At 39.4% G+C, this 144,179-nt stretch overlaps 1 protein-coding gene across 7 annotated transcripts; it reads left to right on the top strand.

Annotated features, from left to right (window-relative positions):
* The first annotated feature begins 26,733 nt into the window (after positions 1–26,733).
* On the top strand, positions 26,734–143,857 carry SFSWAP (splicing factor SWAP). Of its 7 annotated transcripts, none has more exons than XM_021004369.2 (19): positions 26,736–27,187; positions 30,329–30,498; positions 31,069–31,200; positions 36,506–36,594; positions 40,269–40,494; positions 44,991–45,100; positions 46,480–46,615; positions 66,330–66,567; positions 66,851–66,982; positions 67,338–67,431; positions 73,632–73,812; positions 99,588–99,821; positions 105,737–105,927; positions 119,520–119,785; positions 124,518–124,673; positions 126,086–126,211; positions 137,286–137,450; positions 142,614–142,686; positions 143,417–143,857. In XM_021004369.2, exons 1-19 carry the CDS (start codon positions 26,895–26,897, stop codon positions 143,480–143,482), a joined length of 3,078 nt encoding a protein of 1,025 aa, XP_020860028.1. In that variant the 5' UTR covers positions 26,736–26,894; the 3' UTR covers positions 143,483–143,857. The 7 variants fall into 7 exon arrangements, with proteins under 7 accessions (XP_078010380.1, XP_020860028.1, XP_078010379.1 ...); XM_021004371.2 differs by having other exon boundaries at positions 26,737–27,187; positions 66,444–66,567; XM_078154253.1 differs by lacking the exon at positions 99,588–99,821.
* The last annotated feature ends 322 nt before the right edge of the window (positions 143,858–144,179 follow it).

The following is a 144,179-nucleotide window of genomic DNA, read 5'->3' as shown; positions in this document are numbered from 1 at the left end:
CTTCTCTCTTTTAAGTCTTGCTATTTTACTGAGTGAATCGTCCTAATCTTTACAAAACTACAAAGTCCATTAACCAGATTGGAAAGTGGGACTGGGCTGCTCAGTTCTCCCCCCAAAAAAAGAGTTTTAATGCAGAATTTCCTTCAGGCAAAACAGCTGTGTTATCACCTTTTGAGAGTTATCCTACATCAGCTAACAAATGGTAGTCAATTTTACACACTGTATCTAAAAGACAAAACATTATTTAAAAAGTATGGGGACAGATAGGAAATACCCAATGCAGTACTTTCCAGGAAAAAAAAAAAGGAAAAGAAAAAGAAAACCATAGTGTGTGTGTGGTATTTGCATTTCAGCTTGAGTTCCAGTCGTTTCCATAGAAACAACACAAAAATCAGACGTAGGAGACGAATGTTGAATATAAAGCATTTGTTTAATTTTAAAGTGAGCACATTTTAAACTGTTTATCCCTACACTTCTGGAAACATTCACATGATACCAGCAAATTCTTCTAATCTGTTTTTCTTCTTAATTGGTTTGTCCAGTGGACTAGTTTGTTGTAAAGAGGGTAAAAAGAAAAAACAAGAAAAGGGAAAATCAATATCATAAGCAGTTGAAGGGCAAATACAAATGCAGAATCCCAGGGGCATTTTTAATTGGGACTCACCCTTCTCAAGCATGAAGTCAGGAAACCACAGCCAGCCGGAACTTCAGTTCTATTAATTATAAACCTTAGAGGATAATATCATCCATCAGTTTGCAGATGAGGTAATATAAGAGCAGATATAAGATGTGACTCCTCCAGGGTCACAAAGGCAGAATCACAGACTTCCACTCTCAGACCTCAGAGGCCATCTCATCCACTCCTTACCTCAAAAAGTCTCCTCTCTTCAGTATCTCTAACAAGTGGTCATCCAGTCTCCATTTAGAGTCTTCCAGGAGAGTATGGCATAATAGCAGGAGGGGTGGTCAGAGGACCTGGGTTCAAATCCAGCTCTGTTACTTAGTACTTGTGTGTCCTTGGGCAAGTCATTTTATTAATAATAAGAACAATAGCCAGCATTCATTCATTAAGTGCCCACTATGTGCCAGGCACTGTGTTAAGTGCTTTACAAACATTATCTCATTTGATCTTCATAACAACTCTAGGAGGTAGGTCCTATTATTTTCCCTATTTTATAGATGAGGAACCTGAGGCAAACAGAAGCTAGGTGACTAACCCAAAATCACACAGCTAGCAAATGACTGAGGTCACCTTTGAACTCAGGTCATCCTGACCTCGGTCCAGTGCTCTACCTACTTCACCACCTAGTCATCTCTTAGGTATCAATTTCTTCATCTGTAAAATGTAAATTGGAATAGATGATCTAAGGCCTCTTTCCACCTTCAAATATTATGATTTCACTATATCCTGAGGGAGCCCCTTCTTTTACAAGCAGTAAAAACAGACCTTGAACCCAGGTCCACTGTTCACCAGGTTCCCATGTTCCCCACTCTACCATGTAGTTTCCAGTTTTCAATTCATCTCTGTTAGCAATCTGTCAGGCTTTGGTTAGGATTGTGACCAAGACAGAGAAGACATGGCTAATTAGTGATTCATCTGAAAAAGATGCTGCTCAGTTGTTTTTTCAGTTGTGTCCAACTCTTTATGACACCATTTAAGGTTTTCTTGTCATTTCCTTCTCCAGCTCATTTTACAGATAAGGAAACTGAGGCAAACAGGGTTAAGTGACTTACCCAGGGTCACAGAGCTAGTCAGATCTCACTTTTACATGACACAATTTCAAATACTTGAAGATAGTTATGTGTTCACCAACCGTTCTCTTTTATAGACTGACTCTTCCCAATTCCTTTAACTCATGTAAAGGATGGCCCTTCACCATCCTAGTTACCTTCCTTGGGATACTTCGGCTTTTTAATGTCTTTCTTAAAATGTGGCACCCAGAGCTGAACCCACTATTCACGGTACAGTCTAAGCAGGGCCAAATGTAGCGGCAATGTCCCCCCTTTCTTCCTGGAAGCTCTGCCTAAGATTGCTTTGGTTTCTTGGCTGACATCCCATGCTGCTGACTCACAGGCAGCTCACAGCGTATTGAAGCCCCTAAATCTCTTTCTGGGCAGCTAGGTGGTGCAGTGGGTTGAGCGTCGGGCCTGGACTCAGAAAGATCCATCTTTACGATTCATCTTTCTCTTTGTGGTGTCAAAGGGTCAAATCGAGAACAATGAGTGGAGCTGCAAAGAGGCAAATTTAAGTTTAACGTCGGAATTATCTGCCGGCAGAATGGCTATCTCAGAAAGCGGTGGCCCTCCATCACTGGAGGTCTTCAGGCAAAGGCTGGATGACTGCTCGTCGAGCATGGTGGAGAGACATTCCTATTCAGGTGCAGGTGGTCTGAGTGGCTTCGGAGGTCCCTTCCAGGCCTGAGAATCAGGGCTTCTTTCTACATCTTCAGCTACCACTCAATTTCACAAAGGAATCATGAGAGTGTGAGAAGATAGCCTGAGAAATGCTTCAAAAGATGTCAAAAGGCAATAATTTGGGGCTTGAGAGAACATAAGCAATCTGCGGCCTAAGGCGGATTCAATTGCAAGCTGACCAAAAATACAAAACCCTAGTGGTTGGGAAATTAATTATAGGGGATAGCCGAAAGAACACTGGACTTGGATTTGATCTGCTCTGCTACCTACTACCTGGGTAACCTTGGATGTGTTACTTTCCCTCTCTGAGCTCCAGTTTGCCCATCCAAAAACTTAGAGAATTGGACTACATGACTTCTTCCCGCTCCCAATCTATGATCCTCTGATCCTCTGATCCGTTTCCTTTTTCCTGCTGCCCCAGCCCCATCTGCTAGACTCTTTTCCTCTAAAGCTATCTTCCATCTTCTCTGTACATATCTTGTCTGTACATGTTTATTTACATATTGAATCCCCCATGAGAATGTAAGCCCCTTGAGGGCAGGTGCCATTTTTGTCCTCGTTTTGTATCCCTAGGGCTCAGCACAGGGCCTGGCACACAGTAAGGGCTTAATAAACCCTCACTGATTTCTTCCTAGCTCTGCTACCACTAGTTGTGCTACCGTGGACAAATCACTTTTCCTTTCTTGTTTCCCTATCTGTAAAATGAAAAGGTCACACTAGACAATTCCTTACTCTTCCAACTCTAAATTCTGTGACCCAATGATTTTATAATATTGTAATAACTTCTATAAGCTGCTCATGGGGTAATCTATCATCACTGCCACTAGGCACATCAACAAACAGAATGCCCAGACTATCCGAAAGGCGGGGAAAACAACCTACAGAAAGAGCCAAGTGGACATGGGAAGAAGGAAAACAAATTAACAAACAAGAACAAGGAAGTGAAAAATAGCTTGGAACTTTTGAGTGTCAGATGATAGCTTCTATTGCAGAATCCATTGGTACTATTACTATCAATTCTCTTCCTATCCCCAGCACTTAGCACAGTGCCTGGTACACAGTAGATGCTTAATAAATGCATGTTGATTGACTAATTGATTGATCTACTCTGTACACACTTATTTATGTATATATTGTCTCCCCTCTCTCCAACTGCTTGAGAGCAGTGCTTTTTTCCTCTTTTTTTTTTTAATCTCCAGTTCCTCATGCATAGTAAGTGCTTCTTGTTGTTTGACTAATAAGTTGATCTAAGGTACCTCCAGCTCTATGGCTATGATTTTTGTATCTGTACCTCATAGCACATTGTTTTGCAAAAGTAAAATGTTTGCTAAATGAATGTATGGATTTGGAGTCAAAGAACCTGGGTTTAAATCCTGCCTGTGTCACTTACAGGCTGCCTGACCTCGAGCAAATCATTTCCCATCACTAGGCCCCAGTTTCCTCATCTATAAAGTTAGAGTAGATGAGCTTTAAACTCCCTTATAACTCTAAATTATATGGCCAGTAAATTAAAGCAGATTCCTGCCCTTGTCCAAGAAGCAGACGTTAAAATCTAGTAGGGAATAGAGGACATAAACCTTTAAATTAAAAAAAAAAAAAGGTAAGTAAAGAGAATGGATTTCAATAGCTAGTCAAGGCAATAACAGCAGATAGCCGTCACAAAGTTGACAGTGTGATTAATGACCAAAAGCAGGGCACATTTTCTAAGTACCAGGAACTCAAAAGATGCACAGAGAGGCAGAGGAAGTATTTCTGGACTGGGGTGGTCCTTATCTCAGTGTTTACCATAATGATTCTCATTAGAACAAATGTCTGCTACAATTACAAGGTTGAACAAGGATATACCATCAATTGGAATGCAGGGATGATTCACAGAATAATTTTATGAGCTACTGGTTTGGTTTTTGTTTGTTTTTAAAGCCAAGGAAGAGGCAATTCCATTCAACAAGCATTTATTAAACACCTACCATGTGCCAGGCTACTGTATCTGGCTCTGGGAACACAAACACAAAAGGGAAACCCTTAAGGTGCTTACATTTTAGGATCTTATATTCTCCTGGGGGCAGGACAGGATATAACAGCTACACATAGAAATACAAGGTAATGGGGGCAGAGGGGTAACAGAGAGGAGATGAAAGATCCAGGTGATGTGTTCCAGGAATATTGAGGAGAGAGAAAACTTTGAATAGAAGGGATCAGGGAAGGCTTCATAGAGGAGATGACACCTGATCTAAGCCTTGAAAGAAAAGGATTCTACAAGGTGAGATAAGGAGGATTAAAGTCAGACTGTAAGGTGGGAAGGGGTATGCTGAGTATCAGCAACCACCAGTGCTGCATCATGGCTAGAGAGAATATTTAAAAGAAATAAAAGGAGAAAAGGGTAGAAAAGGAGGTTGGAGCCAGATAACAGACAGTCTTAAATGTCCGTTTGAGGAGTTTATGTTTTATCTTTCAGAAAAGACAGAACTATTAAAGATTTTTTTTTGAGTAGGGGAATGATATGTTCAAGCAAGGGCCTTGGGAATATGAATAAATGAATGGAGCTTTTATTAAGAATTTACTACGTGCAAACTCCTGTTGTCATTCAGCTGTTTCAGTCATGTCAGACTCTTCATGGCCCCATTTGGGGTTTTCTTGGCAGAGATACTGGACTACTTTGCCATTTCCTTCTCCAGCATGCTTTACTGATGAGGAAACTAGGTCAAATAGGATTAAGTGACTCGCTCAGGGTCACATAGCTAGTGAAGTCAAATTTGAACTCAGAAAGACGAGCCTTCCCGACTCCAAGCCCAGCACTCTATCTACTATACCACCTGCCTACCCTACTACGTGCAAAGCACTGTGTTAAATGCTAGAGACAGAAACAGAAGAGTGAGACAGTTCCTGCTCTGAAGAAGCTCACATTCTGCTGGGGAGAGACAACACATTGGAAAGGGCTCAGCTACAAGGCAGACATCAAAGTGCCACGGTGCAAAGTGGCAAAGCAGATGTTAATGCCTCTTCTTGAGTGTCATTTCCACTGACCAAATGATATCCGTTTCTGGTGTAGATGAGAGAACCTAGGGCTGCTAGTCAGAGGCACCAAGTTGAGAAGTGAATACTGCAAAAGCTTCCTCATGTGGCTAAGCCTGGGATGACGAACAGATCCAGAGATGCCAACCTTGGAAACCAAGCTTGCCCACTGCAGTTGAGAGCAAAACTGAGACACAAAGAAAGCACAGAATTTGAAAGCACTTCCAAATGCATGTCTCCCAAAAAACAAGCTATTCAGATACCACCCCTGAAACAAATCAGGTTTCAAAAGAAGTTCGAGGAAAAGTGGAGATCAAAAATGACTAAAGATGTAATGGGTCAGAAAATTTCATAGGGGAAGTTTAGGGGGTTATTTTTCTCTTTTAAAAAAAAAAAGGTGAGGCAGCTAGGCGGTGCAGTGCATAAAGCACTGGCCCTGGAGTCAGGAGGACCTGAGTTCAAATCTGGCCTCAGACACATAACACTCATTAGCTGTGTGACCCTGGGCAAGTCACTTAATCCCAAATGACTCACAAAAAAAAAAGGTTAAAAATACTGGGAGGGGATGTGGAAAGAAGGAAGACAGAAAAAAAAAGATTGTCCCTGTTTGTTGCTACTCCCTTCAAGTCCTAATGGTTTTCATTCAATTTAATTCAATAAGCTGGGGATACATAGTCAAAATAAAACATAGTTTCTGCCCTCAAGGAGCTTCCATTCCACCGAGAAATGAAACTTACAAACAGACATCAATATAGGGTACTTTGAGTAGTGAGAGAGAAGATCAAATGAGATAATATTTATAAAGCACTTAGCACAGTGCCTGACACATAGTAGATGCTTAATAAATGCTTATTCCCTTCCCCTCTACTAGAGGGAATCAGAAAAGTATTCTCTTAGAAGGTGGCACCCGAGCTAAGCCTCAAAAGCAGCTAGAAATTGGAAGGGGTGGAGATAAGGAGAGAGAGCATTCCAGGCAACAGAAACAGAAAGCCTGGGCAAAGGCACAGAAACAAGAGATTGAACGAGGAGTTTGGGAAACAGCAAATAGGCGGCCTAGGAAGAACAGAGAGTGCACGAGATTGTTAGTGCTGCTGTTGCTTGCTCTTTGTTGTCGAAGAGGACCAGTGACATCAGGAAGGTGACGTCTTGACTTGCAAGTGAATTGGGTTACAGTGAGGGAGGGCTGTGCAAAGTCACCAGCCTCACTTTCTCCCCCAGAGCCATTTGGGTCCCTTGGCAACATACAGATCAGGAATGACTGGAGATGTCCCCAGATGCAGTGGGAGACCTTGGCCTTTTTAAGCTAGGGTCTTTCCCAGCCTCAGTTTGTCTAGATAGTGATATGAAAGAAGGGTGGAGAGGTGAACTGGCCAGATAATACATACGCTTTAGATGCTAAGAGGAGTTAAGGTTTTATCCTAGAGGCAATAGGGTGTCATTGATGATGCTTGAAGTGGGAAGGTGACTTAATCTGTTCTTTAGGAAAACTACAACTACTTGTGTGGGAGACATATTGGAGATGGAAGGGACTGGTAATAGGTTTTCAATTAGTAGGCTGAGGGGACGATCCAAACAAGAGCACCTTAAAACTACGGCAGCAGCCCTGGGAGTGGAGAGAAAAAGACAAATAGGGGAAATGGTTGCAAAGATACAACTCATAAGACTAGGCAACTGATGAAATATTGAGCGTTTGGAAGGTCGGCAATATGGAACTAGAATTCAGAAAACAGATTGGGTGTATAGATTTAGGAATCAACTGCCTAGAGAAAATAATTGAACCCAGGGTGCTCATGAGGTCACTATGAGAGAGGTTAGAGTGAGAAAAAGGAAGAAGGCCCCCAGCTGCCTTAGGAAACACCCAAGGTTAGTGAAGACAATGTGAATCCAGCTATAAGACTGAGAAAGAAGAATCAAGCTGGTCAGGGGAGAAACAAGAAAAAGCAAGATCACAGAAGCCAAGAAAGAGAGGAGATCCAGGAAGGAAGAGGGGGATGGAGGCGGTATGGTCAACATTGTCAAAACCTGCAAAGAACCCAATCCTTGATGACTGAAGAAGCCTTGACGAGGGACTTTCAGAGGGACTTTCAGTCTTCCAGGGAGTCAGAAGCCAGATTACAAGAGGCTGAGAAGTAAGTGGAAAGTGAGGCAACTTTTCCTATTGAATTCACCTCACTCTAACCTCTCTCATAGTGACCTCATGAGCACCCAGGCTTGGGGTTTGGCAATGTCAGAGCAATGACAGGACAAGGAGACAAAAGATACAAAGGTAGAAAACAGCATAGAGTTGAGCTGATTAAACTACTCATTCAAGGCTATAAAGGGAGGAAAGTGATTGGAAAAGCCACTTTCTGAGCTACTGAGAAAACATGGCAGAGTGGAGTCACTGGAGCACAATGAATAAGCTCAGAAGCAATGAGGCAGAGGGAGAGATGGAAGGAGATAAGTTTATGATTGGAAACGAATTTTCAGGCTCTGGATCACAAAAGACAGTGATGGGTGATTGCTGAGTCACAGGTATGGCCATCCCCGTGCTTACCTGAGGGAAATGAAAGGGCACCTCATTGAAATTAAGGAGGAAGATGAGTTGGCAGGGGGAATGGAAGATCATAGGAGTGATGGGTTACACAGCCAGTGAGTGTGAGAACCAGGATTTGAACACACATCTCCTGGTTCTGTGTCTAGCATGTTTTGGTTACTCCCATACTACCTCAAAGCAAAGACATTCTTATTTTTGGTTCAAGGTCAATACTTGTGTTCTTATGTACCTATATACAGATTGCTAGAGCTGTGAGATTAAATCATAAAAACCTAAAGGGGTTCATTTGATTTAGTTTCCTCTTCTGTCTATACTCCATTCTAGAATACATTAGATTTGGAATTTTGCCCCAAGTGCCAGCTAGTTTTGTTTTGAATAAGAATTCAGAGAAATATATGGAAATTCTAAATTTTATATTGAGATTTGCATACCTTCTAAGTCATGGGCTTTGGCGCTGCAGAAGAATTTATAGACTAAAGAAATTGAGTACAAGAGAGGGGAAATGATATGTCCAAGGTTACATTTCTAATAAGTCATAAAGCCAGAATTTGAACTCAAGTTCTTGGACCCCAAATCCAAGGATCTTAACCAAACCATACTGGCATTCCACTGTGGAAGCATCATACCTCCCTCACCCATTTTCTTTTATCTTTTTTTCCTGTGGACATTCTATAATCAAGTTCAAAGCTCTGAAACTAGAGCTTTATATAGTTATGAGAAATTATGAAGTACTTTTAAAAGTTTCTGTTTCAATAAGAGAAACAAGACTAGATTCCGAGCCCCACTTTTGTTTTTACATGAACTTGAATAAATCCATTTCCTTCTATGGACCTCAGTTGTATTAGACAATCCTAATGTCCTTTCTGGATCTAAATTCTGAAGGCAAAAGGCAACTCCTTAAAAAAAAAAAACCTCATGGTACAACGGAAAGAGCACTGATTTTGAAGGTGGAGGATATGGGTTCAAATCCCGGTCTCTACCACTTACTACCCATGTGACCTCTTGGAATAGTAAGTTTCCTTCAAGACTCAGTTTATGAAGGCTTTATGAAGTCTTTCTTTCCTGGTGCCCCCAGTTGCTCCAACCCATCCTTTGCTCATCTAACACCCTCTCTCCTCCATTCAATAAACTCTAGTGGCTCCCTATTACCTCCAAGATCAAATATAAAAATCCTCTGTTCTGTTTTTAAAGCCCTTCAACCTGGCCCCTTCCCACCTTTCCTGTCTTCTTTTTGCCTCAATTCTTATCTAGCCTTTAATCACTGAATGGGTGTTGCCTCAGACAAACTGAGACCTAGGAAAGACCTTAGCTTAAAAAGGCCAAGGTCTCCCACTGCATCCAGGGTCAGCTCCAGTTGTCCTGATCTACATCTTGCAAGAAAACTAGTAGGGGGCAGCTAGGTGGCACAGTGGATAGAACACTGGCCCTGGAGTCAGGAGGACCTGAGTTCAAATCCAGCCTTAAACACTTGACACTTACTAGCTGTGTGACCCTGGGCAAGTCACTTAACCCCATTGCCTAGCCAAAAAAACACCAAAAACCTAGTGGGTGAAGGATACATATTCCTCAGACTGAGTTAGTCCATATGTGTGTGGCAGGAAAAAGTGGGGAAGGGAAAAACAGGGAAAGGGGGGGTTGATAAGACCTGGGACTGCTTTAATGTAATGAGATCATCTGGAGGAACTTTCTTTTCCAATGCAGATCAGCACCTTGTGAAACTCCAAGTCTTGGAAAGTTGGCAGGGACATTGAAGAATGATATGACTTGTCCAAGGTCACACAGCAGGTACAGGGGAGAGGCAGGGCTTGAATACAGTTCTTCCTGGCTCCAAGTCCAGCTCTTAATTGCCGTGATGCATACATATAAACAAGTAAACATATTAACACACACACACACACACACACACACACACACACATACACATACATATCTATGCGTATATGTGTGCGTGTATTTAACCTTCCTGGGCCTCAGTTTCTATATTTGTGTGTATACACACACACACACACACACACACATACATGTACATATATATATATATGGATGTGCATGTATTTATATACATACGTACATATTGTGTGTACGTATTGTATGTAATTTATGTATACACACATGCATATATAGATACATGCATATTAAACAGGCCCTGCAGATGGACAATGAGCTGGGCCCAGAATTGAAAAGGGGAAGAGTGGGCTGCATTGTTTCTGGGAAATTATACAGTGCTTTCAATGATATTAAGCCATTCCCTGACACAGAAGCTCATCTTTTTAACACCAATACATATCCAGTAAAGTTCTGTGACTACCAGTCAGGGACACTACAATTTCTAGAGAATCAAAATTGCAGATAACCCAAAGGCCAATGGGGCAGACACACAGTGGGCAGAAGTAGGCTTCAGCATACCAACAAAAAGGACTTGCGGGCAAGAAGTAGTACGAAAGGTATCAGCAATATGTGATTAGAAAATGAAATGGACCAGTCACATAGCAGGAGGCAGGGTCATGAGATGGAAGGGCAAAGAGCTGCAGGGTTAGCCACAAAAGGACAACAGACTCCAGTCACTCAGTCAGTCAGCTCGAATTTATTTTGCCAGGCTGTGCCAAGAGCTGGAGATACTGTTCTGGGCAACAGGGTACAAATAATCATGTACAAGTGATCACACACAGGATAAACTGAGGTGGTCTCAGAGAGAGGATATCAAGTAAGGAGGATTCAGAAAGGCTCTTGCAGAAGGTGGGTCATTAGCTGAGATTGAAGGAAACCAAGAGGCAGAGATGAGGGGGGAAGAGCATTCCAGGCATGGCAGACAACTAGGGGAAATATTGTTAGGCGATGGCACAACGGTATGTGAGAAACAAGGTCAGCGTCACTGGGTCACAGTACACAGAGGAGAATAAGGTATAAGAAGCCTGGAAAGGTAGAAAGGGAGCAGGTTATAAAGGGCTTTCTCTTTTTCTCTCCTGATTCATTCTACTACAGGCTGCCAAAGAAATCTTCCTAAAGCCCAGATTTGACCATGTCACTCCCCTGCTCAAGAATTTTCATTCTTGGGGTCACTGAAATGATTCCCTAATGCCTCCAGAATAAAATATAAATGCTCCAGCTTGACATTTAACAGCTTAGCTCCAGGCAATCTTTCCAGACTGATTTCACATGACTCTCCTTCACATGCTCTGTCTCCCATCCAAACAGCCTAATCTGCAGTTCCCCCAACTCTGGCACATCATCTCCTGCCTCTGGGCATTCAGGGAGGTTATTCCTCCTATCTGGAGTGCACTCTCCCATCTCCACCTTTTAAAATCCCTTTATTCATTCAGGCTCAGCTCCAGTGCCAACTCCTAAGGCAGGCCTTTCCTGATCCCAATGGTTGGTGCTCTCTTACTCAACAAATGATGTTATATTTTCTTATCTGTTCACATGTTGCATCACCCAGGATAATGTAAACTCCTTGAGAGCAGGGACTGTTTTTCAAAGTTTTTATATGCCCAGAAAATATGCCCAGATCATAGATTTAGGGTCAGAATACAGTTCAGAAGTCATCAAATCCAACTCCCTCATTTTACAGATTAGAACACTGAGACCGGGGAAGGTAAATGTTATACCCAAGGTCACACAGGTTTAGTAGGCAAGAGGGCCAGAAGTCTAGGGTCTAAAAACTCCCAATCTAGTGGGCTTCCCAAGGCATCACACTATTTATAGCCCTGTGCCTTGAACATAAGTATTCACTTAATAAATGCTTAGTGAACTGAATTGTACTGCCAGCAGGAATTACACAGAATGAGAATGCATAGATAGGTGTGACAGGCACCAGCTGAGGAACTACCCAAAATAGTACAAATATCACACAAGATAGTTAAAGTGCCACTTCTCCATGACTGTCGTAGAAGTAGGTCGTATCAAGAGTTGCTCTGGCTAACAATTATTGCAATGGCCTACCCAGTAATCAGCCTCTAAATTTAGCTAAACTCATCTTCTGGCTGTAGTGAGGATACCTTCATGCACTATTGCATGACAAAAAATAAGCATCCCTAGGTAAGAACCTTTTAAAATAATTTTCTGTTTGTAAAATGTTTCTATAGAAGAATTTGTTTTTTATGTCTATATCTGTGTTCATTACTTTGCATTGCCCAGCAAAAGCATTTTTTTTCAAGAGCCAATTCCTTCAAAAAATAAAACATCTGGAGAGGTATATTGTATTGCTCCATCAGATTGTAGCTAATGAAAAGACTGGTATTCTTCACAGTTAACAAGGCATGATTATTTTGAACATTTGTTCTATTTGAGTTTTACCTCCAAAGATGCTGTTTGCTTTTTCAAAACCAAGTTAACAGTAGAAACTGCTGCCTGATGGCCCATCTAAAATGACCAGATTTGTAACACTAGTGAGTCAGGAGATATGTGTGTTCTTCTCCATACTCCCTGGTGTATAATCTGAAAAGCACACACACAGGAACCCAGTGGCACAGCAGTGTCTGAAGGAACCCCAAAGAAAGGTCAACCATAATATTCGTTTTATATGCTTAAAATCAGAGAGACTATTGATTGTACAGAATATAGAGGGATGAATAGAGGGATTTTTTTTCTGTGTTTTTTTTTGTTTAGTTTTTCTTTTTCAGTTTTTAGTTTTCAAATTTTGGGGTTTTTTGGTTTTTTGGGGCTTGTTTGTTTTTTTTGGTGAGGCAATTGGGGTTAAGTGACTTGCCCAGAGTCACAAAGTTAGTGAGTGTTATGTGTCTGAGGTTGGATTTGAACTCAGGTCCTCCTGACTTCAAGGCCAGTGTTCTATCCACTATGCAACCTAGCTGCCCTGAGGGAGTTTTTTTTTTCCCACAAAACAAATGCGCATTTTGGTGAGAAGCCTCATAATCATCAGGTCATGGATTTAGAGCTACAAGTGTCCTTAGAGATCACCTAGACCAATGTCCCTGTTTTTGGGGTCCAGACCCATGACTTCATCAACGAGGGGAACTCCTGTTGTAGGAATTCACTGATGCAGAGTGGCAACTTGTTTTTTTAATATAAATTTATTTATTTTTAGTTTTCAAATATTCACTTCCACAAGTTTTTGAGTTCCAAATTTCTCACCCCTCCCCCCATCCCAAGATGGCACACATTCTGAATACCCCTTCCTCTGGTCTGCCTTCTCTTCTATCTCTCCCCCCTCCCTTCTCTTATCCCCTTCCCCTTCTATTTTCCTGCACAGCAGGATAGACTTCTGTACCCCCATTTCCTGTATTTCTTATTTCCCAGTTGCATGTGAAAATATTTTTTTAAAACATGTGTTTTTAAAACTTTGAGTTCCAAATTTTCTCCCTTCCTCCCTCCCCACCCACCCTCATTGAAAAGGCAAGCAACTCAATATAGCTTGTACATGTGCAGTTATGCAAAACACTTCCTTAGTAGACATGTTGTGAAAAACTAACTCTATTTCCCTTAATCCTATCCTGCCCTCCCATTTATTCTATTCTTTCTTTTGACCCTGTCCCTCCTCAGAAGTATTTGCTTCTGAGTACCCTCTTTCCCAATCTGACCTCCTCTCTATCACTCCCCTGCTCTCTTGTCCCCTTCTCCCCCTATTTTCCTGTAGGGTAAGACAGATTTCCATACCCAATTGAATGTGTATGTTATTCTCTCCTTAAGCCAAATCCTATGAGAATAAGATTCCTCATTCCCTCTCACCTTCCCCTGTTTCCCCTCCACTGTGAGAGACTTTTCTTTTCTGTTTTTTTTTGAGATAATTTACCCCATTCTACCTCTCCCTTTCTTCTCCAGTATCATCCTCTCTCATCCCTTAATTTTATTCTCCAGATATGACCCCTTAATCTTCAACTCACCCTGTGTCCTCTATCTATCTATCTATATATACATACATACAATTTTTTTCCTTCAACTACCCTAATACTGACAAAGTTCTCATGAGTTACAAATATCATCTTTCCATGCAGGAATGTAAACAGTTCAATCTTAATAAGTCTCTTATGATTTCTCTTTCCTGTTTACCTCTTCATGTTCCACTGGAGTCCTGTATTTGAAAGTCAAATTTTCTGTTTAGCTCTGGTCTTTTCATCAGGAATGCTTGAAAGTCCTCTATTTCACTGAATCACCATTTTTTCTCGTGAAGGATTATACTCAGTTTTGCTGGGTAGGTGATTCTTGGTTGTAATCCTATCTCCTTTGCCCTCCAGAATATTATATTCCATGCCCTGCGGTCCTTTAATGTAGAAGCTGCTAAATCTTGTGTTATCCTGATTGTGTTTCCACAGTACTTGAATTGTTTCCTTCTGGCAGCTTGTAATATTTTCTCCTTGACCTGGGAACTCTGGAATTTGGCTACAATATTCCTAGGAGTTTTCCTTTGGGGATCTCTTTCAGGAGGAGATCTGTGGATTCTTTCAATTTCTATTTTGCCCTCTGGTTCTAATATCAGGGCAGTTTTCCTTGATAATTTCTTGAAAGATGATGTCTAGGCTCTTTTTTTGATCATGGCTTTCAGATAGTCCAATAATTTTTAAATTCTCTCTCCTGGATCTATTTTCCAGGTCAGTTGTTTTTCCAATGAGATATTTCACATTGTTTTCTAATTTTTCATTCTTTTGGATTTGTTTACTGTGTCTGATTTCTCATAAAGTCACTGTCTTCCAATTGCTCTATTCTAATTTTTAAGGAAGTATTTTCTTCAGTAATCTTTTGGACTTCCTTTTCCATTTGGCCAATTTTTCTTTTTAGGGCATTTTCTCCTCATTGGCTTTTTGTACCTCTTTTGCCATTTGGGTTAGGCTATTTTTTAAGGTGTTATTTTCTTCAGTATTTTTTTGGGTCTCCTTTAGCAAGCTGTTGACTTGTTTTTCATGATTTTCTTGCATCACTCTCAGTTTTTCCTCTACTTCCTTTACTTGCTTCTCAAGATCCCTTTTGAGCTCTTCCAAGGCCTTGGGACTGATTCATATTTTTCTTGGAGGCTTTGGATGTAGGAGCTTTGATTTTGTTGTCTTCTTCTGGTTGTATATTTTGATCTTCTTTTCACCAAAGTAAGATAATATAGTCTGACTCTTTTTGCACTGCTTGCTCATGATCCCAGCCAATTACTTGAGTTTTAAACTCTTTGTTAAGGTAAGAGTCTGCTTCCAATGTGGAGAGTGCACTGTCCCAAGCTTCAGGGGTTTGTGTAGCTGTTTTCACAGATACCTGTAGGGACCTGTAAATTTTCAGTTTTTCCAAGGTGGTATGATAAGGGGCAAGGTGGTGTTTACTCCTTTCCTGGCCTGCGACCACAAGTATTCCTTTCTGTCCCGTAACTGTGAGGAGGGGTTCCTCTCCACAGCCACTACAAGCTCCACCACGCCAGCGCTCCTCCTCACCCCAGCACTGCCGCCCAGAACTGTGACCCAGATCCACACATGGGCAAAGCAAGAGATTCCTGCCTCAGCACTGACAAAGAGATCCCTGCAACCTCTCCTGCAGTCTCTCTGATCAGCCTGGATTCCCCCTCAGTCTGTGGGCCAGAAGCTTGGGAAGCAGCTGCCCCCCCAGGGCCACGCTCTTGGGGAATGGAGCTGAAACCCCGCCTTCCTCTCTGACCACCGACAGAAACAGACTTTTCCCACTGACCTTCTAAGTTGTCTTTGGCATTCGTGGATTGAGGAGTCTGGAAACCTCCACAGCTGCCCTCGATTCAGTCCTCTGAGGCCTGCTCCGGGTTTGTTGCGGCCTGTGCTCCCAGTCCGGCACGATGCACCTTTCTGATCAATCATCCAGGTTGTCTTGGGCTGGAAATTTGTTTCACTCTCCGTTTTTGTGGGTTCTGCTGCTTCAGAATTTGTTTAGAGCCATTTTTTATGAGTATTTGGAGGGGTTTGGGGGACAGCTCAAGCAAGTCACGGCTTTCACTCCGCCATCTTGGCTCCGCCCCGAGTGGCAACTTGTTAATGAATTTACAATGTTATAAAATTGCCTGGCATACTGAGAGTATTATAGACTTGGAGCTGTAAAAGAACCTCAAGGGTTATCTGGTTCAATCCCTTCATTTTACACAGAAGAAAACTCAGGGCCACATGGGTTAAGTAACCGTCAGAGGTATGCTCAATAACAGAGCCAAGAAGAGAACTCAAATCTTTTGACTTTATGTCCAGCATTTATTCCACAACACCATACTACCTTCTAGATTGACTTGCCCATGGTCATATACTACGTTTCAGAAGCAGGACTTGAACCCTGATCTTCCTAATTCAAAGGCTGGGTCATGATGCTTCTCACTCTCATTTTACCAATGAGGAAATAGAGAGGTAAAGTGACTTCTATTCTACTTAATTCCCTATGAATTCATTAAGAGCTTTCTACTCCATTTCTCCCCAACAGGAATAGGGGCCTCTCTCAGAAGATTTCCCCCAGCATACCCCTCTGCCCTCCAGATGAGCTACTGAATTTGGAGATCGGCCCTGGGGTGGAAGCTGTGGGAATTTAAAGGCCAGTCAGTCCTCTATCACAAGACGGCTCCTGATCTTTAGCCATCCAGTAATGCATCAGGACTTCAAGGCCTAAATGGCATCAACATCTTGCAGTGTCTTACAAAGGGTGTGCACAAGTGCACCCCCACACACACACTTCACCTCTTCCTCACTGAACCATGATAAAATCAGTATTGCCACTGCTACTATCCTATACTCCTATACTCACAATCCTGACTTTCTAGACCAAAACTGCCACAACCACAGTCCCTCCATGTTTTATATATCCTTAGTAGAGTATGAGCCTCTTGTGGGCAAAGACTAACTTATACTTGTCTTGCCAGTGCCCAACATTGTGCCTGACACATTCACCATGCCTGACACATTGTACTTAAGAAATGCTTAGTGACTGACTGATACTGCCAGCCAAGTACCATCCAATCCAAGGCAGGATCCAATCCTGTCTTCAAGGAGCTCACCTGCCCAGTGCCCCAGGGTGTCTGAGCTAGAAATCAAATCCAGATCAAAATGTGACACTCTTTCCACTATACTCTGCTAAGTGAAAGCATATTCTCATTTCTCTTCTAACATTCATGTTTGTTTATCTTTTTTAAACAAAGAACTAAATCATGCTGTTAGGAAAAATGAAATCACTGAACTGTCATTCAGGAGGCTGTTAAGTTTCAGATGGAAATCTAGCGGAAGTCTATAGTAGCTTTTTAAAACAGTATTGTTCAAGAATAGCAATGATACTGATTCACCTTTTGAGGCTTTTTGACAGTAACTATCCCCATCAGCAAAAACAAACACGGTTTGTATACCGACTGTGCATAGAAGAACACTATGCTAGGTGCTACGGAAATACAAAGTTTAGATTAGATCCTAAGAAGTTTATATTCTATTGGGAGATACAACACATACACAGACAAATAAATATAAAATAACTCGGAGAAGGAAAGAACTCTACTAACAAAGGGGAGAGTGAGAGAGGGCTTTGTTTAGATGGTACTTGAGACAAGCCTTAGGATGTCTGACCTAAAAGTGACAGGGGCTGCAGAGGCTGTTTTTCCAACCCCCTCATTTTACAAAGGCAGAAAGGGAAGCCCAGGGAGGTGAAGTGCTTCAACGAAGGATACACATGTAGTAAGCGTCAGAGGTAGAATTTGACCTAGGTGTTCTAACTCCAGAATTAGGAGGAGGAAAGAATATATTTCAGGCACACGGAAAAGACTATAGGAAGGTTGAAGATGAAACATAGGGTTAGAGAGATAGCTAATAGTCCAATTTCAGTGGAATGTAGAGTTTGCAAAGGGAAGTAATGTGAAATGAGGTTCAAAAGATATGTTACTATAGGCAACTAAGTGGTTCAGTGGTTAGACCTGAAATCTGGAAGGCCAGAGTTGAAATACTGCCTCAGTCATTTTTTCAGTCGTGTCTGATCCTCACCCCATTTGAGATTTTCTTGGAAAAGTACTGGAGTGGTTTGCCATTTCCTTCTCCAGCTCATTTTTACAAATGAGGAAACTGAGGCAAACAGGGTTAGGTGACTTGCCCAGGGTCACACAGCTAGTAAGTGTCTGAGGCCACATCTCAATTCAGGAAGATGAGTCTTCCTGACTCCAAGCCTGGTGCTCCAGCCACTTCACCACCTAGCTGCCTCAGCCACTTTATTAGCTGTGTGACTTTAGGCAAGTCACTTGACTTCTCTAACCCTCAATTCTCTTATCTATAAAATGGCAGTAATCATAGCTCTTCCTTCACAGGGTCACAGTAAGAATCCAATGTTTTATCCTAGAAGGGGTCACCATTTGAGACTGTTGAGCAGGGCGGGTGACTCGTGCTTTAGGAAGACTATTTTGGCAGCTATATGGAAGACATATTAGAGAGGCGCAAGCCTAGAAACAGGAAGACCGTTTAAAAGGCTCCAACAGAAGTCAAGGGGCAGAGGCAGCTAGGTAGGGCAGTGGATAGAGCACCGGCCCTGAATTCAGAAGGACCTGAGTTCAAATCTGGCCTCAGACACATCACACTTACTAGCTGTGTGACCCTGGGCAAGTCACTTAACCCCACTGCCTAGCCAAAAGAAAAAAAAAAAGTCGAGGGGCAAAATGAAAAGGGCCTGCGCTCAATTAATGGCTGTGCGAGTGGAGAGATGTGGGGCAGTGGGAGATGAAATCACTATAGCATTAGCCATGGCATCTGATTAAACACAGAGTGAGAAAGAACAAAGAGGTAGGGGTTGCTCCAAGGCCTCATACCTGGCTACGTAGGAGGGTACTCAGCAAAGACACAGAACTTTGGGGGATGGACTGGTTTGGGGAAAAACAGAATTCCTTCCATTTGCCATCTGGCACAAATTGACTCTGAGATAACCAAAATGTTATGACCTCTTTTGGGAGGACTGCCGAAAAGATTCTTGCCCAGGACAGGTCGGACTACATGGTCTATTCTAATGCTCAGAATCTAAAATGCTAATTCAGGTGGAGACTTCCAGCAGGCACTTGGCAATGCCGGGGGCTAAAGTAGGGCTGGATACATAGTTACCTGCACAGAGATAATAACAGAAATCACAGAAGTGGAGGAGGTCGCCAAAGGAGAGAGAAAGGAATAACCAACTCAAATCCTACCTTCTACAGGAAGCCTTCCCCAGCTTAATTCCGGTACCTTTCCTCTGTGAATTATTTCTATTTATACTACATACTGCTTGCTTTGTATATGTCTATTTGCATATTGTCTCCCCCAGTAGATCGTAGGCTCTTTGAGGGCGGGGGCTATCTTTTGCCTTTTTGTAAACCACTTCTTAGCACAGTGCTTGACACACAGTAGGTGTTTCGTCAATGTTTAGTGATTAACCAAAACAGAGCCCTGGGGAATATACGTGACTGGGGTGGTCGATAGTATCCAAAGCTTGCAGAGAAATGGGGATGAGGAGTTCTAAAGGACCATCAGATCTAACAGTTAAAAGATCGCCTATAACCTTTGAACGAGCAGTTTCAGAAGAATAGCAGACTGCCCTAGGCTGAAATGTCAGTGGGTGGTGACAAAGTGAAGGCAGGAGGTATACATGACTCTTCTGAGGCATCTGGCAATGAAATGAAACGAACAAGGGGAAATGAAGGCTTCTCAAGTGCGGAGAAGACACCCGAGCACATTCATAGGTACCTGTGAAGGGGACAAATCAGGAAAGAATGCAGTTCGGAGACAGACGGATGGAAATGCAGACAGGCAAAACGAGAGAAGATGCCTGATTGGCCACGGAGGAGGAAGAATCAAGCACTAATCCTGGCAAGGAGCAGGGCTGCCTTTCCTTCAGAGCCTGGAAAAGCGGAAAGCGCTGTGGCGCGGCGGAGGGGTTTGAGAGTGTGAGTCAGACGAGGCGAGGGAGCCTGGAAGATGGAAGACGGCCTCGATGCTGTCAGAAAATCTGGAGGGAAGGCCCTCTCTTTTTCTCAGTAGCGCAGGCAGTATGCTAAAAGAGAAAGACATGAGACCAGAAGCCATTCCTCAACAGAAAAGCTGTGCAAATAGTTTTCCAAAAAAAATTGTAATCAACAACCATATGAAGGAATGCTCCAAAGGACTAATCAGAGAAATGCAAATTAAAACAACTCTGAGGTTTCATCTCACATTCAGTAAAAGGGCAAAGATGACAAAAGGCAGAAATGATGTTGGAAGGACTTCAGAAAGACAGACGCTAATACACCTGTGGTGGAGTTGTGAATTAGACCAATCATTCTGAAAAACAATTTGGAATTATGCAAGAAACATCACTAAACGATTTATACCTTGAACCAAAGAGCCTACTGCTAGTTAATCATGTGCATTATTTTATTATTTTTGTTTATTTAAAATGACGTCTTTATAAAAAATATTTGTTTTAAATTACTTATTTTATTTATCACATTTATTAAGCCCCTACTATGTGCCCAACACTGTGCTAAGCACTGGAGATAAAAGGCAAAAGAAAATCTCTGATCTCAAGGAGCTCACAATCCAATGGGAGAGACGACATACAAACAAGGATATAGACAGGATAAAAGGAAAATAATCAACAGAGGGACGGCACTAAAATGGAAGAGGGATTGGGAAAAGCTTTATGGAGAAGGTAAGAGTTTAGTTAGGATCTGAAGAAAGCCAGGAGGGACAAAGGAGAGCATGCCGGGCAAGAGGGACAGTAAATGAAATGCCCAGAGCTGCCAAATCAGAGTGTTTCGTTAGAAGAACAGCAAGGAAGCCAATGTCACTGGTTCAAAAAAATGCCCGGGTACAATGTCAGAGAGATGGAAAAGGGCGTAAGGTATAATAAGACTGAAAACGTTGGCCAGATGGATAATTGTGAACATCAGAGGACTGGACATTTGATCCTGAGCATGATGAGGGGCCCCTGGAGTTTATCGATTAGGGGAGTAACATGGGTGGACCTGAGCTTTAGGAAAATCACTTTGACGAATAAATGGAGGATGGACAGGAATAGGAGGAAACTTGTGGCAAACAGACCAAGCAGCAGGCTATTGCAATAGTCCAGCTGTGAGGAGATGAAGGTTTGTAGTAGGATAGAGCAGTATCAGCAGAAAGACAGATGTTGCAAAGGTCAAATCGCTAAGCCTTGGCAACACATTGGATACGGGCACTGAGATAGCAGAGATAAAGATGACACCCAAGTTGAGGGTCTGGGGGAATACCAGAATACTGATGCCTTCAAGAGTCACAGGGAAGTGTGGGAACAAGGACAGCTGGTAGATACAGGGGGCTGAATATTGAGTTTATTTCTGGGCGTGGTGAGTTCAAAATGTCTCCATGACACCAAGTTCAAGACATCTAATCGACAGAGTTGAAGACATGGGGAGTTCAAATGAGGGAATATTTGCAAAGTTCTTAGCACAGTGCCTGGAACACAGTAGGTGCTATATATATAAATAAGTATTCCCTTTCCCCCTTCCCAGATGTAAAACTGGAGTTCAGCAGAAAGGTTAGGGTTGGATAAGTAGATTTGAGAATCATCAGCATAGAGACAGTAATTAAAATCCATGGGAGCTGATGAGATCACCGAGTGAAATAGCATAGAGAGAGAAGAGGGCCCAAGACAGAGCCCTGTGGGGCACCCACACTTAATGAGTGTGACCTAGATGGAGATCCAGCAAAAGAGACCAGGGAGTAGTGTGATAATTAAGACAACAAAGAGAGAGAACAGTGTCACCAAAAACCTAGAGAGAAGAGAATATCAAGAAGAGAGGGAGAAGAGGCTACAGAGATGTCAAGAAGGATGAGAACTGAGAAAAGACTATAAGACTTGGCAATTACAATATCACCGGTAACTTCAGAGAGGGCAGCTGGATGGTACAGTGCATAGAACACCAGGCCTGGAGTCAGAAAGATTCCATGAGTTCCAATCCGGCCTCAGACACTTACTAGCTGTATGATACTGGGCAAGTCACTTGACCCTGTTTCTCTCGGTTTCCTCACCTGTGAAATGAGCTGGAGAAGGAAAAGGCAAACTACTCCAGTATCTTTGCCAAGAAAACCCCAAAACGGGGTCACAAAGAGTGGGGCACAACTGAAACAAGTAAACAACAAACTTCAGAGAAAGCAGCTTTAGTTGAATGATGTCAGAAACCAGACTGTAGAGAGTTAAGTAATGACAGGAAAAGAAGCAGAGGCACCTATTGTGATAAGATAAGGGAATTTCAGAATTCATGAATACAGCAGTGGCACATTTGTGGGTGATGCCAAGATCAAGGGTATGGCTATCTTTTTATATGGCTGAGGAGGGGCAGAGATTATAGGAAAGGAGTAAATTGAAGAACTGGTAGGTTAGGCTGTTTGAGGGTGTATCAATAGGTATGCTAAAGTCGCCTAGTGTGAGGGCAGACATTGGGGTGGAAAGACTGTGTGCCAGGCATTGAATTTACTAAGGAAGGGGAATATCCTGGAGGTCCATAGGCAATAGCTACCAGGATCTTGATTGGATAGTAGCTATGGATTGTGAGAATCTCAAAGGAGGGGTTACTGAGTGATGGTGATGGTGGAAAATCTGGAAGTGACAAGGGGAGGAAATATTCCAACTCCCCCACTTTGACCAGTGAGCTGGAAGGGAAGGGAGTATTGGTGAAAGTGCAGCTAGTGCTGGAAAGGACGGCCAGGGAGGCCGTGTCATCAGGGAGGAGCCAGGTCTCAGTGAGAGCCAAAAGCTGAAAGGAGAAAGGAAAAGATTTAAAATGCAAGCAAGTTTATTGCCTATGGAGTGAAGAGACATTCCAGAGGGCACAATGGCATAATTTGGGGCTGGGACATGGTGGGGGGTAGGGGTGAGGGGAATGGGAATAAAGAATTGGTCAGTGGGACATGACGAATGGCATTTGAATGATGACCTACAGGGGTTCAAAAACCCTGGAATGCGGAGGAGAGATATATGACCAGGGTGAATTTTGTTAATCATTAAGGGAAATTTTTGAAAGATTTTTAGTGTCAATAGTGTTATGACCTCAAGGTAGAGTCTTTTCAGATCCTTGGGCAGTTGAGGCAAAGAACTTCGAGCAGGAGCCGTGATACTCTCATATTAGACCTATATGATGGAATGGCACTTCTCCTCTTGCCACAGAAGACGGGAGACCAGGGAGGAAATGGGAGTGGTTGAGACAGAATGACTGGAATGGTACCCTCTCTCCCCACCGTAGCAACAGGAGACCGGAAAGAGTCGTCTTTTCCAAGGGAGGCTGGAGATCAGGCAGGAAATGCACAGGACACAACAGTAGAGCACTGTCTCCTCCTCTTCCCACCCCAACTAGAGGAGACTAAGAAGGAGACCCATGAATATCAGGCAAGAGACAGTAGCTCAAAATGGTAAGGTGCCCTCCTCTCTTCTTCCCTCCTACTGCTGGGCACATACCACAAAGTAAAAGACTGAAATGTCCCAAATATACCCAAATATTGTAACAGCAATTTTTTAAACAATAGCCAATAACTGGAAATAGAGTGGGTTGCCTTCAACTGAGGAATGGTTGAATAAAGTATGGTATATGCACATAATGTAATATTATTGCACCATAAGAAATAACCAAGATGAAAAATTCGAAAACTTGAGGACTTATATGAAAAGTAAGTACAACCACAACAAACTACACAATGACTACAATAATACAAAGCCAACATTACAAAATATCAGAACCGGCCACTCACGACTTCTAAGAACTGAAGTTCTTCTGAGAAGAGAGGTGGTGAACCACAGATTGGGTAGGAAGCATTGGTTGTCTGACATGGCCAACATATTGACTTGTTTTGCATGCTTCTTTGTTAAAAGGAGAAGTTTTATTAGGAAAGGCTGGGGGGAAGGACAGGATTTTTACAAAGACAATAAAACATTTATTTTTTAAATCAAAACAAAAGGCATCCATCAAACTTTTTCGAAGAGAGATTAAGGAATAATGTCATCAAGACTGGGGATTTCAGAAAAGGCTTCATGGAAGACACTGCATTTGAGTTGTGCTTTAAAAGAATTTGATAGTTGGGCAGCTAGGTGACACAGTGGATAGAGCACCCGGCCCTGAAGTCAGGAGGACCCGAGTTCAAAAACGGCCTCAGACCAAACACTTCACACTTACTAGCTGTGTGACCCTGGGCAAGTCACTTAACCCCAAATGCCTAATAAATAAAATTAAAAATTTGATAGCCAAAACTGAAGAACATTCACAGGCTCATCATGTTATCAATTCCAACTCTTTCTTGGCTTTTCTTTATTTACAGATGAAGAAACTAGGCCAGAGATTAAGTGCCTTGTCCAAGAGTACATATGTAGTAAGAGGCAGAGCTAAAATGCAACTCAGATTCTTTGACTCCAAAGCTAACACTCTATTCATTTCTGGAATTATAGTGAGCTAAAGAACATAGGACCCATCTCCAGTCCATAGTAGATGTTTAACATTTGCCGAATTTAACTTAGAGCTAGAAGAAACTTTCCAGATCATCTGAAATAACCCATTCATTTTACAGAAGAGAAAATGAAGGCACAGAGAGGATAATAGACTCACCCAAGGTATTTTGGGCACAGCTGGGGTTGGAACAGAGCCTTCTGATTCCAAATTTCATTTCACCACATTACTCTTCTGCCATTCATACATGAAAGTAGATAGCATGTTAGGAGAAAGGCGGAAGGAGGGACAGTGAATCATTCATTTTGGCTGGCAGAACATGATACAAAATAGGACTCAAAAGTAAGACTGCACCAAAATGTAGAGGGCCTCAAATAACAGGCAAAGGAGTTTGAACAAGAGACAAAAGGGAGTCACTAAAGGGTTTGAATCAGAAAATTCGTATGATCACATGCAAGAATGGCAATCAATGAATCACAGAACATAGGAGCTGGAAAGAACCTTAGACACCACCATCACCACCCCCTCCATTTTATGAAAGCGGAGAAGAGGACAGGTGGCTTCTGAGATAAAATACAAACCACCATCACCACCACCACCACCACCACCCCCCTTAGTACTTTAAGCCCTTCACATCATCTTTCCAGGTTCATTTCAGCTTTTCACACACTTTACTTTCTAGCCAAAATGGTCCATAAGCTATCCCCAAAGCTGGCAATCTCTTCCCTGACTCCAGACCATCCGCCATATCTAAAAGACACTTCCATCTCATTTCCATCGCTTGGGATTCTTAGTTCCCTTCAAGACTCACCTCAAGAGTCACGTCCACAAGGCTCTTCCTAGTTGTTGGGGTTCTCTCTCTTCCAGATCTATCTTCTACTTACTTATCCGTGTTATACGTTGAATCCCACAAGCAGAATTTAAGGTCCGTTATTTTTCAGTTTTGTCTCCATCCCCCAATTTCTAGCACAGTGCCATGTAATAGCACCTACCACGTGCTACACACTGAGCTACTTGCTGAAGACACAAAGCCAAACAGTTCCTACTCTCAAAGAGATTACACTGTATGCTTTGTATTTGTTTGTGTATGTGTTCTATACAAAACATGCGCATAGTCATTTCCAGAGGAAATGCACAAATCCATTATGAAGGGAAGCCATACAGGGCTAGAACAGGAGCTCCAGCAGGCCCAAACAGGAGGTCTGAGACACAGCAGGATAGGGACACAGGAGAGGTGGGCATATTATTGACGGCTATGAGGAGCAAAGAGTGGTGGTAAGGGAAGGGCGTTTCAGCCTATAATGCACAATCAAGCCCAGATAACAGGCACTCAATTATTTGCTGGATTAGAATGGCAACAATCATCATGAAGCCACAAAAAAGTCACCCGCCAAGCACTTTTTTTTTTTTTTGGCGAAGCAATCAGGGTTTTAAGCCCGTGGTCACACACTAGTCTCACGTGTCTGAGACCGAATTTGAACTCCGCTCCTCCTGACTCCAGGGCCAGCGCCCTATCCACTGCTCCATCTCGCAGCCCCATAACACGCACTTATTAATGGTCTACTTTGAAAGAGATATGAAGACAAAAAGTGAACAGTCCCTACTCTCATGGATCCTGCTCCAAGTCCTGGAGGGAGTCGGTGGCAAAGCGAGGACCTTAGCACCGTGCCTGGCACATAGTATGTGCTTCATATGTTTACTGCACTGAGCGGAAGGGAAGGCCTCCTCCCTGAGTTTTCTGGTTGGGCAAACCCAAATATCCATGAAGACAAGGAAGGGATGGGGCGGTGAAAACCGGGGATTGACTTGGGGGGCAAGTAGGTCGGAGGCCTGAGCTGGAGATATCAGACTTGCCTGTCACTACTTGTGCAACCTTGAGCAATTCATTTCGCTCCATGACAAACGACAAAGTTGGTTTAACCGATGTCTAAGGACCCTTTCACCTCGAAAGCTATCATCTAGTAACAAACCTTCGGAAAGGGAAGAAGGAAAACATCCTGCACGGAGGCAGGGGGATAGACAGATTGACCCCTCCATACACCCACCCATCTCCAACTCCGCAGACCCGACCGCCCAAGGGCCAGAAGAAGAGGATGGAAAGAGTCATGCATGACAATCTGACCAGATTCCCCGCTCCTCTCCCCAGAGGTGGCCCTCCCCCTGTCTTCTTCATCCTCTTCCTCTTCCTCCCTCCCCTTCCCGCAGCTCGTCCTTTGCTCCACAGAGCCACAACTATAGACCTCGTTCGCTTTCGCACTTTCGCACCCACACAGAAAGCCAGGTGAGAGACAAAGGGGAAAATAAAAAAATAAAAACCAGATCCCGCTGCCTTTCCCCAGTCACATAAGATTCTCCTCCTGAGCCGCCCCGACTTGGGCCACGATTCCCCCCCCCAACCTCTCGCCCGTGTCGAATCTGCGATTCACGTGGCAGATACCGCCTTCCGGAAGTCCGTCATCCCTCCGCCGGAAATGGCGCTCCCACCATTTTGTCCTCCGCCATGGCGGCGGTGTTGAGGCTGCGGCCGGGATGTGGCGCTTCTGACTGACGGGGCTTGACGGCCGAGGCGGGGACAGCGGGAGCATCCGTGCGGCCGCCGGGGGCGCCGTGCCCGCCGCCATGTACGGGGGAGGTGGCGGCGGCGGGGGAGGCGGCGGTGGCGGAGGAGGAGGACGCGGGAAAGGCGAGCGGAAGACCGGCGCGAAGGAGGAGCCCGGGCCCAGCGGCGGCGGCGGCGGAGGCGGAGGAGGAGGTGCAGGCAGCGGCGGAGGAGGCAGCGGGAGCTGCCGCGTGGAGCTGCTGGTGTTCGGCTATGCCTGCAAACTCTTCCGCGACGATGAGCGGGCCCTGGCGCTGGAGCAAGGACAGCACCTCATTCCCTGGATGGGCGACCCCAAGATCCTCATCGACAGGTCGGTGCCTCCCCGCCCCTCCCCCTCCTCGCTTCCCGCCCCTCCCCCCGCCGACGGCGCCCCCCCCTTCTCTTCCCAGCCCCCCCTCTTCTCGCTCACTTGGTTCCGTCCGATCCAGCGCCCGCCTGCGGCGGGCAAGGAGGGCATGAGGCCGCCCCTTCCCTGCGCTCGAGGAGCCGCCAGCCTCGGGAACGTCTGCGGCTGGCCAGCTGGTCTACCTTCTCCTGCCCCCCCCCGCTCCCCCCGTGGGGGAGGGCCTGGGGGCAGGGGGAGGGGGTCACTCGGACCGTGGCCTCTCCCTCTTCCTCGCTCTCTCTTTTGGTTGTAATTGTTGTTTGCCTTTTTAAATGAGGCAGGGGGTGCCTCCTTTTTGGGGGGGAAGGGGCGTCGATTGCCTTGGTGTTGAGGGTCGCGGCCTTTGAAAGCGGATTTGGAGACGGCAGCTTGACTCCAGTATCCCCTTTCCCTTTTCCCTGAGTTGGTGATGTGGTGAGGGTAGTGGCCGGTCTGGAAGGCCAATCTGGAGACGGGGCTAAGGCCTTCTCGGCCCCTGGCTCTTGCAGTGTGACCTTGAGCAAGTCACTGCATTCTGTGCCTCAGTCTCTGCTCTATCTCTTGCTTTTCTCTCCCCTTACCCCTTCCCGCAGTTTCTTTTTCACTCCTCTCTCTCCCCTTTTTCCCTCTCCTTTCCTTTTCTGCCCCTCTCCCACTCCTTTTCTGAGATTCAGTTTCTACTCCCCTGTCCCACCCCATTTGTCTCCTCATCCCTCTTCTGGGCCTCAGTTCTTCCCTTCATTTTTTTCGGCTTCCGTTTCTCCTTTAAAAATGGAAGGGTTTGGATGGATGCCCACTAAGGCGCTGTGGTCCTAGTAATGAGATGGTGGAGAGGATTGCTTCGTGCCTCCGGAAAGTAAAGTTGTACTTAGTTTTGGGATCTCTGCTCCCTCTTTGTGCGCCCTGAGGCCTTGACACCCAGGTGAAGAGGAGGAGTTTCCTTCAGATGGAAAGACTGTTGATAGCATTCTTTTTAAGTAGTTACTGAAGATTTGGGCTTTGCTGGCTGGAGGTAGTGCTCTTAGTGATGGTCTTGCTGTCTATGAAGTGAAGGGTGGGGGGTGGGGAGGAAATTTCCTGTTTCTTTTCAAATCAAACCTGCCAAAGGTATTGCTTTTCACTATTCGGAGTTTGGGGGAACTGGGTCCTGGGAAGGTGATGCCTGAAGGTCTTTGATTTGAAAACAATGACATTACATGCTGTAGATTGTTTGCTCCCCCCTTGTCCCTCTTTTACTTCCCGTTCTTGGGGTTTTGAAGCAGGGTTTTGGCAACAGAACTTCTTGGGCCTGGATTGAAAACCTAACAGTGTGACAACTATTAGACTATGGAATAGTATCTCCAAGGGAAGGAAGCCCATCGTTTGAGACATTTAGAACTGGATTCTACAAAGCACTGGAAAATGTACTGTAGGGAACAAACTGTGAACTGGCCGGGATGGACTACAGTAATGACCCAATGGGTCTTTTCCATCTCTAACTTTTCTGTTTGAAGTTAAATCTAGAAATCAAGGACACCCTAAGGGAGATGATGTGACAAGTGAGATCAGACCAGAATCAGATGTGTTTATTGTTCTGCTAAAACTTTGTTGTGTATTAAATTATGGTTTCTCTTTCATAATGCCCATCCTTGTCTGGCAGCTGATTTTTCCAATGCTATATTATTTGTTACAAATCAGTTATTAAGTGTGGTAATTGACGAAGATTGAACTCTTTATACAGTTTTACACCATACTGTATATGATTTGGGGTAGGTCTTTTAAAATTATTGGGGAGCAAACTCTACACATGTGAATGTATAACATTTTTAAAGTAATCTACATTTGTAAGTTAAGGAGGTTTACATCTAAATAAAATTCATTTTGAAATTAAAAGAAATGCAGTAACCCTTACTGACTCTGGAGTCTGAGGACTTGGGTTCAAATCCTGCCTCTGGTGCTTACCTGTGTAGCCTTGGACAAGTCCCTTAACCTCCCTGAGCCTGTTTCCTCATCTGTAAAATGAGGAAGTTGGACTGGATGACCTGAGGTCCCTCCCAGCTCTAGATCTATGAACCTATGGTCTTCTTGTACTTCGGGTTTAGATATTTTCTAATACTTAAATGACGAAGAATTCCATCATTTTTGTTCATGGCAAACTCATTATTAAAGAGTAGGGCAGACTTCTGTTTGTCATTTGAGTCTTTATGAGACCTAAAAATCTGGGTGTTTTACAATTTGCAGACGCACTCATCATATTGATCTCTGAGAGTTGGCTCCATTAAGAGACTTTGGTGTAAAAAAGATGCATGGCAGAGAACACTATCTGTAGTTTGCATTTAGCTGGAGTCTTATCTATTAGTTCATGAAGGCGAAACATATAGGTGATATATTTGTGTGTCCTATTTCCTTGGGGGTGTGGGAGGTGGTGATCTGTTTAGAAGAAATAAGCTCTACTGCATCTTCTTATAGTTTTGTTGTATTTCTGGTGAACCTCCTTAAACTGCATGTATATGTTACTGTTCCTATGTATGTGTGTCTCTCTATCACATAACCCAGAACTTATTTCCTCAGCCAAATGGCTAGGGGACGAGCCTAGCCAAGATTTTACCTCCAATGGACGCAAGTTTCTTTGGTGAAGATCTCTCCTGAGAGTTCGGGACTAGCAGAAAGAAGCGAGGAAATTTCGACCGTTTGGTTCTTTCAGATAGGTATTTATGTACTCGGGTTTGTGTGAATGTAAGCTACAGTATTTGACTTTTCAGAAAAAAAAATATATATTTTGCAAGTGACATTGAATGGTTGGCAAAACTATAAACGGTAAGAACTATTATTGACATGGATCCCATTAAACTATTAAAGGATTCTTTGCCTTTAATTGTTAACTTTATCATCATAGAGAGGGATTTAGACTTTATTAAGATAACTTCAGTTTAACAGTAGGCAAGAAGTAACTAGCAAAATTATATATGAATCTGAGATGAGTGGTTGTGTTTGGTTTTTTTTTAATGTTTTTGATTTCTTTATTTATAAAGGGTAAGTATTTTAAATAATCGCACACAAAACCTTGATCTTAATTTCTCTGCATTGACCAGTTTGTTCATATTACAGATATGATGGACGCGGTCACCTGCATGACCTTTCTGATTATGATGCTGAATATTCCACGTGGAACAGAGACTACCAGCTTTCTGAAGAGGAGGCACGAATAGATGCCCTGTGTGATGAAGAGAGGTATTTAGCCTTGCATACGGACTTGCTTGAGGAGGAGGCAAGGCAAGGTACTGCTCAAGAAAAACTTACTTAAGCAACAAACTTTTTTTTAAAAATTAAGTATTAAAAATTTACTCCCACTCATTTTTTATACTCACTCTTTCTGATATTATCTTGACAGTACCCAGTGGATTGGAAAAACAGGAGTCTTTGCGTATCTGAGAGGACCTCAGGATAGTTTATATGTAGAGCCACAAAGAATTTTCCCAGCTTTTGAGGGCAGACTGGGATTTGAAAAAAAAAACTCTTTAACTGTTCTTCTTTAACAGTATCGTATCAATTAAACTTGATGTTCTTGTCTTTGCCTTAACAATCTTTACTACGGTTCTTAATCCCCAAGTTTTCTTAGCAGGAAGAAATTTTCCACAGAAGATGTGTATTCTGCTGTCTGTGGGTAAAAATGTACTGGCAGAAAGTACATATTAATAGAAGTGATGTGTGAACTTATAAATTCTACACCTCAAAGCGAGGTTGAAATAGTGTTGTATACTTTGTTGATAGCTACAACTTTTGACGTTTGTGCAGTTTTTTTAGTCAGTTTCTTTTGTGTTAATAAAGTACTCATGTTTTTGTTCAAGAGGAAGAATACAAGCGACTGAGTGAAGCCTTGGCAGAGGATGGAAGTTATAATGCAGTGGGATTTACTTATGGCAGTGATTATTATGACCCCTCTGAACCAACAGAGGAGGAAGAACCCTCAAAACAGAAAGGTGAGAACAGAATGAGGTTGTGGAATAAAATGTTGGGAATTAAAGAAGAGGAAAATGACTTTTTTTTGTCTTTGAAAACTGCTTTGTTAAATATGTTGTGTTAGACTATAAGCAATAATAATAGCCAACATTTATGTAGCACTTTACAGTTTTCAAAGCAATGCACATATATCGTTTCACCATACCCTGGAAGGTAGGTGCTGCTATCACCTCCATTTTATAAAGGAGGAAACTGAGGCTGAGAAGAGATTAAGTGATGTGGCAAGGGTCACCCATCTGGTAAGTGTCTGAGACTGGATTCAAACTGAGGGCTTGAGGCCTAGAAATCCCAGCACTGTTACCTCCTATGCCACCTCTCTATCTCAAATAGAGTTTCCTGTAATTTCTTGGAGCACTTGTTCAGATATTTAAGAAATCCTCATAACGTCTGTGAAAAATAATTAGAGAGCGAATGGTAGCATCTTCTCTTCTGAAAAGAGAAAGAGTTCAGAAATAGGACATTACTCAGTTAGAATTTTTCTCAGACTTTAAACCAAGTTGACTTAACAGTTTGTTCTTATCATTGCATATTGCAAGGGGGAAAAAAATATACTCACTCTCAGAGTTCTTTGTGTTACCTAATGAATAGTACTGAGATGGATTTTCTTGGAGGACCTGGGTTCTGATCATGCCTTTTTCTTTTACTACCTGTGTGGTTTTGATCAAATCACTTAGCCTCTGCAGGGCTCAGTTTCATCTGCCAAATAAGGGAGTTGGACTACATGGCCTCTGAGATCCCTTTCAGCTCTAAATTTGTTGTTATGTAATGGTGGACACGTGGGATGAGAGGGAGTTTGAATTAGTTACAGTTGCACCGGAATGCTGTCGCATGGCAGAATGGCCATGTTATCTGCACAGAAATGGTTTTAAAGGTACACAATAGGAACATAGAAATAAGTTTTAAAGCTCAATGCAGATGCCACTCCATGATCCTCCTCCGATTAGACAGTCAGAAAGTATTTACTTATGTCCTAGGCACTGATACTACCTTCTGGGGATACAGAGGCAAAAATGTCCCTGCCTTCAAGGCACTTAACATTCTACAGAGACATAAATATTCTCGTGTGTGTGTGTGTGTGTGTACACATGTACATACATGGTATGTGTGCCGAGGAGACAGAAAGTCAGTAGGCATTTATTAAGCACATCCTGTGTGCTAAGCACTGCTCTAGGAGCTGACAGTCTGATGGGAAGACAGCACACAAAAAGAAGCTGAAAAGGGGAGGAGGGAGTATCTAGGGGAGAAAATGATCGAGATGGTGAGTGTTTCGAAGTTGATTTCATCTTGCTGATGAATGATGAGTTTCTGGAGATCATGAAACCTCTTCAGTGTGCCCTCTTTAGCCACCTGAAATAATGAGATAAAACGTCTAATTGCCATCTTTAAGAGGTTTAGGGAGGAACTCCAGTGACCATCCTCCACCTCTCCAATCAGAAGGAGTAGGTTAGAGCCAGATTTTGCAGGACTTTGAAAACCAAACAGAGAACCTTGTATTTGAACCTAGATATATAGGAAACCACCAGAGTTCATTGAGCAAGGGAGATCAAATCAGCACCATAGGAAAATCATTTTGGCAGCTCTGTACAGGATGGATGGGAGAAGAAAAGGACTTGAAACAAGGGGGCTAATTATTAGGCTATTGCAGTAGTCCTGGTGATGTAAGCCTGAACTAGGCTGATGGCTGTGTGAATAGATAGAAAGGACCAGAGGCAAGAGACATGGTGGGAGATAGAAATTACAAGATGTGGCAACTGATTGAATATGTTGGATGAGGAAGGGTGAGAAGTTAAGGGTGACTCCAAGGTTGCAGAACAAGACAACTGAAAGGATGGTGGTGCCCTCAACAGAAATAAAAAAATTGAAAGGAAGTGGGTTTGAGATGGAAGGTAAGTTCTATTTTGGACATGTTACATTTCAGAGGTCTATGGGACTTCCGGTTCAAAATGTCAAATAGTTGATGAGACAGGTCTAGCTAAAGCTCAGGAGAGAGAGACTTGGGCTATAAATAGACATCTGGGAGTTGATGAGATAATTATAACCCCTGGGGGCTTCCAGTGAGGTCACCAGCAGAGATTATAAAGAGAGAAGAGTGCTAGGACAGAGACTCATGGGGCACCCTCAGTCTCAGACCACTTTGAATCTCTGTGATGAACTTAGCATATAACATTTCATGTTATTGCCAGCTGTATTCATCTTATCCTCCTGCCAGTTTTTGAGGTCCATGAGGATCCATAGGGACCGTGTTTCATTTAACCCTGACTCTCCTCCCCCACAAATGTTCGGGATGTAGTAGGTACTTGATTAATGTTTCTTATACTGACATTTCAGAGGGGTGTCAATGGCCTCGATATCAGGTGGAGCAGAGGTGTCAACCTGCTGGCCCAAACCAGATTAAAATGTAATTGGAAAATGTTTAACAAGATAAAAATACAGTATGACATAAATAGTATTAATTGGAGGTGTTCTGAGTTGGAGGCTACAGAGATCTCTTTCTGTTTGACATCACTAATATGAAGTTGATCAGTACCTGATGTTATTAGATTAACAGTCCAGAAGCATGTTACGTCAACTTAAAATGGGCATTTATAAAGTTTTCAGAGCTACTTGAAGGAAACAGATGTCCTTTGGAAACATCAGTAAAGCCCCCTGCCTTGAGTTGGGTCATCTAAATGTAACTTCTGAAATGGGCTTTTGCAGAAATAGAAGTAGCAGGTTCCTTGTAAATTTTGTAATAGCCAAAGTATGTATTTTATGTTATTTTAAAATTATGCTTTATTAAGCCTGAAGGTTTATTGTTTATAGTTTTCTATATACTCACCAGTCAAAAATCTTTCAGTTTTAAATATAATGGATACCACACTATCTTGGACACCTTATTTAAGTGAAACTCATCCATCAACCTCACTATTCCAGAACCAGGAAGGAATTGAGAAAAAGTCTCTGAATAGCCAAAATAAATGTCATATAGCCCATGTGCTTTACTTATAGTTGAGGCCCTAAGGGCTGATTTACTCTTAAGGTAATATAGTTATATACAAACTTGGATATTTGGTTTCCAAACCCACAACTTAATAGAGGCAGAAAATTATTGAGAGAAGGGGATATAGGCACAGTGACAGTAGTAAAAATTTACTACAGTCATTCTAATGACAAGTAGATTTTTTAAAAACCTATATAAACTTAAAAGGCTCAGTATTCTGGCATAATGGGACAAATAATACGTATCTCAGTTGGCCCTGAGGACATCACTTTTAAAAAAAAATGCAGTATAATTAATAATTGATGTTTACAGCGATGGCCTTGAGTCATCAAAAAAAGGTTTATTAGTTAGATTATCTGAGTAGAGAAGAGTGTATGATTTTACTAAAATGATGAAAAATGTTTAGTTTTTGTATTTAAGGCAGTTAAACCCTCACTTATCTGGGAAATTCATATTTCCAAAGCATCTTATTCCCTGAGGTTTTGTTAGGCAAGGTTTTACTATAGCACCCTGCCTCCAGAAAGTGCCAAGCATTTCTATATGCTTCATTTCTTCTTCAACTCATTATCCTAGGAGAGAGACTTAGAAACATCAATGGGAAACAAATGGGAAAAATGAAATGAGTCAGGGAAGAGAGGGTCACCGCCAGTGTCTTTATTATCATCTGTAAAATTAACCTTTCACCAATAGAGGTAGCAAACCAGATAAAATAGTGTACTATCAAACAGCCAAAGATGGTTCCTTCATGAATGTCTTGGAATTGGGAGGGGCAGGAGTGTCCATTACTTTTGACCTGTGTGTCATTTGGAGACTTTTCCAACGTGAAGATCGGCAGCTTGTCTCTAACTTAGTCTTAATTGCCTGTGACACTAAGAGATTTAGTAAATTGTCTGTAGCTACACAGCTTGTCTGTGTCTAAGACCAGACTAGAATATCTCTTCCTTACTCTAAGGCCAGCCTCCTTGTCCAGTACAAGTGATCTTCTAGAGAGACTTCCACATATATGCTTTGAGCATATGTGTTATTTGTAGAGTAATAACACAAAATATTTGTACATGTGTGTAATGAAGTTGTCCTACATGCACATACACTTAAAAAGCATATTTTGGTAAAAGCTGTTGACTTCAGAAATAGCTTTTCTTCATATTTTTATGCATATTTTTAGACCACATCCTTTCGCAAAAAGCCTCTTGTATTGAGAAGTGGAAAAACAATGCAGAACATGTATATAATGACCTTAAGTAAATGTAGTAGAACATAAGTTCCTTGAGGCCCTGAACTGTTCAAGTTTTTAAGTTCTGTATCCCCAGGGCCTAGCACATTGTCTAGCACATACATAACAGAAGCGTAAAAATGCTTGTACAGTCAGTGAATGAAACAAAACGAAATGCATTTTAATGTTGATGGGAGAAGCACAACTCCCTCGATAGAGAAGTGTTTAGGTGGTTACTCCAAATAATCCTTTAACATAAATAAGACAGCCCTTCAGTACATATTAAGTACATGCTATCTGCCTTGTACTGTCTGGATACACGTAAAAACTGTAAAGTCACACTGCTTTACAGCCTAGCTAATGAGACCTGGCCAAAACACATACAACAGAGAACCATATTCTACAGTATATAGAAAATGCTGAATTCTTTGTTTTAGATTATGCTACAGGAGTTCAGAGAAGGTAGAGATCAGTATAGGCTGCAGTAATTAGGGGCAGTTTCATAGAATAGATGGGACTTGGAGCATTGGGTTTTTTAGAGGGGAAGAATGGGTTCTAAGGAGAGAAGAGGACATGGTAGTCAATGTAAGTAATAAGGGAGCTGGCCCAATATAAGATGAGGCTAATCTCTTTTCTTTTTCCATTTGTAGTTTTATAATAAACTTTAGCTTTAAACCTCTTAAGTTTTATTTTGGAGAACACCTTAGTGGGATCGTTTAAAGAGTCCACCAGTAACAAAGTTTGTTTGGGTATGTTTTTAGTTGTTGATGATTTTATGTATGATATAAAAGAAAATTGGAAGCTGTTTTAAGAAGTGTTGTAGGTAGGGCACGTAGGTGGCACCGTAGATAGAGCACCAGCCCTGGATTCAGGAGGACCTGAGTTCAAATTCAGCCTCAAACACATGACACTTACTAGCTGTGTGACCCTGGGCAAGTCACTTAACCCCATTGCCTAGCCAAAAAAAAGTAGTAGTAGTATTATGGGCAATGAATAACTGTTGTGTTGGTTTATTTTTATTGAATTTCCATTCGTTGTTTTAGATTGATTCATATTTGCTGTCTTTTTGCAGTTGAAAAAATTGAGGCAGAAAATTCAGAGGAAAATGAAGAACCTTTCATTGCCCCTTTAGGATTGAATGTGCCTTCTGATGTGGAACTGGTATGTGAACTTCTGTCTCATAAGCAATATTTTCATAATACTTGTTTAAGGACTCTAGACTCTTTGCTTTTTTTTTTTTTAAAAGAGTGCTTGCCAAAAAAGTCTTGAGTTTAGAAAAGGAAATTAATTCTTTTCATTATTTTCCACTGGAGAAACAAAAGAAAAAATTGTAGCAGAATAACTTGATTTAACTCAGGGCCACATTTTATATCTAGCACCAAAACCCTGGTTAGATTTTCAAGTGAGTGTGTTGTTCTGACATGTCTCAGGTACCCCTTTGTAGATTTTTCATGGATAACATTACCCTACACCTTTTTAAATTAAATTTTATTTTTCAAATTAACAAGCATTTATTTTCTTTCACTCCCACCCCAGTTCTTTGGGATTGGGGGAGGAGGCAGATTGGAGAAAGGGGGGGGAAACACCTTTTAACAATATGCACAGTCAAACAAAACGAATCCTCACATTTCTGTGTCCAAAATTGTGTTTCATTCTGAATATTTAGTCTGAAAACCTCTATGAGGACATGAGTAATGTTCAGTTGGTCGTTGCATTGATTGGAGTTAGTCTTTCAAAATTGGTTCATTTTTAGTGTTATTTTTATAAATTGATCTCCTAGCTCTTCTTACTTCAAATTGCAATAGTTCATACAAGTCTTCCCACATTTCTCTGAAACTGTCTATTTCGGCATTCTTATAGCACAGTGGTATTCTGTGCAGTCTGTCTACTATTGTGTTCAGCCATTCCCCCGTTTATAGACATCCCCTTGGTTCTAGCTCTGCCACCACAGAAAGATCTACTATAAATACTTTTTGTACATTCAGATTCTTTTCTTTGATCTTATTCATGTGTAGGCCTGCCTGTGGTTGATTTTACTAAGTCAGAGAGTAAGCATAGTGACTTCAGGGGCGTACTTTGAAATTTTTTTCCAGCCTGACTTGGCCAATTCACAGCATACTAACACACCTGTTTTTCCACAGCACCTCATACATATATTTGTAAAGCACTCGTACTCTATACAGTCCCAATATCCCCGTAAGTAGATTGGCTGCCTGTTTTACATATGGCAGGAACTGAGTCATAACTTCTATACCCCAACTGGTTAGTGATAAGGTTAAGGCTTCATACTAGTGCAGTGTTAACACTCTTCCTAAACAACATTCTCTCCATTAAACTGCTCCTTTTCAATTGAGGGCGTGTTAAAATTGGCTTTTCCAAAATCACTTTATGGAGTTTTTACAAGGTTACATAGGAGTATAGGCTGCTACTCAGGGTCCTGCTCAACACTGTCTCCTCCCTCCCCTTCTTGCTCTTGTCATATACTCCTTTCCACCCTCTGTGCTCCCCTCCTGCCCTTCCTGTTTGTGTCAGCTTAAATTCCACCCCAGTCAGGGGTCAGCTCTCCCCTGATCCTCTCCTTCCTCAGAGCATTTCAGCTCTCTCTGTGGTATTTTTTACCTTCCGCTTTGTGTCATTTTTTGGGCTCTTTTCCAACCACTTTTAATCCCATTAAATTGTAAGTTCCTTGAGGGCAAAGAGTGTTGTTTTTCTGTTTGTGTCCTCAATACATGCCTCCTATGTGGTAAGTTGTTATCTAGTACCATATACAATATGGCAGTGCCTTGGGAATTATTAATAGAAGAATTTCCTTACTCAGAATGAACCTGGTACTTGTTGCCATTTGATCTTTCTTTATACTTTTGAGAAATATCAAATAGTTCCCACAGCCACTTCCATGCAGTTTTCTGTCCTGAGTGTAAATATTGCTCTTACTTGACCTTGTCAGTTTCTACCATAGATCCCCTTACAGTACCAGAGCTGCAAAAAAAAAGTATGAAGTAGGAGTCATTAAAAATCCCATTAACGTTCCTTAATCACCTTTCAGACTTGTGAGCTGCTAGGTGATGGTTTGCTCTTGTTATTGGATCCCTGCTTGCCCTGGCACATGCAGTCCGGTTTAGAGCTGTTTGGGCCATTTACATGAAGCCTTTGCTTAAAATCAAAGTAATTGCTGGTCATGGTGGCTTTTGCCTCCAATACCTCCTCCTAGGGGAGGCTGAGGCTGGTGATCCCATGTGCCTTAGGACTTTTGAGTAGCAGTCAAGCTGAGTCTGGTACCAGAAAGGTATTCCATGAGAATAGGGTGCCTCTAGGCTGCCTAAGGAGGGGTGAACCGGTCCAGATCAGAAACAGAGCAGGTCTAAGCTTCCATTCCATTCCGTTCACTAGTGGAATTGGGCCTATAAGTGGCCTCAGCACTTTAGCCTAGTTGAGATAGGGATATCCAGTCTCACTCCCTTTCCCACACCCTCTCAAAATCAAAGTTACCCATAAATAAAATCTGTAATTAAAGAGATTATTGTGTCTGTAATATAGGAAAAATGCTGTGGTAGGAGTCAGGAGACCTAGGTTCTAGACAAGGTTCTACTACTATTTTCTGCGACCTTGAGCAAAAGCTTTCTTGGTTGGGCCTCAGTTTCTTCACCTGAGGTTAGATTAGATGATCTCAAAAGCCCCAGCTCTAAAATACTGTGATTTTTCTCTAAAAGGGGTGATTGTAGTTATAGATAGTCATTGTGTAGCCACAGCAGAGAAAAGTAACACCAACACCATAACTGCAGTTCAAGACTTCTAAGTTTGTAATGTCTCTACCTATAAAATAAGGGGATTAAATGAGATGATCTCGAAAGTCCCTTCCAGCTCAAAAATACTGTTCTTTTAAAGAAAAAAAGGAGGGTAGTCATAGTGTGACCAGATCAGAGAAAAACAGTGCTAATATTATAATTCAGGACTTCTGCTTTTGAATTTGCTTTTACAATCATATACTGTCTTAATCTGGTATTTGACAGAACTGACAGCATATTAGTAAACATACTTCCCATTTTTCTTTTCCTAGGTGTTTTGTAATACTATCATTAATTTATTTTTAGCACTCTAGGCACAATGTCATAAAAATGTCTGATTTTAAGAAGTTTATGATTAATGCAAAAATCTTGGTCAGCAGAAGCAGACTTTACTAGAAAAAGTAATGGACGTTATCTGAGTGTGATTGTTTTTAAGAGAGAGAAAGCCTGCTGTTCCAAAAGATCTAAATTGGTCTTATGGTATTTCATCAAGCGCAGTGAAAATCTACATCAATATCTGTTTTAGTGCTGAAATACATAGAAACAAATATGATAGAACATAAACCTGAAAACTAATTTATTTGGGGGTCAGTAAATAACTTTAATTGTAGGCATTTATCCTTTTTAAGTACAAAACTTGAAATTAGTTTAGAAATAAAATTCAGAAATGAAGCTTGTTTATTTTTATGAAGTATCTGAGTAATAAAATTACAGAAAGCTTCTCGACTTCCTGGTTTTAATGAGGATTGCTTGTAATTTCATTTTGGGGAGCATATTAAATGTGTAGGTTTAAATTATATTCAATTAAGTATTTTCTGACTTTAACTTGGCAAACATTTATTAAAAGCCTGCTCAGTGAGGGGACAGTGCAAGCGCATTAACAAAAAGTGTGCCCTTCTTGTTGCACTTCCTTGAACCCTAGGGCCAAACATCCCTGGTGGCTTTGGGGGAAACAAGTAGGTGCAGGCCTTGTCACATGGGGCTGGCTCCACTGGTATGCTGCTAGACTTGTGCTGACCACACATGTGAGGGGGCTCATTTTTCTTGTAGCCGCCAACAGCCAAGATGCACGCCATCATCGAGCGCACCGCCAACTTTGTCTGCAAGCAGGGGGCTCAGTTTGAGATCATGCTGAAAGCCAAGCAGGCCCGCAATTCCCAGTTTGATTTTTTGCGCTTTGATCACTACCTCAACCCCTACTATAAACACATCCAGAAGGCAATGAAGGAAGGGCGATATACTGTTCTGACGGAGAACAAAGGAGAAGAGAAGAGAAGTACGTATGCCTCCCTTTGTTTTCTTTCTGAGCTCTAGAGTGACGGTTAGACACTGCTGACCAGTTTTAGTGTTGTAACTGACCAAAAAAACCAAGAAAGACATTTCAAAGCTCCATGGACTGAACTGTCTACTGTGTTCCTTTAGGATAGTGTTCGTGTTTTTTTATCGTGTACCCCATTACTAAGAAACTTGAGCAGTTTCCTCAGGATGTGTACATTTACTTATTTGCAAGCTATACTTGTATTGCTGTACTAATAATTGTGTACATTACAAAACTTACACAAAATAAATATTTGAAAGGGATAGAATAAAAATTAAAGAATATTTGATCATGGACGTAATAAAGAACCATTGGGGTTTGAGGAGTGGAGTAGCATGGTCAGGTCTGTGTCTTAAGAATGTCACTTTGGGGGGCAGCTAGATGGCACAGTGGGTAGAGCTCTGGCCTTGGAGTCAGGAGGATGTGAGTTCAAATCCAGTCTTAGACACATGACACTTACTAGCTGTATGACCCTGGGTAAGTCACTTAACCCCAATTGCCTCACCAAAAGAAGAAAAGAATATCACTTTGGCAGCTGTATGAGGGAAGGATTGGATATAGGAGCAACTTGAGGCAGGGAGATCAAATTTGATTATTGTAATTGTTTGGGTGAGAGATGGTGAATTGGGGTGATGGTCATATGGGTGGAGAAAAGAAAACCTGTTTGAGAGATGGAGATAGAAATGACGATTGAGCAACCAGTTAGATACATGGAGTGAAGGGTCAAAGATGACACCATGATGATGAACTTGGGGGACTTGAAAGCATGACAGAAACCTCAAAAGCAAGTGGTGTGGGGGAAAATGACATGAGATATAGGGTGCAGTTCGCAGCCCCATCTGTGCCTGCTTGTCCTGGGTGACAAAATGAACAGGGAGGATTCAGGGCTACTGCCCCTGAGCCATATCTTGCCCTTAACCTGGTGGGACCATAGGGTCCATGCAGTGATACCAGGCAGTAGGAACAGAGCTTTGGGCTTGGAACCATCTGGAGGATGGGGGGGGGGAGTCCCTTCACCTCACTCAGCCTGTTTGCTGATGTGTAAAGGGGGCATAATAATAACCCTCATCTCCCAGGGTTATTGTAGGGGTCAGATGAAACAGCATACTCAGTACTATGTAAATGCTAGCTATCTTCATTGTTATTGTGGAGGGCCAGGATGTTGTGTGGGCATGACTTTTCCCAAAGGTTCCTGCTGATGTGAGTGCTTCAGAAGTCTACACAGTTCAGATTGGGAGAGAAAGGGGCAAATTGGACAAGTATTGGGGAATAAGGGTAGGTATAGTTGTGGTAGCAGTGAGACCCATGATTCATCATCATGGGGAGGATGGCATGTAATCCATGTTGCCACTCTCTGATTGGTTGATTACATACCCCTTTGGGATCCCACCATGACCCCCACTTTAGAAACCATTGCTTTATGATACCTGTATATCCTAAATATGCCAGTAAGAAATGATATTGAACTCTTTAATTTCATCCATAGTGTTTATTTCTACATTGAGTCATAAAAACTTAAAATTTGATGAAACATACTGATGCAAAATCAATTTCTATCAGAAAATAAAAAGGTTGTAACAGTTTGCTTCTCTCTCCATTGTAGCTGCATAGCATTGTCTAGTGACACTGACTGAAAAAATTGAATCTTATATAATTGTGGATAGAGGGCCAGCCTTAGAGTCAGAATAATGGCCTTTGTACTCTTTCTCCCTGATACTTCACTTGTTTATGACCCTGGACAAGTTGCTTAACCTCATAGTACCCCAGGCAACTTTACTGTAAGTTGGAGCACGTTTGGGATTCTGCATTAGCCCGGGAAATTTGCTCACACATAGCTCCCTACATTGATGAAGGTAAAATCACAGATTTCAACAAGGAAATTATACACATATACACGTGAGAAAGAGGGAGTGTGTGTGTGTGTGTGTGTGTGTGTGTGTGTGTGTAGAGCATTGTATTTATGCCATTATTTGAATTGTGGGATTAAATTTAAAAATCCTCAACACCTAATGAGGTTTGTTTGATTTATTATATTTCTGTTTTATATTTGTGTTTACTTGGTTTTAGAATATGTTGGATTTGAAATTCTTTTTATGAGAGCCAACTAACCTTATTTTAAATGAAAATTCAGAGTAACCTACAGAAATCTTGGTAATTTGAAAAAATTGTATAGGACTGAGTTTCTCTAAACACTGTTTTAAGATGAGTTCTTCAACTGGAGTGTGCTGTTATCTCTTTAGAGAACAGAGTCTTATCATAGCACATTCTACCATGGTGTGTTGTGCCTCTCACATCCCAATTTCTTACACCTTCTTACTATAGACATTTGTATTCTACTGGGCCTGGAGCCTAAATATGATTATCAGAAATTATGAAGTGAATTTGAAAATTGGCCTAGTTTATTTCTGTAAACCAGATCCAGTAAAATCCTACTCTAAGACCTCTTTGTATCATGGAGGTGACCAAGGGTTCTCAAAGGCTCTGCCAAAAGACCACATCAGTTTCCTCTAAACTTGAAAGTCTTTAACCCTACCACATATCTTAGTCTCCACAAGTTCAGAGAGACTCCTCAGTAGGGGGGCCTCAGGGTGACAGTCACAGCAAATCTTAAAGATAGTCTGTTGCAAAGAGGTTGTAATCTCTTCAGTCAGAAATGGGCCAACGCTGACAAAACCACCGGTCCTTGGAGTGATGCTTGTGTTACAGGGACAAACCTCCAGATTCCAGCAGGCGCAGCCCACCGAAGAGCTCCAAGATACTCCAACACTGGGTATTTCTTGTTCCGTAAATATATTTCCCTCCATTAGGATCTTTTCTAGATGCCTGGCCGTGTGCCCGTTTTTCATCCTGTTATCACTGTCCCACCCACTGACTGTACTTTGCTAATCCCTGCCCTAGTGTTGTTGGCTTGATTAGCTCCAAATCACTCTGGTTTTCTTTTGCTCAATTTCTTGGCTTCATTCAGTCCCAGACAACTGAATGGTTTTTAGTGTGGTGCGTGAAAGGTGAAATTACTGAGGAAACAAAGATATGACTTTGCGAACTTAGTGATTTATTAAATGTTGCATGACAACTGCCCAACAAATCAGGACCAGTCACCTTCCTCAGCTTTGGCACTGGACCCTGAATATAGGAGGAGACAGATTTTTATACGTTAAAAACAGCTAAGGCCACTTACTTAAAAGGAAACAACTAACCAGGATATAGCGTTAGGTAATCTGATTTGTAATTAGAGAAAAGATTAGAGAGCTTCCAAGTTACGCAGGTAAGAGTGAGCAGAGGCAGTCCCTGAAATCAGAAGAAGAGTCGTCCTACTTCCCCCAAGTGTCTGTGGATGATCAGAGGAACATGGAAATAGTAACTGATCAGTGCGACCAGTCTTCAGATAAAACATACGGGTTGCTTGGGACATAGAATTGTGGGGAAACTGCTTCCATCAGTCTTAGGATTTGACTGGATTTCTGGTCAGCATAACATGGGTCCTTAATTAAGGGTCTCTGAGCAGCAGATAGAAGGGGTCCAGCTTCCTAGACGTGCACGACTAGAAGTCAAACAATACAATAAGATTTTCTCCCAGTTCCCACAATTGAATAGTCTTTTTCACAAGACAGAAGTTGGACTAGACCCATGATTTAATAGAAAAGGAACCGAGCTAGTCCCAGAATTGAGTCATAAGATGGAGTCATTGTGGTTCACTCAATTCCTACAATTAATCACTTGTTATCCTAATTCCCTCACCACTTAGTGAACGCTACAGGAAGACTGAAAAGAAGTTACTAACAAAGAGAATTATCTCTAAATAGAATGGGGACTACTTTTGTAGGTAGTAAGTTCTCCCTCACTGGAGGTCTTTGAGTAGAGGCTGGATGGCCATTTGTCAGGGATGTTGTAGAGGGGATTCCTTCTCGGGTATAAGTTGGACAAGATGACCTCTGAGGTGCTTTCTGACTCTTGAGTTTTTCTAAGCTATATAGAAAAGAGAAATGATTCTCATTTCTGAGTTATTGGGGGTTTTTTGTTCGTTTTGCTGTTGTTTTTTAAATAAAGTAAGGCTGTATCTTATAAACTCCAGGTAGTCCTCGTTAATTCTGTTAATCAGGGCCTTCCCCAGTGGACATAAAATAAATTAAACTGTTTTCCTTTCCTTCCCTCCCATCTTTATAAAGGTGAAATCAGATTGAAATAAAGAAAGCTTAGCCTGTAGAGGATATCTGTAGATGAGGGGAGTCATTTGATTCCTTGAGTCCATAGGCCGATGGTGTAAGTCAATTTTAAGCAGGAGATGGCTTAACAGTAAGTTAATAGGGAATAGCTCCCAAATGAATTTTACATAACTAATCGGGAAATATTCATAACTGTATCTTTATAAGCTGTTTAGTTCATCTGCATTTTGCTAGAACTTTTTACTTACTTTAAACTTTCCTTCAAATTCTAAAAATATATTTTTGTCTTAGATTCAGGGGCCAACTCAGATGATGATGATGACGACGATGATGATGGTAATTACCTGCATCCATCACTCTTTGCTTCCAAAAAGTGCAGTCGACTTGAAGAACTTATGAAGGTTTTTATCTTAATCTTGAACTATATTTTTGTTAATGTCATTACAAAATTATCAGGACACTTGATACTCTCAATCAAATACTAACATTAATACTAATGTAATAATAGTGGTAGAACTATTCACTTTTTATTAGCTTCTAGTTTTGGTGATTATTGCCTAATTTGCTTGTTAGTATAGAATTCTTTTCTTAAATATTTCATGTTATATGTAGCACATTTTAAATAATACATCCAAGCTTTTTTTCTTTTTCTACTGCCTATTGCTCATATTAAAGCTTCCTAAGTTAGGTCTTACAAGGCTTTTTATTATACATGCTCTTTTGTGACTTAAATTAAGTTTCAGGGAACTATACTGCCTTTTAAAGTACTCCAGTCCCATTACATATTGAGTTTAGAAAATATAAGCTTTTTCTGGGTATTGATTGAATTTAAATATTCTAGGAGTTGCAGAATATTTGACTAAATTTACTTTGGCCTTAGTTTAATCATTTTAGCATAATATAGTTACAATGGCTAGTTGGACAGAAGCAGAAATGTACTAGATTCATGCATGGTATAATTAATGCATGCATAATACCTAATGATACTTGAGGCTGACCATTTGTTTCTAAATCTTTGTGGCTGTTGCTAGACTTACTGCTTAAGATAGTCATGTGGATGAAAGACAGGAGAGGCTATAGGAACATTGTTTGGGGTTTGTTTGTTTTTTTTGTCTCTCCTGTTCTGCTACAGTCAAGAATCTGTTCTTTCTCTCTGCCCAGTCCATGTCATAAAGAAGTCACTGGAATTATCTTGCGCAGAATTCAGGCCAGGCAGTCTGCCAGCCATAACCTGAAAGAAACAGAAATTCATCAGACATACTTAGGCATATGGTTTCTAGTAAGCCAACATGGCAGACACCCAGAGAATGAATAACCCTTGTTCATCTTTTACTGATGATGCTTTTAAAATTCTCAGTATTTAAAAATTCAGCATCTCCCTGAAGGAACATTAAAGTGATTGGTTCCCTTAAATGGATGTTTCAACCTTTTTTATTGTCAAAAATTTTATCAGTGCTTATATATTCCTTGATCTGTCTCTTAAATGATTGTTGATAAATTTAGAGCCACTTTGGTGTTAACTGAATTCTTTTCTAACTCTAGATAATACTTTTGATATATAATTGCTCTTAAGTGACTTGTTTTCCAAAAGCAATATTATTTTGGGAAAGGAGGATTATGAGATGTTCCCCAAAGTCCCTAGTAGAAATGTAGTAATTGCAAGGCTTTCTGAACTGAGAATTAAATTTGTTGTATTCCAAAGGTGAGAGGTTACAAATTTTTTTTTTAATGTATGGCTTAAAAGGTGGTAAATGTTGAAATATTGCCATTTTATCTGTAGCCTTTGAAAGTGGTGGATCCCGATCACCCTCTTGCAGCACTTGTTCGTAAAGCCCAAGCTGATAGTAGTGCATCTACCCCACAGACAGCAGATGGGACAGCTGTGCAGACGGGACAGGTGGAGTACACTTCAGATTGTAAGTATGTTGCCATGAGATTTTAAGGGCTATAATGATACTATTACACAGAATTTTTTAAAAAAACTACCTATTATACTCTCAGTGGACAGTGTGCCATTATACAGAGCATAGAATTAAGATACAGTCATTCTTTCCAAAATTGCTGTACTTAAATCATTTTTATTTAAAGATTATTGACTGGAGGAGTTTTGAAATCCTTTTCAAAGAGCCTTCAAGAGATATCTGTCCTACAGATCTTGGTCTCTCTTTGGCTCATTTTATTTGGTAGCTAAATATTTAATGAAAAAGGACTTTTAGCAAAAGTCACTGGAAATCATTTGTACCATCTGCTTGGCATGGAAATCTGATAATGAATGTGTAGTGCTGACATCTACAAAGCAAGATCCTTTAACTAGAGATTAGAAAATCAGCTTCATATATTAAGTCTGATCTAATGAGAGAGCTGCTGTCCATTTGAGACCAAGAGAAGCTTTCAGTGAAGAAGTTAACTAGATTGTTCTTGAAGGAAAACAGAATTCCTTTTTATCAGCAAAGAACAGTGGAGTGAACATTTGATTTTAGAATGATAAGTTGGTATAGTTCTAGGAGTTTTAGACAATTGAGAAAATTTTCTGGATGCCCAGAACATTTAAATTTAACTTAAAAAATCACTCCAGGGCAGCTAGGTGGCACAGTGGATAAAGCACTGGCCCTAGAGTCAGGAGGACCTGAGTGCAAATCTGGCCTTAGACCAAACACTTGACACTTACTAGCTGTGTGACTCTGGGCAAGTCACTTAACCCCGGCTGCCTAAAAAAAAAAAACACTCCAAAACATTTTTGAAAATACAGACTTTGTGCTGTACTACTAAGACTATGAGACTGTTGGTTAGTAGGGGAAATTGTGAATGAATACTGAATTACTGGAAATTAATACTGTCTATATTCACTGTCCTGTCTTTAGATTATATTTTCCTAAGTCAGGGACTCTTGGTGGACTGATCAAGAAAATAGTATTAATTGTGTTGTTAACTTACAGAGTTTCAGAAATGTGAAGTCACCTTTAATTATGCCAGTGTGAAGCATGTTATATTTTTTCTTTGATTTCTTTTCATCATGATCCTACTAGGGTAGGGTAAAAATAATAAAAATGGGAGGTAGTACTTTATCTTAAGAATATTCTTATGTAAATGAATTGTTGTATGGGAAAAAAGTGAACATTTTAGTGGTCAACAAATATCTAAGAAATCCTTGAAAATTAATTGCACTGAAAATATGAAGTGATGCATTTTGTTCTTTCACTGGAGAGATTACAAGTTCATAAACATTAATGGTGGATTTCACTTAAGAAAAATGTCAGGTACATGTTTTATGCCATTTAGATATATTTTATTGGCATGCATAAATTCTGGGTTGTGTCTGCCTCAGTTATTTTGAAGAAGACATTTCTTTGCACAGCTCACTGTATAAACATAGGATGAGAATGTTAAAGGTTGTGATCAAAGTTTGCCTAGTGATTGTAATAGATTTCCTCATTGTGTGATTTGGAAAATGGAACATAAATAGTGGACCTTCATTTGAGGGAAAATTTGAATCTCAGAATATTAGAGCTGAAAGAGGGCCCACTAGAAAGCATCTGAGTTAGGCCCCTTATTTTTCATTGAAGAAACTGAAGACCAGAGAAGTCAAATGACTTGCCCCAGTTTTCTCAAATACTTCCTTGGTATCACCCAATGAATTAGTGACAGAGTGACCTCAAACGTAGTTTCCTAGACTTTCAGTTCAATTCTGTTTTTACCTATTTTACTTTGAAGTTCTTTGAAACTACTCTTTCCTTAACCTGGTAAGAATATATTACTGAGATAACTTTCAGGAAAAAACTATACCAGCTATAACTGTCCAGAAATGGAACCTCTTGCTTTGGACAGTAGTGGGTAACCCATCATTGGAGGTCTTCAGTTGAATGTATCATAGAAGAGAATCTTTCTTCATACCAGTTTGACTGTATCAGAGGTGTCAAACAATTGCAGCCCTCACTTGATTAAAATGTAACTGGAAAATATTTAACAAAATAGATAAAAATGCAAAAAGCATAGATAACATCACATTTTAAAGCTAAGTAAGGGACAGCTAGGGGGTGCACTGAATAGAGCACTGGTCCTGAAGTCAAGAGTACCTGAGTTCAAATCTGGCCTCAGACCAAACACTTGACACTTACTAGCTGTGTGACCCTGGGCAAGTCACTCAGCCCCAGTTGCCTTTAAAAAAAAAAAGGCTAAGTAAGCATGCAGCTGATTCCTTGTGTATGGCTTAATGGCCTCTATTTCTATTTGAATTTGATACCACTAGACTGCTGAGCTTCTAGTGCCCTTCCAATTCTGAAATTGTTAGTCTAAGAGTAATAAGACTTCTTTTTTATTTGGTCTAGGCTTTCAACCAAAGTTTGTAGATTTTATACTTTGCAAATGTTGAACTTGTCATATCAGATTTCTTATACTGGAAACAAACAGAATATTATGCCAGTCCTCAAGACAGATGTGAGCTGTCTTGAGATTTGGGTGGATTATAAGGCAGGGAGGAGGCCAGATGGTAAATAACTCCTCTTAATAATTTTAACTTGTAGTAATAGTATCACACTCAAGTCCAACCCAGAACAGATCCGGGAAATCAAGGACACAGGAAAAATATTTTAAATGTCTTCATTTTCATATTAATATTTCAGCATTAGTGGTTATATTAAAATTATGTTTGAATATTAATATTTTAATATTAACATTTTAGATCTCAAATTTAGCTCTGTGGTTCTTTTAATATGAGCATATTCTAAGTGTTCAGGTTGAGAAAGAAAATACTGCCAGATCTATTAAAAATTTGTTATATCCATGTTTGGATCTGAAATACAACTATGACTTTGAAGGCGGCTAATTAATTCCATGTTGCTTGTAATTTCAAAGTTGCTTTTCTCTTTAAGAATAATTGTTTCTGCTTACTTGAGGTGCTATATCACTGGCATTAGTAGATTTACCTTTTAAGTTAATGTTGTGTAAAATATCTATCTTTAAAATGCATGAACCATTTTCTATCTGCATTTAGTGGGGGGGGGTTGTTTTTTCCTTTGGCCTCCTCTTGTATAATAATGGTTGTGTTGCTTCATAGAATCAGAAAGCTTCAAAAGTTTGGCTCTAATGTTGACCAGACATAAGATTAAGTTTCCTTAAAATTAAAGAATCCATAAAAGCAAAAAGTCTTTGTATCTTACCTTATAAGTCTTACATATTTGTGTATAACAGGGTTTTTTTCCTTTTTTATAATCTGTATGAAAGAATTCACCACGTTTATGTTACTGTAAAGATATAACTGATTTTTTTTAACAGATACTCAAACTTATACCTCCAGATGAGTGTTGCTTTTCACAGCAGTTCTCTTAGGAATGCATTCTTTTTATGGCATTGAGATGTAATAATTTACATATTAGCACTTTTAGGTTGAAAAGACACTTTTCTCACAATGTAATGAAACAGAGGCACAAAACAAAGAGCTTTTGTCTTGCCCAAGGCAACAAAGTCTGTGTCAGAGCCAGGACTCAAACTCAGGCCCTCTAATGTAAAATAGGGCTTGGGTTCGAATGCCGGCTGTGCCACTTACAGGCTGTGATCTTACCAAAGTTGCTTGAGCTTTCTGGGCATCACTTTCCTCTCTGGCAAAATCAGGAAGGTTGATTAGATGCCCTGTAAATACGTTGATATCATGACTTCCAGACTGAGCTTTGGAAGCACATGATACTGTGCTTTCCCCCACACTGTTTAAATTAAACTGTGGGCAAAGCACTGCATTTTGCCTTGTTTTTATGAAGTTAAAAAACAATTATTTCATCAAATACTTAATGTTTATTCTATAGCTAGCTTGTTTTGATAGTACAGTTATACTTTTTAATACATTGGATATATGCTTTATAACTTTTGGGTTTTTTGTATAATTAATGCATATAGTACATGGTGCCTCTTTCACAGAATTTGAAGCATGCATTTGTTATTTTAAATTATTAGGGTTCTTTTATGATTTATTATTGGCAATATCTCTTATTTGATGTTAAGTCTTTGATCAGAAACAATCTCCAATTACAGCATCTTTTTCAAAGGAAAATACTGTCTGCTTTGCATTGATCTATTATATGATATTTCCAGGAGCACACTTCAGCAAAAAGTGAAAATTGCATATCTAGTGTCTAAATTATAGGAAGTGATGTCTATCTTTCTGCATTGGTCAGACTGTATTTTGAGACTTTAAAAAATCCATGATTTTACCATTGTGGTTTCTACCTTCACCTTATAATTCCACGCCTTGTTGTATACAATTCTTGTGGGTTTTTTTCCTCTTTTATTTTAAATTCTGCATAGAGAACCTGGCCAACATGCTGTAGAATTTCTCATATTACTGTAGAATCTCAGACTGTTTTAATTTTTGGCCATTCCTATTTATGAAACCAGACTACATTTGGAATATTGGATTAAACTCTTGGTATTAGCAAATATCTCCACTAAAGTCATCATTGTAGCGTAAAGGAAATCCTGATTTCTTGAGGGCAGTAGTGGAGCACAGATATAAATACATTTTCACAGAGATGACATTTGGAGCCATGGAAGTGAATAAGTAGGAGTATAGCTAAGAGGTGGTCAAGGATCATCCCTTGGGGAATATCAGCATTGAGGGTGTAGGAAAAGGACGGGAATCCAGGAAGTAGAGAAGAATCAGAGGCAAAAAAAAATGTGAGAGAATGATATCTGAAGCTGGGAGAGAGAGGTGACAGTCCCCAGTATAAGAGAACTGTCAAAAACTGTCAGAGGTTAAGCAGAATGGGTAAGAGGGATCTGTTTTGGGCAATTGGGAGGTCATTGAGTAAAGAACAGATTAGATTACATTTTAAAGACTTCGTCTTGCTTCAGTAGTTTTCAACTGCCCCAACATCAAAGCTGTAATAATCCCCTGGTGATGTTATATGGCTGAGACTCATGAAATATCACAGTCCCAGAAGAAACAAAGTTGCAGATCATCCAAAAAGCTGTAGAAACATATGTAGAGTGTAAATTAGATGCCACATATTACCAACAAAGACTTAAGCGCAAGATGTGACATAACAAACATCCTAAAGTACGTGCCTGACCAGAAAATGAGGTGGTACAGGTATGTAGTGAGGGTGAAGGATGGACAGCCTGAGTTTCCCAGGATGAGAGGTTTCGGATGGGTCGCTTTCCGTGTAAGTAGAGGCCTTTGCACTGTGGAAATAAATAACATTTGGACGGGTAGAAATAAATCCAAAATCAAATTATCTTAAAATTGTGTTTCATAGGGAGATAATGTACATATAGCCTTTTTTTTCCCCACTGTAATCACCTCGGTTATATTGTTGAGTTGTTAAAGGAAAGATGGATTCATTGATCAGAATGAAAAATCACTTATGAATGTATGATGTATGAGATTGTAGATTAGTTTCAATCAGTTTTCCAAAGAATTCTAGAGATATTTTTACATTTTGAGTTCACCTGAAGGCATTCCTATAGGAAATGTGTGCTCTTAAGTGTATTCTAGTGCTTTTTATTGCCAAGAGACCTCATTACTAAGTTCTTCAGCATCTCTGATTTACCTTTCTACACTTAAAGAAACAATAGTAGCACGGTTTCAGCATAAAAACAGACATAATAGATTGTTTATTATCTTTAATGTTATTTTCGGCCACCACAGAGCCCTACTATGATACCTCCACTATGGTGTGAAAGTGACTCTGGGTACTTAAAATCTTGCCAGTGAAGTACATGCTTTAGTAGGTTCTACTAAGATAGAAAGACTTCAAATATGGGCTTGGAGAAGGCTGTCTCTTTCCTCCAAGGTCTAGTCCAGTTGAGTTCAGAAAGCGTCATCACCAGGAGGCTGACCATCAGGTGATAAAATTTTATTTATTTAACTATCTACCAAGGTGGGGTAGTTACTCTATGGTCCATAACCTTGGTTGGGAGGGGGGGAAATGGCATTTTTGTTTATACTAACCTTTAACTGAAATACAGGATTTGTGATGTTTTTAAAAATTATTCTGAGATGAAGTCCATAGCCTTTAGTGGCTGCCGAATGGGTCCACGGCACAAAAAAGGTTAAGAACCCGTGACATAAGGTAGAGTAAACTGTTTCAGAGGAGGGCGCATTTAAGCTGATGAAGTCATAGATTTCTGACTTACTTGAAAATATTTTCTGTAGATCATATGTGACTGACTTTTCCACTTTGCTGTACTGCATCTGTTTCCTTATTATAACTATAGTCTTTTTAAAAATTATATAGCATAGCATTCTCATAACATATTTCTATAATTATTTCAGAGTAAGCCACTTCAAGCTTCACTTTTATCATTTAAGAGATGATTCTCATACCTGTCAAACCTGCTTTTCAGGGTTGTTGTCAAACTTAGATGAGATGATGTATGTAAAGCAATGTGCATGCTTTAAAGTGTTATAGAAATAATTCGTTGTTTCTACAAGTATCATGACTACTATTCATTTGCTTTCATACCCAGCTGCTTCAGCTGTTCTGCTAGTATCGTTATCACATTACATTTCTTAAGCAGAGAAACTGTACAGTGAGCAGAGTAAAACAAATGGTGTATAAAAGTACAGTTCTTCTTTTAAAAAAAATCATCTGCCTAGACATTAAAAGGTATACCTATTGAATGCCTGGCAGCAGAATTATAAGTATGAGCAGCTAGATAAGGCAAGTGAACAAACAACCAGTCAAGTTGGTGTCCTGAGAAATGGATTTGGATTTCTGGACCAAAGCTTATGCTATAGAATTGATGGGGTCTGAAGCAGGGATAGATACTACTAACAAGGGGTGGTAAAGATACATTTGCCTGGAGCCTTTAAAATCTAGTCAAAAGGACTTTAAGTAAAAAAGAACAGGAAAGGAAAATGCTGTCTGCAAATATTCATCAAACTAGATACCATTGAGAGATTAGCCATAGTGTAGGGAGAACAGCAGTAAAGATACTCAGAAAGTCACAGGAGAAGAAATTCAAGAAGGAAGCCAGCCTCCCTACTCTGGCCCCACTCCCACCCAAAAAAAAAAATGTGTGTATCTGTATGTATTTTTTTTTTACCTCAGAAATCTAGAGACAGATGCACATGTTTAGACTGCAAAGAAGGTGAACTAGAGATCCTGATACAAGAAAGCAAATTTGACATCACATCCTTGAGACCTGGTACAAAGGGAGCCATATTTGGAATACGATTCTGGAAGGGGTGACCTCATTCATAAGAAACCAAAGAGAGCTTGAACTCTGCCTGTGTAGGGTGCCTGTTCTTCAGTAGCCTGTGCCCTCTTTATTGCCATAAAACTTTCAAGATAGTAGCACTTTCTTGCCAAGAAATAAGGATCACTCTTCAATGGAGTCTTAATAAAAACTAGCAGTAAGGTCAGGGACAGCTAAGAAGATCCTAGAGAGGGACCAGTGTGGTGACATACATACTTATCCTGTGCTGATTCCAAACTCCTTACTATACTACTACTGATAAAAAGCAAATACCACTGAGCTACCATTTTGGAAGCTGTCCATTAATATTTAGATAGAAAATGTTGTCATTGAAGAGAATGAACCTTCCATTTTGTTTTACTGCATTGGGTTAATAGGTTTAGTAATAAATGTGTACTTGATATTAAAAATCAACAGAGCTAGAAATTGATGTGATATGCTCATCAAAATATACTATAGGCTTCCTGTATAGAAAGAAGAAATGATTAAAAAATTTAGTAAACGTTACAGGGCTAGCATAGAGACATGATATAGTAGTAATATGGTTTTTAAAATCTTTACATCTGTTGAACCTCCTCTGCTGAAAGCAAAGTAGATAATATGTTCTTGACTTAATGATAAGTTTATCCTTCAAAAAGTAGAGAACTAATAACAAAGGGAAGAAATTCTATTCTGGATCTGATTCTTAACAGCAAGAAAGTTCTTATTCCCTGCAGAAGTGACTATAAAGGAAATGTTGGAGGGAAAGCAGCCACTTTACAATTTGTGATAGAAAAAAAGTGAAAAAGTTTGTCAGTCTTGCATGCTCCCTACATTTGGGGAAAGCCCATTTTAATGGACTGAGAAAAAAGGAAATTAAGATTACATGGATTAAAATTCTACAGGGGGACCCATATGTCCAAACATGTTTATGCAACTCTTTTTTGTGGTGGAAAAGACTTGGAAACTAAGGAGTTGCCCATCCGTTAGGGAATAGATGAACAAGTTATTTTGTATGAATGTGATGAAGTATTATTGTGCTATAAGAAAGGATAGGAGAGACAGCTTTAGAGAAGCCTGGGATGATTTATATGAACTGATGCAAAATGAAGTGAGCAGAACTAAGAGAATACAGTAACAACATTGTAAAAACAATCACCTTTGAAAGACTTAACACAATGACCAACCACAATTCCAAAGAACTAATGATGAAACACTTTCAGATAGAGAAATGAGGGAATCACAGTACAGATCGAAGCATATTTTCTTTTCTTTCCTTCCTTCCCTCATAATTAGCTTTATTTTCCTTGCCTTCTCAATGGATGGGGAAAACTTTTAAACTGAAAATAAAATTGATTTTTTAAAAGCTTCAGGAAAAGCCATCCCAGAAGGGATAGTAAGCTTTCAAAAATGAAATTCTGGAAAAAAAAAAAGGCAAAAATAATCAGTTCCATTGAGAAGAAAATGAAGTTTTGATAGATCGATTTGGATGCAGAGGAACACAACCAATTTCGATTTTTTTTTAAAGACATGTTTAAGATAGAGGTAAAGACAATTAACAAGATGGATATAGAAGTATTCCAGTGACTTAAGAAAAAATGGTCAGAAGTATAAAAACTTAGATTAGTTGTGCTTTACCTTTTTGTTCCAAGAACCCCTTTGGCAGCCTGGTTAAGTCTAGAAACCTCTTCTCAAAATTATTTTAGATGCATAAAACAAAGTACATAAAATTACAAAAGGAAACTAATATTGAAATTGCTATCAAAATATTTCTTTTTTTTTTTTTTAAAGTTCATAGACACCAGGTTAAGAACCCCTGGCTTAGAATGAACTGAGGCTGGCAAGAAAAGCTAAGGAGGATGAAAGAATAGAAAACACTGACCAGAGTAAATGATAACAGACAGGATAAAAAGCTGTGAAACCCTTGATTTGCTACTTTCCTCTTCCAAGGAGAACGATCTTTGGGTTAGAGGGAATAAGACAAAAATGACAGGTGGCTTGTTGAAATCAAAAAATAACTAAGGAGGTAGTTAGGGAGCACTCAGCACTAGTCAGCAAGCATTTACTTAGTGCCTGCTGTGTGTTAGCCGCTGTGCTAAGTGCTGAGGTTACAAAGAAAGGCCTTCAAGGAGCTCACCATCTAATGGGTGAGACAGCGTGCAAACAACTGTGTACAGATGTTATGCACAGGCTTAACTGGAGGTATCTGACTGGGAAAGGCTTCTCAAAGTAGCTGGGACTTTAGCTGAGATTTGAAGGAAGCCAAGAGGCAGAGATGAGAAAGAAAAACATTCCAGGCATGAGGGACAGCCGGTGAAAATGCAGAAATTTTATGTGCGGGAAAGAGTAGGAAAGCCACTGTCACTGGATAGAAAAGTATATAGAGGGATGTAAGATGTAAGAGGCCTGGAAAAGTATGGAGAGCTTTAAAAGCCAAACAGGATTTTATTTGATTTTGGAGGAAATGTTGAGCCGTTGGCGTTTATGGGGGGGGGGAGTAACATAGTGAGGCTTGAGCATTAGGCAGATTAATTTTGAGTGAAGGATGGATTGAAGTAGGGAAAGATTTAAGGAAGACCTACCAACAGGCTATTGCAGTAGTCCAGGAATAAGATGATAAAGGTCTGCATCAGGATGGCCATAATGCCAGAGGAGAGGAAGGAGTGTGTAGGAGAGACACTTAAATGGGTGAATAGACAAGACTCAGCAGATGACTTGCTAAGTTTAAATCCTCTGGTCTGGATGCACCATCATCGGGTGCTCAGAGAGTCGGAAGGTATCGTTTCTGAGCTGCTCATGGTGTTTCCTTAGAAAATTGTGGGATGTGGTACCTCAGAACAGAAGAAGGGCAAAAGCAAATAGGAGTCTGCAAACTATAAAAAAAGCTTGACGTCAATTTTTGGTAAAAATTCTGTTATTATATTAAAGAGACGATTAGTGTTTATCCAGAAAAGGAAGCAATGATTACACAGCATCAGCTTGGTTTCACGTAGAACAAATCTTGCCAGCTTAACTTTACTTCCTTTTTTTAACACTAACTGAAGTGTTAGATCAGAAGAATGATGTGGGTAGTTTACCTCGATTGGCAAAGCATTTATAAAATCTTGTGTTAGTATGAAAAAGATGGAGAAGTGTAGGCTAGATGGCAGTTTGGTTGTGTTGATTTTGAACTAATTAAAATGCCTGGACACCACGAAGTCATTAATGGTTCCATGTCAACTTTGTAGGAGGTCTGTCATGCAGAACCTCAGGGAACCATGCTTGGCTCTGTCCTAGTTAGATTTAAGATTGAGAAGAGGGAATACTAAAAACGCTAAGTGACAGAATCAGGATACAAAATCTTGATAAGAACAATGGGCCACATTTAATAAAAAGCAATTTAATTGGGATAAATGGGAATTCTTATTCTTGGACTCAAAAAAACAATTTCATTAGTACAAACTGTGACATGACTAGTTAGCAGTCCCCTGAAAAAGGTTGGGGTTGGGAATGGGACTAAGAAAGGAGATTGAAGAGCTGCAGGCTCAAATAAGTGAACATTGTAATATTGGAGAGCCAAGAAATCTAGTTAGATTAATGAGTACCTCGTTAAGGTAGGCACAGCTTCCAGTATTAATGTTCTTATTACTGTTGGAGCACCAGGCCTGAAATCAGAAGGACCTCAGTTCAAAACCAGTCTCAGACACAGTAGCTGTGTCACCCCTGGGCAGGTCACTTAACCTCTGTGTGCCCCCAGTTTCTTCATCTGTAAAATAAGCGTAATAATAGCTCCTACCTCCCAGGGTTGTTGTGGAGACTGAATGAGATAATTATAAAGCACTTAGCACAGTGCCTGGCACATGCATTATATAATGTTTGTTATTGTTGTTGTTGTTAGACATCGCAGTGTTGCACTCTCTTCTGGGCCGCACAGTCTAAAGATGTTGATAAGCTGAAGAGTGTCTAGAGGAGGGCAGCTGGAGTGGTTCAGGGCCTTAAGTTTACTTCATGAGGCTTGATTGAAGGAACAAGCATTGTTTAGCATGGAGAGGAAAAGTATCTGATGGAATCATTCATGGAAGAGGAATTTGACTTAACTATACTAGGCCCTAGAGGGGAGAATGGGGTACATTTAGTAGAAGTGGCACTGAAGCAGATTTAGGCCTAATGTCATAAAAGGCCTCTTAAAAGATCCATCCAAAGTAAAATCAGATGCCACCAGATGTAGCACATTCTTCTTGCACTGCAGATCTTCCAGCAAAGACTGAATACCTGTCATGTATGTTGTAGGAAGGATTTTTATTCAGCTAAGTTATGGCCTTTGAAATCCCTTCCAACTCTTTGATTTTTGTGAGTCTTGGCATTTCCAAAATCACGTGAGCCTATGTGCATTTTTGAAAATACATAGGAAACCTTGTTTGGTAAGGCAAATTCTGTTTCCTGCGAGTGTTTAGATGAAATCTGTCAGAATTCTGGCATATCAAAAACTGGATTTGTAGTCAGAAGATGGGGGTTTGGATCTCCACCTTAACATGCATTAGGGGTGTAATCTTGTAATCATTTAACCTCATGAGGCCTTTGTTTTCTCAGCAGTGAAGAGGAAAAGGTTGGAATAGATGCTCTCTGAAGTCTCATAGCTTTTGAGTCTGTGAGACCTTGCTTTTATGACAGATGTAGTGAAAAACTGAAAATATTTCATAGGGTGTACAAACATTTTCACTGTCTCCTAGTTGTAGATACAGGCATTAAGCTATCTTAGTAACTTAATTATAGAAATATAATGTCCAACATTCATATAATACTTTAGGTTTATAGTGTACCTTATAAACACTGTCCTCTTTGGGCCCCTCAACAATCCTGTGAGTAGATTCTACAATCATTATTATACCTTTTTGCTGATAAAGACACTGATATCAATAAATATAACTTGCCTGTGGTCATGCAGTAAGGGTCGAAGGTAATTGAGCCTTGGTTTTCCTGACTTCTGTTCTAGCACTTTACTTACCATACCTTGTACGCTTCAAACATTATCCTCTCATGACTACAAATCTAAGACAATTCTTTACATCCTGCCTCATTATTATTTTGTAAAACCTGAGAGCTTTGAAGAAAATATTACACAATAAAAATAGAGTATCTTAAGGGCTGTATTCTCAAATAGAAAGTTTCACTCCTTAATTTGAATATGCCAATATAATTAGTGCTTTTGAAAGGAAAATAATTTTAGATCAATTCTAATCCATTGATTCTAGTAAATAGCACTTCTTGTAGTTCTCTGGGTTATCAGTGGTATGACAGCCAGACTAGCAAAGATGGGGTTTTTTTTCCCCACTTCATTCTGTTTTGATGACTACTGCTATTGTAGTGGCCTAATTGCATGTTTTTAACTCAAAGCCCTCAGCTTTCCAGCCTCTTAATATTACTTAGTGTTTCATTGTCATCTAGTTACTTGTGCTGTCATTTCTTACTACTTGCTTTTCATGAGTTGAGATTTTCCTAAATTTTGATTGGTTTGGGGAAATATGTATCCATTAAACAGAAACATTATTATACAAGAAAACTCTTAAGATAAAAGTATGTAATACTGATCTAGTTCTCTCAAAAGTTGCATTTTTAGCCAGATAATGAACTGTTTTTCCCATTGCTTGTACACTGTAATTACTCCGTTTTCCTTCTGCTTTATTGCTACAGACCTTCACAGTAAAGGTTAGAATAAAGAAGGTAAATTATGCAGGAAGAAATAATAGGTTATTGAGACTCAACATACCGCCTGCTCTTATGGCATACAATTTAAAGGAGGAAATGCCAGTCTACATTTGCTTGATGACAAAGCATAAAGGGGAGCTTAAGTAAAATGAAATCATTGCATCTTGTTAAAAGTCTTTTTAATTGGTCCTGCCATTCGCTATTTGTGGAATTGGCCTAGTTTCAATGTGTCTCCAGTTTTAGGCGTAACCTTTTAGGGAGACAGTGGTTCAGTTGAAGAACATCTAGAGAAACAAAGGCAGGATGTCAGAGAGCTTCAAGATGTGAGCTGTGTGGTCCCTTGGAAAAAGTGTAGGAATGTGTGCCAGAGGAAGAAGTCCCACGAACTAGGTCTACTTGGCCCCAGTCCGCTCAAGTAGAAGCTGCAAAGAGGGAAATGTAGACCTGTCATTATCCTCAAAAATAAAAAAAATACCAAAGAATAGAATGAGCAGCTTTTGGAAGCCATGTATTCTGAAAGTGGCAAGAGACCTCCAGGGCATCTCATCCAACCTGTAGAGTCTTTTCAACAACATATCAAGTTGTTTAAGCAAATGCTGGATAAACTTTTATCTTACTCAGGTGTAGGTTGGACTTAGTAACCTCAGTAAAATACTCTTTTCTTTCCAGAACCAGGAATCTAAAGGACTGTGAGCCTTTACTTAACCTGGAATTTGACAGGATAATATTTTACGATTAAGGAACCAGGGTGTCCTAGTCTGTAGAATTGTCCTCATAGCCAAGAAGACCTGGGTTCAAGCCCCACCTCTGACACATACCACATTGGGCAAATTACTTCATTCCTGACTTCCCCAGGCAACTTCTCTAAAACTAGAAGTTGCCAAGAAGGTGGCAACCTATAGAAAAAGTTCAGTTTCTTAGACCAATTAAATCACATAGCCAGCCTCTTTCTCTACCCTTATTTTATATTGAGTTTAGACAGTTACAGAAATTTCCCAAAGAGAAAAATGCTGTCATTTACTGGAATTTCATATATTTGATTTTATAAACTGAGCTAAAATTCCAAAATACTGTAGTTCAGGGGGCAGCTAGGTGGCGCAATGGAAAGAGCACCAGCCCTGAAGTCAGGAGGACCTGAGTTCAAATCCGATCTCAGACCAAACACTTGACATTTACTAGCTGTGTGACCTTGGGCAAGTCACTTAACCCCAGAGCTGCACACTGATTTTTAAAAAAAAATTTTACTAACCTAAGTATAAGAATGTTTTTCTTAAATTCTGAATAATCTAAACAAATGTGTACATCATACTAAAGTGGATAAATGCATGATTTTTTTTCTAAACACGACATTCTCTGCTGTTTTCAGTGAATCCTCTAACACCTTTGGATTTTTTAGATACTGATCTATTGTATACAGTGCAATAAAGTAGTATACAGTCCAAGTCCTATTAAAGTAAGCTACAAGGGATTGTCTGAATTTTTGTACTTTACTGGACTGTCAGTGTATTTGTTATTTCCTGGTGTATGTGGGTCATTGACCAGGATTTGGAAATCATTGTTATATGAAGATTCTTTTATGATGTCTTTTTTTTAACTAGGATTTAAAATGTATTTGAAAATACTTAGAAATAACAAATGTCCTATGTACTATGTCCTTTTTGGCATGGAATGCTTTGGCAAATTTAATTAAGGAAACTTGGTTAGCTTTTATTAAATACTTTGCTTTAAAATATTATTTGTATTATAGAAATCAGAAAAAGATTCTGCAGTGGGTATATAGTATCTAGAAGGGAGCCCTCAGAAATTTCAGAACAGAATCAAGGACTTGAGAGGTAAAACTGGAAGTTTAAAAAAAGCAAAGTTGTAAGATTGGTTTTGATATAACTTGTTATTCCTCCTCCAACAGTGCTGTTTACTGAGTCATAAGAGTGAAAAATAAAGTTCACCTCTTGACAGGCCAACTTTCTTATCATGGGCTAACCATTGCTCAGACACCACATGTAATCAGTCACTGGAACTAAGTCTTGCCTTATGTTGGCAGAGTCCTTTGGAACCCAGGGTCCTGGAGTCACTTCCTTATTACCATGGTAGGAGGAATTTGATGAAAGTACTAGAGGTTCTTCAATAAAGTCACTTTATTCTTCATTATTAATTTGATGTTTAATGACAATTATTGAATTGTTTGATCAGAGGCTATTATTCAAATGCATATGATTTTTACCTTGGGTGGGATAAATTTCTTCATAAAACACAGATATTATCGCATCAGTCATCATTCATTAAATCACCTACTGTGTGTCAGGTATTATACTAGATACTATTGATTCAAAAACAGAATGAGCAAACAAACAAAATAAAATTTTGCAAATCAAATGAAGAGTCATAATTTGAGAAAGTGTATATATAAACCTAGTACCAGTTTCAGGGAATCCAGGTTAAGTAGAATCTTTCAAAGAACTCTATATGAAATGATGAAATCACCAAAAAGGGGGAAAAAATTCATTTTGTTATTAGGGCTGAACACCCAAAAATATGAGCTGTAATTCTTGGCACTATATCATCCCCCTGATTAGCTTAGGAAGAGGTGGCTCCTGACCTTTACTAAAGTAATCAGCAGTGCTATTTACAGTAAATTCTACATGGTTCCTTTCAGATTTTAAGCTTAAAAATTAGACAGGAAGAGATACCCAAGGTTTCATGTAAAAATATGAAAAGATTTTCACATTCTGTGATAAATATTACAAAATGATAAATTTACATGATTAGAAAGTTATCCAGATTAACACTATAAAATGTTAATATGATACACTCACAGCTCATAAAAGGTCTCAAATTTTTGGAAAAATTTTTACCCCAAATATTAAGAAATGAGATAAATTATCTAAATACTCAGAATGTAAGAACTGTACAAATCCTTTTTCTGTAATATTCTTTCGCATTTCAAAATTAGATAAACTAGATCCTCATCAGAATTTTACCTTAGATTATGATTTTCTGCAGGAGGCATTCATGAATCTGATGATAAACATCTGAATAGTAGCTCTCAAAAAACAGTAGCCATTTATTTTTTTCTTCTGAATTGTCTTGAATTCAGAATGTGGAAGAGTATATTCCTCATCATCTGTGGAAGGATAAATTTTCTCTCTAGGTATTTAGTCCCAATGAATTTCTTGATTTAAGATGCTTTGTGAATGTTTTTGTTACAAGGGAATTTTTAGACTTTAATAACTGAGCAAAAAGCCTGTTAATAGCTATCTGTTTGGTAAGTGTTAAGGGGTTTAACCTCAATCATTATGTAAATTTTAAAACCTATATATAGAGAGTTAGATATTAAATTATTTGAAAGTGACTTGTATGCTTCTAAGCAGTTGATTTTACCCATACAGCCCTATTTACCGTTTGTAAATTTGCGATCTAGTTCTTATTGTAATGTCTTATTTCCAGTGTTTCTAGCTTTGCTGGTTGTCAGCCGATAGATAGATAGATATATAGACAGACAGACAGACAGATAATTACTCTGTTACAAGACCATGTTTTTAAAAATCATAAGTATTTACTAATACTTAATGGCATCGAACAATGAGGAAGTCATTGCAGCTTTTCTTAGCTTCTCAGTATTTTTTAAGCAATTCAGAGAAATTTTTAATTGTAATCATGTTGCTCTGAAAGGAATAGGGAATAGAATGGAGCTTAGAGTTGGGAAGACTGAACTGGGTTTAAATTCCGTTTCTGACACTTATTGGCCATGTGATCCCTTAGCAAGTTATTTAACCTCTAAGTGCTCCAGAAGACTTTCTGAGAACTTTCAAGCTGCAAAACAGTTACTGACCTACATTGCTAGAGAGTTTGCTCATAGGGAGTTCCTGTACTAATGAAATCACAGGTCCATTTGAACGATAGGTAGATGGATGAGTAGAGAGAGATAGACAGATGGATAGGTGGGTAGATGGATGGATTTACTTTTAGTCTGTGGTAGAATACAAAAGATGTTTTGGTATTGGGTTAGAGAATTCAAGTAAATCAAAACATGTCTCCCCAGTTCATCTATAAAACCAATTTTATCTAAAAACTGATCAAATTATCAGAACAAGCTAATCCCATGGAGAAGCAGATTGATAAAGTAGAAAGATCATAAAGCTTAAGAAACATGTATGTTCAAATCCTGTCTTCTACAATTACTAGTTGTAAGAATCAGAGTAAAACATTTGTTTTCATTCTCTAATTCCTCATCTGTGAGATGGGTAATAATAATGCTGTGGCTACCAAACCAACACAGTTGATTTGAAGAAAATAATATATAAATCTGTTATATATAGCAATAGATGTTTTTCTAAGACATTTTTGATCATTTTTCCCCTGTTTCAGGTTTATTTTGTGACCTGTGCAAATTATTTAATAGCTATATCTAATTACTGTTTGGAAAGAAGTCAGTAGAGTCTATACTTGAGAGATAATAGCGGTGCAATATATAATACCATCAAATTAAGTTTCTTCAAATTGCCTTCGCCAGGGTGCCCATTTTCTTTAGTTTTATAGAGCTTTGCTTTTTTGCCTTTTTTTTTAGTTGTCCTAGGTCAGCATAATTTTTTTCCTTTAGGAAAAAATTGACTAGTCTAAATATTGGTACCTTCAAAGCAATATTTGCTGATTATTTTTTAAAGTAGTTTAGATATTTATTTTTAAGTAGTGTAGATATTTTGTGAGGAACCTGAAACAAAACCATAAACAAGGCGCTTTATGAAAGAGAATAAAAGCATCTTTTTTCTAGTAATGTACATGCCTTACCTGATATGAGCAAATATAGTACCGTCTCCATGAGGGCCAGTACTGTCAGTGTGTTAAAAAACACACTGGTCTTGTCTGTACTCTCCATTCAAAGATGATACTAAATCACTATGGGTAGGACATTTGCTATGAGGGGCTTAATTTGCACAGATTTACCCATATGTACCGTTGGACACACATTTGCGTACACGTTCAGAGTGAGGAATGTAGTCTTAATGGAATCATGCAAAACTTTCTGTCTCCTTACTAGCTTGCATGCCTTTGAACAAGGCACTTCCTGCTCTGGGCCTCAGTTTCCTTATCTATCAGATGATATTGTTAGGCTACCAGAGGTGGGGAACCTGCAGCCTCCAAGCCACACATGGTCCAAAGGATTTGTTCTGTGGAGTTTAGATTCAGTCAAAGGGCCGCACTTGCGGACCTAGAGGACCACATGTGGCCTGGAGGCAGCAGATTCCCCACCCCTGGCAGTCTCTAAGGTTCCTTCTCCTTTCTTTTCCTCTGTTTTAAATGGAACGAGGAGCATTTTCTACAGATACATTAATACCCTTTCACTTCCTTTCTTCCTTAAACTATGGCCTTGAAAGAACTACATGTGGTTTCAGAAGTTCGATCCAGTCTTCTTACTTAAAAGGTTCCCTTTGTTTGGCCTCTCTCCCTTCTGGTTTGGGGTGGGAGTTAGGGGTGGGGGGTGGAGATAATCCACATAGAGTTTCAGTTATTTCATGGTGGAGATTTTAAGGCTAAATTTTAATTTTGATAGAAAAGTTCTTTTTGAAGGACTTAAATAAAAAACATTGCTTTTTTGTACTTTCAAACAGCTCCTTTCCCTCCCATGCCCCAAATAGTACTATCCAAGGGCTTTGGTCTTGGCCTGTAGTTCCATTGTTCTTCCAATCCAGGGTCTTTCTTAAAAGATTGCCAACTGTGTGATGAAACGAAATATTTTCATGCTGGAGATAAATGTGGTGAGTACGTTAAAACTACCCACCTAGTTTTCACAAATAAAAATGTTGCTTTTCCTGTGCACCAGCGATTCATTGTGCCAGTGTGACAATTAAAAATCCATACATGTATAATTAATAAAATAAGTCATTAACAGCTGTGAATTTGAGGGGAGTTTTGTTCTCTTGAGGGAGCTATCTTCATAATTTTATTGTGCCTAGAGCACATATGAATTATGCGGTCTTTCTGATTCGTGATAGCAAGGCTATAATTCTAACTGCTGCTGCTGAGGTATTTTAAATTGACATTCTTTTTGATGTTTTGTTTTGTTTTTCCAGCACAGCATCCTTGTTATAAAAATGGAGAGTGGTCAGTCTGAATTAGTGAAAATGGAAGAGATACTTTATGTTTTCTAATTATTTACTTAGGAAAATCTTTTTCATCATTCACATTACTAAGATAAAATTTAATTTGTTTAGTCAGGACATTTATTTCTCAAATGGAACTATGCATCTACTTGAAAGTGATGTCTATACTTTGATTTGTGCCAATTTATAACATTTTTCTAATTTGGCCAACAAACTTATACTGTAGTTACAGTAATGAAGGTAGTAGTGCTTACTAATTAAGAAATTAATTCTTATATTTTCCTATTAATCACTGGATACTTCTAATTTAAGTAGATTTTTTTCCCCTTATTTTCTTTTTATACCAGAACATTCATAGTATTATTATCTGCAATATTTGAAACCATTACCTTCTCTAGAGAGAGCCCCATATTAAATTCATTTTTACATGTACTTTGAATGCTTCGTGTCTATTCATTTTTGATTTAGTCTCATATGATGAGTCATCTTTATTTAGCTTAAGTGACTTGACATGAAACTCATGCCATAGGCCAGAAAAATAGATGAGTTGTAAGAATCAGACAGGAAACGCTGCATTTCCCAAGGTGCGAAAGGCCCCTCACTTTTGCCAAAAAATACGTTGAACGTACACTCATCCGGTGGTATCTCCCTCTCAATGAGTCTGTTTTCTTTTTAACAGCAACAGTGGCAGCCATGTATTATAGCTACTACATGTTGCCGGATGGAACATATTGTCTTGCACCTCCACCCCCAGGAATTGATGTTGCTACTTACTACAGTGCTCTTCCTGCAGGGGTTAATGTACCTAGCACCACAGGAGTAACAGCCGCGCCTCCCCCTCCTGGGACTACGCCGCCCCCACCCCCAGCTACAACGGAGTCCAGCAGCGGGCTAGCTTCTGCCACAACTCCCTCCAGGTATGAGATTTTCCTGTGTGATTTCTCATTTTTGCGACTAACTCCACATTGTAACTCACTGTACATCTTGTAACTCCCAGAGGTTGACTTGTAATAAGTGCTTAATAATATTTTTTCATCTATTCATTGTAACCACCTTACTACATTAATATTACTTTTGCTATTTTTGGAATTTCCAGTTTTTTCTACTAATCTCAGCTTAGTGTTTGTTAATCTTTAAAAAACTTTTTAGAATTATTTTGGGTCCCCATGAATTTAAGTAATGGGTATCTAATATTTTCAGTACCCTTGCTCCAGTGGTTGCCATTATCCCTCCACCTCCGGACATCCAGCCTGTAATTGACAAGTTGGCAGAGTACGTTGCTAGGAATGGAATTAAATTTGAGACTAGTGTTCGTGCCAAGAATGATCAGAGGTAAGATCAAGTATTTTCCTGTTTGAGATTTTGTGGGGGCTTTTAATGTCTTGCTTCGTTACAGGTGGGTTTTTTTTGTTTGGGTTTTTTTTTTCGTTAAATACATGTTGTAATTCTCTAATATGCTGATTTACTTAAGATTTTTTTTTAATAAGCATGTTGGTATTACTTAGAATGTAAAAGCCAGAAGCCATGCTTTTCAAGATGTGTCCTGGGAACTGGGGCACAAGCCATTTTAGATTTCAACAATAAATGGCATTCCATGCTTCAGGTAGTGCAGTGGAATTTTTTTGTTGTTGCTTTTGCAGTATTTTTATATTGTTGACAAATTATTTTGTTATTTTGTTAATAACAGGTTTGAATTCCTGCAGCCATGGCACCAGTATAATGCCTACTATGAGTTTAAGAAGCAGTTCTTCCTTCAAAAAGAAGGGGGCAACAGCTCACAGGTATATATGTAATGATTGGCACTAATGAAGAAACTTTATATTTTAACTTAATTTGCACGCACAAAAATGCATTTACAAATTTCTCAATACAAGTCAATTTAGGAAGAAAGAAGAGGCCATTTTGGTTACATATCTAGCATGTAAAGTTTATAACTTTACTTTCTACATGAGAATGTAGAATGAGCATTTTAATACCTGCTGAGAAGGGATTTTGAAAAAATGTCGTAGTGCAGTGGTGGTTTACTGCTAACACTGTATCTGCTGCATCATCATGTCTTGGACTAGGATCAGGGTTCCTGAAGGCTGTGCCATTGACATACAAGCTCTGCCAGGTTCTATCAAGGCCAGAAAGCCTTCAAGAATCGTCCAGACCACAGATAGCACTAATTAAAAATACTCTTAGCTGAATTTGAAGAGAGTGCTCAAGAGAAAGTTGGCCAACACAAGGTCAGTTCTTTGGCCACTGTGATCCACGAAACACTTGAAAGACAAAATGGTACTTGTTCCATGTCAGAGGGGCAGAGTCTGCTAAGAGACAGTTTTTTAAATTCTATAAATACTCATTTAACTGTTGACAAATTTCATGTGAGATCTTTGTGCAGTGAACAAAGCCATATTCATAGAATAAAGAGTTATAGATATTTAAAAGGAAATTTTATAGCTCAATAAAGCCCACAGCTAAATATGGGGGTAAGGAGTAGACAGAAATAGGTTCCATTGTATACCTAGATGTAACAAGAAACTTCATTTTATGGGACACTTAGTCATCTTGCCATTTGGTGCTTATACCAAGTAGAAGCAAATTATCATGAAGCCAGTTAGACTACTGTAGAATCACAAAATCTGATTTAGAAAGAACCTCAGAAACCCTCTAATCTAACCTATACGTGAACAAGAATCCCCTAGAAATGGTTGACCAGGCGTTGCTTGAATATCTGTGAGAGAGGAGAGATTCACGGGGGAATTAATAAAGGTAGTCCATTCTTCTTTTGTTTAGCTTCAATTCTTGGGAAGTTTTACATTGCATTAAACCTAAATCCAATTTGTAACTTTGACTAATTGCTTCTAGTACTGCCTTCTGGAGCCAGGCAGAACAAATCTTATCCCTCTTCACATAATAGCTCGTCAAATTCTTGATGTCAGCCATCATGCTTTTTCCCATCCCCCTTGCTAGTCTTCTCTCTCCAGGCTAAACAATTTCAGTTCTTTAGACTTATCCTCTCTTAGAGGGATCTCAAGAACTTACACCATCCTAGCCACCCACCTCAGAAGCTCTCCAACTTATTGTGATGCCCAGAGTAATAATAGCTCACATTTCTCAAAACACTTGCAAAGGACTTTCTTCACAACCATTGTCTAATAAGCAATACATAAGTAGCATTATCTCCATTTTACAGATGACGCTATGGCTCAGAAAGGGAGAGTGACTTGTCCATGGTCATGTATCACATAAGTGACAGAGATGGAATTAGAATCTAAGTTCCTGATTTCATTTCTGGTGTTCTTTTGTTGCAGAGAATGAAATAGAGAAATTCTTTTAAAAACCTGTTGTATCAGTGACATTCAGTAATTATCGTGCAGAGGTTGACAGGGGAAGATGGTATAAAACATATTGGAAAATGTAGTCCATGGATAAGAAATGAAGAAGGCCAAAAGCCTATAGATTACTCAGAAAATTCATGCCTAAATATTATGAACATTTAAAGGAGTATTTGTTAGAGGGAATGAGTGGGGGGAAAGTTATGAAGCACTTACTCCATGCCAGGCAGTATGCTGAGTTTAGGAAATACAAATACAGGTAAGCAAGATAGTCCCTGCCCTCAAGAAGTTTACCTTCTAAGACCACACCTACATGGGAGTGGTAGACAAAAAGTACCAGTTGACGAACAAGACAATATAAAAGAATGTTAGAGCCCAGGGTTCCAGGAGTTGAAGTCTAGTTTCTGTACGGAAGAGGAAACTACAATGCAGGCTGCGTGACAGAGATGTCTGGGAAAAGGTATGGTGGGCCTGGATGTGAGCAAAATAAGACTTAACTCTCCAGTCAGAGCCTTAGGTGCCAGTAGGCAGAGAAGGAGAGTAGACCACAGGTGGCAAAAACAGAATTGATTGTGTCTTAACAGGAAATGGTTGCTCATCATAATCAATTCGGGCCTCATTTCAGAATCAGCCATATGTAGTTCACGTCATTAACTGCTTATAGCAGAAGTCCAGATTAACACTGAGTTAGATGAAAGAATAAAGAGCAGGAGATGAGTCTTGAGCACAATACAAAAACCGTGGCCCAACCTACTTGAACAAGCTATTGACCGGAAAAAAGGGGAAATGGATAAAATTTAAGACTGTGTCTCCACTTATCACCATTTCTAAGAGAAATGTGGTCAGTTTAAATGAGTTACCGCAATAAGGATGCCAAAAATACCACCGAAACCATCTCAGCCAGAAAACCAGACTGTTGGTCAAGGGAAGCATTTCTTTAGAGGTCATTTGCAAAGCATTGCTGATTAAGCCAGACACTTGCATAGTGTCCCTTTGCAAAACAGAGGTGTGGGTGGAAGGGACGTGCAGGCGTTGAGCCCTGAGAAAGCTTAACCTGAGACCCAACTAAGTCATATCTTCCTCAGAGCATTTATATAGAGAACAAATACAGGACAACAAATAGACATGAAACAGCACAACTTTTCTTCACTTCTGTAATGACCTATTTGTATCATTGATGGCAACAAAACTACCTCCTTTAAATACTAACATCTCAGTACCCACTGTCCTATATGAGGAAGTGGAAATGACAGGAACTGCCACTGGACTAAATAGAACCAAATGAAGTCTAGTACAGCTGATAAGAGTTTTAAAAGAGGACATTCCGAAAGAAGGAAATATAATGAATGGTGTTACTGACTCCCCAGCCCCAAGCAAATAAATAAGGGGCCAAGATAGTATCAGCAACTCTTATTGCCTTATATGGTTTTCTCATTTCTGAATAATCTTGATGAAAATTATCTATGTACATGACAAGGGTATCCTTGAAGAAAAGAGAACAAGGAGGCTTTCCTCAGTTATTTCCTACAGTTGATCGCTTTATTCAGAATTACACATTATTCAGAGGTATAGAGAATAGAAGTTAATTCCGTGTTTTGATGACTAGAAAAGTATTTGGTGAACAAAACAGCCTTAAAGACCCACTTCCAGTAACATATTCTGTGCTTATACATCTATTAACATCCTGCATTGAACATTCTTTGAGAGATAAAACTACAGATAATTTTGTTCAGTGGTCCTCTGACTAACAATAGCAAGTACAGCATAAAACAGAAAGACATGTACTAGGGATATAAGGACCAGGAAAAAAGAAACCCTCCCTGCCCTTCAAAGAGCTTTCTTTGGGGGGGTGGGAGAGGATGAGCAGGTAAGGGGAACATGCATATAAAAATGAGAGAATTAATGACTCCGAGTGATCAGAAAAGGTCTAAAATGGAATGTAGTGTTTAGGGAAATAGGTCACAAGGACCATCTAGTACAAAGAGAAAGTACTAAGAGAGATTTCCTGTTGATGAGGATGTTCTTTAAATGTTCCTGTTTGCAAATGGCCTTCTTAGAACTTCACAATTGGAACAGACCTCAGAGGCCATGTAGTCCAACCCAAACCAGGATAGAATTTTAATCCCTAAAACACCTGGTCAGCCAGCCTCCAGTTAAAGAATGATGTGTGGTGAGGCACTTGCCACAAATGGCATTTCATCTTATTGTTGGATAGTTTTAATTCATTGGAAATTATTACTTACATTGCATCTAAATCTGTTTCTCTGCAGCTTTCTATCCATGTTGCTGGTTCTGCTCTATATAGTCAAACACAGTATCTAATTCCTCTCCATATGACAGCCTATCAGATGCCATAAGACAGCTATCATATGTTCCTAAATATCTGCTTCTATGAGTAAAATGCTTCTTAAAATGCTCCTATATTCCTTCAAGCAATATTCATGTGACATGATATTGAAGTGCTTCTTCTGATCGCCTTCTGGCCACTCTCCGAATTATTACTGTTTTTTCTAAAATGTAGCATTCAGAACTGAGCGTAATAATCCAGATGTGTTCTGACCAAGGCAAAGTAGAGTATGACTGTAAGTTCCTATATTCTGAACGCTATCCCTCCCTTAATACATCTTATGATCACATTAACTTATTTTACTATTGTATTTTTATTCATTGAATTTATAGTCCACCAAAACCCTCAGATCTTTTTCACATGAACTGGTTTCACAATTGCTGTTGCTTAGCAAGAGTATCTAGTAATAATCTCAGGGTCCTGGTTGGTGGTTCATCCAAGCCTGATGACTTAAACTCAGTGGAGGCAGCTAGGTACTCTGTCATTCCTTATTTACCTTAGATTTCAGCTCTCTAAAAACTATTTTTTGTTTTAAAATTGTTTTATGCTGGAAAGCATTAAATTAGAGGAACACCATAAGGCCTCTGTGTAATCTAATTTTTGTTGCTGAGTTGTTTCAGTTGTGTCTTACTCTTCATGACCCCATTTAGGGTTTTCTTAGCAAGGCACTAAAATGGTTTGCCATTTCCTTCTCTAGCTCATTTGACAAATGAAATTGAGGCAGACAGGGCCACACAACTAATAAGTGTCTGAGGCCAGATTTGAACTCATGAAGACCAGTCTTCCTGATTCCAAGCTCAGTGCTCTATCCACTGCACTACCTAGCTGCCCCTGTAATTTCTAGTCACCCAAAAGAGATCAGCTTGGCCATCAGCCCAGGAAATTTCCTTCATGAATGAGAACTGCCTGTTGCCCAGAATTTGGTGTGATGCTCAGTGGTCAGCCCATTAAGTAGCCTCTATGTGTACTGACCTGGACAGTGAGCCAAGCCAAGAATCCAGGACAAGGAGGAATCGTAGATTCCAGAAGTAAGACTGGATTACTTTTAAGAAATTATACCGCATCATTAATGGAATCATTAATGATTCCAAGCCACTCTGCTGCACATGCTTCCTTTTAACACCAATATTCTCCTAGCATGTAAGTCCATGTAACTTCAAATTAGAATAGATCATGATCTCAGAATTAAATTGTCAGTAACCCAAAAGGCATGGTAGATGAAAATAAACTGGAACGTATCACCAATGACAGATGATGTTCAGAAAGTGATACAGAAGGCATCACTGAGGACATAAAGAAGAAAAGATGATGGGCTAACTGATCATGTAGCAAGAATGAACAGGAGCTAATGGAGAGCCTAGCGATGTGCTTGCCTCCACGAAATATTAAAGAACCGGAAGACCTCCAGCACATTGGGTCCCTCCCTTGTAAATGATTTATGAAAAGGCAGAATCACAAATTACTCAGGATGGAAAGACAATAATGAGTGGAGGAGGAAATAGCCACTTTGGTAAGATCATCAGCATATCAAGAATAGAGTGGTACAGTGATACCTCATGTTAAATGTTGGTAAATGTTAGGTTTCTAATTAGACAAACTTACGTTTTCAATCTAAATCTTTTTTTAATTTATTAAAATTTTATGTGTCATATTGAGCACCTGGAGCACCCATAGGGCTCTTAATATCATTGAGGTGGTAATAGTGAAAAAAAAAATAACCTCCCTCCACCCCATTACCACTGCTTTTGTCCTGTTACCTCCCTTGCCTGCTCCCTGACTGTGGTGTCAGTCAAAAAAAAAAGTTATCATGTCCCTAGTCAAAGCTTTTTTTGTGGGGGTTTTTTTGGTCTCCTTAGTTTATCCCTCCTTCTTGGCCTTTCTTCTGTTTTTATTCTCAACAGCATGGAAGCCCTAACTTTTTATACCTGTTTTGGTGGAGGGGTGAGATACAACTTGCTTATCAGTAGATGTCTGCAGCCTTCTATCTTTGAATGTCCAGACTAAAGGAAATTGACTCATCTGAAGGACATGGGGATAATTTAGCATTCTAAAATCAACCTTGGTAATCAGAATCTCCAAAGAAAAGATGGTGAACAATGGTTCACAAACTACTTTAGTCTTGAGAGAATCCATGGGCATCAATTCTTGTGGAAGAATATTTTATTCTTCCTCTTTTTTTTTTTCCTGTCAGATAAAGTGCACACTGTTACCAAAATACTAGTGTCAAATTAAATGTATGCCTTGCTTATTTCCAAATTTTAAAATTATAATTATGTCATTGAAGTTACAGTTGGGTGATGTGCAATTTATGTAGGTTGTAACGGCAACAGCTGTAGCAGAAGAGGCTCCAGCAGAGCCTGCCCCTGAAAGTGCCCATGAAGTGATAGAAGATGGTGGGTCTGAAGATGCTGCCGACACAGGAGGAAAGGGTGCCTCAGGGGCAAAAAAGGAGTCAGCTTCCAGTAAAGTCATCAGTGACGGTAAACTGGTGAAAGGTAAGTTCATGTGGTTCTTAAAACAGAAATATGATCCTGTGTCTTTGTTTTCAGTTATAAGCTTAGCAGGGAAGAATTTAGAATTGTAGTGCATCATATATTATTGTTTGGCACTGGTTGTTATTGGTAAGTCAATGTACTAATGACTTATTTCAAACAGAGGTTTATCTGAAGTTCCCTTTTCATTAGGTGATCTGTTTAGAACAGGTTAAGGGAAGGAGATGAAATGCTTAGAAAAACAAATTTTCAGATATTTTCAAGTAGTTTAGAAGCAATAGGATACTTACAATTAAAATTTCTATAGTGCTTTAACATATAACATATATTTAGCCTGACATGTCCTGGCTGCCTGATTGTGAGCAGGCCACTTAACTTCTCCCTGCCCCAGGAAATGCTTTAAGAATTAGAAATTATGAACAATTGTTAATCTGCCTTAGGAAAGGGAATTTCCTCACCAAAGCTCCAAAACAAACCAAGACCACCAACACCACCAAAAAAAAACTCACTTTAATGAATCAGAGGATATTAAGAACCAAGCCAAGCACTATACTTGGAACTGAGAGTACAACTAAAGAGGTTTATAAAAGGCTTTGTGTATCATCTCGTTTTATACTCACAGTAACCCTGAGGAAGGTAATAACCATGTATTAAATATTATTATGACCCTTATTGTATAAATGACATAACCGAAGCTAAAAGAAATGGAATAAACTGTCTATAGACACACACCTAACAAGTTGTAGAGCTGAGATTTAAATCGTTTGGGCTGTTTGGCTCCAAGGACAGATTTCTCATTAGTCAACATTTCCTCAGCCCAGTTTGAGGTACCGTGTAGACTTCCATATCCATTCTTCAGCAAACATGAAGTGCTTTTTGTGTGTCAAATGTTGTAAAAGGTTTAGATGAGACAGTTACTACCCTCAAGGTCCAGGAGGGATGAGATCAACAAAAAATAACTGTACTTCACAGTATTGCCTGACAAGTATATAGCTTAACAGCATCCGGAATTAAAAGGAGTTTTCTACATCAAGGGAAGCAAGCCCTGGCGTTCTGTAGATGAAGAAACTGAAGCCTGGTCACTAGGCTGAATGACTTGCCCAACTTCACACAGCGAGTAGCAAAGGTGGATTTTGAACCCATGGTTTTTGGCTCTAAATCCAAACAAAATGGAATGTGAACTCTGAGGGGGAGAAATTTGCTCATTAGTCATTAGAAACTCTTCCTAGAGGAAGTGGCATTTGAGCTGAACTTTAAAGAATGGATAGGAATTCAGTGGGCAAAAAGTGGGAGGGAAGCTATTACAGGCACAGAGAAAAGTGTGAGCAAAGACATAGAGGACTGAGAGCATTTCTGTAGGCAGAGAATATATGCATTTGACTGAAGTGTTCCTGAGGGAGAGTTACATAAGATAAGATGAAAGCCACAGTGGCATCAGATTGTTGAGCTGGGCAAAGAAGTTTAAACTCTACTCAGAAAGCAATCAAGAGCCACCAAAGACTTCCAAGAAGACAGTACTCCTGTCTGTGAGAAACATTATTCCAGCAATGGTATGAAAGATGAATTATAGCAGGAATTTTGAACCAGAGGTCTTCAAACATGTTTGTTTTTTAATATTTTCATAACTGTTTCAATATAATTGATTTTCTTGGTAATCATATGTATTTTATTTTACATATATAAAAATATGATTCTGAGAAAGGGTCTGTAGACTTTAGCAGGGCCTTTACTTCAGAGTAAAGGGGGCCCATGATGCAGAACAGGGGTAGGAGCCCCTGGACTAGAGTGAAGGCCAGAAGTTCTTTCAGACTGTTGTAATCGTCCAGGCAGGTATGACAGGGACTCCTCAAGGACGGGAGCAGTGCTAGTAGAAAAGAGGAAGCCAAAGAAGCCAAATTGTAATCAGCGCTTCAGCAGCAGCAGCAGCAACCAGCTAACTAAGCTTTTTTGTCCCAGCTCTGAAGATGCCAAAGTACAAGTCAGGCTTTCAGAGGGGCTGCTGAAAGTGACAAGACCATTTTACTGAAAAGAGTCGCAAAGAATTTTCCTTAATTCAGGCAAGTTCTTCCACTGTTACCTGGAGCAGTGAAGTGTTACTGGATTCAAAAATACATGAATCCATTGTAGTCAGGTTGGGAGATTTCATTAGGTTCCAAGAGATACTGTGTAATTTCAATCTGCATTTGTTAAGCACCTGTTTCCCGCCTTCAAGGAGCTCACATTTTTCTAAAGGGAAACAGTATCTACACAGATAATCAAATCCTAATGACACAAAGAGAGAACAAGTATAAACCACTGTAGACTTCACAGACTTACACCTGAGCAGTTAGTTAGCGAGCCCTAAGGCAGGGGGTGAGAAGGGGGTGGCACAGGGACTGGGAGGATGGTGGCAGGGAAGCTCAGAAGAGGAGAGGTTTGGAGAGAAAAATATTGAATTCAGTTTTGGAATTAGTGAGTTTGCGATCTCCATAGGGCATGCAGTTTGAGATCTCTAATAGGAAGTGTGGAAATATGAAATTGGAGATCAGCACTGGATGAATAGAATTGACACTCATCAGCATAGAAGTGATATATTGAAACTATGGGAGCTGTGATTACCAAATGAAGTAGTGTAAAGGGAGAAGAAGAGAGGGCCCTGGATAAAGCCCTCTGGGACGCCTGCAATTAGGGGGGTATGACCTGAAAAGGATCTAGCAAGAAAGGTTGAGAAGGAGCAATCAGATAGGAGAGGAACCAGGAGAGAGTAGTGTCCCAAAAGCCTAGAGAGAAGTGAATGCCAAAGAAGACATCAAGAAGAGGATGATCAACAGCATAGAGGCTGCAGAGGCCCAAAAAGATGAAAATGGAGAAAAGACCGTTCGATTTGGCAGTTAAGAGATCATCGTTAACTTTGGTTAGAGCAGTTCTGATTGACGACTAGACTACAGAGAATTAAGAAGAGAGTGAGAGGAGAGGAAGTAGAGGCACCTGCTGTAAACATCTTTCTCAAGCAGTTTGGCTGCAAAAGGCAGAAGAGATGTGGAACCTTATAGCACTGATGAGTGGATCGAGTGAAGGTTTTTTGAGGATGGAGAATTGGACATGTTTGTACACAATCAGAAAACAGCCAGTAGACAAGGATTGAAGGTAAGTGAGAGAGTAGAGATGATAGATGGGGCAGTCTGTTAAAGAAGATCCCTTGTACACATAGAAGGGTTAATGCTTGCAAAGAGAAAGGCCACCTCACCGCGTGAGACAGAGTTGAAAGAGGAAATGGGAGCGACAAGATTCTTGGCAAATGGCCTCAAGTTTTTCTGTGAAGTAGGAGAAAATTTTTCCAGCTGGGAGGATGGGGAGGTAGGTGAAAAGATTTGGAAGAACCACTCTGGTGAGTGAGTTATTGAGTTAATTAGAGAGGTGTAAAATGACTACCTAGCAGTAATAAAGACCCAGTTAAGATTATGTAACATAAATGTGTAATGATTCCATTAAACAAAGTCACGTGATGTTCTCCAACGTCATCTAATAGCAGTGTGTGGGAGCAAAGGTGAGAATGATCCAGGCAGGACACATGTAGTGGTGTTCTAAGGGGGCAAGGGAATCAAGAGAAGAGGACAGTTTTGGGTTGAACTCTACCCTTCACCGAAGGGTCAAGATGTGTGATCAGATTATAATGTAGGTTGCTCACCTGACCAAAATAAAGACCAGAGTGTAAGGAGACAGTCTGCCTGCTCCCTTATCCTCACAAAGTCATAAGATCTCAAGGAAGAATCTCACCATATTAGGACTTCCTGAGGTAAAGTTGTGGGAGAAACATTGCAAGGAATAAGCAGCCATGAGAATGAGTTGTGATCTGAAACATTGAAAGGAAGAGACACAATCCAGTAGATCAGAGATCTATTGGATTCTGGTAATATGATGAAATTAAAATTTTCCTTATGTTGAGCCTAAATTTGCCACTTTGCAGTCTATACCTGCTTCCATTTCATTCCTCCAGACAAAGCAGAATAAATTTAATTCCCCTTCCAGGTGATAGCTTTTCAAATGTTTGAAAACAACTATTGATAGGGGGAAGCTAGGTGGCACAGTGGATAGAGCACCGGCTCTGGATTCAGGAGGACCTGAGTTCAAATCCGGCCTCAGACACATAACACTTACTAGCTGTGTGACCCTGGGCAAGTCACTTAACCCCATTGCCTAGCCAAAAAAAAAAAGAAAACCTATTGATATTCTCCCTGAGTCTTTTGTAAGCTAGTCATCCCAATTCCTTCAACTCTTTCTTCCTCATGTTATTAAGACCCCTACATCATTCTGCTTTCCTTCCTGTGAGTGCTCTGCTATATCTCAATGTCCTTCATAAAATGTGGTTTACTGAATACCGTGCTAGGGGTGTAATTGACCAGAACAGACTATATTTTCACTGTCACCTTAGTCATAGAAAACGTACCTTCATACAACCTGAAATTGCATTAGCTTTCCCACCTACCGTGTCATGATGTTGACTCATATTAAGCTTGCGTTCTACCATAGTTCCCAAATCTTTTTTCACACAAACCTCAGTTTAACTGTACCTCCTCAAACTTGTGCTTTTGGGGTAGATTTTTTTTCATATTAAGTGTAAGACTTTACATTTGTCTACGTTTAATTCAACCTCAAGGTGGAGCCAAGATGGCAAAATAGAAGGACGTTATACAGCAAGCTGCCCTCAAAAGCTCCTCCAAACAGATCTAGAAAACATACCAGAGGAAATCCAGAGCAGAGTTACAGTGAGTCATTTTTCTAGCTCAAGTCAGCAGAGGGAGGCAAAGAGGTCTGTGGATGCTGGGGACCCTCTAGAGCATTCCAACATAGAGGGAGGCTGTTTATCAGAACAAGCAGAGATCCCATTCCTGTGCGGTGGCGCCAGAACAGGGACAGAAGTGCCAGCTGACAGCTTTGTGGTCTTCTACCTAGTTCCAGGTCACAGACTCAAGCAGACTGGCAAGGGGACCTGTGCCAAGGCTTAGCATTCCTGGGTAGCAAGGCTCTGGATAGTGTGCTCGGAAAGGAACCGATTCAGAAGCAAGGCCCTGAGGTCTGCAGAGAAATAACTAGGGCAAGAATGTCAGACAGAAGAGGTGCCTGCAGCGCTGTCACTCTGGACCAGTAGAGCCTTCTAGCTAACTCATGGCAGTTCAGCCCAGCAATAGTCTGCTGTTGCTCAGACCCGAACCCAAGCCAGGAACTTTCAGAGCTCAAACCAGAGGGGCAGCAATCAGACTTCACCCTGAATCAGACCACTTTGGAAGCACTGAAAACTTGCAGGTCCCGAGCATGAACTGTACCAGAGAACTTGGAACACAAGACTCAATACCTCAAGAATACAGCAACAAGACCAGCCCAGACCTTCTCTCCAGAAGGCACAGAGCCTGACCCAGCATCGAGTCCAAAGTCAGAAAGTAGGCTGGAGGAATGAGCAAACAAACAAAAAGAAATCCCACCATAAAGAGCCGCTATCGTGGCAGAGACACTCAAGATACAAACCCAGAAATAGAGTGACTCCAAAAATATCTGCAAGCAAAGAAAGCATCAAAGAAGAACACAGTGCGGGGCAAAAGTTAAACTAAAATTCCTAGAAGAGATGAAGCAAGAGTAAAAAGTTAACTGAGAGAGGTTTTGTTAATGAAATGTGAGGCTAGAGAAAAGAATGGGAAAAGAGGCAGGAGCTAGGAAAGAAAGATATGAAAGGAGAATTAACAGCTGGAAAAAAAGAGGTACAGAGCCTTGCCTAAGCAACAAACTCCATGAAAGAATGGACCAAATAGAAGCCAGTAACTTGTGAAACAACAAGAAATAATATTGAAATCAAAAAAGGGGGGGGGGGAGTAAACATGAGATATCTCATAGCAAAAACAGCTGACCTGGAAAACAGATCAAGGGGAAAACAATTTTAAGACCATGACCAAAACAAGAGCCTAGACATTTCAAGAAATCTTAAAACTGCCCAGAGCTCTTAGAACCAGAGAACAAAGTGGAAATAGAATCCCCCAGTCACCTTCTAAAAGACATCCTTAAATTAAAACTCTCAGGACCATCACAGACAAAAGCCAGAGCTTCCAGGTCAAGCAACCAGAAAGCAAGAATTCAAGTACGAAGGAGCCAGAGCCAGGATCACACATGATATAGCAGCCACCACTTGTAAGGAGTGGAGAGCTCGGAATAACCTGTTACAAAAAGCAAAAGATAGAGGCTTATAGTGAAAAATAACTTGGTTAGTGGAATTGAATCTAATTCTAAAGGAAGAGAAATGGACCTTGAAAGAAATACAGGACTTCTAAGCATTCCTGATAAAAAGATCAGAGCTGTGGAATTTAAGAGAAACATATAGAGATAAACATGAATAGTGATAAAGAATTAAACAAAGATTAACTGCTTATATTCTAATATGGGGAGGTGGTTAAACCCTGTCATCATCAGAGGTCATAGAGGGAGTCTGATTAGACAGTAGGCCTGGGAATACTTTTGTTTTGTCTTAGTGATCTTAAGAGTGGAGAGAAAAATGAAGAAGAATATACTAGGAAGAAAGAAAGGTGAAGGGAAGTTATCTCACATAATCAGGGTAGACGTCTGTACCAACAAGGAGATGGGTAGTGCTGTTGCTTGAACCTGGACCCTCTTCTCTTCTGCCTTTATACAACTTCACTTGGTGATCTTATTAGCTGTCATGAGTTTAATTGCCATCTCTGTGCTAATAATTCTCAAATCTGCCTCTTCTGCCCCAGCCTCTTTGCTGACCTCTAGACTCTCATCTGTATCTGCCTTTCAGATATCTCAAACTGGTTGTCCAGTAGACATTTTAGTATGTGCAATACATAATTTATTATTTTCTTCCTAAACCCTCTTCCCCTCTCCCCTACCTTCCTTGTTAATGTAGAGTAACTCCATGCTCCTAGTAACCCCTCAGGCTTACTTTCTCAGAGTCATCCTGGACTCCTCGTTCTCACTTACCCCCATATCCAAGTTGTTGCCAAGGCCCGTTGATTTCATCTCTGTAACATCTGTCAAATATACCCCCTGCTGTCCTCTGACACTGTCACCACTGTAGTGCAGGCCCTGAATCACTGTGATAGTTTGCTGGTGGGTCTGCTTGCCTCACATCTCTCCCCACTCAAATCTGCCCCCCATTCAGCCACTAAAGTGATCTTCCCAAAGTGCAGATTTGAACATATCATTCCCCTACTCGATAAACTGCACTGTTGCCTTCGGGAACAAATACAAAATCTTCTATTTGGCATTCAAAGCCCTTTCTACCCTGGCCTCCTTTCCCCTTTCCTGTCTTCACACACCTTACTCCTCCATGCGGACTCTGTAGTACAGTGCCTGTGGCTGTTCCACGAACAAGATACCCCATGTCTTAGTCTGGGTTTTTCCTGTGTCTGACTCCCATCCCTGGAATGCTCTCTGACTCCTGGATTCTCTAACTTCCTTCAAATGTCAACTGAAATTCCATCTGGGAAGTTTTTCGCAGCCTCTCTTAATTCTAGTTCTTTCCCTCTGTTCATTATTTCTTATTGACCCTATATTTGGCTTGGTTTCTATGTATTTGTTGTATGTGATCTCCCCCATTCGATTGTAAGCTCTTTGAGGGCAGGAATGGACTGTCTTTTTGTTGCTTGTTTGTTGTTGTGTTTTTATGTCTCTAGTACTTAGTACAGTCCCTGGCCTATAGTAGGCAATTAATAAATGTGGATGGATAGAGGGGTGTGTGTGTATGTATGTGTGTGTTTTAATAGTATGATTCTTTAATATTAAGGTTGCATATTCATTTAAAATTTTTGGGAAAAAATGTATTTTGGAATATGTTGTAAGATGTTCGTCTAAGCCTAATTTCTGCCAGACTGCTTTCCATTTTTTCCCTTGCATTTTTTTTTAATTTTTTTATTTTATTTTACCCCAGTTACATGTAAAAACAATTTTTAACATTCACTTTTAAAACTTTGAGTTCCAAATTCTCTCCCTTCCTTCTTCCCCACGACCCCTTATTGAGAAGGCAAGCATTTCAATATAGATTATACATGTGTAATCATGTAAAACATTTCCATAACAGTTGTATTATGAAAGAAAATATAGATCAAAAAAACCCTCAAGAAAAATAAAGAAAGTTTTAAGAGTATGCTTCAGTCTGTATTCAGACACTATCAGTTCTTTATCTGGGGATGGATAGCATTTTCCTTCAGCATTGTCTTGAATCGTTGTATTGCTGAGAATAGCTAAGTCATTCACAGATGATCATCTTAGAGTCTTGCTGTTACTTTGTATACAGTACATTTCACTTGGCATCATCTCATGAAAGACACATAAGTCTTTTCAGGTTTTTCTGAGAACATCCTACTCATCATTTCTTATAGCACAATAGTATTCCGTTACATTCATATACCACAACTTGCTCAGCCATTCCCCAATTGATGGGCATCTCCTCAATTTCCAATTCTTTACCACCAGTGAAAGAGCTGCTATAAATATTTTTGTACATATAGGTCCTTTTCCTTTTTGTTTTTTGTCTCTTTTGGGATACAGACCTAGTAGTGGTATTTCTAGGTCAAAGGGTATGCAGGCTTTTATAGCCCTTTGGATATAGTTCCAAATTGCTCTACAGAATTTTCCCAGCGTTTTTTTTTAATCAAATATAGAATCATTTTCTAGATAATTAATATTTTCTACTTTATCAAACATTGGGTTATTGAGTTCCATTGTTTCTCATTCTTCCTTGTCTAGTCAGTTCTATTGATCTATCTCTTTTTTCTTTTTGGGGGGAGGGGTATGAGGGAGAGTCTAGGCAATGGCATTAAGTGACTTGCCCAGGCTCACACAGCTGGTAAGTGTCAAGTGTCTGAGGCCAGATTTGAACTCAGGTCCTACTGACTCCAAGGCTAGAGCTCTATCCACTGCACCACCCAGCTGTCCCTCAGTCCATCTCTTTTTTAACCAGTCCATCTTTTCAACAGGAATAGCAGTCAAGACTTTATGAGGCTTATATTTATAAAAATCAGATAGCACAATGCCTCATACAGTGCTTAGCATGTAGTAGGTGATTAATAAGTATTTGTTGTGTATCTGTATTTCCCTAAATCCACTGGCTTAGTAACCCCCATAAAAACTTTGCTAGCTGTCCGTAATCACTTCTTCTTTTTCTGTTTGCTAACCATAATTTTAATATGTTCTAGAATTTTGCCAGAAATTGAAGTCATACTCATTATACTATTATTTACATAATCTGTTCTATTTAAAAGAAATGAAACATTTGCCCTTTCCAATCCTTTGGTACCTTTTCTGTTTTCTAGAATTTTTCAAAGGTCACTGACATCTCAGCAGTCACGTATCTCAGTTCCTTCAATACTCAAGAATATAGTTCTTCTGATCCATTTAACTTGTACTTATGATGGGAGCTGAGATGTTCTCATTATCTCCTCACTTCTTTTCAGTATCAACTCCCTATTTAGTCATTTCTTTTCTGTTTTCTCTAATCCAAAGATCATTCTTCACAGAGAAAACGAAAGCAAAATAAGAGTCAAATAGCTCAGCCTTGTTTCTCTTTGTTGTTATCGTCCTATCTACCTTGAGTTTTGATTGTCTTATTTTCCCTACTATAGCATAAAAGGGGGGAAAAAAGCACCTTTCTTTGAGTCTCAGAATTTCATTCTTGAGAGTTTCCCATCCTTCCTAGACAGACTCCCCCCCTATAGAATTTTAGTCCATGAAACTCTACCATCGTTTCCTCAGAAGCTCTTCAAATCTGCTTACCAGAAATCTAGGTAAATGTCAGAATGTCCCAAGCATTCTTCTCCTCTACCATCAATATAAGATCAAGTTCTTACTTCCCACTTAGGTTTATATTATTTCCATCCCAGCAGCCCATTTCTCCTTTTTGATGAAAAGCTGGTCTAGAATAGAATTTACCCCATTGATCCCTTACCTTGTGAAAATGAAATTAACATTGACGCAGAACTTAACATTAAATTTTCAGGTGTTTTACACTAGAATGATTTTTTATTTAATTGGGGGGTGGTGCAGCTGGGAAAAAGATGGATAGCAGAAAGGAGTGACTTAGAAGTGGAGATAACAATTTGAATATTGCAATAACCTAGGTAAAAGATGGTGAGGGCCTGACCCAGTTGATAGCCGCAGGAGTAAAGGGATGGCCACATGGGAAAGGGATAGGTGCAAAAGGTGTTGTGGATATAGAATTCAGAAGTCTTGGCAAGTAATTGGATGCATAGAGTAGATGGAGAAGGAAGAGTCACAAATGACTCGTATTGCTAAACTTAGCTGAAAAGAGAGTGTTGCATAAGATGATGGTGGTTTCTACAGAAAAAAAAAGAGTGGGAGAGGGGAAGGGCACGCTTATCAAAGAAGACGATGAGCTTCCTTCTGGACATTGACTTTGAGGTGCCAGGAGGATATTTAGTAAAAGGTGTCCTGCAAGCAGTTAATGACGACCTGAGTCCTACAAATTGGACCTAAAAAGATGTGTTCCTACATAGAAGAGATGTCGCTCTGTACAGGACTTTGGTAATTTTGTCTATATACAATCAGTGAAAATCACAGGATTTCAGCTTTTAAATGGCCCTCAATAACCGTATAATCCAATTCATACCTGAATAAAAATCACCTATAGAATATTCCTTTAAGATGGTCATCCAGCTTTTGCTGTCTTAAGGGCAGCCCTCTTCCACCTGATAGCCCTTCAGATATTTGAAAATGGGTAACGTTTTGCCTCACACAGTCTCTTCCTCAAGCTAAACATTCCCAGAACTTCCAGTCGATTATCGTGTAGCATAATTTAGAGGCTTTTCACTATCCTGGTTTCCTTCTATTGAAAGCCTTTTATACATTGATGCCCTTCATAAATTGTGACTATCAGAACTGAACACAGTGGTGGAAATAACATTTGCAGTGTTCAGCCCACTGTACATCTCTTAATACAGCCTAAGATATTAGGGGGTTTTTGGCCTCATACTATTGACTGTGCATGGTATCTAGGAATAAGAAAATTATAGTCCTGCTCAATTCTGCTTTTGTCAAACCTTATCCAGAGTATTTTGATCCATTCTGGACGCTTCATTTTAGTTGGACATTAACAAAGTTGGTAGATATCCAGAGAAAGACCACCATATTGATGAAGGGCCTGATGTCATGCCAGATGATTAGTTGAAAAAACTGTGAATGTTTTACCTAGCGAAGAGAAGACTTATGAGAAAATATGATAGCTGTCTTTAAGTACATAGAGGAGTGTTATGTGGAAGAGTTGTAAATGAGACATCCAGTAAGACTGTTAGTGCTTGGCCCTTAAGGGCAGGGGCAGATTTAGATTTCTATGAGGAATAATTTTGTCAGCAGTGAGAGCTGTCCAAGAAGTAGACTGGACCACTGTAGGTTATCCCATCCTGAAGGGCCTCAATAAAAGCTTATGACCATTTATCAATATGATGTAGAGGGGATTCTTTTTCAAGTACAAATTGAACCAGGTAGCCTCAGAGGGCCCTTCCATTTCAGTGATTCTCTAATGCCATGGATCATTTGGGAGCTAAAGTCCACTAAAACACTGCCCTCCAGACTAAATCACCATGCCCCTGAAACCTCTACATCCTTCCATACCTTAGAAGTGCCCTTCTTGCTACCCTCCCAGAACCTCCTTTGAAGTAGGGCACCCAGCCCTGTTATTTCTTCATTTGTTACCAGGCTGCCCTTCATACTTCTCCATCATTACCTGTACAGGCTACCTGTCTCTCACTTCACCCTTTTTTTTCCCCCAGCTTCCTTGTATGTGTTGTCTTTCTACATTGAAATGAAGCTCTTCTAAGACAGTGACTCTCTCTTTGCTTGTGTTTGTATTCCCAGCACTTAGCACAGTGTTTGGAGCTTAATGAATGCTGGTTGACCAACTAGAACTTTTTCAGATGAATTGCTGTCTAGGACCTGTAACTCATCTAATTGTGAAGCGTTTGGGTTTTTTAGTCAAGTATGAGATTTTACATTATCTCTATTAACTATGATCTTATTAGAGTCAGTTCACCATTCTTACCTGTTGTATTTACCTTATCTATTTGCATGCCAGTACTATCACGAAACCTATTGATGATGGGTTCGTTGGCCAAGGGTGGGTTATAAGAATTGGAGATTGTGAAAAGAGAGCACTTCTGGCATGGGAAATAGCTAATATCAAGGCATAGAAACAAAAGATAGAGTGTATGTGCAAACAATAGCAAGAAGGACTAGTACAGATAGATCACAGATTGTATAGAGGAAAGTACAGTGGAAGAGATTGGAAAGGCAGGGAGAGACCAAGTTGTCAATAGCTTCAGTTGTCAAAGGGCTTTTGTATTTGGTCCTGGAGGTAGGTAATAAGAGAGTCACTGTAATTTATTGAGCAAAGAGGACAAGGTAAGACCCATGCTTCAGAAAAATCAATTTGGCATCTGAATGAAGGGTGGCTGTCTTACATTTCATAGTGATTCTTCCCTCTGAGTGGAGGGCCTGAAGGTGGAACACTTAACTCCTCCTAAACCTCTCCATCATAGAGGACAGGAAGCTCATGCTACTTTTCCATCTGGAGCTCTACTTAGTTTCAGCTCTATAGAACAAGATGCCCCAATTCTGGGTACTCATCCCACTCCCTCCCTTCCCAGCTTCCTTTTGTGTGTAGTCTTTGTCTTCCCTGTTAGATTGTAAGCTCCCTGAAGGTAAGGGCTTCTTATTTATATTCCCAGGCACTTGGCACAGTGCCTGGCACATAGTAAATGTTTATTGAATTGAACTAGTTTGGAGTGGGAAGAGATTTTAATCAGAGAGGTCAGTTGTCAAAGGCTGCTCTAATAATAGTCCAGTCAAGAGGGGACTGAGTCCCTGAACTAGAATAAAGGTTTGTAAAGTGGAGAGAGGAAGACATATAAGAAAACGGAGCTGGAGGAAATTGTGAATGCACCATAAATGTATACTAGTTCATCTCAACTGAGATTTCAGTACAGCAAGGCAGTCCTACTAATCCTCCCTAATTGATCCCCTTTCCCAATCACCACAGCAACTATTCCATATCCTTTCTTCCTCCCATGCTGCTTCGTCTCCTACCCTCTCTGCTGAAGACCTTGATTCATAATTTACCCAAAAAAAAATTTTTTTTCAGATCATTAGCTGAGAGTTCTCTCCTCATCTCGCATCCCTCTGACATTTCTTCCTTCACTCAAGATCAGTCCCTCTACATGTGCCTTCAATAATCCCTTCCTCTCTTCTCCACCAGATTACCCTACCATCACTCATCTTTAATCTTTCTCTCTCTGCTGACTGCATTCCTACTGCCCACAAGCATACACAAGTCTCTCCTGTCTTTAAAAAACCTTCACTAGATCCTACCGTGTCTACCAGCCATCATCCTATGTCTGTCCTCCCTTTCTCAACTAAACCTGAACAGTCATCTACATGAGCATCTCCACATACTCTCCTCTCCCTTCTTCTAAACCTGAAACAGCTTCTGACCGTGAAGTCACCTGAAAATGTTTTCTCCCATTACTAGTAGCCTCTTAATTGCCAAATAGAATGAACTTTTTTTGATCCTTGTAATTTTCTTGTCTCTGCTACATTTGACATTGTTGACCACCTCCTCTTCTTGAATACTTTCTCCTCCCTGGGATTTTTGCTATTCTGTTCTCTTTTGATTTTCCTCCTATCTGTATGACCATTGCTTTTCAGTATCATTTGCTAGATCCAGGTCATGCCCACCAACTTTAGATGTCTAATTTCACGACTCTGTCTTGAGCCCTCTTTTCTTAACTCCTTACTCTTTCATTTGGTGTTCTCATCAGCCCTCTTCCTGTTATCAATTCTCTACAGAAGATGCCCGGATATTTATCCATCTCTAGTCTATCTGAGCTGTAGTTCCATCACTAACTGATGGACATTTTGAAAATAGAGATGGAAAGATAAAAGATTGTAATCAGATAAAGGAAACTGGGAGTTGTTGAACCTGGAAGCCAAACACTTGGGGCAAGATCAAGGGTGCAATCATTCCTATGTGTATATGAGATCAAGTGCAGGAAATAGAGGAAATTAGGGTGTGTGAATGAATATCAACATGTATGTTGAAGGCTTCTAGAATGAGGGAAGGAGTTGGAGTGGAGAAGAAAACTATGAACTAGGCACTGAACTTATTGAGAAAGGTCAGTTAGATAACAGCTTACCAGAAACTGGTTTGGCTGATAAATATTGGGCTATGGGTCTTAAGAGGTAAAAGTGAAGTATATGAATAGGCAGTTTTCAGATGCATAAATCAAAGCTATAATCATATAAAGAAATGCAAATTAAAACGACTCTGAAGTATCACCTTACATCTATCAGATTGGCTAATAAGATAGAAAAGGAAATAAGTGTTGGAGAGGACATCATAAATTTGGGATACTAATGCACTATTGGTAGAGTTGTGCACTAATCCAGCTGTTCTGGAGAGCAATCAAAGTGCATACCCTTTGACCCAGCAATACCACTTCTAGGTCTGTATCCCAAAAATATCACCAAAAAAAGGGGAAATGACCTATATGTACAAAAATATTTATAGTGGCTCTTTTTGTGGTGGCAAAGAATTGGAAATTGAGGGGATGCCGATCAGTTGAGAAATGGCTAAACAAGTTGTGGTATGTGAATGTAGTGGAATATTATTGGCTTATAAGACATGATGATCAGGCTGGTTTCAGAAAAAACTGGAAAGGCTTCCATGAACTGTTGCAACGTGAAGCAGGAGAACATCATACATAGTACCAGCAACATTGTGTGGTGATCAGCTGTGAATGACAGTTCTTCTCAGCAATACAGTGACCCAAGACAAGTCCAAAGGACTTACAATGTAAAATACAGTCCACGTACAGAGAAAGAACTGATGGAGATCAAAGTATATTATTTTCACTTTCTTTATTTTTTCATGGTTCTTTGCTTTTGGCCTGCGTCTTCTTTCACAGCATGACTAATATAGAAATATGTTTTACATGGTTGCACATATCAAATTGCTTACCATCTTAGGGAGAGTGGGAAAAAATTTGGAACGTAACCTTTTTTTTAAATGAATCATAAAAATTATCTCTACTTGTGATAGGGGGAAAAAAATACTATTTTATAAAAAGAATAGGAAGGATAAAAGACAAGGAAGGGAATAAAATACTTTTGTCAAAATTATTAGGCCTTTATCCTATTTGGGGACACAGTACTTATAGGGAAGTGGTGAACAGGGAAGTGTACTTAAGTCTTGAAGTCAAGGAATGGTCATTACAGCCATAGGGGAATTGATTGACATACCCTTTACAGAAGGGTATTACAGATTACATACCCTTTACAGAAGCAGTATAGAATTGATTTGATTGCAGTTTCCATTGTAAAAAAGGTGAAAGAGAGGGAGCTTCATGACAACAGAGCAAGAGTTCAAAAGATGAGTAGATTTATTGCCCCCCTGAATGAGGTGGACACCACCTCCACATACGAGAAGTCTAAAATCCCTTAACTGTCCATAATGTATTTGCTTTCTACCTTTCTCTCTGCTCTCTCACACCAAATCTTATTCTTCATCTACATTATGACCTCTAATCCTTCAATCCTTTAGTTCTTTACTAGGCCATCACTCTGTTACTATTCTACTTTTTTTCCCCATCTTGACCTTTTGGTGACAGTCTACACTGTCCTCTTGAGTTCCTGGCCCCATTATCATATCACCAGTTTTGCCCTGCAAAGCCTCAGCCTTGAATCAGTCCCACCTTCTACCTTCACTCCTACACATAGATTACTGAACAAAAGTGAAAAAATTAATTGTGTCATCTACAAATTTGTTTTACAAGACCTCAACTGAGCCCTCACTGCTGCAAGGCAATCCTACCCTACCTTCCTTATCAACTTATTCTCCTACTTTCCAACATGGTTCTTCCAAATTTTTCATCTCTCCTTAAAACTCCCATGATGTCCCCTCTCCCCACCTTCTCGGCTGAGGACCTTGTCTCATATTTTACGGGAAAAAATGAGGCCATTCACCAAGAGTTCCCTCATCTCTCCTTTATCACTCAGATGCCTTCTGCCCTTCTCTTCTCCTTCACTGCCATCCCACATAATGAGGTGGCCTTACTCCTTACCAAGGCTAACTCCTCTACATGCACAAGTGATCTTATTCTGATCCATCTCCTCCAACAAATTGCTTATTTTTTCATTCTCGTTCTGACTTACTTCCAATCTGCTGCCTACAGACATACCCATGTCTCCCCCATCTTCAAAACACCCTCACTTGAGCCATCCATCCCCGCTAACTATTCATCCTCTTGTCTCCGTTGTGGCTGAACTCAAAAAGGCAGTCTACCATTAGAGCTTCCATTTTCTTTCCTCTCACTCTCTTAACTACCCTTACAATCTAGCTTCCAACCTTATCATTCCATCAGAACTGCTCTCTCCAAAGTTATGATGATCTAATTGCCAAATCCAGTATCCTTTTCTCAATTCTCTCTGACCTCTCTGCAGCTTTTGACATTGTCAGTCACCTCTCCCTAATACTCTCTTCCATCTAGGTTTTTAGGACACCCCTCACTCCTGGTTCTCGTCTTATGTGACCACTCCTTCTCTGTCTCCTTTGCTGGATAACTCATCTAGATCACACTCTCTAACCATAGTTGATCCACAGCGCCCTGTTCTCAACTCTCTTCCTTTCTCCCTTTATACTGCTTCATGATTAATCAGCTCCCACGGACTTAATTACCCTCTCAGTCCTAATAATTGTCAGATCCCCTTATCCTGCCCTAACCTTCCTGCTGACCTCCAACTGCTTTTCCAACTTCCAATCTTCAACTGCATTTCAGATTTTTCTAACTGAATGCCCAGTAGACATCTTAAACTCAATATGTCCAAAACTGTGCTGATTGTCTTTCCTTCTAAACCCTACCACCTTCCGAACTTCCTGTATTGTCGAAGGCACCACCATTCTGTAATTCCCCAGGCTTGCAATCTAGGCATATTCCAGTTTTTACCATTAATTTAAAAAAAATGTTGAGTTCCAAATTTTCTCCCACCCTCTCAGAGATGGTAAGCAATTTGATACAGGTTACATATGTGCGATCACGTAAAACATGTTTCTATATTAGTCATGTTGTGAAAGAAGACACAGGCTGAAAGAAAAGAACCATGAAAAAATAAAGTAATAATATACTTTGATCTGCATTCAGACTCCATCAGTATTCCATCATATTCCTCAGTATCTCTTATCCCATATATCTAATCTGTTTTCAAGGCCTGTTTCACCTTTGCATTATCTCTCAAATAGGCCCCTTATCTTCTGATATTTGACACCGCCTTCATGTAGGTCTTCATTACCTCAAGTTTGGACTGTTACAGTAGCCTGCTGGTGGGTCTCCGCGCCATAAGTCTCTCCCCACTGTTGTCCATCCTTCACTCAGCACCCAGAGAGATTTTCCTAAAGCTCAGATCCAGTGACATGCTCAATAAATTCCAGTCGCTCTCCATCACCTCCAGAATCAAATGCTAAGTCCTGTTTTGCAAAGAAGTCCTTCCTAACCTACCCTGCATGCATGCCCTGTCCCCCCATCTCTCACTCCCCATACCTTTCCAGTAATCTTATGCTTACATCCTAGTAATTTTGTACAGTGATATTGACCTTCAGGCTGTTCTACAAGCAAGACACTTCATCTCTCAGCTCCAGGCATATTTTCTGTCTATCCAGTGTTGGAAAGCTCTACATGCTTATCTTTGCCTCCTGGCTTCCTTTAAGTCCCACCTAAAATCCACCTTCTATAGAAAGCCTTTCCATATCCTTCTTAATTCTGTTGCCTTCTCTCTAATTATTTCCTATTTATCCTGTATATAGCTCATTTGTACATATTTGTTAGCTTGTTTTATCTCCATTAGAACATGAGCTGCTCAGGGGAGGTGACTGTTTTTGCCTTTATTTGTATACCCAGTGCCTGGTACGTAGTAGGCTAAATGTTTAATGACTGACACATTAGCAGTGGAGGGGGAGGGAATGATGGTCAAGGATGGACATCTGCTAGAGCTCTCTGCCAAAAAGAGTAGCTAATGGTTTCTTGGTAGTCTACCAAGAGAAGGAAAATGTAATTAATCATTAGTCTTCTGGAACCAAGACTGGTCATTGCAATTAACCAGATTTTCTGACTTTATATTGTTTTCATTTATATAATTGTCATAAAGTGGTAGAGTTCACATGTAGAACGTTGCGTATCTTGTCAAATTTAGTTGCTGTGTTAGTTGATTTTGCCTAGCAGCTTAATTTTTCTTTGTTCTTGAAACAGGGGAGGAATGGGAGTAGACATATTGGAAAAGAGGAGGCCTAGAATGGGGGTAGTATCACTGCTCAGAGAGGATTGGGCTTTAACATAAGGAATTGGATCAAATGAGACAAAACTTGTAAAGCACTTTGCAATCCTTAAAGTACTGTATAAATGCTGGCTTGTTATTGTTACGGTATTACTTTGGGAAAAAAACCAGGCTTTTAAACTCTTATTTCTGTTTTCTTCTCTGTTGAATGAGAATGTTCTTTCAGCTGAAAAGGATGAAACAAAAATGACTTAATACCGTGTTAGTAGGAGAGCACCTGCTTGTCCTTGATGAGTTTGTCACCAGGCCTAGAGCAACTTTAGCACTTCAGTACTTGTCAGAAAGCCATATTGTTATTATGAGATACCCATTGTAGGCAAGGCAAAGTGTTAAGCATTGACAAAATTAGGCAAAGACAAGATAAAGAATAGCTGTCCTCACAGGACTTACATTCTACTAGAAAGGGATGCCCGTGTGGGACACCAGACCTTGATCATAGAAGATCTCCAAAGTTCATAACGCTATCATCATAATATATGCATAAGGACCTAAGAAGATAAAATATCCCCAATCTGGGTGCTTTCTCCAGTAGTGAGATCACTATCCAGCCATATCTTTTGAGCCTGTCTTCCCATCAGTCCCCACAGAGAACCTATCCAATGTACTGGAGGCCTCTCGTAACATTCTATAGGGAGTAATATGGCATTTGGGTTTGTCCTCACTATTACTATTACCATTCAGAATCACCAGGTGACTTGTTTTTCTCATCCATTGTTGTTGCATGATATATATCTTATACCGCTTCTTATATGCAGGTCATCACTGATAATGTCACAACCACTTTGGTCCACCATGTGTCTTTATCCAGTACCCTCCAGCTCCCTTATACTCTTGATTAACATTAGATCTTCCATGATTTGAGGCCATATATAATAAGAATAATATTGGTATTCAAAAGAGGGGTTCTTTTTACAGGGTATAGCTTGAGATGATTGAAAGCACTGCACAATTTCCTTAATGCAGCTAAGCCCTTTCTTTTCCACTTCAGTTCTGGACCCATTTCATTGTCCATCTGAAGTGTTTGTCCATGGAACATATCCAGGTAGACTGACTCACTGGGTGGCCCATTTAGCTGCTATTAGAGAGCAATAAGCATTCTTTGTCTATTTGTGGTTTCTTTTATTTTGTTTTGTTTTTCCCCATTATAGATTATTATACCAACATTTTTTGAGGGTCATGGATTCCATTAAAGCAATCCCACAGTCTTTTGGAGGTTATACATTCACCACAGTGTCATGCACAAACAAGATTGTTTATCTATACAAACCCTTCCATGTGGACTCCACAAAGATGTCCTCCATGACAGAGGCATCTCCCTCTTTAGGGATACAGCCACAGATCCTTGTTCAAGCATTTTTTAATAATTTATTTATTTTTAGTTTTCAACATTCCCTTCCATAAGATTTTGAGTTTTAAATTTTCTCCCCCTCCCCCAGACAGCTTGCAGTCTGATATAGGCTTTACTTATACATTCATATTAAACATTTTCACATTAGTCATGATGTAAAGAAAGAAGAATTAGAACTAATGGGAGGAACCATGAGAAAGAGGAAACAGAACAAAACAACAAAAGAAAAGGAGAACAAATAGTATGCTTCCATCTGCATTCAGACTTCAAAGATTTTTCTCCTGGATGTGGATAACATTTTCCATCATAGTTCTTTTGGAGTTGTCTAAGATCTTTGCATTACTGAGAAGAGCTAGGTCTATCAAAGTCAGTCATTGCACAATGTGGCTGTTACTGTGTACAGTGTTCTCCTGGTTCTGCTCATTTTACTCCACATCAGTTCATATAAGTCTTTCCAGGTTTTTAAACAACATATTGTAGGATTATGGTTCTTAATCCACTCTGCTATCCAATTCCGTTTTATGGGAGAGTTCATCCCATTCATATTCACATCATTATGATTACTGTGTGTATCTTTTTTCCATCCTGTTTTTTCCCCAATTATGCTTTTCTCTCCTTTCTCACTTTGTCTCCTCACTAGAGTTCTGCTTTTGACTACAGCCTCCCTCAGTCTACCCTCCCTTTTTTTCCCCTTTACCCTTACTTTTTCTTTCCTCTTTTCTATCCACCCTCTCTCTTCTCTTTCTCCTTTCCCCTCCTACTTCCTATGGGGTAAGTTAGATTTCTATACCTAACTGATTATGCTATTCCCTCTCTGAGCCAAATCTGATGAGAGTGAAGTTCAAACAATGCTCATTTCCCTCTCTTATTTTCCTCTGCTATAATACATTTTTGTGCCTTTTCATGTAATATAATTTACCCTTGCTTGCCTCCTCCTTTCTTCTCCCAGAACAATCCTTTTTCACTACTTAGATTTTTTTAGTCATCACATCAGAGTCATCTTATACCCATGCCCTCTATGTATACCCCTTTTAAATGTTGTAATAATGGATACCCCTTTTAAATGTAATAACAATACAGTTCTCAAGAGTTACAAGTATCATCTTCTCTTGTAGGGATGTAAACAGTTTGCCCTTATTAATAACATGTTTTTTTCTTTACTGTTTACCTTTTTATGCCCCCTCTTAAGTCTTATATTTGAAGATCAAATTTCTGTTGAGCTCTGGTCTTTTCATCAAGAAGGTTTGGACGTTCCCTATTTTGTTGGATATCCATCTCCTGCCCTGAAAGATTATGCTCAGTTTCGCTGATCCTTGATTATAAACCAAGTTCCTTTGCCTTATGGAATATCGTATCCACGCCCTCTGATCTTTTAATGTAGAAGCTGCAAGGTCCTGCATAATCCTGGCTGTGGTTCCATGATATTTAAATTGTTTCTTTCTAACTGCATGCAGTATTTTCTCCTTGACTTGGGAATTTTGTAATTTGGCTACAATATTCCTTGGCATTTTCAAATTGGGATCTTTTTCGGGAGGTGATCGATGGATTCTTTCAATGACTATTTTACCTTCTGGTTCCAGGACCTCAGGGCATTTTTCCTTGATGGTTTCCTGAAAGGTGCTGTCCAGGCTCTTTTTTTCATCATGGTTTTCACATAGACCAATAATTTTTAAATTGTCTCTCCTAGATCTGTTTTCCAGGTCAGTTGTTTTACCAATGAGGTATTTTACATTTTCTTCTATTTTTTCAATCTTTTGTTTCTGTTTGACTGATTCTTGATATTTCATAGAGTCATTAGCTTCCACTTGACCAATTCTAATTTTTAACAAATTGTTTTCCTTCTATTAGATTTTGTACCTCCATTTCCATTTGGCCCATTTTACTTTTTAAGAGGTTCTTCTCTTCAGTGAGTTTTTGTGCCTTTTTTTTCCATTTGGCCAATTCTACTTTTTAAGGAGTTGATTTCTTCAGTGTACTTTTTCCATTTGGCCAATTGTATTTTTTAAGGACTTGTTTTCTCCAGTCAATTTTTGTCCTTTCTCCAAGCTGTTGACTCATTTCTGCTTTCTGCTCATGGTGTTTGCCTATTTCCTGGCTTTTAAAGTTGAGCTGTCCTGCTGGAGCATAGGAGGCACTGACCAAAACTTCTTGTTCTGGGAGCCTAGGACCTGGTCACTGGCTTTGTGTGCTGGGACCTCAGGTGCTAGCAGCTGGAGGATGTAGGGTTCTGGCAGCTTACCTGGTGCTGAGCTGGGGTCAGCAGCACTGGAGCTCTTGGGGTGGGGGTAGGGAGTCTGGCCCCTGGAGGACACCTGCTCACCCAGGCTTCTTTAAAGCACTCAATTGTGTGGCTGCTAGAGAATGCAGGCGCACTGTGCCAAGCTCTGGAAGCACTCTGTGGAATAAAGGGTTCTCTTTTCCGTACAGGCAAGAGGAATCTTAAGTTGTCTATAAGTCTTTGGTTTCTTTCGTTTTCTTAATTCTAAAGGAGCCTTCCCAATGTGATTTTCCCCATCCTGCCTTCATTCTCTGCAACAGATATTGATATACAAGTTACCTTTCATTTATTAGATTAGATAAAGCATTTATTAAATGCCTCCTCTATCTAAAGTATTCTTTTAGCAATTAGAATTACAAAATCAAAACAAAACAGATACTTTTTCCAAAAATACATGAATTTTACTGGAAAAATACAACCTCTGTGTAAAGAAAAAATGTTCACAACTGGATTTCATTGATTAGGAAATGCAACCAAGATAGTTAGAAAAAGTAGCATTTGAGCTGTGCTCAGGACGACAAGTAAATACTACATATCATTACAACATGGTTTTGGGATATGGGTCGCTAATAACAGGATTAGGAAAGGTTTCTTCAATGGAGCAGTCTTGGCCTGAGCCTTGAAGGGAGCTAGAATCAAAGAGGAGGACAGAGAGCATACCAGTAATAGAGAAAGAAGAGCCTTTGCAACCAAGCAGGAATGGGAGATGGACTGTTGACATGGGACACTGCAGGTCAGTCAGTGTGGTTGGAGCACAGAGTCCTTAGGGGACAGCAAGAGATCTGGGAAAGTAGACCAAGGCCATACTGGCAGAGGAGCTGTGACACTCACTATTTTGGTGTGTATATTGGACATCCCGTTTCTCTCTTTGACTTCTGAGGAAGGATATGTATACCCAATAGTGTAATTGTGGGGCCAAAAGGTGTGAACTATTGAGTCATTTCTTTTGCAGAATTCCACGTTTATGCACCAAATAGATGAACTGGTTCACAGTTCTACCAGTGCTGTATTAGCATCCTTGTCACTGCTGCAATATTGACTGTTTCCATTTTAGTAACTTTTCCCAGCTTATACAGTGTGAGATGAAAGTAGCGGAACAGGTGGAATGCTGAGCCAGGAGCCACGATAACATGAGTTCGTATCCAGCCTTAAACGCTTACCAGCTGTGTGATCCTGAGCAGGTCACTTCACCTGTCTGCCTCAGTTTCCTCATCTGTAAAATGAGTATAATAATAGCACCTACCTCACAGGTTGCTGTGCAAATCAAATGAGATCATATGTGCAAAGTGCTTATAGCAACAGTGCCTGACACATAATGTGTTCTATGCAAATGTTTATGATTATTAGCATATTTATTAATGATAGCTAGTAGTAGTGGTAGTAGAACAGCAGCAACAATTTTAGAGGTTCTGAGCATATTGTCACGTGGTCATTTATAGTTTATAATTTGTCTTTAGAAACTTATTCTGATCCCTTGATCACTTATCTATTATAGAATGGCACTACATTATATTTTTGTGTCAGTTATCGATATTGTTCAGATGTCAGACGTTTATTGGTGAGATAGATATATATAGATATAGATAAATCTCGAACTCAGTGACAGTAACTGAACAGCACCAAGACAGTGATTTTGGCTCTAGGGGACATGTAACTATCTAGATAAATAGCAGAAGTAGCTTTTATGTAAAAGAATTAGCTCTTGAACTTTTTTGAAATACTTTTCATACATGAAATCCAAAAAGAAAGACAATTTATAATTGAATTAGAAAACAGAAAGAGCCAAAGCAGAATGCGTGCAATAACTTCTTTATGTGATGTCTGCCGTAAATAAATATTAATTCCCAAATCAGGTGACCAGTTTGGCACCATTTGCTACTGCTGCCTCTACAAATTATTGAGATTTTCTGATTTTTCTTCATTGTTCTTTCTTTTGCAGAATAGTAATGATAAGCTGCTCTTTAGCCTTGATATCAAGTCCCCACCCTGGAGTAACAAGTATGGATAAAAGATAGAACCAGTTACATCTCAGGGAGCCTAAGTCTTTAGTGCTGGCTGTGCTTCCTGGTATTCTAGTTGAGGAAAAAAGACTTGGATTTAGAATTGCTTCCTCACTTTAACTTGACATTTTCAGAAGACATTGTTTTCCTCCTTTTAATACTGAATGTTTACTATTGATTATTGAGAAGGTTTTTTTAGGCTTCTGTGTTGTGGGCTTTCTGGCCAGCATTGTTTAAAGGGAGTGTAATACTACAAATAGTAAAGGGTTAATTTCAGGTCAGATGTTATACCTTACAAAAGATTTACTCTCTTTTAAATTATTGATCCCAGAGAATATAGTTTTAATGTAAATAGCATGCCTGGTCTAAAATACTATGAACTGAATGATCTGTATAGATTTAATAATATTGTAGTCTGTATAAATATTGTTCTTTAGTGTTTTCTTTTTTATCTCTGTGTGTAGAAGGTGATGATTCTTGGCCTTCAAAATGCTTCTTTTGTTATTTCAGAGTATATGCTATAGCTGAGCATTGTCACTTTAATGGACTAGTGCTATATATCTAAGAGCTATGGTGTTAAAATGTTCCACAGTACTGTATCCTACAAATTACTTGATTGATTTTAATAAATATATAGTAAATGATATTAGATGCCAATGCCGTGTACTAGGTACTGAAGACACAAAAATGAAAAACTGCAGTCCTTGCCCTTAGCAACCCATGAAACAGAAGCTGATAGCAGCTTTTATAATTTTTTCATAATCTGAAATATATATAATTATATAATATGTAGTATATAAAATAGGTTATAAATAATTATACTTATAATCTGACTAGGGGGAGGAGGATAAGTGAACCAAGAAACCATTTTATGATACTTACTATGAATAGGGTTATAGGAGAGGTCAAGCAGTGTTTGGAGCGATTCCAAGAAGAGTCATTTCTCTGTGTGGGGATCAAGGTTTCTTAAAGGAGGTACATCTGGGCTAGGTTTTGAAGAAAGAAGTTGGCTGTGTTGGAGCATATTTAAATTTTCTCTTTACTATAGTTGGTTATATAATCCCCTGGTTTGGTGCTTGGGGATTTGTTTTTTAATAACCCATCATAAATATCAACAGCCATTTTTAATAGATTATGTTTTGTCTGGTTTTGTTTCTGGTGAGGCAGTTGGGGTTCAGTGACTTGTCCAGGATGGGTCAGATTTGAACTCATGTCCACCTGACTCCAAGGCCAGTGCTCTATCTGCTGCATCACCTAGCTGTCCCAGTTATGCTGTAGTATTTATCAAGACTAACCACTTTTAGCTCTTGAAACCTGTATGTTTTAGTATGTAAATAATTAGCCTAGAAATTGTAGAAAAACATTTCTTAGAACTAAACTTTGGGACTTCAAATATTTTACTAAGTTTATTTTTCAAAGTACCAGTAGTAGTGGGACAGGGGTAAGGTGAGAAGGGAGAGACATGGTCTTATGAGAGAAGGATTCTTGGGGAGTGATTAAAAAAAGAAACTGATAAATTATCCCAAGTTCTAGAAATTCTTGATAGAATTTTTGCTATCATGAATCTTCATTGTTCTGTTGCAAAAAGCTTGCATAGACATACTTCTGCTAAAAAGATTATAAGGTAGTGACTATCTGGTAGAAAAATAAGACTGGTGTTGTACCTTCCTACAGACTTTTTCTTTTGAGGTAGATTATCAGTCCAGTGAAAATTTTTAACTCTTTTTGCTGGAATCTTAACAAAACATTTAAAATTTTCATCGTTTCTTTGTAGCTTCATTTGCTCCAATAAGCTTTGCAATCAAGGCCAAAGAAAATGATCTGCTTCCCCTGGAAAAAAACCGTGTTAAGCTAGATGATGACAGTGATGATGATGATGAAGAAAGCAAGGAAGGTCAAGAGAGCTGTAGTAGTTCTGCAAACCCTAACCCAGCACTTGTCACACCCTGCGTAGTTGTTGAGGAGAAAAAGCCTCAACTTACCCAGGAGGAGCTGGAAGCCAAGCAAGGTAGGTAGATGAATATTTAACTCCTTGGAAAAATGAGAACTACATATATGTGAGGTAAATTGAAAATAGCTATTTGCCATGATAAAGCCTAGGAGTCTTAGAAGAGAAAACTATCAAAAATATTCCTGGTTTCTTCTTATGGATTTTTTTTTCAACTAGAAGTTGTATGCGTTTATAAACACATTTTCAAAGTTCTATATAATTTTTGCCTACAGCTCCTCAATTAAGTATAGTTTTTGTTCCCTTTAGTATTTTGTTTTGAAATTAGTCAGATTAGCATCCCTAAAGTATAGCAAGTTAATATGTCTTGCAAAGAGCTCTAATGGACAAAGCATTTTTTGGTTTTAATTGAGATTGTGAAATGAAACCTTCAGGCTTTTTTCCCCAAGTTGTATCTCTGTTCCAAAATACAGTTTATCTTTATGGGTTGTCTTACTGCAAAACAACTCATTCCTAACCATATAAACAGCTTCACAGTATAGAAGATGTTGCTCCCTCGCAGGTCACTACTAAGGACAACTTTTTGTGGGACATTACTTAGTATTCACAGTTCAATTTAAAGAAGTTTAGAAAAAAATTAAGCAAAATTTAGAAGCTTAGCAAATTCAGGTATGCTTGAGGTCTAAAATTAGTTAATTCATTTTTTATTTTAAGTGAAAAATAGTATTATTTGACTTCTATAGTTTTTTTTTTCCTGTATTTAGGTTAGTGGAGCAAATGACATTTGTAAAAAGGGGATTTCTACCATGTTAATTTTACTATCAAGATTTTATTTTAAACTCTTTCCTCATGAATTTTACCCCAAAAATGTGAGGTCATGTACCTTTACAAGTGTTTGTATAAAATAAACAAGGTATCGAATCATTTGGAACAAAATACTTCTCATAGGATAATAATTGTCTAGTTATGAGCATGGTATAATGAAAGTCATTCTGAACTTGATTTTTCAGTTCATAGCTATATGTACCGTATGGAATTGTTCTAAATTGCTTTTATCATTCCTAAATTTGGGGCAAAAAATGTCAAAAACATGAACTTAGAAACATTCGAAAATGATTTAATTTTAATTTGATTAATTTTTATATAATAGAAAATAGAAAGGCAGCTAGGTGGTACAGTGGATATAGCTCTGGGCCTGAAATCAGGAAGGCCTGAGTACAAATCCTGCCTCAGTTATGAGCTGTGTGACTTTGGACAAGTTACTTTAACTTTTCTGTGCCTTGGTTTCCTCATCTGTAAAATGAAAATGATAATAATAACCTTTCCCAAGGTTTTTGTGAGGATCAAATGAGATAATGTTTACAAAAAGAGCTATGTAAATGCTAGATATTATTATTAGAAATGGTATGTGGAGTATTTGGGGTGCCAAGATGGTGGATTAGAGGAAATCCAGTTGAACTTTTGCAACATTTCCCTTAAAATAATGCCTCAAATCACATATTAGAGTGGCAGAGTCAACAAAAGATCAGGGTGAGACATTTTTCCAGCCCAAGAAAACATAGGTCAGCAAGAGAAGTTTGTGACACCGACATAGAAGCCTGCCTGGTGTCCATACACATGGTAGCAACAGCAGCAGCAGCTTGGGGAGCTCTCAGCCCAGAGACAGTAAGGGGTTCAGACGTCTGGTGAGAAAGAGATTATAGAGGAATCCTTGCTGGCACTGATTAGCAACTCTGTTGACCATACACACTTCTGAATCTCAGTTCGAGGGCAGATAGGAGCATTGAGGGATCTGTCACAAGGCAATAGGGACCTTGGTCCCAATGCCAAGGCAAAGAGAACACTAGCCACTTGTGGCTGAAGGGGACCAAGAACCCTTCCTGGATAAAAACCACAGTGCAGACCAGAACAGCAGTGACTATACTTCTCCCAGGATCACACCACCCTGAAATTAACAAAAGCTTGCAGACCCCCAGAGCCTTAGGACAGTTGAAGCCCAACTTGAACATGAAGTTCAAACTCAAGAAATAGCCTGGGAAAATGAGCAAGTGAAAATGAAGAATTTGACCATAAAAAGCTACTATAGTAGCAGGGAAGGCCAATGCATAAACTCAGAAGACAGCAACAATGTGAAAACAGCTATAAACAAAGCCTCAAAGAAAAGTGCTTTTTTTTTAAAAAAAAAAAAGTTTTGAGTTCCAATTTCTATCCCCCCCTCCCTGAGATGTGTCAGTTTATAAGCTGATATAGGTTATACATATGTGATCATGTAAAATATTACCATATTATTCATTTTGTACAAGAAGACTCTCAAAGGAAAAATGCTATTTGGACCCAAACCCAATAAGAATTCCTGGAAGTGGTAAAGGAAAAATTGGGAAAAGAAATGAGAGTGATGCAAGGAAATTATAAAATGAAAATTAACAGCTTGGTAAAAGAGGCACAGAAACACACTGAAGAAAATAACACCTTAAAAACAGAATTGGCCTAAATGGTAAAAGAGGCATAAAAATTCACTGGAGAAAAAAACCCCTTAAAAGGTAGAATAGGCCAAATGGAAAAGGAGGTACAAAAATTCACTGAAGAAATAACTCCTTAAAAAGAGAATTGGCCAGATGGAAATAGAGATGCAAAAATCTCACTGAAGAAAATAATTCCTTAAAAATGAGAATTGGGCAGGTGGAAGCTAATGATTCTACAAGACATCAAGAAACAATAAAAACAAAGTCAAAAGAATTAACTAATAAAGGAAAATGTACAGTATCTCCTCAGAAAAACAGCTGAACTGGAAAATAGATCAAGGAGAGGTAATTTATTATTGGACTTCCTGAAAGCCATGATTAGAGAAAGAGCCCAGACATCATATTTCAAGACATTATCAAGGAAAAACTGCCCCAGTACCTTAGATGTAGGGGGTAAAATAGGCATTGAAAGAATCTACCTCTCACCTCCTAAAAGATATTCCAAAATGAAAACTCCCAAGAGTTAATTATAGCCAAACTCCAGAGCTCCCAGGTTAAAGAGAAAATACTTCGAGCAGCCAGAAAGAAATAATTCAGATATTGTGATCTGAAGTCACAGGATTATACAGAACTTGGCTGCTTCCATGTTAAAGGAGCAGAAGGCTTGGAATATCATATTCCAGAAGGGAAAGGAACTAGAATTACAACCAAGAATCACCTACCCGGCAAAACTGGATGTAATCCAGGGGGTGGGGAGGACAGGGGGACATTTTATGAAATAGAGGATTTTCAAACGTTCCTGATGAAAAGACCAGAGCTAAATAGAAATTTGACATTCAAACAGAAAACTCAAGAGAGTAATTATAAGAGATTTAATGAAGTTTAATTGTTTATGTTCCTGTATGGGAAGATGATACATGTAACTCCTGAGAACTTTATCGTTATTAGAGCAGTTAAAAGGAGTTTATATAGACAGAGGGTATGGATGTGAGTCAATTATGTTGGAATGATCTCCAGAAAAAATGAAGGGGTGAGAAAGAGGGATGTACTGGGAGAAAGGAGAGGTAGAATGGAAAATTTTCTCACATAAAAGGCATGCAAAGAAGAGCTTTTAGAATGTAAAGGAAAGTGGGGAAAGTGGCAAGCAATCCTTAAACTTCATTCTTATCAGAATTAGTTCAAAGAGGGAAGACTACACACATACACACACACACACACACGCACACACTCAGTTGTGTATAGAAATGTAATTTACCAATATGGAAATAGGAGGAGAAGGGGGTGAGAGGAACAAGGAGTGATGAAAGGGAGGGTGGATTAAGGAGGCAGTTATTAGAAGCACAATAAACTTTTGGGGAGGGACAGGATAAAAGAAAAAGAAAAGACAATAGAAGAAAACGAGATGTAAAGAAATACACAGTAATCATAACTCTGAATGGGATGAGCTCATCCATAAAATGGAAGCAGATAAGATGGATTAGAAACCAGAATCTAACAATATGTTGTTCTTTTCTAGAGACACACTTGAAACAGAAAGACACACAGTTAAAACAAAGGGCTTGAGCAGAACTTATATGCATCTACTGAAGTAAAAAGGGCAGTAGTAGTAATCATGATCTCAGGCAAAGCAAAAGCAAACATAGGCCTAATTAAGAAATGTAATCAGGGAAATTACATTATGCTAAAAGGTACCATAGACAATGAAGTTATAATCAAAAATTTTTACAGTAAGTTTCTCTGATAAAGTCATTTCTCAAATATATACTGAGTATAGAACTAAGCCATTCCCCAGTTGATAAATGGCCAAAGGATATGAACAGGCAGTTTTCAGAAGAAATCAAAGCTATGTATAGTCATGTGAAAAAAAAAATACTCTAAATCACTGTTGGTTAGAGAAAGGCAAATTTCAAAAGTTCTGAAGTACCACCTCACACCTATCAGAAATGACAAATGTTGGAAGGGATAAGAGAAAAATAGGTAAACTAATGAATTGTTGGTGGAGTAGTGAATTGGTCCAACCATTTTAGAAAACAATTTGGAGCTATGCCCAAAGGGCTGTAAAACTGTGCATATTCTTTGACCTAGCAATATCATTACTAGTTCTGTATCCCAAAGAGAGCAAAGCTAAAAAAGAACCTATGGGTACAGAAATATTTATAGCAGTTATTTTTGTGGTGGCAAAGAATTGGAAATTGAGGGGATGCTTATCAGTCAAGGAATTGCTGAGTAAGTTATGGCATATGATTTTGATGGAGTACTATTGTGCTATGGGAAATGACAACGGGCGTGGTTTCAGAAAAGCATGGCAAGACCTACATGAACTGATGCAAAATGAAGTGAAAAGAACCTGGAGATCATTGTGCATGTTAACAGCAACGTTATAGTGATGGTCATCTTCTAAAGACTTGGCTACTCCGATCAATACAGTGAGCCAATACATTTCTGAAGGACTCATGATGAAAAAATACTATCCACCTCCAGAGAAAGAAGAGATGAACTCTGAGTGCAAATTGAAGTATAATTTTCTAACTTGCTTTATTTTTCTTGCTTTTTAAAAAAAATTGTAGCTAATATGGAAATATGTTTTGCATTATTTCATTTGTATAATTGATATTGTATTGCTTCCCTTCTCAGTGGGCATAGGAGGGTGGGAGAGACTATGGAACTCAAAATTTCAAGAGAAAGATAAATTTTTGAAAATATTTTTTAAAAAAGAAATTATAATATTTTTTTAAAAAGAAGTTATGGTCTGATGCTGAGTGAAGTGAGCAGAACCAAAAGAATGTTGTACACAATAACAGCCGTGTTGTACAATGACTAATATTGATAAACTTAACCCTTCCCAGCAATACAAGGATCTAAGACGTCTCCAAAGGCCTCGTGATGGAAAATGCTATCCACATCGAAGAAAGAACTATGGAATTTTGAATGCAGATCAAAGCATACCATTTGCTTTTTTTTCTCTCCTGTTGAGTTTTGTTTCCTCTTTCTTGATGGTTCCTTCTATTGGTTCTGATTCTTACTTACAGCATCACTAATGTGAAAATATGTTTAATAGGAATGTGCGTGTGTGTGTGTATACACACACACATATACACACACACATACACACACACACACACACACACACCACACACACACACACACACACACACACACACACACACACATATATATAGCCTATATCAGATTGTGCGCCATCTTGGGGAGGGTGGGGGGGGAGAAAAATCTTAAACTCAAAAGCATATGGAAGTGACTGTTGATAAATCAAAATAAATTTTTAAAAAAAGAAATTATGTGTCTTTGCATTTAGGTGAATTATATAGAATTTGCTGGCATTCAGTTTTTGTAGTAGAGAGAAACAGAATTTTTCTACTAAAATTTACTTGTTTAATGTGCATTATTTTATAGGTGTCTTTTTCCTTTTTTGTTAAAAATCAAGTATGAGAAAACTTCATTCCATTTCTAAGGTGACTTGCTACAAATTGCCCATATTTTTGTTTGTTTCCAAAGCAAAGCAAAAGCTAGAGGATCGGCTTGCAGCTGCTGCCCGAGAAAAGCTGGCCCAAGCCTCCAAGGAGTCAAAGGAAAAACAGCTTCAGGCTGAGCGGAAAAGGAAAGCTGCTCTCTTTTTACAGACTTTAAAAAACCCCATGTCAGAAGCAGAATCTGGGAAGGTGGACGATCATCCCTTTGGTGTGGAGGTGAGCTGTGAGGGAGTACTGTGTTTGCATGGGACCATTGGTTTTATTGTCAGCATCCCACCAACATGGCCACTGTTCTCTCCACTGGTACCTTATGGTGGCCTTCTGTCTAGTTTGAAAATTTGAGACTCAGGTCTACTTTCTGTCCTTAAAATTAGGCAGATTTAAGCTACAGCAAAGGGACTACTGCAAATACATTTTGTCTAGATATATTAACTATATACTTATTGTATATTCTTATAGGTAATGTAACCATATATAATATTAACCAAATGTTAACCATATTGATGAAATATGGTGAAGAGTATTGGCTAGCAGCTCATTTCATTATCAGCAACAAAAACAATTTGTCTTAAATCCAGTAATCGGGTATTTTTTTCAGCAAACAAAAATCCACCCTCTCCTGCTTCCCTTCCCCCATTAAAAAAGAAAAAGCAAAACCAAAATACATGTCTCAGTCTGTACCCTGAGTCTATCACCTTAGGATGTCAAGGGGTAGGTAGCATATTTCATCATGAGTGCTTTGGAATCATGGTTGGTCATTGAATTGATCAGAGTTCTTAAGTCTTTCAAAATTGTTTCTCTTATGGCGCTTTTGTTATTGTACAAATTTTTCTCCTGATTCTGTTCACTTAACTGAGCATCAGTTCATATGAGTCTTCTAGGTTTCTCTGAAACAATCCTCTCCATCCTTTTTTATTGTACTATAGTGTTCCATTACGTTCATGTAATACTAGCCATTCTTCAGTCAAGGACACAGCTCCTTAGTTTCCGTTTCTTTGCTACCACAAAAAGAGTTGCTATAAATGTTGTGTATATGCATCCTTTTCCTCTTTCTTTGAACTCCTTGGAGATATACATCTACTATGGTATAAATGAGTCATAGAGTTTTACACAGTCTGACAGCTTTTTGGACGTAGTTTCAAATCAGTAAGAATTTTTTTAAGCCCTCCTATCTGCCAGGTCCTGTGATATGCAGTGGAAATACAAGAACAGAAATGAAACAGTCTGTGCCCTGGAAGAACTTCTGTTCTAATGGGGAGTGGGGACAGGATAACTATGCACAAGTAAATACAAAATGTGAACTGAATAAATAAAACGTAATTTCGTAGGGAGGCCACTAACAACTGGAGAGGGGGATCGGGATGAGGTGGTCCTTGAGCTTACCCTAAAGGGATGTGGGGATTTCAAAAGGCAGATAATGAGGGCAGTTATTCCAGTGCATGCACGACAACCTCTGCAGAGGTATAGGAATGGAAAGTAGAATGCCATGGATACGGAACAGCAAATAAGCCATTTCATCTGCAGTGTCTTGAGTTTATGAGGAAAAGCAACATGTGATTATCTAGGAGGGAGATTGGAACAAGATTGTGAAGAGCTTTAAATCCTAAAGGAGGCTCTGGCTTATGCTAGAGGCAGTGGGCCGCCGCCAAAGCTTCTTGAGCAAGCCCAATGAAATAGTCAAACCTTTGCTGTAGGAATATCAAGTTAGTGGCGGTGTGAAGGGTTAGTTTGAGGGAGGAGAGGCTAGATGCAGGGAGACTGATGGCAAGAATTGATGGGGGCCTAAAATAGAGTAATTACATTATGGAAAGAGAGGCGATAAATGTGAGAATGTTATAGAGATAGAACCAATAAGACTTATCATCATTAAGCATCTGCTGTGCTGAGCCTTTTTATTTTTTAAATCTCTTTTGATCCTTACAATAACTCTGTGAGGTAGGTGATGCTGTTGTCCCCATTTTACAGTTAGGGAACTGAGGCGGACAGAAGTGAAGTGACTTTCCCATGATTACACAGCTAGTGTCTGAGGCCAAATTTAAACTCAAGCCTTCCTGACTCCAGACCCATCACTCCATCCATTGCACCACATAGCAGTGGTCAGCATAATTTCCCGACTCCTCCACTTATGTGTGAGTAGGAGCCGAAAAGGTAGATGATAGGAGTAATGGGGGTGGGGGGTAGGAGGATTAGAAAAAGATGAGCAACAGTAGCATAAGGTTACAAAGGATTCAAGAGTAGAAAACAGTGTATCAAGTTGAACTGGTAAACTGTAGTCAAGATTTAGGAGGGAGAAAAGTCAGGCCAGAACAAAGGTGGACAGCCTGGGAGAGCAGGGAGTGCTGGAGGAACTGGAGGGTTCAGGTAGGAAAGAGAATAGGTTTAAGTTTAGAGACAGAAAGAAAACATAGGGGATTCGGGTCAGACAAAAGTTTTCAGTTATAAATCATAGAAGTAAACTTTGTGGGTCGTAAAGGGTTCTGTGTATTGAGATGTTGTGAAGTAGTTGAAGAGGTTAATGAACTAGCATTTGACAGGACATCAGCATGTAAACTGAAATCCCCAAGTATAAAGATAGTTGGAATAGACTCCCAACTGTGAGCCAAGTACTAAAATCTTGAGAACCAGGAGATACCCATCACCAGGATCTCTAAAAACTACCAGTTATCATGTACTCTATGAGCAAACAACAAATATTTATGAAGTGCCTGCTGTGTGCTGACTGCCTTGGTAGGCTTCCTTGGAATATACGAGACACCAACCTTCAAAGAACTTACTGTCTAGTTGGGAATAAGGCATTGACACAGCTCTCACATGCAACATTGCATGATTAAATATTTTGGTTACAAAACAGCAGAGTTTGTGGAATCTCACACTTGACTGGGCAAGAAAGGGCAGAGGTTACATAATTGCTTACCAGCACTCCTTCAGAAGTTTCTAAAGAAGTTTTTAAGAGCTGGTGTTTTGTAATAGTTTGTGTGCAAATGCTATATTTAGTGTTTCATACATCTTAATGACTGGTAAGAAATTGTTACTTACTGTTGCCTTTAACTATCCTATTTTTGTGTAAGATGTTACTGAAACCTTACCTAACCAGGGAAAATAACCAAAATAGTTAATTCTTTGTAAACTATAACACATTGTGTTTTGTTAGTATCATATTTAATCAGCGGACTGACCTGGAGTAGTGTGTAATCAGTCATAAACTAACTTTCTTTTTCAATTTAGTTTCCTGGCTTTTGAGAACCTATCCTGATGCTTTGACATTCAGGTATCAAGATTAAGTACCATATGTTCTCAAACTCTAGGAAATTAAAATGAGATAGTTTGGAAATATTTTGTGTTGGTTACAAGGTATTTTATTTTCCTTTGATGACTAGGAAGTATTTAAAATGTTTTAAAAGAGATTAAATATGTATTGAATGTAATAACTTATCGTGTTTATAGGTGGATATAATTTTGAGCTCTGATCTCAGTTACACATTTTTGTTATCTGTGATCTTTGAGTTTAAAACTAACAAACTACCTTGCTGCTCAGAGAGATACAGAGGGAAATAGCATCTGGGCCAGTAACTGAAAAGGATAAAATGAAATTACCTGACTCACAGAGTTTTGTGACAAGCACTACATCTGGAGTCACAGGCCTTGGGTTTAGATCTCAGCTGTGCTATTTATTGGCTGTGTGACCTTAAACAAGATAACTAACCTTTCTGACCCCCAATTTGTTCATCTTGAAAATGAAAAAGTTGAACAGTTCTAAATCTATCTTTCTTTTGTCCACTGTTAATAACCAATTAAAATGGTGTTCCATCTTCTCATCTTGCTGAGTTTTTAAGCTTTAGAGTTTTTTGCTATTTTGTAACTTGAGGCAGTCCAATGTTTCTTTTAAACTGTATTCCAAGAATATCAAGGGTATCTTTGAGCTTAGGAGCATTTTTGTGACCTACCTATTTTTTTAAATGACAAAAGATAATAGAAAATGACCAGACTTTCATTTCAGGGCATTGTAAATCATTACAATAAAACTGTGGCATTTTAATATTCCAGAATGACTGAAGAAGCTAGTACTCAGAATTGAAATCAATCAAAGGACCACTTTGCATTTAAACTGAAATTTAGAATGGATTATGGTTGCTAAACTTAGATATGGTGTTAAGTATAAAAAATGAGACAAGATAAAAATAACAATTCTGATCATTCCCAGACAGCTTTTTTGAAAGAAAATATTCTTAACAATATTTTTAAATTGTTGAATACAGGTTGTTTTGACATCTGTAGTAGCAATAGTCCTACATTAATTTATAATCCAGAGCTATCATTAGCTATCTCTAGAAAGCCCAAGCAGAGGATTTCTAAAACATGACATTTTGTTGTTTGGTTGTTTCAATTGTGTCCAACTCTCTATGACCCCATTTGAGGTTTCCTTGGCAAAGATAGTGGAGTGGTTTGCCTTTTCCTTCTCTAGCTCATTTTACAGATGAGGAAACTGAGGCAAGTGGGGTGAAGTGACTTGCCTGGGGTCACACAGATAGGAAGTGTCTGAAACAGGATTTAAACTCAGGTCTTCCTGACTCCGGACCTGCCTCTTACCGCATCACCAGCTGCCCTGAAAATTATAACGTAGGTGACACCAGAAGACTGAACCAAGTGAGGGCATCATTAGATTTCTAACAGTCTTTATGCAGCATTATCAGAATCTGAAATGTAGCAACACCATCTTGTTCTCAGATAATCCGTACTTTGAGAATTGTTTCTGGTTCCGCTTACATGTATAATCTTTAAATTATGACAGTGACCAGAATTGACCATATACAAATAGGCATGCCTACATACATGTGAACATCCATGAATACACATGCATGTCTGTATAAACGTTCCTAGACCACTGAAATAAAGGGGAACAGAAATTAATGGGATAATATAGAGATATAGGATATCTCTTTCATCTCTCAAATTACCACCTCATGGTTCTTGAGTATATATCACTCTTCTCCATAAATTTCCATGACAGGATACATCCATCCATCCATCAATACAAAGGCACTTGCCTGTCTTGAGCCCCTTGTGTCCTGTTTCCATTCATCTCTGTTCCTTTGTATTTCAGTGGTTTAGGACAAATATTTTACTCTTAGTTTTAGGGGATGATTTCTAAGTGTTGAAAAGTTATATCATAGTAGAACTTATGCTTGAGATTTTTTTTAAATTATATTTTTATTGAATTTTAGCCACAGCTCGTTTCCTTTATTTGTTATCTAATTTTCCCCCATCCTCTCCTATGTTTTCCATCTTGTTATAGCAGTATTTCATCTCCTTTTGTACAATAATACTTAATGTCTGACTTCTCCCATCTTTACAGTTCCCTGAAAGTAAACCTTATTTTGAAATGTTTTTTAAAAAGATAAATTTTTTGCTTGTTTTAAGAAATCATTTGGATAACTCTCTTGGATATACAATCACAGATTGTAACTGATAAAATATGCCCACAAAAATGTAATGTTAGTAACAGATGGTGATAAATATCTTTAATTGCTTCTGAACAAAAATACTTGTGATTAAGTTGGAAGTTGCTATAATTAATACACAAACTCTTGACTTTAGACAAATCCAGTGATAGAAATTTTGTGCACCCAATGGAATCACATAATCATAGTATTTTAGAATTATAAGGGACCTGAAAGTATCATCTGGTGGTTATCTTTTTATTCTACAGATTTAAAAATTGAGGCTGTAGAGTTAAAGGGCTTTGCAGCTAGTTAGTGGTAGAGCTAGTACTGAGCCCAGCTCTATCCACTTCACCATGGTTCTTCTGAAACCTCCATAGGTTATAATCTCTTGGTTAACCTCCTAGATCTGTTGTTGTTGTCCTTCGTTCTCGAAGAGCACCATGACATCAGGGAGATAATGCCATGATATGCAGGTGAATTGGACTTAAGTGAGGCAGGACTGTGCAAAGTCAGTAGCCTCACTTTCTCCTCTGGAGCCAACTGAGTCCAATGGTGAGATACAGATCAAGACAACTAGAGATAGCCCTGGATACAGTGGGAGACCTTGGCCTTTTTAAGCTAAAGTCTTTAACAGATCTCAGTTTGACTGAGGCAGCACCCATTCAATGATTAAGGCTAGGTAAGAAATGAGACAGAGATCAGACACATTGAGATTGGACAGTATTTTCAAGATATACAGTGTCTGGTTGTTCTCCTTGATGAAAACTTGATAATGTATTTATTGGGAATTTTTCTTTTCTTAAATCTCATAATTCTGTAACGGCAATCAATCATCGCTCTTGGTTGTCTCAGGAGGCAATAGTTTGGAATATTTCAGCTGTAGAAACCAGTCTTGAAATCAGTGTCCTACCTGATAGTCATTTATGTTATAGGAAAAATGTACCCATGACAGCCTGTAGTTGTAGATAGTTTATTTAATATAGCAAGTCTGTCTGAGGTTTCCAGGTTTGTGTCTTATAATTGTTTACTTAATAAAAACTTATCTCAAAAACTGTATTGGTAGAGGGTAAGCTCTGACAGGTACTACCAGGCAAGAAAAGATTTGAACACAGGCCTGTCAAAAGCCATTCATTCTAAGACCAGTCTCACTAAGCTGGAGAGTCTTACCATCAGATACTCAGTTATTTTGTAGATGATGGAGAGTTATTCTTTTCTGAGTTTGTGTCTTGGGTTTCCTTGGCTCCACAGTATTTCTCTGCATTTCTCTATTGGTATTTTCTTCTGTTTATTCATTGTTCCAGTCTGACTTCCTAAATTGGGACTTTCTATTGGGCCTACCCTCTGTACCCTTCTGGAGGGAATGGTAGGGATTTCTTTGATTCTGATTGGTATTATCTGGGGTCTAGGTCATAATATGGTCCAGAACATTGTTGTCCTCCCTGTCTGAAACCTGTAGGTTTCTGATCCCTGGTTCAGAATCAGAGACACAGAACAGCATAACCATAGGCAGTAGTCTCCCTGCCCTGGATGTGTAGCTTCAGACACTTTAGGCCGTGCCCCCGAGCTGGGCTTTTCTAGATATCACTTTATGCAGACCTCAGCTGCATTTGACATACTTTCTCCTTGGATTTTGTAGTCATTTTCCATTCTGGTATTCTTTTCTTTTTTTAAATCCTATGAAGAGAGCTGGGCTGGAGTTCTGCTTTCCGTCTTGAGTAAAGTCTCTGGTGGTCAGGTTTTTTAGCTATAATAGCTCATGAAGCCACCTACTAAAGTGTGAAGGGATTGCCATCTCCATTAGAGGAGGAAATACCCACACTAATGAAAACCCAGAGCTTCTCAGTTATTGAAACACACATTTAAGTACAAATCATTTAGATCCATCTGAAGTTTTGAAAAGGAAATGGTAATGTAGTAAACGATAAAGTATGTATTGAGCACCTACCATATTTAAGCCAATGTAAGTATAGGAAATTAGGAAGAACTGCAAATAGTTAAATACATGTACCAGCTTTCTAAGCAGCTCAAAAGATCTTTCGTATGTAATAATAATAACCTAACTGTGAAGTATTTGGAAGCAGAGAATAAAACCTATTAGGACATTTTTTTCAGGGGATTCATCCATAGAAAAATTACTTGTTAATTTAATGAAGTTTCACGACAGCAGGAAAACTTGATAGAAGTCTGAAGTTTTCATATTTAACTTGTTTTGTAGCTAATTTGGTATTTCTTAATAAATAATACCACTATATTTCATTTTCCAAATAAAGGTTAATCTGCTTTTCAGCAGCTAATTTTTCACAGCAGGAAATACTTGTTAGTTTTTGTTGCTTACCTGTTGACAAATACAAAAATGTGGTGGGAAGATAAATATTATTTGCTCTAAGGTTTACGATATCTCACTATTCTCTTCAAAAGTTAGACTTTGTTATTATAGTCTTCTTTCTCTGCTGATTTTTATTTTAGGCATTTGCATTTAGGCATTACAACTGCTTTTTGGAAAGGCAGCTCAGACTGTCTCTAGAAGAATAATTTGCCATTGGTCAATACCCATAGCAATTACCATGCCCTCCTACAAGCTTCTCAAACAGTTTCTTATTGATTGGTTTCTTTTGAGAGTTTAGACAGATGCCTTAGGGAGCCAAAGAAAAGGTGACACACTAGAGTCTTGAGCATGATCGTTTAACTTGTATTGCAGAGTACTCATATATAAAATTTAGATTAGCAGTTAAACTCAGAATTTCTTAAATTAAGCTCAATTCAACATTTAAATTGAGTGAGAGGCATTTTCTTAAACACTTCAGATGATTTTCTCAAGGAAGCAGCTGGCTAATTTAGGTCCTTTACTGAGGGAGTAGGGATGCGGGGAGTCAGATGATTTGACTGTGCGCAGGTATGTTTTCAGGCGATGCAATGAGGGCAAGATAACGAATTCAGTTTTGGATACGTTGAGTTTAAGAGAATCCAATAGACATTTGGAGATGAGAGCTTAGAGGTCTGTCAGCAAGGAGACTGGAGCAGGAAAGGTAGATCTGAGAATCATCAGCCTGTGGAGATATTAATTAAATCCATGAAAGCTTATGAGATTGATGCAATTTAGGGGAGCAGGGACCCCAGAATACCAAGGTTCAGGGCAGAGTTGTCTGGAAGGAGTTCACAGACTGAAGCAGTCTTCCAGTCAAGTGGCAAAAAGTTTACTGTAATGCTAATATGGTGGGAAAGAGCTCCACACATTTAGGAGTGATGCTAAAATGTATTTAAAAAGTTCAGTGAGTTATGAGGCAAATATGCTAATTGGGGGGGGGTGTCAAGGAGTGGTCAACTCCTAAAGGAACATACAGTTTCTGTACCTTCGGCATAGGCATCATTCACTACTGGAGTGGCTGGGGGGGAGGGGTTGGAGTGATAAGGGGTGAGGGTTCTCAGGGGTCTGTACATCTACACCTATAGCAAGATAGTCTTGGGGTCTGGATTGTATACGGTAACTGTGGGAATCAGTGCGTGATAGTTCTGCTGGTATGAGATAATCTTGGTCATAGGGCTACAGAAGTCAGCTTGTTCTTGTAACAGGGAGAGATAGTTTGCCTCACTAGGCCCACTCATGAATTATTGCCAGAGATAGAGTCTTTGGGCTGAGGAGAAATATGGTCCTAGGGCTGGGGTCCAAGAGCAAGCACCCCATCATGATCACAAAATGAAGTAGTATAGAGGGGGAAAAAGATGAGAGCACAGTATAGAACCCTGAGGGACACCTTTGGTTAGAGGCCATGATCTAGCAAAGAGACAAAGAAGGGGTGATCAGAGAGGTAGGAGGAAAATCAGGAGAGATTGGGATCCCAAAGGTTTTGTCTATGTCCATTGGTTTTTTTCTCCCCCAAGTCCCCTGGTGCACCTTCAGCATTATTGGAAAACAGTAAGAGTGAGTTCCTCTTTCCCTTTGAAAGAAGGTTCTTGGGGCAGGTAGGTGGCACAGTGGGTAGAGCACCGACTCTGGAGTCAAGAGGACCTGAGTTCACATCTGGCCTCAGACACTTTATCACTTGATATTACTAGCTGTGTGACTTTGGGCAAGTTACTTAACCCCAGCTGCCTCTCCCAAAAAAAAAAAGTTCTTAAATTTCCAAACACCTCTGTTCTATCAACTTCAGATTAGTGAAGGTTGTCCAACAGCTCTTTTTCCAGCCATTCAAAGTGATAGATTTTGCCATTTATGTTTCATCCTCTTACGTGTTTCTCACTTTAAAATCACTGCCATCTTCGTGTTAGTCTAAATGATGTACTTGATATAAAAAAAATGTGAAAAGGAGTGGCTGGCTTCAAGGGTTGTTTCAAAAGAGAAGTTTTAAAAACAAAAATATCACATTAAGGTAACCCAGATGGTTTTGTTAGTTTAATTTGAATACATGTGCTTGTAAACCAGCTCTATCCTATATTATGAGAGACCAGGTTGCTAATTTAGGTGATAATTCTCAAACCTACTTATGATCCTTGAAACTCAAACACGTTTAGCATTATTTTAGTGTGTTTTGTAAATACTACAAAAATAAATAGTCTCAAAACAGTTGGGAATAGCAATTTTGGTTACAATTTGGTATAATAATTTAAACCACATATGGCTTACATCTATCCAAATGTTTTTTGAGCGTTTCTTTGTGACACTACATATTAAAATAGGGAAGTAAGAAGCACAAATTAATTATCAAACTCTGTTTAGAAATTCCACACTTTAATCTGTTAGTTCCTGTTGTACTCAAATTAGGCCTCCCACTCATAAATAGGGGAAATGTCAGGATAGGCAAAGTAGAAATTATAGCTGGATAAATCTGATTTTTCCAGTTCCTGTGAAACAACAGCTTGGGAGTGACAGAATTTGAAATGAAGGACAAACCTGTAGTGCCCGCCTGACTGGAATTGTTTTAAATAAACCTTGCAGCAGAATTCTCTGAGGCACAAAATGATAAATTACAGATTTCTCTGTATGTCTTGAGGTGTGTGATGGTTAATTGACTGTAGCTAAAATTATTCATTTAGAATGAGTTGAGAAATGACCTTTCTATCCTTAATATAAAGGTAGTTAGGGGACTGCATACCTTTGCATTTGAAGTAATTGCCTTAAAACAAAATGCATCTTATTTTAAGTTCATTCGTTGATGAGGAGCAATCTTCAGAGTGTTGTTATGATTCATAAAGGGTATTTTATCACATTGACAGAAAACAGAACTTTAATCTCTTTTTCTAAGTAAATTGTTATTCTTTGTTTCCCTGACAAAAAATGAAATGTCGACCTCCTCACACAATGTCAGTTAGAACCGTATGGTCATAGTATGTTAGAGCTGGAAGGGAGTATCCCTTCAAATTCATCCAGGCAGATGCTACCCCCAATTTAGGAATTAGCAAGGCCCAGCGCCTACATGGGGAACGACCTGCTTGCCTACACATAGTGAGCTAGGGAGCCAGAACTGTTCCTGGGGTTCTGCTGCCCAGTCTTCTGGGCTCAACACTTCACCCAGGGCCTGCATCTGAATGCTCACTTTCAGATATCTGTTATTAGTCTTCAGCCCTGTGGGTTTATAACAGGGTCCGTATGCAGTTGAGGAAATTGGTATGTGGGAGAGAGATTTCAAAGAGCGAAAGCTTTTTTTTTCCTTTTTTTCCCCTCTATGTGCAAGACTGAAGAATTATTCAGTGAAACACCTTTAATGTCCCCATTTTCCCCCTGCCAAGATTTCTTTTTTTGGGTTAGCTCTGTTGATTGCAGTGGCATAAAGAGCTCCATGTTTAAAAAAAAAAAAACACCCTCCCTACCAGTACAGATTGGCACCTCCCCCACAACTTAAACTTTTAGGGAAATACCTGTGGCACTGAGACATTAAGGGATTTGACACAGATTCCACAGCAATATGTGTCAGAGATAAGACTTGAACCCAGACTGTCCTGACTCCAAAGCTGGGCACTAAACTGCCACTTTCCCCACAGATACATTAGTGAAAATGTTTATGTGGTCTCAAAACTTTACCTAGATAATTATTTCTTCTAAAATTATTTTTGTAATGATTTTAGTCACTTTTCCAAGTACAAGCTTGAACATGTTGTTTATGCCAAAGGATAGGTTAGTGATTTAAAAGAGATGGGACTATATTTATTTCAGTCTGAAATCACCCAGTCAGTAAGAATGTGCCAGGCACTGTGCTAGGAGACAGGGATACAAAGAAAGGCAAAAGACAGTCCTTACCCTCAGGGAGCTCACAACCTGATGGGGGAGACAATAAACAAACCACTATGCACAAACAAGATAAATAGAAAATAATTAACAGAGAAGAGGCACTAGAATTAAGAGGGATTGGGAAACACTTCTCCCAGAAAGGGGGGATTTTAATTGGGACTTGAAGGAATCCAGCAAAGCCAGAAGGCAGAGATGAGGGAGAGCATTCCAGGCATAGGGGACACCAGAGAAAATGCCCTGAGCCTAAAGATGAAGTATCTTGTTTGTGGAATGGCAAGGGGCCAGTGTCATAGGATCAGAGAGTTTGTGGTGGGAGAATAAGGTGGAGGCAGAGTGGACTAGGTTATAAAGGGCTTTAAACACCAAACAAAGGATTCTGAATGATAGGGGATCAGTGGAGTTCTTTGAATAGGAGAGTGACATGGTTGGTCCTGCTCTTTAGGAAAATCACTTTGGCACTTGAGTAGAGTGAGGAGGGATTTGTGAAAGGCCAGCAGGTTATTGCCGTAGTCTAGGGGTGAGTTGATAAGGGCTTCTACCAGAAGAGTGGCAGTATCAGAGGAAAGGGGATTATGCTAGAGATTTTACAGATACAAAATCTACAAGCCTTGGCAACAGATTGAATGCGGAGGTGAGAGTTAGTGAGGAGACAGGGATGACACCTAAGTTGTCAGCCTGGGGGACTGGAAGGATGGTGTTGCCCTCTATAATAATAGGGAAGTTTGGAAAGGGAAAGGATTTAGTGGGAAAGGTAATGAGTTCAGTTTTGGACATAATTGAATTTAAGATGTCTATTGGACATCCCCTTTAAAATGTCTGAAAGATAGTTGGAGATGTAAGATTGGAGGTCAACAGAGAGGTTGGAGAAGGAAAGGTAGATTTGAGAATCATCATCATTAGTGTGGTAATTGAATCCATAGGAGTTGGTGATCTCATCAACCAAATGAAGTAGTGTAGAGGGAGAAAAGAAGAGGTCCCAAAACAGATGCCTGAGGGGCACCTGTGGCTAGTTAGTGTGACCTGGGTGAGGATCCAGCAAAGGAGAAAGAGAAGAAGCAGTCTGATAGGTAAGAGGAGAACCAGGAGAGAGTGATGTCCTGAAAATCTAGAGAGAAGAGAATACCAAAGAGAGAGTGATCAGCAGTGTCAGAGGCTGCAGAGAGGTCAAGGAGAATGAGGTTTAAGGCCATTGGGTTTGGCAGCTAAGATACCATTGGTAACTGGAGACAGCAGTTTTGGTGGAGTGGTAAGATTGGAAGATAGATTATAAGGGGTTAAGAGAGTGAGAGGAGAAAAAGTAGAGACAACTATTGTAGACAGCCTTTTCAAGGAGTTTAGCTGCAAAAGGCAGAAGAGATATAAAGCAGTAGTGGAAATGTAAGGATCAAGTGAGAGATTTTTAGTATGGGGGAGAAGTGGACATATTTGTAGGTGGTAGAGGAGCAGCCACTAGAGAGACAAGCAGAAATAGAGGATAAGGGTAGATAAGGGAAGGCAGTCTACTAGAGGAAACAGGATGAAACAAAAGTCCTCGTTTCCACACAGAGGAATTAGCCTTGACAAGGAGTAGAGCCACCTCCTCACGTAAGACAGGGGTGAAGGCAGAGATGGTGGCAGATGGCATCTGGGTGATGGGAGATGGGAAAGGAAAAGAGGGAGTTATTGGTGAATGGCCTCCATTTTTTTCCACAAGATGTGAGACAAGATCCTTGGGGGGAGTCATGGCCGTAAACAGGGTTTAGAAAAGCCAATGTGGAACAGTGAATTAATTAGGGAGGTGTTGAAGATTGGCTCACAGAGATGAGGGCCCAGTTGAGCTTGTGTAACATAAATTTGTAGTGGACCCACTCAAAATAGTTGGGTGATTGTCTCCATCTACATTCAGCAGCAAACATGGAGAGTGGTAGCAGATGGTGAGAGTGACCCAAGGCTAAAGGGAGCCAGAGACTCAAGAAGAGGACTCCATAGAATTAAACAGGTTCGCCAAGGAATAAGGATGGGGAGAAGAGCAGAGGAACAAGTATAGAGTAAAAGTGTTTTACTGGTGTGATGGGGTCGTTCTTTACACTGGGGCTTTTGACTATATACTCAGGCCACCACAGCAGCTTTTTTTTAACAGCCAGCTATTGGCTTCATTCTTTCAGGAAGTCAGTAATATGCCATGTACTTTACTGACTGGAGTGAGACCTCTGCCAGCTTTGGAAGTTAAGCCACCAGAAAGGCCTTCAAGCAAAAGTAAAGATCCTCCCCGAGAAGAAGAAAAGGAAAAGAAAAAGAAAAAGCACAAAAAAAGGTCTCGGACAAGATCCCGCTCTCCCAAGTACCATTCATCATCTAAGTCCAGGTCTAGATCACATTCAAAAGCAAAGCATTCTCTTCCCAGTGCCTATAGAACTGTCCGACGGTCAAGGTGAGTTCTGCAAAAAAAATAGTGTTTTTCTTCACTTTTCGCATCAATTTGTATTTAAGAAGAAATTGGACTGTTTCATTAAATCCTTGTAAATATAGTTAATGACAATGAAGAAAGGTATTTTTTTCTTTTTACTTTCAACATATTCAATGATAATCCTCTCAATTTCATTAATGTTTATTGAGTGCCTAGTGTTGGGGAGTTTCCGAAATAATACAGAGATAAGTAAGACATAAAACCTGCCTGAATGGAGCTTATTGGGTAGGGGGAGAGTTATTCAATACCTCCGATCAAGACAGTTTAAAAATGGTTTAGATTTTAACTCATCTGTCAACAAGTAGATTAATGAATGTGTCCCACACAACATTGCCTGAAAAAGAGGGTTCTTATTTTTTTCTATAAATTCTTCCTTACTGTCTCATTTCTTTTGATGCCAGATTTCAGTACCAAGGAAATCTTTGCTAGTAGAATTATAAATGTGTACTCATTCTACATAGTTACATGGAGGTGTATGTGCTAAATGAAAAACTCACAGGGTTTTAAAAAGTATAATAAAAGTGGTTTTGGTTTTTTTTCATTTTGGTTTGTTTTGCTTATTTTTAAAGCTGGTCTTTCTAAACCTCCCTGTGGCAGTCACTATCTTGTGAAAAAAGTTTTCATGTGATGGACTTCAGGAGTAAGGTCCCTTCTCTTTAATCTGGTGTTTGAAGAATTAATGGCAAAGGAAGTAGGCAAAATTAATACTTCTGACAGTGTAAATAAAAGGCATTTAGACTTTTTGTGAGTCATAGTATTCAATGCTTTGTTATAAGAGTGACTACTTTTAAGAAGTTAAGCAAGGGGAATCTCATTTAATTCAGTTTTCTTCTTTAAATTTTTTAACTTGCATTGCATGTATTCTTCATTAATTGGTGCTGCTTTGGTTTTTGTATATTTTCTTTTCAAGAGAAAAGATGGATTTATCCTGTCCTCATTTTAAAAAAATTTTAAAATAGGCTAAATGATGCCTATTGCCCTAATAATAAAAGCACTTCAAAGTTCCCTGATGTAGGATGGGTGGACTTCACCCTATCGTGACTCAGAAAAAAACTTTAAAAAGACCCATAAGGTGCCATGTAGCAATAGGAAAGTTTGGAAGGGCGAGAGGTTAAAGGAAAAGATAATGATCAAACCTGCCTCTTTTGGATGTTGTGGTAATGAAATGGCTGTCTTTGCTGCTCCTCTTGTCTCTCTTTGAAAGCCTCTGGTGGACATTTGTGTTTTCTTTCTCATGTGAAAATACTGCTTAAACAGTAGCATGTGGCTGAGGACATGTAACACAGATGCAGAAAAGTCATTATAATCATTATAGCAAGTCCAGTGGTACTCTTTCTACAGCAGCAGAGGTCTGTAGTTTATAGAGCAAATTCTTTATTACAGGACTCAGAAAGTCCACAGTCTTAAGGACTGTTAACAATGTGAAGATAAAATAGAATGTTTATTTTGTTGCTTAAGTGTGAGAAGTTGGTCATAGGAAAATCTTCTTTCAGGGTTAATTCAACCATCTTTTAGTAAAACTTTTCCATTTGCAATGTTTACATCTGTTCTGCCTGCTCTGTTTTAATTAAGAAAATGATGCTGTAATTGTTATACACTTTGTTTTCCAAGTGGTTATATTCAGAAATTAAAAGTATTACTTAAAGACTTAAGCTATAAGTTTTTAGCTTTAGTGTCATTTTATTTACTATCTATAAAACGTGAAATCTATCTTTGTTAGTATATCTAAAAGGACTGTGTGTTTATCCAGTGCTGATATATTCAAGAAGCATATTCTTATTCTAGATTTTCTCCTTTTGTGTAAAATGTTTTATATAAGCATGAAAATGTTGTATCAAAGTAACAGTAAGTATTTTCATAGCTCTAAACACAATTCTTTATAGTGATACCAAAAAAGTGGTCACTTTGGCCAGTAAGTCAGTAAATCAGTCAGTTCATTAAAATTCATCAGTCAAATCAAGGTTTAACTGAATTGACTGGTCCAGAATTTCAATCCATGGAGGCTTTGCTTTTTATAGGCATAAAGTGATGTCAGGCAATTTGCAGGACAACAAAAATAAAGCTAAATTGATGCCTTCAATAATAATGGAAGACATTTTTACTGTTCAACATTTTACCAAGTAATTACCCTTGGAAATGACGACACTTCTCCTTTGTCCTTCATTTCCCTGTATTCCATCCTGTAAAGAGGGTCCCATGATACTGAATGACCTATTGTAATCTTAACCATCCTTCAGTGAGAGGAGCATAAGAGTCTCAGTTGTGCTGAAGGGCCGGTGCTGCTTTGTAGTGCCTCCAGAATCCCAGGGACATGAGTTAAACAAGCTCTTGCTTCCCTGTCTTTAATTACCTTCCTTTATGCAGGCTCCTGTCTCAGCCTTAGCAGTGTAGAATGACTGCTTTGAGTTGCATTCAGGATTACTTCCTTTTCTTCTCTGCTAGTAGCAGCCGTTGGCCACCTAATTTCGCCACTTGCATGGTACCATTATTTGTAATGTTTTTTGGACATCTGAATAGCATAGAAATTCAACATTTCTAAAATGAGGGTGGAGGGGTTACTTTTCACAGTAATATGTAAGATATTCAAGTATGTGAATAGGGGTTTTTTTCCCAAAAATTTATTGACCATTGATGCTACTATCATAATTCAGAAATGTTTTTCTTTAAAATAGTTAATCCATTGCAGATATGAGAGTCTACATATTATAGAATAAATAACTTAGGAATTCTGGGATAGTTTAAATTATATGGTGGTTCTGAAAGGAGTGCTACCAGCTGAAAATTAAAGATGCCATTTTCTGCCATTTCTGATTAGATGGGGCTATGCTATAGGTGAAATGTTTTCTTTTTGAAATTAGCCAATCTAAGCAATAAAGTGAGATGAAGTCTGGCATATGTTCTACTGGGGCAGGAGAGAGGAATTGGGAATGACCCTACAACATCATTGTGTATGTGGACTTACGGAAATCCTGTGTGTCACGTGTGTTAGCTATAGAATACCTTCAGATCCCACAAGTGAAAATCTCTCATGATTATGCATTTCTAGGAAAAGTATAATGCGTCTCAAAAAATAGAGCAAAAGATACACTGTTTTTTCTTAAACCAACATTAAGTGCAAGGTTTTTTTCACTTTTGTATTCTTTTCATTTGCATTTTCTCTGAGTCTCATTTGTGAATATTTCCTTTGTCTTTTGGAATAAGTTATTTTTAGAAGTATTTCACACAGCTTAATACTATTGTCTGAAGTTTAATGTTTATAATTTGAATTATTAACAATAACGTACCTATTATCTTTCCAATTTAATTTTCAAAACTTTTTTAGTAAGAGGATTTATAGTTTTAGTTATATTTATCTAGTATATGTAATCTCTGAATTTGTCTTTGGAGCTATTCTAATTTTGTTACCTAGATCTTGTTTATCAGTTAGTTCCTTTGATTTCCTGATTTTGACTCAAAAGTTTGTCAGCTTCCATATGTAATAGGCCTATGTGATTCGATATTCTCTATGTTTATCATGAATGATTTGTTTCTCTAAATGCTTTCATCTCAACTTCACATTTGGCTCCTTTAAATATTAAGGTAAACACCAGAAACACAACCAGACAGAAGCCTGCAAAAGCAGGATCAGGTTTTAGTTTGGGAGATCAAAGCCAAAATAGCCTGTGATGAGCTCAGTCTGCTGATCATGCAGGTAGAGGGATTAAACTTGTAAATAAAAATATTGACTGTGTTCATGTGAGCACAGATTTTTTTGAAGCCAGACCTCTAAAGCCAAGCTATGCGTGTATTTGTATATGTAGGAAAAGAGGCCTGAGCCCAGCAGCTTATCTACTAAAACATGAATGATTTGTAAATTAAAACTACATCCACCATTTAAATTTCAAGAGAACCAGAAGCTGAAAACATCCCCAGTATTGTTCTTGGTTTATTATCCTAGCAATCTGGTGTTAAATAAACTCAGCTTACTTATTTAAAGGTCTTTTAGCCATAACTAAAATGCACTAGGTGAGATAGTTGTAGATTAATGAAAGAAGTTTTGAAAAAATGTTATAGTTGTTTCCTTCAACTGAAACTTTTGGAGTTTCTTTTTGTAGTAATTTAAGCAAATCTCAAAATGAAGCTTTGTTTTCATTTTTACAGTAACGTATTTTACCTATGACTGAGTTTTTGCAGAGATCGTGTTTGAAAGAGTACAAATTCAGACAAATTTTTTTGAAACCTCCTCCATTTGCTTTATTTGATTGGTTTACTAATAAGATAGAATGTCGGTTTCTTTAGCTTTGTTGTGGTTTTCAAAGATTTGGATATATGGCCATTGTAAAAACCTAATTAGTGGTATACGAAGCATGAGAGCTGCTGTAATTGATATAAAACTTTAAAATATCTCATGCAGTTTACTGAGCTGAATTTTTAAATGGCCTTTCTCCAGAATGCTTTGAAATCTAATACTAATAAGCATTTCCATTTCAAATTGCTACAGAGTGTTACTGGGGTTCCAGAATCATACATTCACAAGCACTAAAAGCTAAGTGACTTTCCTGATAATATGAGGGTTTTGTTAAGATGTATACATGTAAGCACTCCATAAGGTGATAATAGAGCTTTGATTAAGGTACAGAGCTTTTTCAGGATTCTAGTTAACACCAAACCTAGCACATTTTATTCTGAATGTGAAGTGTGTGCCTCCATATCACAGACCCACAGCCTCCACAGGGACACTGAGCACGGAGCCATGTCAGAGCAGCTCATCAGTGGCAGCAGCAAGAGATCAAGACAGTTATCAGGCAACTTCGACAACGAAAAGATTTGACTCCTGGAGCTCTTTTGAGGGAAAACCTGGTAAAATGTCAAGGTGTCTGACTGACCTCAACCTTTGTAATCTGTTTTATAAATCTTAAGAAAGGTCTGAGAAAAAATTAGATTTCTAAGTTATGAAGAATTACATGAGAGAAGAGCTTAAAACTGATTGGATATCATAGTTTGTACCAGGAAGGGGTCTAGTCCATTGCTATATTTCCTGAAGAATGGCTCTGCTTTTTCTGTATGACTCTAGAGGGTAGAATGTGATTATAACTGGTATTTTAATGCATCATTGGTCTCTGCAACAACAATGTTTTGGTTTTTTAATTGCAAGTAAAATGAATCAATGTAGAGTCTTTTTTTTAAGTGGCAAAATCAAGCTGCTCTTCTTAGATTGTTTTCAAGTGGGTTGTTATGGAAACAAGGGAAGATATGATTTTTTTCCAATTGATTATTGCATGTGTTCCTGAAAATGTATAATTTTATTGAATGAACCAAAAATGCGATAGGGAAGTTCTAAAGTCATTGTTAAGTGGCCTTATGTTAAGGACTCTGACTGTAAAGTGGGTTAGTGTCCCAGGTGGAAGTACCGTTCATAGGTTATTGTTGATTTATGCAGGTTGTGGTGCTGGATGAATAAAAGACATCTCTCTCAGGCACATGAAAAGTATTGCCAAAGTTTTCATTGGAGTAGACAATTTCCAGGAAGTCTTATGAGCTTAAAAACAGAGTGGTGCTTTAATGTTAATTTGGAAAGACATATTCAGAATTGGGTTGAAGTATTTAGGCTTCAAGCCAGAAAAAGAATTGGGTGTTAGAGAGTTGGGTAAATTCTATGTCCCGGTGAGAACTGCTGCCAATCCTTGATTATCCATACTAATGGGACAGAGGGATAGCATGGATAAATGAAATTCACAGGTAATTCCCAAACCTTATTTTAGCCTCCTCTCCAAGCTAACCTTTTACTTGAAATCGCAGCAAATAAAATTAACTACTTTGAATTGTAATGCCTTTCTCATACCCAGCCTGTATTAAAATCTACTAGTGAGCAGGGAAAATACAAAAAAACTAGGAAAGGGGGGAAATGAAGCATAAGGCCTAAGTAATCCGTAAATTATATCATCAGACTTGTAATCGAGAATTGGCTAAGCAGCAGACAGCTTCAGATTCAGTTATGTTTGGGGTGAAAGTTCAGCACAGATAAGAAATCTGTTCTGTAGATTTAGGTGGTTGAGGGAAGAGAAAGAGAAGAAAGAGTTCTTGTGAACCTGGATATAGGGATTTCTGGCATGACATGTGGACAGTCCATGTGGACAGCTTTATAATAACCACATCTTCAAGAACCTTCTACCTAGTTCTTTGTAGGCTTAGATGATGTCTGATTACTACTAGAGTGATAGAGAAGTAATGTGAAAGAGTCAGATCAAAACCAACAGTGAATAAAGCTACTTGATCTTCATTCAGGTCACGGTCAAGGTCGCCTAGAAGAAGAGCTCACTCTCCTGAGAGAAGAAGAGAAGAAAGAAGTGTTCCAACAGCTTACCGTCTGAGCAACAGCCCAGGAATCAGCAGGAAACGCACACGTTCCAGGTATGTTAGAGAAAGGGGAATTTTTTTCCCATTTGGAAAAAAAGTTGAAATTTGCGTGCTAGATAATAATAGCTTAACATTTATTCATACCAAATTTGTGAAAAGGTAGTATGATTATTATTTTAATACTTTTTAAAATCTGTAATCTCATCTATGTAGATAGACACTGCCTCTACTCATGCAGTTTTTATAATCCTCCACAAAGAATATACTTAGTGTCCCAGAAGCCTTCCAGTTGGTCTGTTAATATTTTAAAGATACCATTGCAACATTTGAGGTAGGAATCTGTTATCTCTCATGGGACTTGCCCACCCTTATTTTACAGATAAGGAAATTGAGGCCCAGAGAGGTAAAATGACTTAGCCAGTAGCCTATAGCTAGGACCTTTCTGTTGAATTATGCTGACTTCTCATAAAAGTGTTTGGGAATTGAGTAATGAGAGTTGATGATCTGATCACAGGCAAATCAGTGACACAGGTCAATTCTGGTGCCTGTAAAGTGAGCCCACACTACTTTCCCCTCCCTGGCCCAGGCCAGCTGCCTCAAAAAGGCAGAAACCATTTTGAGTTGCCACTTTGTAAATGCATTTATACCCATTCTGCATTTTGGTTATCACATACCTCTATTGATGTTTGGCCTGAATGTGGCTGAGTAAAGACCTAGTCTCATTCATTTTTCAGACCTTTAGTAAAGGGCTTAAAAAGGAGGCACTAGTTCAGTACTGTGGGTCTTACGTCCTCTGACAGTCCACCAGTATACTCCATATCCCTGTGTACCAGCCGACATTAGGAACATAATTTTCTGCCCTATTTCAATAGAGCTACCACCAAACATTCTCTCCAAGGAATGTTCTCCCTTGTTTCTGTACTCAGCCTAAGAGATCCAATTTTTAGCATATTATTGCTCTAGCCTTTTCTCCTACAATGTACTATATGAGCGTTCCGAAACATTTATTGCTAACAAAGAAGAACTTAAATAAAAAGGGAAAAACTGAAAGTTTTGGAGGACCTTTCCCTAATCTAGAACAAAATTTCTGCCTTTAGCTAAGCAGCAACTAAATTATAAAAACTTCACGGCATTATCTGTGCAGGATCACCTCAGCATTGCCCTTGTGGCTGAGGAAGGTAATTACCCATACCTTTGGAAAGGGGAAGCCAGCCGTTTCATTTCTGCCTGTACAACATGCTCCTCGTGGCCATCCCACTAACTCAGGCTTGGCTGGCCTACTTCAAAACAACCAAGCATGAGAATAGGACTTTAATAGGGAAATTAGATTATCTCAGTCCTAAATAAGCACATTACTTGTTGGTTTCTGGATAGGAATGTTTGCTGAAATGTTGCCCTGGGCAACACACTATACTAGACATGAGAGGAGATGCAATGATGTTTAAGGAAGTTCTGGCCTTGCCCTGAAAAATACCAGTCTAAGGGATAGGTAAGACAGGACCATAGACAAACACAATAAAAATTTGACTATGATGAATGCCTGAAAGGAGTATAATAAGATCAAATGGGTGAGAAATCATTCCAGCTAGAAAAATCAGAGAGATTTCATGGAGGAGGTATCATCTGAGTTGGAACTTGAAAGATATACAATATGTCATTGGAAAGTCTGAATTGTAATAAACGTGCTAGACAAATCCTTACATAACAGCCATCAGAGACCTATCAAAGGGTGGTACAGCAGATAGAGCACTGACTCTAGAGTCAGGAGGACCTGAGTTCAAATCCAGCCTCAGATACTTACTAGCTGCATGAGGGTCAAGTCATTTAACCCTGATTGCCTTAAAAAAAAAATCAAAGTTATTTTACTACTGCAAAAATCATTGTATGCTAAGTGCAACTGTAACTTTTTTTTAAAATAGGTTTATATTGATGTCTAAGAGAAAAAGAATAAATCAGCTTAAGTGCTCAAGACCTTAAAAAGAAGTGGAAAATCTGTGCAATGTGCAGCTCCCCCACCTCTGCAAAGGGGTGAAAGGGAAATGTCTTCCCGTGTCTTTTGAGCCATGATTGTTCCTTATAATTTTGCGACATTCACATTTGATTTTGTGTATGAGTAGTTATTCTTTCCTTTAATATTATCCTAGTCATTGTGTAGATTCTTTTCTGCATCAGTTCATGTGGATCTTTCAAGGCTTCTCTGTATTCATCACATTCATCATTTCTTACAGCACAACTAAATTATTGAGTTCAGTTGTTCCTGATTATTCCTTATTTGGTCTGACTATCTTGTATTTTTCAACTTATACCAAATGGTTTTGATGACTGCTGTTTTATGTGTCAGGTTCTATGTGGTATTTTCATAGTTTGATGTATAGCATTACAAGTGTAAATCAACTTTGGTGGTATTTTCATCTTTATTATGTGGCACAGCCTAGCCATGAGCATTAACATTTCTCCAGGTATTTAAGTTCTTTATTTCTTTAAGGAACATTTTGTAATTGAATATGTACATGTCTTTTGAGTAGATTCAACTATAACTTTTTTAAATGTTCTCATTAAACTATCCTGGAATGGATAAATGAAACATTTAATAATAAATGAGTCTGTCTCTAAGATCTGAGGGGAAATGTCGGTCAAGGTGGTCTTGGTGTTTTGACTTGGCTGGCATATGCTGCCTCCTGCCTTGCACTTAGAGGTCGTTGCTGCTTTGACATCATTTTTATTTGTTATCAGTCAGCAAATTACTGTGCCGGGAATAGTTCTAAATACTAGGGATACAAAGAAAGGCAAAGGGAAGACAATACATAAATTATCAGGTGCACACAAAGTAGGTATATAGGAAGTACATGGAAAAGTAATCTGAGAGGGGAAAACACTACAAGCCTGAGAACCAGAAAGGACCTCCATTGGAAGACAGGGCTTAAACTGAGTCTTAAAGGGAGCCAAGGAAAACAAGGGGCAAAGATGAGGGAAAAGCCTTCCAGCCCCAAGCAGCAAACAGCCAATGTAAAGGCTGGGATGAAGAGACAAGAAGGCCTGTGCAGCCAGTCATAGAGAGTATGGAAGGGAATAAAGGGTAAGAAGACTAGGAAAGGCAATTGATATTTGATGGCAGAAGTGACAGGGAGTCATTGGAGCTCATTGAGCAAGGAAGTGTCATGGTCAGGTACTCCTTTTAGAAGAAATCACCTTAGCAGCAGACCTGAACGTAGATTAGATTAGGAAGAGACCTGAGTCAAGAAAATCAATTATGAGGCTATTGGAGTAGTCCATGAAGAGACGATGAGGTTCTCAAACTCTGGATGGGTGGCTGTGACACATGGTTTAGCTGTTGTGAAGGTAAAAATGACAAGACTGGGCAACAAATTGGGGATGTGGAACAAAAGTGAAAAGTAAGGGAGACACTGAAGTCCTGAGCCTTGGTAAATGAGAAGATGGTGGTACTCTTAACAGTAATAGAAATGTTGGGGAAAGGGAAGAGTTTGGAGGAAAAGATAATGAGTCCATTTGGGGCATGTTAGTTCCAGATGTCCAAGAGATAGTTGGTGATGCATATATCTGTGTAGCTGAGAGTAGAGACTGAAGCTGATTATATAGTTCTGAAAATTATCTGTGTAGAAGTGGCTATTGAAACCATGGGAGCTGATGAGGTTACAAGTGAGATAATAGAAAGGGAAAAGAGAAAAGGGCCCAATTTGGGAGATAGCCATGTTTAGTGGGCATGATAATGATAAAAGAGTCCAGGAGAGAAAACTGAGGAGAAGTCAGAACCGGGAGAGAGCAAGGTTAGGAAAACTCGGGGAGGAGAGAGTTGTAGGAGAAGGCGATTAACCATGCCAGATACTGTAGAGGGGTCAAGGAGAATGGAAATTGGGGAGTGGGAGGGGGGCATTAGAATTGGCAATTACGATACCATTGGTAACTTTCTAGGGCAGTTTCATTTGAAGGATGAGTTAGGAAGCCAGATTGCCAAGTGTTTGGAAGACAATGAAAAGAGAGGAAATGGAGGGACCTGGCCGGTATAGACAGCCTTTTCAAGAATTTTAGCCACAAATGGGAGAAATATAGAAAGATAATGAGCACGGATGGTACTGAGATTTTTGTTCTTTTGAAGTGAGATCAAGTGAAATTTTTTTTTTCAAGGATGCAAGAGACATGGACATGTTTGTAGGAAGCAAGGAAAAAGCTAGAAAATAGGGAGAGATGGAAGGTAAAAGAGAATGGGAAGAATAGTGGGAGTAATTGACTGGAGAGGTCAGCCCAAAACAGACCATAATGTAGTTGGGAAATATTTAACAAAATAAATAAAAAATGCAATAAAACCTGGTTGACACTACATTTTAAAACTAAGTTATTATGCAGAACACCACTACTGTTGAGGAGTTTGCCTTGGAATAGAGAAGTGCCACCTTTTCAAGACCTGAGTAAAGGATGAAATGAGCGTGGGGAGAAGAGATCTGAATGACAAATAAAAAAGGAAGAGAAAAGGGGGGAAACTTCCCTTCATGGGGAAGTATGAGACTAGCTCCTCAACCAAGAGGGTGGAGGATTGGGGTGCTGTGGAAAACTTTTGACACAAGAGACTTAGAACAGCGTCTGTGGAGAGAGAGGAAACAAATTGATTAGAGAATAGAATGTTTGCCTTACTGCAGTGAGGGCCCAGTTGAGATCAGATGACAGATTTGTAGAGGACCCAGTCAGCACAGTTGCATGATTCCCTCCAGCTCTGTTCAGTGGCACGCGACTAGGAAAAAGGAGGTGGATGGTGGGAGTGATCTAGAGGTGGGATTTGGCAGGGCATCTTCCAGCCATAGAACAAAAAGACACGGGATTAATGAGCAGCTGAGGATTCGCAGAGAGTTGTAGTTTTACCTTGTCACATTTGCATCAATCTGAATTTATACAAAATTAATACAAGGTAGTTTGGAGAGGGGGGCCACTAGCAGTTAAGGGGAGGGGGGCAGTCAGGAAAAGTTTGGTATTAAAGCTGGTAGTTGAATTGAATTTTGAAGGAAATTAGGGATTCTGCAAGGTAGAGGTGAGGAGGGAATGCTTTCCAGGCATAGGGAATGACTAGTGCAATAAAGGCACGAATACAGGAGGTGAAATGCAAGAAGGCAGAGTGTGTGAAAGTGAGCAGTATGTAGTGAGACTAGAAAGATAACGAAGGAGCCAAGTTGTGAAGGGCTTCAAATGCCAAACAAGAATAAGTTATATCTTAATTTAGAGGCAATAGGGAGCTGCTGGTATTTATTAAGTAGAGTGGCACGATCATACTGGTAATTTAGAAAAATTATTTTGGCAGATGTATTTAGAGTAGATTGGAGAGGGGATAGACTTGAGGCAGGGAGACATTAGAAGACTGTTACAGTAATCTGTGTGAAAATGGAGGACCAGAATGGAGATCGTAGCTGTGTGAGTTGAGTGAAGGGGGGCAAAGAAGAGAGAAATTCTGAAGGTAGACGTGGTAAGATTTGGCAGTTTTTTGGATATGTGGGATGAGAGAGATTGAGCAGTCAAGAATAATGCCAAGATTATTAACCTGAGACACCAAAAGGATGGTGGTGCCTTTGACGGAAATAGGGAAGTTAGATTTGGCTTAAGGAGGGAATACCATACATACTCGATTGGGTATGGAAATCTGTCTTACCCTACAGGAAAATAGGGGGGAAGGGGATTGGGGGGGGGATGATAGCAGGGAGGACAGATTAGGGGGAGGGGGTAATCAGAAGCAAACACTTCTGAGAAGGAACAGGGTCAAAAGAGAGAATAGAATGAATGGGGGGCAGGATAGGATGAAGGGAAATATACTTAGTTTTCCACAGCATGACTACTGTGGAAGTGTTTTGCTTGACTACACAAGTATAACCTGTATTGAGTTGCTTGCCTTCTCAATGAGGATAGATGGGGAAGCAGGAAGGGAGAAAAGCTGGAGCCCAGAGTTTTAAAAACAAATGTTAAAAAATTGTTTTCACATGCAACTGGGAAATAAGATACTGGCAGTGGGGTATAGAAATCTATCCTGCCCTACAGGAAAATTGAATGGAAAAGAGTTAAGGGAGGGCAGATTAGGAGAAGGGGTATTCAGAATAGATTAGATTCTTATAATCTAGCCAGTAAGCCAATAGCTTACTAATGTTCAGACTCTTAAGAGTCTGCCCAATATGATGGATGTTCTAATAAACCTTGTCTTTGTCTGAAAGAAGGCTTGGGTCGAATTCTTTCGAACAGGACCCGCGTGTTGTGATTTTGGGGTCCCAGAACCCCTGAACTCCTAAACCACATCATTTTGGTGGCCCGTAGGGGGAAACTGCCTAACCCCAAGTTGTTCTCCAGCCAAGACTGGAAGGTACGTAAGTCTCCCATCCCTCCTTTCTTACTCTGCAGTTGGGGTCACTCTCCAAGCACCAAGGCTTGGAGGTGGTTTTCTGGCAGACAGTTACGAGGCTGTCTCTCATTTGGCGTGACATTCTCAGGCTCTCGGTCACTGGGTCAGTTCAAGGCCGTGGACCTGGGTACATCTTCTGCAGCATAGAGGACAGGGGCAGATGCCATCTCCAGAAGTGTATACTCAGTTCTGTTAATTCCCTCGGTGCTAAGGAATTGGGGAAAACTGCAGTTGCTTTTTGATTCCCCAAGGCTTACTTACTCCCTTCCCTCTGCACCTCTAAATCCTCCTTCATGGAGGTTACAGGGAAAGTTAGAACAGGTAAAAATACCTTGGCATATTCTGGAGGTTTTGTGATTGATCATTAAGGAGTTTTGAAACACCTGTACAACCTGGTCACTCCCTCCCCTTGAGTCAAGAGGGTATCTGTTAACCCCTCTCATAGGAGAAGAGAGTTTCACCCTTTACCCTCACTTTTGATTTGTCTTGAGGTTGGGGGAGGGACGAGATGGGGAGAAAATTTGAAACTCAGAATCTTATGGAAGTGAATGTTGAAAACTAAAAATAAATAACTTAATGAATCTTTTTTTAAAAAAAAAGAAATAGCAAAGTTAGGAAGAGGAGAAGGTTTGGGCAGAAAGAGAATGAGGTCAATTTTAGAGGCATTGAATTTAAAATGTCCCTAGGACATCTAATTTGAAATGCCCAATAAGCAATTGATGGTGCAGGATTGAAGCTTAGAGGAGAGATTGCAGCAGGATATACAGATCTTGGAGCCATCTGCCTAGAGATGATAGTTAAACACATGACAGCTGATGAGATTAGGTTAATAATAACAATAGTTAAATATTGCACCTACTATGTGCCAGTCATTGTGCTAAGCATTTTGCAAATGGTATTCCTCACAACCACCCTGGGAAGTGAGTGCTGTTATTATCCCTGTTTTACAGATGGGGAAACTGAGACAAAAAGGTAAAGTGACATGCCTAGGGTTACTGAGAGAGAGAAAAGAGGGCCCTAGATAGAACCTTGAGAAACACCCAGAGTTAGGAGACATGATATATATGATGACACAGGAAAAGAGTGAGAAGCAAGGGCAAAACTGGGAGAAAATATTTGGACCAGTACAATAATTTTCAGCCCTTCCTCCCCTCCAGCCTCCCACCTTTTGGTCATTTTTGTGATTATTTGTGAGGAGCCTACATTTTTGAGGCAACCACACTGAAACTGGGGTGGGTTTCCCAGGCCCACTGTTTCTGTTGATGGGCCTGCTGAGGCAGAGTTCTTTATGCCCTCATTGCTGTCATTTTTTTTACTCTACGTAGCTGAGCAGCTGCTGGTACAGTGAATATCCGATTACAAATCTGGCCTCAGACACTTCTCACTTAACTACTGTCTGCCTTAGTTTCTCCTCAAGTGTAAAATAGCAGGGGGATGAGGGGAATAATAATAGTATTTACCTCCCAGGGTTGTTATGAGGACCAAATTAAATATTTGCTTTCAAAAATTTCTTAGCACAACATCTTGCATATAGTAGGCGCTATATAAATGTGTATTCCCTTCTCCCTGAGCAGTTTTATGATTCTTAGCGAGTAAGAGTCAAGTTTGAAATTTGCCAGTTTTGTGCATTTAAATCATGATGCAGCTGACAGCATAGGGGCAGAGGAGTGTTTAGAGCTGAACTGTTGATGAATGAGAAAATTAGGTATGTAAGGTTTCAAGGTTAGGGTATTTGAAGAAGAGATTTGATGAAGCAGATGGGGAAGTAATACCCCTAGGATAGTCATGTCTCCATTATCTAAGTTAACATTTTCATATGAGGATAATTTCTCCGTTATGTCCTAACAAGAATGTTAAATGAGTAGAAGTTTATTTTGGTATTAACATAATCAATACATGGTTGGGGAGGTGAATGTTACAAATATCAGATAGTGCCTTCCAACTCCAATAAAGTTTATCCTAATTCTATTCATTAGAAAAAAAAATTGGAATTTATTTTATCCTTTTTAAACAGTTGAATTATATTTTACAGATTGATTATTCTTTCATTGACACATCACACACACATCAGGAATAGTAAGTTATAATAAAAATTATCACCTAGAACATTCTGTTTTCTTATTCCTAACTAGAGGCCTAAAATTAAAATTACTACTCTATTCATTTCACCTCATTCTAGGTGAACTAAGCTCTTTTTTTTTTTTAGGTTTAATTTAATGACAGTCAAGGAAACCAAGGCTAACCTAATTAATTTAATTTGGAGTCACCCCTGAAGAAGTTGAGTGTTCAATGACATTGCACCACTCTGCTTGTTGGTCTTTTTTCCTGTTAACTCTTCATATTGATGCTATGTCAAATAAATAGTTTGCTCTAAGACTTCGCCTCTCACACCCAGCTAATTGGCCAACATGACAAAATGTGTAAATAGTCAGGGTTGGAGGGGTTATAAATTAATGGTCCAACCATTTTGGAAAGCAGTTTGGAATGATGCTTTTAAAAATGACCAAAATGTTCGTGTTCTTTGACCCAGAGAACCACCTGCTAGGCATCCACCCCCAGGAAATAAGACAGAAGGGTCTTATAGACATCAGAGTATTCATAGCAGCACTTGGTGTGGCAGCAGAGAACGAGGAGCAGTGGATGTGCCAGACATCTGTGCCACAAGTAATGAAAAATCCAGAGAACTCTAGGAAGACACAACCCGAAATAACCAGAACCAGGATAAAAAGATGCCCAGTGACTGCACTAGAGTAAAAAGAATGACAAAAGCTCTTCGGTTATAACGACTGAGGTTGGCCCTTCTTGGAGAAGTATTGAGAATGATGCACTTCCCTTCCTTCTTTAGGGAAAGGTTTTGGATGGGAGTGTGGCCTTTTACCAGACCAGCAAGTTTTGCTTTTTTTGTTCTTTGTTATAAGGGATGCCTCACTGGCTAGAGGACAAGCTGTAAGTGTGAATTCTGACATTTAATACCTATTTCCAGGTCATCATACATGCTGCCCATAAAGGCATTTTCATGTTTCAGAAGCAAGAGTAGTGGATAAATTGAATATCTAAAAGCAAGGTGTACTGACTTTTCTGTTTCCTCTCAGAGCTGTCCTCATGTTATACTCTGTTTCAAAGGGCAACATAGTCTTTAGTTGATCTCTCTGATCCTGAGCTAGCTAAAATCGCAGCATTCTGAGCCATGCCATGCACACAGATCATCCCTGGAGATTGACTGTGTACAGCTTAACCTGAGAGAAAAGCAGCATTTTACATCTTCTTTCTTACAGGCTCCTTTGTAGGATTCTGCTAACAAAGCTTGTACTTTATCATCTTGAAATCAAGGCTCATTATTACTAAGACTGACTTTTAAATTATTGTCTGATCATGGAACCTAGTAACTGCTATTAAGTCCAGTTTTTCTTTACTAAATAAAACAAATTACAATGATATATTAGATCATTCTGAGAATTAGGATAATTTTAAAGGTCGTCTAGTCCAATCTTTTACCCATTATGGCATCTCTGACAGTCATCTAGTTTCTGCTTAAATGCATTCATTGGCAGACATCACACTGCCTTACATGGTAGCTCAATGCACTTTGGGATAGATTTAATCATTGAAAAGTATTCGTTTTTTGTTATCTGTCCATTTAGTTCTCATGATCTGTAGAACAAGTCTTCAAGAGAACAGTCCCCCCCCACCTTGATATATTTGAAGATAACTTTAATTCCCACTTCTGTCCTTTCATCTTCTCTTCAGACTAAACTTTTCCATTTCTTTCAGCTGTTCATAATGTAACTTCCATCCCATGAAATGCTGTCCCACTACCTCCACTTAGCAAAATCTGACCCACCCTTAAAAGTCCTGAAAAGCATGGGGGGGGGGAGGCCACCTTTATTAAGTACTTACTATATGCTGAGCACTCTGCCAAGCACTAGGGTTACAAAGAGAAGAAGAAGACAGATAGCCCCAAGCTCTCGCTCAGCCGTAACATCACAGCTTCTCAGTTTCACTGCTAGGTAGCAGTGAGCTTTTGGAGGGCGTAGAAGAGTGTCTTATTTACTTTTCCATTTTTCCACTCAAGGCTAGGCACTTGATAAGCATCAGTAAGGGTTAGTTGAATTGACTGGAAACAAAGCTAGAAAGGAGCCACACTGAAACATCCTCTACAGGCCTTCTCTCTGACATTTCAGTGGCAGTTCTCAACGGTCAGTAAGTCATACTTAAGATTGTTAGTTCAGCACATCCAGCTTTACAAAACAGAAACTATCATTTTCTTTTAGGAAACTTTAAATCGGAATTAAACAAGTCAGCAAACACTTTTTGAGAACCTTCTCTATACAAAGCACTGTGCTAGGTACTGAATGAGACATAATATGTAGATGTTTGATGATTGGTTATCTTACATTTCTTAAATAAAAAGTCCTGCTTGGCTGAAAACACCAGTTTTTCTTGAAATCGTCAGATATGAATAAAAGCTTCCTTGTCTAGAAGAAATTGTTTTCCCAGTATGTCTTCCTTCCTAGTGACACATATCACAGATTTCTTGAGCCATCACCTTACTGATTAAGGAAAGGTATGTAGCTTTAAAACAGAGGTATACAATGAGCAGTTGAATCAATGATATGGTATAAAGGGCCATTCTCATTCAAAGATTTTTCTCTAAACCAGACCATCAGCCCTGCCTGAACATGGGCATCATTTGGAATACAAGTTTTTGTCTTTAAATAAAAACTAATGCTTTCTTTTCAGAAGTCCCCATGAGAAGAAGAAGAAGAGAAGATCTCGGTCACGTCCCAAGTCCAAGGCAAGGTCACAGTCAGTGTCACCGAGCAAACAGGCTGCACATAAGAACTCGGCCCATTCGACCAGCATCTCTCCTGTGGAGAGTAGAGAATCCAGCCAAGAGCGCTCCAGGTAATAAGCTCCTCCCACAACATAGGGCAAAGAAATCCAGGACCTTGGGCGTGGGCTGGGCCCTTTGTGTGTAATGCCATTTACCAGCTGACAGAAGTGCTCAGTGAGTTTATTGTAACAGGCTCCCTCGTTCTCTTAGTGAGAAGTGAGGCACTTTAAAGCATTCAGCTCATCAAATCACATGCATCAAAGGGCACTTATTCCATTTAAAATATAGGGATTCCTTCCCACTGTAAATCTCTCATCCTGGTAATCCTAGAGATAAGGCAAAGGATAAGATAGCAGTCTCATTTCTGTCAATCTTTGGAGTTGTGTTTATTTTACTTATTACTCAGTTGAATTCAGCAAATGTGTTTTCCACATATAAAATACTATGTTCTGTGCAGAGGTTGATAAAGAGTTTAAATAAGACACAGCCTCTACCCTTGTGGAACTTAGACGTTCTAGAAGGAGGGCGTAGCACATACAAGACAGATAAGTAAGTGCACAAGTCACTGTAATGCAGATTATACATGGCAAGTACATTAGAGGGGTACACAACAAAGTACTTTGTGTAGTCTCGAAGGGAAGGAGTATTTATTTAAAAAAGGAGATCAGGGAAGGCTTCATGGAAGAGGCAGCATTTCATTTGGTTTTCAAGAATGAGACATTCTACTACAAGTGAAAGGGGGGGCGTGGCTAGAGAATGACACAAGTGAAAGGAAATAGTTGGGGAAATATGGAAGTGGACAAAGAATCTGGGCCGGTTGGGTTGGAACGTGGAATATATGGAAGACAGGTAAAAAGAAGTATGGCGGGCTAGGTTATGGCTAGACTTGGTGGTGGCTGTGGAATAAAGAGAAATAGTGAAGGAGAGATAACTGGGGAGCTACAGTTGTCAGTACTTGACAACTACTTGTAGTAGAGGAGTGGTGAGGGAGTCAGGGATGACTCCAAAGGTGTTACCCTGGGTAACTAGGAAAATGATGGTGCCCTGAATAGAAATAGGGAAGTTAGGAAGAGCGATGAGTTTCAAGGGGAACATCCTGAGTTCATCTTAGACGTGGTTAGAGATGTTTACAGGACATCCAGGTGGAGATGCTGGACTGGATGGATAGACTTGAGAGGAACCCATGGAAGCTGATGAGATCAGAAGGTCTCAGGATACACCCACACGTTGGAGCTGGGCCATGGATGACAATCCTGCAAAAGAGTCTTAGGAGGACTGGTCAACACGACAAGAAGAGAGCCAACTGGGAGCAGCGTCCCAAGAGGCTAGGGAAGAGAGAATACCCAGGAGGAAGAGGCGATGGTCAGCATTGTCAGACACTGCTCCGTAGTCAAGAAGATGAGAACTAGCAACAGCCATGTGTCTTAACACTTAAGAAATCATTGATAACCTCTAAAAAAATTAAAATGAAAAAAGATGAGTCAAGATGCAGATTACAAGGAACTGATAAATGAACAGGGTGTGAGGAAGTGGAGGCTACAAGTTTAGACAGCTTTTTCTAAGAGTATGGCTGTAAGATAAGAGAGAGAGAGTACAACAAAAGGTGTTAGAGTTAAGTAAAGGTTTCCTAAGGATAGGAAAGACTTGTGCATATTTGTGGGCAGCAGAGAGGAATCTGGTAGACAGAGCGAAATGGAATATTGGAAAAAGAGAAGAAATCATCGAAGGGGCAGGCGAGCTTTGGAGACGGTGGGAGCAGAGGGCTCGGCCTTGACAAAGAGAAGAACTGTTTCCTCGAAGGAGAGGAGAATTGGGGATAAAGTGTGGAGAGAAGAGGGAGCTCATGACAAATGATACCAATTTTCTCAATAAAGTATGAGGCAAAGTTTTCTGGCAACACATTCTTTTGTCTGCGGAAGACCAGCCAAGCAAAGTACAGAGAAGCTCATTGCCAGAAAGGCAACCTCAAGATGTTGATTTATTTTTAACCATGACTACCCATGAAATAGACAAAAGTACAAAACGGCCTCCATGCCAAGGTAATGCTATGGCAGAGAAGTAGAAGCGGGGCAGTGGGTGATTTTTTTTTTTAACAGCAAAACATTATTCTTAAACTGTCTCCAAATATTTATTTTACTGTTACCTCTCCTCATAAAATATTTGTCCAGTGATGACAAATCGAAGCACAACTGGAAGAACTGAATCATAGTTATGCTTGGCAAACTCGCTGTAATTTAAAGAAATTACAGCTAAATAGATAGTTCCAAGGTTCTAAGAGGTGAATAGAGGATGTGGTGGAATTGTTTTCCTCATACATCTAAAGGCAACAAGAGAAATCCTTTCATAAAAAGGGACACTCGGTCATCTTGATTTGCTTGCCAGTGATGAGTATAAGCAACCAGATCTCCATTAAATCAATTGCTTCTTATGTAACAATGCTCATCACAGCTGATGAAAAAGTAGTGTAAGTCTATGAAGAGCTTGACCAGACCTTCCAAACAAAGTCAACATCACCTTGATATTCAGTGATTTCAGTGCAAAAGTGAGCAGAAGAGCCAACAGCAAAAACTGTGTTTTTATATAGTTTGAGATTAAAAAATGAAAAAGGTCAGACTTATGGACTCAGAAGCTGCCCATATGAACTTGGAGCCTTTGGCTATTGGAACTTCAAAAACAATTAACTGTGTCTTAGACAAGAAGCAGCGGGTTACAGGTTAACAGTGATCATTACATAACCATACTGTCTTTGCTGTCGAATCGTGTAGATTCAGTAGAGCAAAGGCCAGTGTAAACAACATCAGAAGAAAGGATCGGGATGAAAAGAAGATACGAACTGTGGTTGGCCCTACAGTGACCTGTTTAAGCTAGAGGTAGCCGGAGGGGTGGCAGTGAGCTAGACCTGGAGTCAGGAAGGAGCCTCAGGCGCCTCATACTGGGTGACCTTGGGCAGGTGTCTTCACCTCTGTCTGCTGCACTTTCCAGGTAACCTTAGCACCTGCCTCTCACGGTTGCTGTGGAGCTCAAATAAGATGGTGTTTGTAAAGCACTTTGCGCATCTTAAAGTGCTACATGCATGCTAGCTATTACTGGGAAAAATGAGGAGTGAAGAAAAGTGAAAGACATTCATTGCCATTTCCTAAAGAAGTTTAATTGGTGGAAAATAGTTGTCCCAGTGAAGAAGTGAAGACTACCTCAACCAGGAAAAAATGTTCTCGTCCAGGAGAAAGAGAGCAGTGCTACCTCAGATGATTAGCTCTTTTGTCAAACATTACAGAAAAGGAAAGCAGAAAATGAACCAAGAAAGACCATAGAGCACTGGGGAAAACAGTTAAGGAAAAGTCCAGGCTGCCTAGAGCCTGACATGGTACTCTGCATAACTAAAGCATCATGAGAGCATTTGTAGTGAAAAGGATGTCTACAATGCAACAGGTCTGCCATGTTTTGTAATGATCTTTTCTTATAAATGATGCAGATAAAAAGCTGCTTCAGCCCCTGGCCTAAGGAAATGGCAGTAGTAAAAAGAAACAGTCACACTTTGCCACATGAACATAGAAGAAATTTATGTAGAAGGTGACATAGTGTGAAAGGCACTTTGGAGTTCTGTTTTCAAGATATATTCAAAGAAAAGGAGGGAAAACATGAGGGACAGACCTTTAACCATAAAAGAATAGGTGGGAGAGTCTGAGGAGGTTAGCATCTACCAGCTCACATGCCTGCTTTTTCACTTCTACATTAAGCTTTATGAAAATGGTCTATGCCCACACTGAAAGTTTGCTTGAAAACATGAGAAGTGAACCCTTAGGCCTTCACAGTTCCTGCAGCAGACCATGCCTCTAGTCAGTCACCCAACTGACTGGAAGAAAGAGACAATCTAAGATTCCATTGTTGTGTGTTAATTTCTTTTTAAGCATCTGTTTGTATACAACAAAATGCAATCTTCGAGTCTTCTTTAACAAGGCACCTCCCACTCAAATATGTAAATGATTCATGATTTTGACAAATAGAACTAGAGATTTCACTTTGTTTAGTGATCTACAGAGTATTATTAATATGAAGCAAGTATAGAAGAAAGAGACATTCTCAAAGAAGGCGTATGTCAATGTTATGGAAGATTTGCACTGCCAGTGCCATTAAAGTAAGAGTTCCTCGTTGACAATGAGCTTCTCCAAATGGCTGTGTGCAGCCAATATTGTATAGGTGCATCAAGCTCTATCCCACACTGAAACCGAGAAGTAGATGAACAAAGATCACTCCCCAGACTGACCTGTGGCTGGGTGGGCACACTACAAATGGACAGAGATTAGAATGAAGTTAGGGGAAGATTGGACTGGATTGCAGATGACGATGATGATGATAGTGATAGCAGCAGCTCACATTTACATGGCTCCCGCTACAATCCGGGCACTGTGCTAAGCACTTTGTAAGTATTTGTAGCCATAGGTTAGAATCTGTTCTCTCCCCTTTTTTAAAATCAGGACTTTTTTTGTTATATAAATTTATATAATATATATCATTATCAAACCTATAAATAGTTGCACGCATAGAAATACCAGGTTGAAAATTTGGAGATCTTTGTGATAACAAAAGATTAATTTATTTACACTAGGACACACTGAAGAGTTCCTTCTAATTGTTATGCACTTTTACAGATATATTTATTTCCAAATCCTTGAGTACTGGGAGAAGAGATCAGGAGATTTCCATTGCAGGGAACCACTGTTAGTCAGCACTCAACCAGAAATTAAGACAGAACATCTAGGACATTATGACCAAAGTCCAGTTTACAGAAGTTCCTTGGGCATGGTGCTGCATAAAGTGGCAGACACTTAATGCCAGTTTTTGAAAGCAGTACCTGCCTCTTTTGTATGTTAACTAAGTTTTAGTTATTAAAATGCTGATATAATGTGACATCCTATTTTGAGTTTATCTTGTTAGCCTTTAATATTCTTAGAAGGAACAGCAGCCACTTTTCACACCGTGCCCTTGGATGACATGTTAGAATTGGTATGCTTAACTCACCACAGTTCATCTAAAATTAAACTGATAGCCTTCTTAGTTCAAGGAATCAGACATCTTGTGCATAAATGTTAATAATGCTTTTTTTAGTGGGCGGACTTTGGTTTAGGCTTTTCTTTCAGAAGTCTTAGTTTTTAATTTATTTCAGACTTTCATTTTCCCAAGAAAGTGTTGCTTTTAGTATACTTTTAATATGTCTTCATTAATCTTTCCATTAGGGGAGTTTCTCAGGAAAAAGATGGTCAGATCTCTTCAGCAATTGTGTCTTCAGTGCAAAGTAAAATAACTCAGGTAAGATTCTAACCACACAACATCTTGTCGTTGTATTGTGACTTCAGCTCTGTGCTCTTCACCTAAGATTTGTTTATGCACCTTAATTACAGGGCTCTCAGCAGATAATAAAGGTGCACTTGGCTGGTGACCTGGACTGTTGATACTGAGATTACGCCAGGTTCGCTGCAGTATTACACCACAGTAATAAAAACGAGAGACACAGAGTATCATTCTTTAGCACCTTTCTTTTATGTATACAAAGCCTTTTTTGTCTAGCCAGTGTAGCACTTTAATTTTAGAATGAGTTTTGCAAGGCAGGGAGAATGAAAAGGTGAATTTTTGATTGAGGCTGCATGTTCCTGATTTTATACAAGTGATACAGTGACCAGCCCCTAAGCTTCCTTATTTTCCACAGAGCGTATGGATTGTGTCTTTGCGTAGCCTCTGCTTACCTCTGTGAGCCCTTTATGAATTGTGAACTTGATTGTACCAGTGCAGAATTCTGTAGAGAGCTGGTGGGGCAGTGTTAACCAAGACCCCATTTCCTATTTCTTTCTTGTATAAGCTGATACACCCCTCTATTAGTTCACAATTGTGTTTGTCACTTAAAGAAAGCCCTGTTTTAGGACGTTTTCAGAAATCTTTTTACTACATGGGTTATTTACCTGCCAAGGTTATTTAGACCTACATGTTTAGTTTTAATGGAAAGCTAATGAAAATGTTCTCAACCTTCTCTTCTTTTTAACAGGATCTAATGGCCAAAGTGAGAGCAATGCTTGCTGCTTCCAAAAACATACAAACTAGTGCCTCCTGAGACCCGGTGAACTGACCGTTCCTTAGGGGAATGCGTGGGAGGGGATTTTGCAAACACTCTCCATGGCCTCCTTGCAGCTGTGGATCAGAGAACTCTGAGCATTTGGTCCTCATCTGCCTTTTGCAGGAGTTTATTGGAATTGAAAGATCAGAAAAACCTTATTTCTGTCCAGCCCCACCCTCACAATCGCTGCCAGAATTTTCCACCCTGGATCTCCCTTGGACAATTGAAGGTTTTTGTAAATTGATTTTTGATGACCTCTTCAGTTTAAGATTTTTGACCAGCAGTCTCTTACCTGTATATTTGTAAATAATATCATGTTTCTGTGAAAATGTATTACCAAATAAAATGAGAGAAAAACACCTTTTCTAGCTAGCAACTTTTTGGCAGTTTCTTCATTTTGGGGGTGGTGATTTTATTTTTACCACTTTACTGTCTGCTGTATTGTTTTGAATTTGGCACCAGTCATTATTTAGTCAGTCATTAGTTTACATACCACCCTCTCCCCCAACCTCCCCCATTCATGACAGATTTGTTGTACCAAACAACCTATATGCTTTTTAAGTTGTTTACCATCTGTTATATAAGTAGTAAAGATCATATTTTGAGCTTTCCCTGTTTTCTTGTAATGCTGATAAAAATCCAAATTTGCTTCGGATAAGTTTTTTAAAATTTCAGCATATTACAGTTTCATTTC

The sequence above is a fragment of the Phascolarctos cinereus genome, unplaced genomic scaffold (assembly GCF_003287225.1).
Source record: "Phascolarctos cinereus isolate Bilbo 61053 unplaced genomic scaffold, phaCin_HiC Scaffold_4;HRSCAF=312, whole genome shotgun sequence".
Taxonomy (NCBI): Eukaryota; Metazoa; Chordata; class Mammalia; order Diprotodontia; family Phascolarctidae; genus Phascolarctos; species Phascolarctos cinereus.
Note: the sequence above shows the minus strand (reverse complement) of the source record. Positions and strands in the feature narration are given on the sequence as shown.

Bases quoted from the DNA above. Each gene is read 5' to 3' on its own strand.
- SFSWAP (XM_021004369.2), top strand. From the start codon at position 26,895: ATGTACGGGGGAGGTGGCGGCGGCGGGGGAGGCGGCGGTGGCGGAGGA. The intron at 46,616-66,329 runs GTAAGTATGTTG...TCTTTTTAACAG, and splicing joins GGTGGAGTACACTTCAGATT to CAACAGTGGCAGCCATGTAT. The intron at 105,928-119,519 runs GTGAGCTGTGAG...TCATTCTTTCAG, and splicing joins ATCATCCCTTTGGTGTGGAG to GAAGTCAGTAATATGCCATG.